The 130,959-nt window shown below is 41.2% G+C and overlaps 3 protein-coding genes across 13 annotated transcripts; 2 read left to right on the top strand and 1 right to left on the bottom strand.

The window, feature by feature from the left end:
- Positions 1–22,877: 22,877 nt before the first annotated feature.
- WDR48 (WD repeat domain 48) lies at positions 22,878–51,361 on the top strand. Its single transcript, XM_039355266.1, has 19 exons — positions 22,878–23,033; positions 26,740–26,880; positions 29,784–29,862; positions 30,320–30,402; positions 30,496–30,625; positions 31,941–32,029; positions 33,833–33,934; positions 35,213–35,437; positions 36,935–37,009; positions 37,735–37,837; positions 39,635–39,732; positions 40,874–40,981; positions 41,916–42,012; positions 43,157–43,252; positions 45,564–45,669; positions 46,406–46,493; positions 47,573–47,649; positions 47,739–47,931; positions 49,290–51,361. Exons 1-19 carry the CDS (start codon positions 22,986–22,988, stop codon positions 49,383–49,385), a joined length of 2,034 nt encoding a protein of 677 aa, XP_039211200.1. The 5' UTR covers positions 22,878–22,985; the 3' UTR covers positions 49,386–51,361.
- Positions 51,362–52,475: 1,114 nt separating this feature from the next.
- Positions 52,476–78,099, bottom strand: GORASP1 (golgi reassembly stacking protein 1). 3 transcript variants are annotated; one of them, XM_039355268.1, is made up of 9 exons: positions 77,899–78,099; positions 74,980–75,060; positions 69,980–70,183; positions 64,936–65,022; positions 62,287–62,417; positions 58,190–58,328; positions 56,139–56,286; positions 55,895–56,047; positions 52,476–54,768 (listed from the first exon to the last, which is right to left on the bottom strand). In XM_039355268.1, exons 1-9 carry the CDS (start codon positions 77,959–77,961, stop codon positions 54,506–54,508), a joined length of 1,269 nt encoding a protein of 422 aa, XP_039211202.1. In that variant the 5' UTR covers positions 77,962–78,099; the 3' UTR covers positions 52,476–54,505. The 3 variants fall into 3 exon arrangements, with proteins under 3 accessions (XP_039211202.1, XP_039211203.1, XP_039211204.1); XM_039355269.1 differs by having other exon boundaries at positions 52,476–54,744; XM_039355270.1 differs by having other exon boundaries at positions 70,094–70,183.
- A 67-nt stretch (positions 78,100–78,166) lies between these two features.
- On the top strand, positions 78,167–127,361 carry TTC21A (tetratricopeptide repeat domain 21A). 9 transcript variants are annotated; one of them, XM_039355256.1, is made up of 29 exons: positions 78,167–78,490; positions 80,495–80,624; positions 81,671–81,784; positions 83,427–83,593; positions 84,858–84,980; positions 86,549–86,706; positions 88,889–88,973; positions 89,727–89,825; positions 90,069–90,264; positions 91,887–91,984; positions 93,987–94,187; positions 96,186–96,315; positions 97,401–97,558; positions 98,701–98,913; positions 101,800–102,038; positions 103,429–103,501; positions 104,487–104,597; positions 106,036–106,174; positions 107,065–107,168; positions 108,487–108,675; positions 109,214–109,324; positions 112,013–112,094; positions 112,295–112,445; positions 114,462–114,626; positions 115,291–115,486; positions 121,304–121,528; positions 125,228–125,348; positions 125,825–125,892; positions 127,223–127,361. In XM_039355256.1, exons 1-29 carry the CDS (start codon positions 78,464–78,466, stop codon positions 127,298–127,300), a joined length of 3,951 nt encoding a protein of 1,316 aa, XP_039211190.1. In that variant the 5' UTR covers positions 78,167–78,463; the 3' UTR covers positions 127,301–127,361. The 9 variants fall into 9 exon arrangements, with proteins under 9 accessions (XP_039211190.1, XP_039211193.1, XP_039211192.1 ...); XM_039355259.1 differs by lacking the exon at positions 93,987–94,187; XM_039355258.1 differs by lacking the exon at positions 114,462–114,626.
- The last annotated feature ends 3,598 nt before the right edge of the window (positions 127,362–130,959 follow it).

Here is a 130,959-nt window from a genome sequence, read left to right as displayed (position 1 = left end):
TTCATCCAGTTAATTCTTGTCAAAGAAGCAAATACTCTGCTTTATCAGATCAAATAACAGTGATGTTCCTTTCTTGTTGTTTCCTGCTCTGGAAAGTGTTGGTTCTGTGTGTTTCTGGTAGAATGGGGATGTGAAGAATCAACGCATGTTTTAAGGCTGAAAGAAACAAATGAGATTTCAGCAGATATCCCAGGAAATAAATTAATGCGAGGAAATAAATGGAGATGGTGATTATCAACTTTTAAGTAGAAATGAGTTATTTCACCACTGTAGAAGCATTGTGAAGCTAATAACACAAAAAGGTTTTCCTCATCAAAATCGAGGGAAAAGGGCAATTAGACAATATTACTTCTTGCAGTCTCTTAAATTGCAGCATTGAGTGAGCCAGCAAGTCTATTTCATATGCTTTATTTTCACGGTGACTCCTTTGATAGTAATTAAATACAGTACTGTATGTAATTCTGCCCGCTAAAATTTCCTTTCTAATATAGAGAGGCAATTGGTCTAAATGCTCTAGGATAATCCGTAGTACATGATTGTCAGCTTTTAAATTGCTACTATTTCCTCTGATTTTTAATACTGATTAGAATTAGTATAATATTGAAATAATACTGAATAATACTGATTAGGCAGTATTTGATTCTAATGGTGATTAGAATCAGTATAATACTGAAATAATACTGAATAATACTAATTAGGCACTTTTTGATTCTAATGGTGATTAGAATCAGTATAATACTGAAATAATACTGAAAATACTGATTAGGCCAGTGGTGGTGAACCTATGGCACAGGTGCCGAGGCGACACTCATGCCGTTTCCCCAGCCTCGCCTCCCCCATGACCCCCTCCTCACCAGCAGCCCCCCTGGAGGAGAGTTGCCTTCGAGCGTGGCCCACATGGAGCAGCACAGGCAAGGACATGCAGCCAGGCAGCGTCGACAAGACTCTGCCCTCATACCCCATCCCACATAGGTGATGCTGAGGGGTGTGGATAGAGGGCATGGCCGCCCTGTCGCTGCCTGGGCTGCCTGGGCAATCTGCGGTGGGCCCTGGAGGCAGTGAGTGGCCCTGCGGGCAGGTGGGGCAGGGGATGGGGGGCAGAGTAGGGGCAGAGCAGGGGGTGGAGTGGGAGGCGGGGCCAAGTTTTGGGGACTCGGTCTCTAAAAGGTTCGCCATCACTGGATTAGGCAGAATTGAATGTACAGTACAGGTAATTCTTGGTTTACAATCACAATTGAACCCAACATTTCTGTTGTTAATGAAGACAAGTGACTTTTGCCCCATCTTTTACAACCTTTCTTGACACAGTTGTTAAGTGAATCAATGTAGTTGTTAAGTCAAGAACATGGTTATTAAGTGAATCTAGCTTTCCCATTGACTTGCTTGTCAGAATTTCGCAAAAGATGATCATATGACGCCAGCAGATTGCAACCGTCATAAATATGAACCAGTTGCCAAGCATCTGAATTTTGATTATGTAACCATAGAGATACTGCAATGGTCATAAGTGAATCACTTATGATCATAAGTCACTTTTTTCACTGCTGTTGCAAGTTTGAACAGTCGCTAAACAAATAGTTTTAAGTCGAGGACTGTCTGTATGTAAAAGGATACTCAATATAACCATGTTGAAGGAAAAGTCTTCATCATGGTTAAGTCCAAGCCGGGAATAAACAACATGGTAAGTGTTAAGTCCTCAGCGAATGGCAAATAACGCATGAAGCAGTTGGTAGTTCTCAGGAGCCTCTTTATTGGTATACAGCATGCTGGTTACAACGCCGACAACACCCAAGTTCCTCTGCTCCTTTTAAAGGCAATCCCCGGGCCAAACAGCAACATTTGGCACGCTTGCACTTCGCACATGTGCGCAAGTGCTGGCGACAGCCAGTCTGGTCCTGGGCAGCTTGCAACTGCCCGGGACCGTTGCAACGTCCCGAGCCTGCCTTCACAGGCTCAGGACACAACACCCCTTCCCCCCCCGGCTAAAACTACAATCATATAAATAGTGACACGCGACCTCAACACGAGCGTGGGATCCACACTAGCTCCATGTACCAGGTTATCAATTTTGGCTTCCATCCCCCAGTGCTCATTATTCCCAACTTGTACAGGAATACCCTCTTATTAATTCTGCTTTGCTAGCAGAGTTACAAAATCTTCTAGATATTTAGGAGATCTTCTAGCTCTCTGTGACCTCTGAATTTCCTGGTACCCTCCAAGTACCCCTTACCCGGGGGGTGCTATATGTTTGTCCCTTTTGTTTGACCCTGATGGTCCCCGTGCTCCAACACCTGGCCTGCTTGCTTGGCCAGGACTTTGTTCTCTACTTAACCTGGTTGTCCTGCCTAGTTGCAGGCTCTCTGGCCCTTCTAAAGGGCTGCCACTGTTGGACAACTCTGTAGCCTCCCAGGTCTGCCCTAGACCTATCATGAGGCTGTCTTCCCCCACGTTCCAGTTCCATAGTTGGGCTCTCTAGGTTCTTGGTACTGTCCCAAAACTCAGTTGCCCCCTGAGTGATGCCAGAGGTGTTTTAATCGGGATTCGGTTCCTCGACCACCTCCCTATGTGCTTGCCCCTTTCTAGGAACAGTGGCAGCGTTGGGCCAACTAGACGGAATGTGTGCCAGCTTTCTTGCAGGGTGTGAGTTGTTTGGATGCTCCCGGTTATTCTCCCTGACTGGAGTACTGAATGGTTCTGGTGTGTAGTGATTATGCCCCCGGGGTAACTCCCTGGCTGGAGTAGGCACTGGTGCCTGTGTTCTAATTAGTCCCCACGAATTCCTGTTTGGCGCACTCGTGGAATCTTGGGATGGGCCATCTATGACTTCCCCGTTGGTTACAGGCTGCAGCCTACACCCTTCCCCTTGCCCATAGAGGTCCCCCTCCCCCCTGGAAAAGATCCAGGAGTCTCAGTAGGAGAGTCCCGTCTTGTGCGTAGCTGGTCGATGTGTCGTCGCAGGACACGACCGTCATCCAGGGAAACCTCGTAGGACAAAGGACCTGTGACCTTGGATACTCTGGCAGGGACCCACAAGTGACCAGGCCCGTAATTATGGGTCCAAACCGGGGCACCCACTAACAGTTGCCTAGGTGCCCTGGGTTGTGTGAATTTAGAAGGCAGTCTGTCTGGGTGCAACCGGTCAAGCTTAGTAGTTTGCGCCCCCAACGAAGTTCAGCTGGGCTCCTCCCGGTAGAAGTGGAAGGTGTATGTGGTAGGAAAGGAGGAAGTCAGCCAACCTGTGATGCCAGTCTCCATATGTCAGTCTCTTTAAAGCATCCTTGGTGATGCGTACCATGCGTTCAGCCATACCGTTGGTGGAAGGGTGGAAAGGTGCAGAGGTGGCATGACGAATCATGTTGGCCTGTAAAAAAGCTTGGAATTCGGAGGAAGTGAATTGAGGGCCATTGTCAGACACTAAAACATCAGGAAACATGCAGCAAAAATCCTCCTCAGTAGTTGAATAGTCTTTGCAGTGGTGGTGGAAGAGACAGGTACAACCTCAAGCCATTTTGAATGGCTATCAACCAGGACCAAGAAGAATTGACCCTGAAAGGGCCCAGCATAATCAATGTGCACCCTAGACCATGGAGACTGTGTTTCCTCCCATCTATGCACAGGAGCCTGGGGCATTTCTGGGCGTGAGCGTTGACAAAGGTGGCATGCGTGCACCTTAGCTTCAATGTCTTTGTCTAACCCAGGCCACCACAAATGGCTGCGCGCAAGCGCCTTCATACGTACAATGCCAGGATGACCCTCATGGAGGGAACCTAAGACCCTAGTCTTCATTGAAGTAGGAATGACAACTCTGCTGCCCCACAGCAGACAACCCTGGAAAGTGGATAACTCATTCCTTTTAGGCCAGAAACTCTGAAACTCAGTACCTGGACAGCTCTCTGGCCATCCAGATAAAACCCAAGACAGGACACGAGAGAGTGTGAGATCTGTGGCTGATTCAGCAGCCAGATCCCTGGCATCTAAAGGAGACTCAGGCAAGGCCTGAATTGAAAGGATGTTGATTGTTGGTGCAGGATCAGCCTCTACTACTGGCAGGGGTTATCTACTGAGGCCATCAGCATGGCCCATTTCTTTCCCAGGTTTGTGAATTAAAGAAAAATCATAGGCTGACAGAAAGATTGACCATCTCAGCATTCTGGGGGAGATGATTTGGGGGGTTTGTTTATATGTGGTAAACAGCCCCAACAAAGGCTTATGGTCAGTGAAGACCGTGAAATGTCTGCCATACAAGAAATCATGGAACTTTTTTATTCCAGCAACAACAGCTAAAGCCTCCCTGTCTATTTGAGCATAATTTCGCTCTGCAGAAAACAAGATTCTGCAGTAATATGCAACAAGAACCTGAGTTCCATCCGGTCTGAGGTGGCTTAATACTGCTCCCACCCCATAAGGAGAAGCATCACAAGCGATGCACACAGGAAGGGACTCATTGAAATGTGCAAGCACACTGTTAGAAGTGAGTAAGGCCTTAACCTCATTGAAACTTGCTTCATGTTTTTGTGACCACTGCCACACTGCCTGTTTGTCCAGGAGCCTATGAAGTGGTTCGGCTACATTAGCCTTGTTTGGAAGGAAGGAGTTGTAGAAGTTCAAAAGGCTCAGAAAGGCCTGTAGTTCGGCCTTGGACTTTGGCCTAGGAGCATGCATTATAGCTTTTAATTTGGACTCAGCAGGGTGAATCCCAGTAGCATCCATTTTGAATCCCAGAAAATCTGTAGAAGGCACCCCAATTTTACATTTGTCCTTCTTGAGTTTGAGGCCCGTTTTCCGGAACCTCAGTAGAACAGCCCTTAATCTCTCAGCTAAGTTGTGTGTAGAGTTTCCAGCAATTAAGACATCATCAAAATAGGGGCAAACCCCTGGTATACCCCTCAGTGTGTTTTCCATTATGCTTTGGAAAATTCCAGGAGCCACATTTACTCCAAATTGTAGCCTCTTTACCTTGAATGCCCCCCTGTGGGTTACACTGGTTTGAGCTACAGCAGCAGCATCGTCAACAGGCAACTGTTGATATGCCTGAGCTAAGTCAAGCTTTGCAAAAACACGCCCCCCCCTGGAGGGAGGCCAGAATATGACTGACCACAGGTACAGGATAGGCATGTTGCTGCAATGCCTTATTCAGAGTGCATTTGTAATCTGCACAGATGCGAATGTCCCCATTAGCCTTAAGAGGTGTGACAATGGGGGTCTACCAAGAACTGGAGTCAACAGGTTCTAAGACTCCTTGCTGAATCAATTTGTCCAGTTCAGTGTCAATTTTCCCTTTTAGGGCAAAAGGGACCCTTCTTGCTTTTATTCTAATAGGAGTGACAGTGGGGTCTAGTTTTAAAGACACAGGGGGTCCTTTGTATGTGCCCAGCTGTGGGCTAAAGACATCTGCAAATTCCTTGCAGACTTCCTGTAGGTCTACTGTTTGCAAGCTATTGAGCCCTGTGACATGTATTCCCAAGGCCTCAAACCAATCGAGTCCTATGAGACTCGTTCACTCACCCCCTACTACCAATACATCTAATGGACCTTCAAAATCCTTATACTGTACGTTAAGGGTGGCCTCCCCCTTAACACACACTCTGGAGTTTTGAAAGTCTGTTAACACAATGTCAGAAGGCCTAAGCTTGGCCTGAAATCCACTGCCAGAACAAATCTTTCTGAATGTATGTATGGAAATGATTGAAAGTGCAGACCCAGTGTGCAGTTCCATGACCAATGGAACCCCTTGTAACTTCACTTTAAGTGACAGTTTTTTCTTAATGGGTTTGTGTGTGCCTGTCCTATAGATGCTTCTTCGCGAAGCACAGAAACCCACCCTGTTTTGGCTGGGGACCCTGGTACCTTTCAGGCGCAATTCTTCTCGGGGTTGTACCTTCTGACGGCCCAGACACACAGCTGCAATGTGGCCTTGCTTTCCGCATGCTCTACAGATAGCAGAGCGAAATCTGCAGTCGGTCCTCTTGTGACGACCTCCACATCCGAAGCACTTGGGGACAGCTGAAGAACTTTTCTTGCCTTCCTTCTGCTTCCCTTCTTTTGTTGGGTAGAGATAGTCTACTTCTTCATCAGGATCCTCTTCTGAGCTCCCTTGGACCACTTCCTGGTGCATGGACACAGCTTCTGGAGTACTTCTGATCGGCCTCGTGTTCTTGATTGCACCACCTGCTGCCTCTTCTGCAGTAACCTCTCTCAAGGCATCTTGGAATGATAAGTCTTCTTTAGCGAAAAGTCTCTACTGCAATTCTCTATGTCTCAGTCCACATATAAATCTGTCTCTCAGCCTTTCTTCTAAATCTTTAAACTCGCAGGGTTTAGCGGCTTTTCTCAATGCAGCAATGTACTCTTTAGCTGATTCGCCGGGCTGTTGGTCCCTCTGTTCAAAAGTGTGGCGCCAAGCGATGACAGACAACTTGGGCTGGAAGTGTTCCTTTAGCAATTTCTTTAAGTCTGTGTAGGTAACAGATTCTAGAGGTGCAGGTGCTGCTAGGTTTTCAGCGATCTCAAATGCATCTTGACCGCAAACGCACAGCAGGGTGGTGGCTTTTAAGCTATCTTCTCTCACTTGATTGACCTTAAGATAGTTTTCTACTCTGGCCACGTAAGACTCCCATCTTTCCGGATGCGTGACATCGAATTCGGAAAGTCTACCTACTTTTGCCATCTTTCAGTAGTACAGGAAGAGTCTATCAGCCAGCTTACCCCCAACGCTTGCTGAATTGGCAGGCAGCTGCTGAGTTGAACGCCATTTTCTGCTGCTCAGGACTCCAGGGTAAGCTTACAACTTGTCTGCAGTCGTTGTAAGGCATCCCACCTTCGTCACCAGTGTTAAGTCCTCAGCGAATGGCAAATAACGCATGAAGGAGTTGGTAGTTCTCAGGAGCCTCTTTATTGGTATACAGCATGCTGGTTACAACGCCGACAACGCCCAAGTTCCTCTGCTCCTTTTAAAGGTGATCCCCGGGCCAAAGGGCAACATTTGGCGCGCTTGCACTTCGCGCATGCGCGCAAGTGCTGGCGACAGCCAGTCTGGTTCTGGGCAGCTTGCAACTGCCCGGGACCGTTGCAACGTCCCGAGCCTGCCTTCACAGGCTCAGGACACAACAGTGACTGCTTTAGAAAGAAGGTTGCAGTTCATTGAAGAGAAGAGCCAGACAGAAAGATGGCTCTGGAAGAAAAGAGAACGAGCAAATGTAGGGAGTGGGATTTTATACCCCCTAGGCTTTGGTTTGGAGTTGTTTCCTGCTCCTGTTTGAGGCTTTGTATTTCCTGTGTCATGTATTCTCACCTGAGTCTGGGTGTGCCCTTTGGCATCTGTGGGTTAATCCTATTATGTCCTGTCTTAGAGTTTGGGTGGGGTATGTAGATCTTACGTGTCTTTGTCTTTCTAAGCTTCTAGCTGGGGGCCCCCAACCTTCCTGGATTATTTACATCTGCATTTCTACAGAGCTGGTTTCTGCTTGGGGGAGGGAGACTTGGGGCTATTAAGAAAAATTGGGCATGCTTTTCTGATTCTTTAAGATCCTTTGAGAAAATATATTTTTCTGCTCTTTTAATATTTCCTTCTCTGGGGGGCTGACTTCCCACAGCCGGTATAATTTTTCTTATTACAGTATTGAGATGGAGCTGGATATACTTTAATACAGACTTCTACACCTCCAAAACCTCCAGATGTTTGGACTTCAGCTCCCATAATTCCCTAACTAGTTGGCCCTCTGCTGAGAATTTTGGGAAATGAATCACACAGGTTTTGATGGTACATAAGAATTCAAAGGCAAAGGAGAAAGAGAAAGATACACCCAATTGAATGCAGAATTCCAGAGAGTAGCTAGAAGAGATAAGAATACCTTCTTAAATGAACAGTGCAAAGAAATAGAAGAAAACAAGTGCAAAGAAAACAAGTGCAAAGAAACAGTGCAAAGAAATAGAAGAAAACAACAGAATAGGGAGGACCAGAGATCTCTTCAAGAAAATTGGAGATATGAAGGGAATGTTTCAAGCAAAGATGGGCATGATAAAGGACCAAAATGGCAGAGACCTAACAGAGGCAGAAGAGATTAAGAAGAGATGGCAAAACTACACAGAAGAGCTATACAAGAATGAGCTTAACATCCCCGATAACCACAATGAGATGGTCACTGACCTCGAACCAGACATCCTAGAATGTGAAGTGAAATGGGCCTTAGAAAATCTGAGCAACAACAAAGCTAGTGGAGGTGACAGTATTCCAGCTGAGCTATTCAAAATCTTAAAAGACGATGCAGTAAAAGTGCTACACTCATTTGCCAGCAAATTTGGAAAACTCAACAGTGGCCACAGGATTGGAAAAGGTCAGTTTACATTCCAATTCCAAAGAAAGGCAATGCCAAAGAGTGTTCAAACTATCGCACCATTGCACTCATTTCACATGCTAGTAAAGTTATGCTTAAAATCCTACAAGCTAGACTCCAGCAGTATGTGGATCGAGAACTACCAGAAGTACAGGCAGGATTTCGAAGAGGCAGAGGAACTAGAGATCAGATTGCCAACATACGCTGGATCATGGAGAAAGCTAGGGAGTTCCAGAAAAACATCTACTTCTGCTTCATTGACTATGCAAAAGCCTTTGATTGTGTGGATCACAACAAATTGTGGCAAGTTCTTAAAGAGATGGGAGTACCAGACAATCTCATTTGTCTCCTGAGAAACCTATATGCGGGTCAAGAAGCAACAGTGAGAACCGAACACGGAACCACTGATTGGTTCAAAATTGGAAAAGGAGTCCGGCAAGGCTGTATACTGTCACCCTGCATATTTAACTTATATGCAGAGCACATCATGAGAAAGGCAGGGCTAGATGAATCAAAAGTTGGAATTAAGATTGCCGGGAGAAATATCAACAACCTAAGATATGCAGATGATACCACTCTAATGGCAGAAAGTGAAGAGGAACTAAAGAGCCTCTTGATGCGGGTGAAGAAGGAGAGTGCAAAAGTGGCTTGAAACTCAACATTAAGAAAACCAAAATCATGGCATCCGGCCCTCTCAATTCCTGGCAAATAGATGGGGACGAAATGGAGGTAGTGACAGATTTTATTTTTCTGGGCTCCAAGATCACCTCAGATGGGGACTGCAGCCAAGAAATTAAAAGACGCTTGCTCCTGGGGAGGAAAGCTATGGCAAATCTAAACAGCATTCTAAAAAGCAGAGACATCACCCTGCCAACAAAAGTGCGTATAGTCCAGGCCATGGTTTTCCCAGTTGCAATGTCTGGCTGTGAAAGTTGGACCATAAGAAAGGCTGAGCGCAAAAGAATTGAGGCCTTTGAACTATGGTGCTAGAGAAGACTCCTGCGAGTCCCTTGGACTGCAAGGTAATCAAACCAGTCAGTCCTAAAGGAGATCAACCCCGACTGCTCTTTAGAAGGCCAGATTCTGAAGTTGAAACTCAAGTACTTTGGCCACCTAATGAGAAGGAAGGACTCACTGGAGAAGAGCCTAATGCTGGGAAAGATTGAGGGCAATAGAAGAAGGGGACGACAGAGAATGAGATGGCTGGATGGAGTCACTGAAGCAGTAGGTGTGAATTTAAATAGACTCCAGAAGATGGTAGAGGACAGGAAGACCTGGAGGAACATTGTCCATGGGGTTGCGACGGGTCGGACATGACTTCGCAATTAACAACAACAACAAGAATTCAATAATCATGTAGATTAGATGTATTATTCTAAGATATACATTAAATGCATAATGAATGTATTTCAGGGATTCCCCCCCCCTTATTAAAGAGCCTTGGGGGAATAAAATAAGGGACCAGATATCCATTTTTGTAAAGGGTACCACTGCATTCACTGCTAGGGGTGATGTGATATGTAGGAGGTCTTAACAGACATTTAATGGCCAGAAATCTGGCTAAGAACACATCTTCCAGCACCTTAATGTTAATTAGGCTGTGTTGCAGTTTTGAATAAAACTAATTCTGTTAAAAGGTCTTGTTGCTGATTTAGAAATGTCACATATAAATACTAGCTTTCGGATGACATTTAAGAGGATTGTACAATTGTTACTGTCTATAACATAGAGGTAAAATATTTTCTGAGGCAAATTTTACCAACTTCAGGTACACTTCCATGAGGTTTTCCTGGCAAGGGGACAAAAATGGATTTTCTACTATTTTTTTAGATAAATAGAGAAGAGAGAGAGAGAGAGAGAGAGAGAGAGAGAGAGAGAGAGAGAGAGAGAGAGAGAGAGAGAGAATGAATTGTATTTTTTATCTTCAAGTCTACCCATCAGAATTGTATTTTTTTTACCTTCAAGTCTATTCACCAGGCTTGGGATTCTGGTGGTTATTCACTCAAATACTAATAAGCCTGGTCTTGCTTATTTTCCAAGATTAGCCAGGCATTGTCACTTGCTTACTGTCATTGACTATGGCCACCAAATTTTTTCATTACTTTTCATTCCACTCATTGCAGGTGTCCTGGCTTCCCTTCAAAGAAATGAGTGACATATCTTTGGCATGTTTTTTCTCTTTGACATTCAAGACTTTGAAAAAAATAGGACAGAAAGAATATTGATGCTTTTGAAATTGGTATTGGAAAATAAATATCATGGATACTAAAATATCAATTTATTATTATTACAGCTGAAGGCCAACTCATAAATTAAACGTTCAAATAAAAGAAAACTAAACAGAACCAACACAAGAAGACATAGCAACATATTACCATTAATGATGTAATCAATGCCTAGTTTTACAGACAGTATAACAAAAACTAGCTAGCTTCAGAAAAACTGAATCATACTGACCTGACAATAAAAATACATTAACTATAATCTAATGCTGGATAAAAACAATAAAATTGATTATAAAATTATAAAAGATTATTAAAAAGATCTAAAATGTTTATTTATGTTTCTGGTGAATCCCCAGTGCTGCTGTGCAGAATCTAGCCACCTGTGCCATGATCACTGCCTGCTCGTCCTTTACTAAAATATCAAAACCGTCAACAAATCAATCAGTCCATCCAGAAGTCTCACTTGAGATACAATGAGCAGGATCAAATAACTATGTTATGGGTGCATTATGCAAATATCCAGTTCCCTTGAGAAGTCCACAATTCTGGGAAATATAGAAAGAAAGAAAATGACAAAGTCCAAGACGACACACTTAGTTACAGCAGTACTGTTAGAAGAATAGAAAGGCAGATGGGGGAAATACAGGTAATCCTCGATTAAATAACCACAATGGAGCCCAAAATTTATGTTGCTAAGTGAGACAGTTGTTAAGTCAGCTCTGCTCCATTTTATGACTTTTCTTTGCCCCAGTTATTAAGTGAATTACTTCAGTTGTTAAGTTAGTAACATGGTTGTTAAGTGAATCAGGTTTCCCCATTGACTTTGCTGGTCAGAAGGGAATCACATGACCTTGGGGGGCAACTGTCATAAATATGGGTCAGTTGCCTAGAGTCTGAACTTTGATCACATAACTATGGAAATGCTGCAACGGTTTTAAGTCATAAGTCACTTTTTTCAATGCTGTTGTAATTTTGGTTACTAAATGAATTGTTGTAAGTTAAGGACTACCTATAATGTCTGGAAAGTCTATCTACTGAATATATCCAGTCAGAGTTGACATTGATTTGATGGCATATAATCACTCAATCAGCTCAGAGGGGAGCCAGGTTGGTTTACTGAACAAAAATCAACAAGATGATTTTGTTAGAGGCATTTTAAAGACAATTATAACTGCATAAGCTTTTACGGATCCCAGACAATTTAATTAGATGCTGAGAATGCACATTCCTCCTTAGCTATCATGAAGATTGCAGTTATGAGCTCAGACTTCATCAGGAATCTTTGATTTCCCCCCCCCTCCATATATTGTGGGAAGAATCCAGAGAAAGAAATATTTTGGAGATATTAAAAAGGCCAGCTTTTAGAAATGCAAATTCAATAATCTTTTCAGAAAGGTTGGAAACTGATGAGATTAGGAAGACAAAGACCTCTAAAATCTACATTCCCCACCCAAACTTTAAAAGACATGACCTCTGGGGACATAATAGGATTAACCCACCACTATCAAAAAGGCATATTCAGACACAGATCAAACTACATGACACAGGAAATACAAAGCCTCAAACAGGAACAGGAAACAACCTCAAAAGCCCCAGAAGGTATAAAAACCCATGACTCCCAGTTACATGTAGTCAGCTTCCCCAGAGCCGTCTTTCTGTCTGGCTCTCCTCTCCAATAAACTCCAACCTTCTTTCTAAAGCAGTCTCCATTTTGATTATTCCTGGCTTGGACTGGACCCTGATGAAGATTTTTCTTTCAACAATATATAAGTTCCCTGCTCTTTTCATTCCACTATAGAACAATGCAGAAGCTGTACCATAAAATGCCTAACAGGATATGAACAACTATTCATTTACAGTAATTACACATGAAAGCCTTTGCTGCATAGAGAATTTCTTGGTCTTTTAAGTAGTTTAAAAAGCAGTAAATAAATGGATCCCTTTCACAATATTTATAAGTTAGAAATGCATCTACTCTAACACTATTTTATGCCCATGTTCTGAATATTTAATTCAAATATTTCCTATTTAGTGATAACATTCCAAACTAATGGAGTTGGTGGGGTTTTCATATTCTTTCTATAGGGCAGACTATTATCTGTTAATTCTTCCAGTCGCCTTTTTAAGAATGGGTGTGAACCAAGAAGATAATGCATAGTTATGTATAGTGTTAGTTGGCTGGCTGGGGCAATGGATTGTTGAATTACTCTGAAGTAATCCAGAGTAATTAGATAACTGGTTGGATTGTTGTTTCCTGAGTTTGACCCTTCTAACCTGGGAGAGATGGCAAAGATTGGGAGCTGGTCTAGGCAGAGAGAAAGAGGAAAGCTATAACTCAGGGTGATGATAGGCCGAGGTAACAGAATAACTGAGTTGGAATAACTTAGTAGGTTTTCTAATCCAACCTCCTGCTGAAGCAGGAGACCCTATACCATTCCAGACAAATGGTTATCTGATCTCTTCTTGAAAACCTCCAATGATGGAGCACCCACAACTTCTGGAGGCAAGCCATTCCACTGATTAATTATTCAAACTGTCAGGAAGTTCCTTGATAAGTTTCCATCCATTGCTTTGTTGAAAGGAAAATCTTCATCAGGGTCCAGTCCAAGCTGGGAATAAAAAAACGGAGACTGCTTTAGAAAGAAGGCTGAGTTTATTGAAGAGGAGAGCCAGACAGAAAGATGGCTGTTGGAAAGCTGACCACCTGTTGCTGGGAGTGGTGGGTTTTTATACCTTCTGGAGCTTTTGTTTGGAGTTCTTCCTGTCTGAGGCTTTGTATTTCCTGTGTCATGTACTTTGACTTGAGTCTGAGTGTGTCCTTTTTGTATTGGTGGGTTAATCTTTTTATGTTTTCTGTCCTTAGAATTTGGGTAGGGGTATGTAGATTTTAGAGGTCTTTGTCTTTCTAATTTCTTCAGTTTCTAGCTAGAAGACTCAAGCCTTTTTGAAAGGATTATTGAATTTGCATTTCTAAAAGCTGGCCTCTGCTGAGTTTTCTGCTTGGGGGATGGAGCTGGTTTCTGTCTTTTAAAAAATCTTCTCCATTATTCCTTTGGGGAAATATATTCTGCCTTTTTAACATTCCCCAAAATATTTCTTTCCCTGGCTTCTTGTTGCTGATTCTGCCTTCAAATGCTTTGGAGTGATCTCAGTGCCGTATACTGATTCTGCACTGATGCCCAGGAAATTCTGGTTGCTTTCAAATGGAGCTATAAATATAACTGATGTGAGACCATTGGTGAAGATAGAATGTTCATTATGGGATCACTGTTACTAGACAGCATCTTACTCCATGTCCTCCTTGCCTGGTTGACATAGATGTTGGAATCCTTAGCCTTATGTTGCTGGAGAACGTCCCTGAATCAGGGTCAGAGGTGGCCTAGGAGTTCTAGTATGGTGGAGCTGAGTTGTGGGTTGAGAAGAACGATGATCTTCTCTAAAGCTTTTGTTGTTGTTGTTAATTGCGAAGTCGTGTCCGACCATCGCGACCCCATGGACAACGTTCCTCCAGGTCTTCCTGTCCTCTACCATCTTCTGGAGTCCATTTAAGTTCTCACCTACTGCTTCAGTGACTCCATCCAGCCATCTCATTCTCTGTCGTCCTCTTCTTCTATTGCCCTCAATCTTTCCCAGCATTAGGCCCTTTTCCAGTGAGTCCTTCCTTCTCATTAGGGGGCCAAAGTATTTGAGTTTCAACTTCAGGATCTGGCCTTCTAAAGAGCAGTCAGGGTTGATCTCTTCTAGGACTGACCGGTTTGAACGCCTTGCAGTCCAAGGGACTCGCAGGCGTCTTCTCCAGCACCATAGTTCAAAGCCTCAATTCTTTGGCGCTCAGCCTTTCTTATGGTCCAACTTTCACAGCCATACATTGCAACTGGGAAAACCATGGCCTGGACTATACGCACTTTTGTTGGCAGGGTGGTGTCTCTGCTTTTTAGTATGCTGTCTAGATTTGTCATAGCTTTCCTCCCCAGGAGCAAGCGTCTTTTAATTTCTTGGCTGCAGTCCCCATCTGAGGTGATCTTTGAGCCCAGAAAAATAAAATCTGTCACTACCTTCTTCCCCATCTATTTGCCAGGAATTGAGAGGGCCGGATGCCATGATTTTGGTTTTCTTAATGTTGAGTTTCAAGCATACTTTTGCACTCTCCTTCTTCACCCGCATCAAGAGGCTCTTTAGTTCCTCTTCACTTTCTGCCATTAGAGTGGTATCATCTGCATATCTTAGGTTGTTGATATTTCTCCCGGCAATCTTAATTCCAACTTTTGATTCATCTAGCCCCGCCTTTCTCATGATGTGCTCTGCATATAGGTTAAATAGGCAGGGCAACAGTATACAGCCTTGCTGGACTCCTTTTCCAATTTTGAACCAATCAGTGGTTCCGTGTCCAGTTCTCACTGTTGCTTCTTGACCCGCATATAAGTTTCTCAAGAGACAAATGAGATGGTCTGGTACTCCCATCTCTTTAAGAACTTGCCACAATTTGTTGTGATCCACACAATCAAAGGCTTTTGCATAGTCAATGAAGCAGAAGTAGATGTTTTTCTGGAACTCCCTAGCTTTCTCCATGATCCAGCGTATGTTGGCAATTTGATCTCTAGTTCCTCTGCATCTTCGAAATCCTGCCTGTACTTCTGGTAGTTCTCGATCCACATACTGCTGGAGTCTAGCTTGTAGGATTTTAAGCATAACTTTACTAGCATGTGAAATGAGTGCAATGGTGTGATAGTTTGAACATTCTTTGGCATTGCCTTTCTTTGGAATTGGAATGTAAAATGACCTTTTCCAATCCTGTGGCCACTGTTGAGTTTTCCAAATTTGCTGGCAAATTGAGTGTAGCACTTTTACTGCATCGTCTTTTAAGATTTTGAATAGCTCAGCTGGAATACTGTCACCTCCACTAGCTTTGTTGTTGCTCAGCTTTCCTAAGGCCCATTTCCCTTCACATTCTAGGATGTCTAGCTCGAGGTCAGTGACCATCTCATTGTGGTTATCTGGGATGTTAAACTCGTTCTTGTATAGTTCTTCTGTGTAATTTTGCCATCTTTTCTTAATCTCTTCTGCCTCTGTTAGGTCCCTGCCATTTTGGTCCTTTATCATGCCCATCTTTGCATGAAACGTTCTCTTCATATCTCCAATTTTCTTGAAGAGATCTCTGGTCCTCCCTATTCTGTTGTTTTCTTCTATTTCTTTGCACTGTTCATTTAAGAAGGCATTCTTATCTCTTCTAGCTATTCTCTGGAATTCTGCATTCAATTGGGTGTATCTTTCTCTTTCTCCTTTGCCTTTCGCTTCCCTTCTTTCCTCAGCTATTTGCAAAGCTTCCTCAGACAGCCATTTTGCTTTCTTGCATTTCTTTTTCTTTAGGATGGTTTTAGTTGCTACCTCTTGTACAATGTTGCGAACTTCCATCCATAGTTCTTCAGGCACTCTGTCTATCAGATTTAATTCCTTAAATCTATTTGTCACCTCTACCGTAAATTCATGAGGAATATGATTTAGTTCATACCTGAGTGGCCTAGTGCTTTTCCCTACTTTTTTCGATTTAAGCCTAAATTTTGCAACGAGAAGCTCATGATCTGAGCCACAGTCAGTTCCTGGTCTTGTTTTTATTGACTGTATAGAGCTTCTCCATCTTTGGCTGCAGAGCACATAGTCAATCTGATTTCTATGTTGACCGTCTGGTGATGTCCATGTATAGAGCCGTCTCTTGGGTTGTTGGAAAAGAGTGTTTGTTATGACCATCGTATTCTCTTGACAAAATTCTATTAGTCTGTGCCCTGCTTCATTTTGTACTCCAAGGCCAAACTTGCCTGTTATTCTGGTTATCTTTTGGCTTCCTACCTTAGCATTCCAATCCCCAATGATGATAAGGACATCATTTTTTGGTGTTAATTCTATAAGGTGCTGTAGGGCTTCATAAAACTGGTCAATTTCATCCTCTTCAGCACCAGTGGTTGGAGCATAGATTTGGACTATTGTGATATTGAATGGTTTGCCTTGGATTCGAATTGAGATCATTCTGTCATTTTGGGGATTGTATCCCAGTATTGCTTTTCCTATTCTTTTATTGACTATGAAGACTACTCCATTTCTTCTGAGGGATTCTTGCCCATAGTAGTATACCTGATGTTCAGTCTTGTCATCTCTTTTTTGACTATGTCTAGCTTGCCTTGATTCATGGATCTTACATTCCAGGCTCCTATGGAGAAAAAATCTTTACAGCATCGGACTTTCCTTTCACCACCAGATATATCCACAGCTGAGCGTCCTTTCGGCTTTGGCCCAGTCGCTTCATTCTTTCTGGCGCTACTAGTACTAGCCCTCTGCTCTTCCCCAGTAGCATATTGGACACCTTCCGACCTGAGGGGCTCATCTTCCAGCGTCATATCTTTTTGCCTTTTAGTACTGTCCATGGGGTTTTCATGGCAAAGATACTGGAGTGGTTTGCCATTCCTTCTCCAGTGGATCACATTTTGTCAGAACTCTCTGCTATAACCTGTCCATCTTGGGTGGCCCTGCACGGCATAGCTTATAGCTTCATTGAGTTACACAAGCCCCTTCGCCATGACAAGGCAGTAATCCATAAAGGGGCTCTAAAGCTTTACAGTGTTAATATAGCAGTTCTGTAGCGCATTAATCTGGAGAGGCAATTATTGAGTTTTGTCCCATTATATAACTTTTCTTGCCACAGTTGTGTGGGAAGTCAGCCCCACCACTAGAGAAGGAAATATTAAAAAGACAGAACATTAAATTTCCTCAAAGGATCTTAAACAGGCAAAATCGCCCCATGGCCAGGGATTCGAGCTCCAGAGGCTTGGAAAAGTCCTCTGCTGCCCAAATTGGCAGTGGGGGAGGGGATGTGAAATCACTCTGCAGCCATAGATCCAGGCCTCCAGACCCCTCCACAGCCTTTTCCAGGCCTCCGGAGCCCGGATCGGGCTGCTGGGGGTCCACAAAATCGTTTTGCAGGCTTACTTGAACTCGCGCTGGCAGTGCCTCCACCATCGAGGCCAGATCCACCCAGCTCTTGCAGCTGTTCCCTGACTCCCAGTGCAGAGAGAAAGACAGTGAGAGCACAGGCGCATGTGGAGAAGCGGAGGGGAGCAGCTTGGCCCCGCCTTCCCCTGGGGCGATGGCGCGCGTGCCTACAGGGACAGCTCTGCGTGCCGCCTGTGGCACACATGCCATAGGTTCACCACCACGGGTCTATCCCCTTCATCTACCTTCAATAAAGCTCCTTAGGCTGGTTCTTGCCCTGTGGCATTAAAGCTTTGCATGCACAACTTCCTGCAAATTGCAAGGGGGAAGGAACCAAGCCCCCTCGGGAGATTAGCAATTCATATGCTCTCATTGAGGAGGGAGCAGGAAAGAAATCTCCAAAACCCAAGCCCCGAATATGTTGCACTGGGGGACTCAGAGTGGGAGTCCTAGAGCCCACTGTGTACAATTTAATAGCCTAGCTTGCATACTGGCTAACCTAAATCAGACATCACAAATTTGGATGCACTAAACTAAGAGCTAAGGCAGGTTCAGAAAGCAACCCTTGAAAATGGGCAGCCAGTGGTTATGTACTGAAGCAAACCATGGCTCTGAAGAATTTTGGAGGAATGTTCAAACCTGACTGGAAGCTCAAAGTGGCATCAAATATCTAAAATAATTGGCACAGAATATTGGACACCATACATTTCTTTTCCATCTCTAACAGAACTTTTGCCCTGACTTTTAGAAGGGTTGGAAGCTTTCCTTTTGGGAGCCACTGCAGGGATCTTTTTCTGCTGCCTCTATTAGTGCCTTCCCTTTTTGCATTAAGAGTTTAAAAGCTTGTTTATCAAGTCTCCGTGACAGATCAATTTTTAATTTTGTGTCAGTAAAAGTGTGTCATCCACACTTATATGGCAAAAGGGCGATTGTGGGAAGTCAGCCCCATCCCAGGGAAGGAAATATTAAAAAGGCAGAATATTATATTTCATCAAAGGATCTAAAAAAGGTGGAAAAGCATGCCCAGATTTTCTTAATAACCCCAAGTCTCTCTGCCCCAAACAGAAACCAGGACTGCAGAAATGCAGATGTGATAATCTTATTAGAAAGATTAGAGCCAGGAAGCTGGGATTAGAAAGAAAGATCCCTAGAATCAATAATCCCTCACACCAAAAAATCCAACACTCATCAGCCAGAGCTCCAGGGAAGCAGGATATGACCTTTGGGATATAATAGGATTAACCCACCACCATCAGAATACCAGAAAGGCGCACTCAGACTCAGGTCAAAATTCATGCCACAGGAGCAACTCCAAACAAAAGCCCAAGAAGGTATAAAAACCTGGTCAGCTTTTCCAGAGCCGTCTTTCTGTCTGGCTCTCCTCTTCAATAAACTACAACCTTCTTTCTAAAGCAGTCTCCCTTTTGATTATTCCCAGCTTGGACTGGACCCCAATGAAGATTTTTCTTTCAACAGTTATGTTAATCACCGCAATAGTTAAATTAGTAATATGGTTGTTAAGTGAATCTGCTTCCAGAAGGTTAAAAGGTCACAAAAGACATTCACATAACCCTGGGACACTGTAATCATTAAAAATATGAACTAGTTGCCAATGAATTATGATCACATGACCATGGGGATACTGTAACAGTGTGAAAAACTGTCACAATTCTTTTAAGTCAAGGACTACTTGTGTAGGCGAGTAGCAATAATCATACCATTCTGATCACCTCATGTCATTGCTGGTTCTTTGAATCTGACATTGGCCACCATGGATCTAACCCAGATCACTGAGAGCCCAACATACAGTGGAGGTCACATATGAGGTCTGGGGTTTGTCTGGGGCACCATGATATGACCTGGATGTAGGGTCCCTTGTCATGATCAGATCACACTCTAATTGCCTTGAATTTTTCACAGCTACTCTCCATGGGAGAAAAATTGAACCTGATTGACTAGCCTACCCAGGTGTCTGACTTTGTTGTGTTCAGAGGTACTTGGGGTTATTCCTGAGACACTGGCACATGCTTTATTTATATTTCGCTTTTATTATTATTTTTACAAATAAACCAAGATGGCAAAGATATTTAACACATCCTTTCTCCTTTTATCCTAACTAAAGATCCAATGACCAGATTTGGGGCATCAGTGCATAATCAGTAAAAGGCATGAGACCACTCTAATGCATCTGAAGGCAGGACAAGAAGCAATGGATGGAAACTAATCAAGGAACTTCCTGACAAGTTTGAACAATTAATCAGTGGAATGACTTGCCTCCAGAAGTAATGGGTGCTCCATAATTGAAGGTTTACAAGAAGAGATTGGACAACCATTTATTTGAAATGGTGTAGGGCAGTGGTGGCTAACCTATGGCATGCGTGCCAGAGGTGGCACTCAGAGCCCTCTCTGTGGGTACGCGCGCCATGCCCTGGAGATGGCAACCGTCCCTCTTCAACCAGCCGCCTGCTAACTCGCCAAGGTCCCATGTGGCCGGATACATCCCAGCACTGTTGGTTTCCTTCCCCCCTCCCATCCCTACTGGCCTCGCATGCTCTCCTTTTCCCGGGCATGACTCACTGCCTCACTTCCTCAGCTGTTGGCCAGCCATCCAGCTCAGAGGCGGCTTCTCTGAAGTGCTGGTGGTGGGCTGCGGAGCCCCAGAGTAAGACGGTCAAGAGGCCGGCAGGCTGTGGCTGCTGACGGACACTGTCAGCCCCCATGCACTCGCTGGCATTTGTGTGCAGGGGCTGATGGTGTCAGGCAGCAGTTGCCCCGGGCCCTGCCTCACCTTGCGACAATAGCACCCCGCCCTGCCTCGCCTCACCCCGAAGGACAAGCCCCCTGCCCACTGCCCCACCTGCCAGAGACCCCCTGGATCTCCCCCAACCCTGCCCAGCCCCCACAGGCATCCCTCCCCACGAGCAACTTCGAGATGATCACGCCCACCTTGGCCACACCGACCCAGTCTGCCATGACCACCACAGCCATGCCCACCCACTGGGCCACACCCACCTGGCACCCAGCGATAAATAAGTGGGGCTTGGCCACTCGGTCTCTAAAAGGTTCGCTATCACTGGTGTAGGGTCTCCTGCTTCAGCAGGGGGTTGGACTAGAAGACCTCCAAGATCCCTTCCAACTCTGTTATTCTGTTACCTTGGCCTATCATCACCCTGAGGTTATAACTTTCCTCTTTCTCTCTGCTTAGACCAGTGGTGGCAAACCTATGGCACAGGTGCCAGAGGCGGCACTCGGAGTCCTCTCTGTGTGCACACATGCTGTTGCCCTAGCCTTGTCTCCCCCGTGACCCCCTCCTTTCCAGCAGTCCCCCTGAAGGAGAGTTGCCCCTGAGCGTGGCCCACGCAGAGCAGCACAGCCAAGGACATGGCAGCCAGACAGCGTAGACAAGATCCTCACATCCCGTTGTGCATGACTGATACTGCAGGGCTCGGGCAAAGGGCGTGACCGCCATAGCGTTGCTGGGCTGCCTGGGTGATCTGTGGCGGGCCCTGGAGGCGGTGAGTGGCCCTGTGGGCAGGCGGGGCGGGGGATGTGGGGTGGAGCGGGGGCAGGGTAGGGCAGGGGTGGAGCAGAGGCAGGGCCTGTTTTTGGGCACTTGGTCTGTAAAAGGTTCGCCATCATTGGCCTAGACCAGCTCCCAATCTTTGCCATCTCTCCCAGATCAGAATGGTCAAACTCAGGAAACAACAATCCAACTACTCTGGATTACTTCAGAGTACTTCAACAATCCATTGTCCCAGTCAGCCAACTACCACTATACATAACTATGCGTTATCCTCTTGGTTCACACCCATTCATAAAAAGGCGACTGGAAGTATTAAAGATAATAGTCTGCCCTATAGAAAGAATATGAAAACACCACCAACTCCATTAGTTTGGAATGTTATCACTAACTTAATAGGAAATATTTGAATTAAATATTCAGAACATGGGCATAAAATAGTGTTAGAGTAGATGCATTTCTAACTTATAAATATTGTGAAAGGGATCCATTTATTCACTGCTTTTTAAATTACTTAAAAGACCAAGAAATTCTGTGAGCAGCAAAGGCTTTCATGTTTAATATTTAACACACTTTTCTCCTTTTATCCTTACAACTACAACCCTGTGAGGCAAGTTAGGCTGAAAGAGAGCAGGACTAGCCCCAAATCACCCAGTGATTTTCATGCCCAAAGCTTTTACCCAGCCAGCTTTCACGCCTAAGGCAGGACTAGAATTCACCGTCTCCTAGTGACTGGCCTAAAGTCATCTAGCCAGCTTTTGTATCCAAGGCAGATCTAGAACTCACCATCTCTTGGCAATTGGCTCAAAGTTATCCAACCAGCTTTCTTGTCTAAGACAGTACTAGAACTCACTGTCTCCTAGTGACTGGCCGACAGTCCTTCAACTGACTTTTATTTCAAAGGCAGAACTCGAACTCATGGTCTCCTGTTTTCCAATGGTGCCTTAATCACCCAACCAAACTGGCTCACACTTTGACTAAGGTCTGAATCTCAGTTTGGACTGAGAAGGCAACAACTGTCTTGCATTAGATTGTCCTTGCAATGCCTCCATCCATAGAGCCCATTTTTTCAGAAGGCCTTCAGTAGATTAAACAATTGGGAGTGCCGATGGACAAGACAAGCAAATCCAACCAGATTTATCAAGTCTGCAGGTAGTCAGGTAGCTGCCCCACTGAAGGCCTCTTAGAGGGCAGAGGAAGTCCCTCAGGTAAAGTGTGAAACATACTGAAGATATCCAACAGATAAAGCTAATAAAATGCTGCAGCTGCCATCTGGCTGTGCAGAATCTGCATAGTTGATCTCTGTAATCAAGCATTATTTCAGTAATTCGTGTCAAAATAAACCAAGGGTTAGCAAGCTGTATTAATGCAGTCACGATTTTGAGGTCTGAGTTGACTTTTTCTGGCGTTTTCTTTAGCTGATGAGTACCACTTATTTCCACATTTCAGAAGACATTTTTTAAACATTTTGACTATTAATTCTCCTGAAGTTACTATTACATATATTGAGGACTGGGAAGGGGGCAGTTTCAGACAATCAAAATCACGAAAAGGCTTCAAAAGGGTGGGAAAAATGAAACGGCGGGAAAGTCGGCCTGAGGCGTCACCGAGCCGAAAGGACTAACAAACGGGGCGGAGCTTATCTCCATTGTGATGACGGGGTGCTGGACCCGAAGCACCACGCCCGCCCGCTGCAGCCCCGTCCAAATCTCGCGAGATGAAAACCATCTCGAGCGCGGCTTTACAATAACCGCTGCTATAGCAACCGCGCAAAACACACCCGCACGTAACGCCCATTTTCCACTCAGTCCCTCCTCAGTGCCTGAGTTAAAAAGAAGGGGAAACAGCGGTCTCCGCCTATAGAGGTGGGACTTCCGGACGGTTGAATCTTCCCTCGGATATGACGACAGAGTGTCAACATGTAAGATGGCGGCTCATCACCGACAGAATACAGCGGGGCGGCGGAAAGTGCAGGTGAAGGTGGCGAAAGGGGCGCTTGGTCGAGAAGGGAAGCTGGAGGGAGGCGCGGGAGGATCGTCGTGGCCTAGCTGTGCTTTGCGAAGCGACGAATGAGCGAGCGGCGTGGTGGCTTGGCAGACAGAGCAACGGACGAAAGGCGGGGTGGGCAGGCAGCTTTCTTCATCTCGTCTCCCTCGTGTGGAGATTCGCCTTATGTTACCTCTCGGCCCCGCGGCCGGGGATTATGGGGCTTGCTCCACTCGAGATCAGGCGGGTATCACATTGGGGGAGGTGGAAGGCTGCTCGTCGTCTTGCGTGGCTTGGAGGAGTAACCTTTACTGCTGTGTCAGGTCTAATATAATAAGAGTTGGAAAATTCCAAGTAAGGGCTGGGGAGGCCTTGGTTGAAATCTCCATTTGTCCTTGAAACTCAGTGAGAGGCCTAGTGTTCTGTTTTTTTGGCTTCAGCCTACCTTAATAGAAAACAAAAAATGAAATATTGATGAGTCTCTCCACCTGCAGTCTGGGCTCTTGCAGGTTCAATATATTACTTTGTGTTTTAATGAATCAACTTTCTTCAACTAAAAAATATCCAAAAGATAACCCTATTGAAATCTGAAGCTGGTTATATTTAACCTGCAATACGCTTCTCTTTATCTTTGGTCTCATTTTATTACTGCATTAGTGACCAAGTTCAGCAAATCTAGCTTTTCACTTCTGGAAGCATCTAAGCCATTATGTGTAGAGCTTTAAGGTATTGGTTGTCTGCTTTTCCAATTCTTCATCCTTTTCCTATTCTCTCAGAATCATTTCCAGTTTCTTTTCTTCCCATGTGAAGGGTAGAAAAAGTATAGCTTGGCTTCTGCTGCATCATGTTTCTCATGCCAGTATTGAGTGCAGGTAGTCCTCAACTTACAACCACAAACCCCAAATTTCTATTTCTAAATGAAACATTTGTTAAATGAGTTTTGATCCATTTACTGTTCTGTAAATCATTGCAATTGTTAGTAACATGGTTAAGTGAATCTGGCTTCCTCATTGACTTTGTTGTCAGAAGGTCGCAAAAAATGATCACTTAATTCCAGGACACTGCAACCGTCATAAATACATGCCAGTTGCCAAGCATCTGAATTTTGATCACATATGACCTTGGAGACACTGCTATGGTCATAAGTGTGAAAAACAGTCATAACTCACTGTTTTCAGTGCTATTCAAGGTCAATAAATGAACTGTTGTTAAGTCGAAGACTAGCTGTATAACTGTTTCTTGAAAAGTTGTATAGAGTACATTTGGATAAGTGTTGTTTATCTGGATTTTCTAACAGATGCATATTAAAAACCAGCAGATTGGAGGTATATAATAGCAGTCTGCACTGGATTAGAATTCCCACATGTGTGCATATAATTGTAATTCTCATATTTTTGGAGCTTTACATTTTTAATATTTTATTTATGTCACTGCCTGGAGGGTCGGATGAATGAATGCTAATAGAAATATTGCTAAAAATAGGCTTATTGATTAGTGCAGCGGTTCTCAACCTATGGGTCGCGACCCCATTTGGGGTCGAACGACCATTTTACGGGGTTCGCAAAACAACGCGACCCGCAATTTTCCCCCTCAGGGGGCGCCGCAGCGCATGCGTGCCGTGCATGGGGCATGCATGGGGGCGTCGCCACACATGTGCGCCGCACATGGGGCGCTGCCGCACATGGGGGTGCATGGGGGCGCCGCCGCGCATGCACGGCGTGCCGCGCATGCACGGCGTGCCGCGCATGCACGGCACGGCCGTGTGACGGGGGTCACCGTCACAAGAAGATTGAGAACCGCTGGATTGGTGGAATTACTTGATTGGATAGGGGAGATTAGGCAGTCAAATTTAATCTCATGATCACTGTAAAAATTGTTTGTGATGAAGAATCAGAGAGTTATCTGGAGCATGTCTGAGGAAATGGCTAAGTTTGCAGATATTTTTTTTAAAATGTAATCATCTCCCCAAACATCCTGGTGAAGATAGCCTAAGAAATCTAGAATAAGTTGAGGAGAAGCCTGGTCTGAGTAGAAAACAAAATGAATAGAAGTGCTTCTATTTTGTGATGAAAATATATTGCAGAAATAATAACATAGCTGTAGAAATAATAAAAACTGGACTGTTGGACTATGCCCTATTTGGGAATGCCATCAGAGTTTCTAATTCTTTTAGTTCACTACTTAAACTAGTTCCTTGGACAGTGTGTGTTATTCGAGTTCTTTTACATATCCATTATCTTCCTGTCATCATGAGGGCTCTTTTTGACATGCTAGTTTTTAAAATTGTTCAGAGGACTGTGTTTCTGAAGTGTGACAGGTTTTAGCACCACTATCAGTGAGAAGCTTGGCTCTTCAGTGGTTCTTTTGTAGCAGATTGTCGAGGTGGCAGGGCTGAGCAGGGGATGCTCTGGTTAGTATTTGGGTAGAGGTAGGCATTTGGAAGGAACTTTAGCCTAAAATGTGAAATGGAAGAAGGTAAGGATTCTTTGATATTGTATTAAGACACCTGCTGTCAGATTGAAGAAATCAGGTGAAATTGTGAAATATCTTGTATTTCTTTTGGTTATTATAGATATTAATGAACTCAGTGCTGTCATTCGTATTAAGACCATATTGTCTTATACAAGGGGACTGTTTCTGTAGATTGGGCATGGGATGAGAATACCAATATTTGTAGAAATGGTTTTTTTAAAAAAAAAAGTGATAAAAATTCTTTAAAGCCATGTGAACTGAAATTTTTTGTGAGCAAGAACAGTTAATTATAGCTAGGGAATTAGCATGAAAACATGGATTAAAAGGGATGAATTTGCAGAAGTAAGATTGGCCCCTACTTAGACACTTCACGAGCCTATGAAGACATGGTTTAGTCAATAGGTCTGGAGACCCCAGTATGATATAGAGCCCATCACACAGCTTGTTTGATTGTTGTCACCAGCTGGTGTGGGATGTTATTTGTTTTTGTATTGGGATTTCTTCCTTGTAATCCACCCAAAGTCACTGAGAGTGAGTTGGACAGCTGTATAAATTTTCTTAATAAATAAAATAAAATAAATACCTAGGAACAGATCCTCTACTACATTGTGGGGTTCTTTTTCATAACGATGTGAGAAATTTAGAGTAGGAAAATGCACCTGAGCAGTGAAAGCTCTTAGAGGTCTTATTAGAAACAGATGAATATTTTTCCAACATTAAAATATTTGCAAATCGTGTGAGTTTGATAAAACACTATGGGCCTTTTTGTTTAGAATAAACTCAGAATGTCCATTTATCATAAAAATGCATAACCTTGAAGGTGCATCTTAATTATTGCTCCTGCTGGCTAATCTAGATTTAAAAAAAAAGATAAATAAACAAGTCTAAGTTATAAAACTCCAATTTCAGTGATTGGGACAATCTAGAACTTGAAACAATGCAGCTTGAGGTGACCAATTTTCAGTTTTGTTGCTTTATTCCCCTGCTAGATCATGCTGAGACAATTCAGCATAATCAAAAGGGAATGGAACATTCCCAAATTAGCTAGAATGCTCCATTCATGAAATTGTGAGTTTTTTTCATTCCTAATATGAGACATTAGTTGTTTAGGTATTCATTTTTTTTAATGGAAAGGAGATATTTTTAAGCATGCTTGAACAGAATGATGTTTCTGCTTTACAGTTTCTTAATACTTCTGTTGAATTTATATCAAATATTTTAGGTCTCTTATGTAATTAGAGATGAGGTGGAGAAATATAATCGCAATGGGGTAAATGCACTACAGCTGGATCCAGCGTTGAACAGACTTTTTACTGCAGGTCGAGATTCAATCATCAGAATATGGAGTGTAAACCAACACAAGGTAAGCTAAGCATGGAATGTACTTTACAAATATATGTTTTCATTTTTAGGCATATAGTCAAATTACCTACCACAGTGATGGCGAACCTTTTAGAGACCGAGTGCCCAAACTGCAAACCAAACCCCACTTATTTATCGTTGGGTGCCAGATGGGCGTGGCCCACTGGGTGGGTGTGGTTGGCATGGGCATGGCCTACTGGGTGGGCGTGGCCAGCTCACCGTCACTCGCATAAGGGGCAGTTGTGCAGGCCTGGGCAGGACTGGGCCAGATCTGAGAGTCTCTGGCGGAGGGGGGGTGGGACCAGGGCAAGCGCCGGGGCATGGTCCATTGGAGGAGCCTCACTGAATCTCAGGCGATGCAGGGGGGCCATGGACAGTGTCACAGACTGCCTGGAACTCTGGGCAGCAGAGGTCAAGCACCCAGCCTGGCCCTTGAGCTCCCACAGCACCAGGACCCCGCAGTCCTGCCTATCCTAGCCGCATTTCCCTGAGGGGGTGCCCAGCTGCATAGTGAGCACAGAAGGGCAAATTGCATGGGTCAGAGGGAAGCCCATTCCCTCTCCATGTGAGGAGACCTGGCTTTGTAACCAAAGCATCCTCAGCAATAGGATGGGAGACCACCAGGGGATGGCAAAAGGGCCACAGGGCTGCCGGTGGCCAAGTGCTAAGGCAGGACTTTCCTTAAGCCCTCCCTCTCATTCCAATCTCCCAGCCTCCCTTCCCCCTCTTTCCTTCCTTTCTCCCTCCCCCTCCTTCCTCTATCCCTCTTTCTCCCCCTTTCTCCAAAGTCCAAACACATGTGTGCTACTTTCCTCGCTCACCCTGTTCACACTGCGCATGCCCACAGAAAAGGCTCTGTGATAGAGGATTAAACAGCTGGGTAATTTTGGGCCAGTCATTCTCTCTCAGCCCAATCCACCTCCCAGGTGTGTTGTGAGGAAAATAGGAGGAGAAAGGTATGTTGGATATGTTTGTTGCCTTGAGCTATTTATAAAAATAGTATAGGCCAGATATAAATAAAAATAAAATTAATTCATTAAATAAATACTGGATTTCAGGATCTGTACTGATTTTCTAGACACGTAGAGAAACCAATCCAAAGTAAGCAGCAGGTTGCCTAGAAGAAGACTCCACTTGGCAAAAGATGAGAGAGAGAGAGACAGATTGATTGGTTCATTCTGTGTTTCATAGCCTCATGAGTTTAATGAGATTTATTCCTAGATATAGATGTGCAGGACTGGAGTCTTAAAAATAGCTGTCCTCTCGCTGCACACAGATTTGAAATGTTGGGTAGCGTTGGATACATTGGATTTTTCCTTGTTGAAAAGGATGGCTTCAAGCGGGGATGATGCAAGGAGCCCAATAATCTTCCTTCCTTTCTCTTTTTTTGAAAGCAGAACCAGCCTTTTATATTAAGGCTCTGCTCGCCTTCCCAAACTCCAAACTCACGCGTCCTACTTTTCTCGTTCACCTTCCCAAACTCCAAACTGGAGTAGGATGAGGAAAATAGGATGTGTGCGCGAGTTTGGGAAGGCGAGAGTAGGACACGCGAATTTGGGATTTGAGAAGGCAAGCTAGGAAAGTAGGACACACAGGTTTGGAGTTTGGGAAGACGAGCGTAGGACACGTGCCTTCCCAAACTCCAAACATGATATTAAAGGGGGTGGGGGAAGAAATGATTAATAAGGGGGTGGGGTCTGTGTGTGTATGAGAGAGAGAGAAAGAGAGAGAGAGAGAGGTCCCCTTTCTGTAAGTTTGCTTACTCTGCAATACTTTCCTTTCTCGACACTTTTGCTTCCCTGCTGGCTCAGTCTTTCTTTCTCTCTGCTGCTTCTGCCGCCCAGATCTAGGGCTGCAAAGCGATTTTGCTCCCCCCCCCCCAACCCACAGCTGAGCTGGGCAGCAGAAGTGTTTTCAAAGTCTCTGGAACTCACATCCATGGCCATGGAGTGATTTTATGGTGCTTCAGCGACTCGATGCGGGCGCCGGAGGCCTGGAAAATGTGGCGGGGGGAGAACGCAGCAGTGCAATCTGCACGGTGGGTGGGGGGAAACGGCGGCGACCCAGGCAACAGAGGCCTTTTTCCACCATCCATCCTGGGCTCTCAGTGCAGAGAGAAAGAGAGCCGAGAGCGCAGGCGCACATGGAGAGGCGGAAGGGAGCAGTCTGGCCCCGCCTCCCTCCAGGGTGATGGCATGCGTGCCCATAGGGACACTCTGCATGCCACCTGTGGCATGCATGCCATAGGTTCGCCACCACTGACCTAGCGAAAATAGTTTACATCATTAAAGAATATGCTTAGAGTTATATTTGTAAGCATCACACTTTCCTTATTTTTGCTTACTTTTTGAGTATTTTTTTTTTTATTTTGAGAGCTCAGATTTTTCAGATGTTTGGTCTACAAAAAGAATGGTAAATTTTAATTTGGGGATTTGAGGTAACCATGATTTAACCATATCTTAGATTGAATCCATTCAGTAAGGCCAACCTAACTTTTGCTGAAACAAAATATCATTGTCTGTATTCCCCCTTTTTGCCAGATTTGGCTCCTAACATGACTCCCAACAATTAATCTTCTTACGTGGATGGTATGTGGTCATCTCTTCTGGTTTTTTTATACTTAGCCAACCCTTTCACTAAGGGTGGGGCTAGAAAAAGTGTTAGTAGATCATAGGACTAACTGACCATAAAGATGCCGCTTGCCAGGAAATGTTCCTATATCTATATCCTGGGTTTATATGTAGCTGAAATAATTAAACTGGATCCTAAACTTGTTGGCAATTGATGCAGTGATTGCTAACAGAGTAGTTCTGAAATATAGATGAAGCTGCCTCTTCTCATAACAGCCTCCAGAGAATTCTTATGACATAGGATTAGAACTCAAAATATTATTTTTAATTCCAGCAAGACCCCTATATAGCATCAATGGAACATCATACAGACTGGGTGAATGATATTGTACTTTGCTGCAATGGTAAAACACGTAAGTAACTTTTTGAATATTTTATGATGTAGAATGATGTGTGTCAATTATCTCAGTGCTTGGTATTTGCATAATTTTTCATTCTGTGTTCGTAGGCCCCGTTTTAATTTATAACAGTTGTCCTTTAATAGTGTCCTTTAATAAACAGTAGAAATCATTATCAACTGATGTTCATATACATGAGAAAAAAACTGAAAAAAAATATTAAAATAATGTTGCCAAGTGGAATAAAGCATAGAAAATAAAATACTTGTTGAATTAAGAATTTCTGAAATGTTTTCCTGATATTGGCCGCATTGAGCAAAAACAAACAGGTGCTGAATTCCTCCCGAGATAGAAGTTCCAAAAGCATCCTTCTGTTAATTAACTCTGGCATATGTGATTCTGTTTTTTAATGGCAAACAAATTTCTCTTGTTACTTATCATCAAGACAAACAAATTCATTTTATCTTTATAGTGATATCGGCTTCATCTGACACTACTGTTAAAGTATGGAACGCACATAAAGGGTTTTGCATGTCAACCCTAAGAACCCACAAGGTAAAGTACAAAAATGCAACACACAATACTTGTGGTTCCCTATCAGTATCCTGGTACTTAGTTCTATTTGCCACATGTCTTGTTTGTTTTTAGGATTATGTGAAAGCTTTGGCTTATGCAAAAGACAAAGAATTGGTAGCATCCGCTGGGTTAGACAGACAGATATTCCTCTGGGATGTAAATACATTAACTGCACTGACTGCCTCAAATAATACTGTCACAAGTAAGTATCCAGAAGTAAGCACATGCTGGTTTGTGTAAGATTGTTGTTGTTGTTAATTGTGAAGTCGTGTCCGACCCATCGCGACCCCATGGACAACGTTCCTCCAGGTCTTCCTGTCCTCTACCATCTTCTGGAGTCCATTTAAGTTCACACCTACTGCTTCAGTGACTCCATCCAGCCATCTCATTCTCTGTCGTCCCCTTCTTCTATTGCCTTCAATCTTTCCCAACATTAGGCCCTTCTCCAGTGAATCCTTCCTTCTCATTAGGTGGCCAAAGTATTTAAGTTTCAACTTCAGGATCTGGCCTTCTAAAGAGCAGTCAGGGCTGATCTCTTCTAGGACTGACCAGTTTGAATGTCTTGCAGTCCAAGGGACTCGCAGGAGTCTTCTCCAGCACCAGAGTTCAAAGGCCTCCATTCTTTGGCACTCAGCCTTTCTTATGGTCCAACTTTCACAGCCATACATTGCAACTGGGAAAACCATGGCCTGGACTATACGCCCTTTTGTTGGCAGGGTGATGTCTCTTCTTTGCAGTATGCTGTCTAGATTTGCCATAGCTTTCCTCCCCAGGAGCAAGTGTCTTTTAATTTCTTGGCTGCAGTCCCCATCTGAGGTGATCTTGGAGCCCAGAAAAATAAAATCTGTCACTACCTCCATTTCTTCCCCATCTATGCTGGCTGAGGAATTTTGGGAGTTGAAGTCCACAAGTCTTAAAGTTGCCAAATTTGGAGACGATCAAATAATTCAATCTAAAATGCAGGTGTGTGTGTGTTAGGATTGACCATGTGTCCTTCGGAAAAGAACATCGGGATGTTCTCTGTACCGAATCCCTGAAAATTGATACAGTCTTGAAATAACATCTTTATATGTAATATTCCCTTTGCCTTTGAGTGTTAGCACAGTTACTTATTGGGGTTTCTGGGGAAGAGCTGCTGTTCTATCAAAAATCTGATTGGTGCCATTCTCTTTGAAAAGAATAAAATATATTAGATTGACATCTTATAAGACTGGAATTTTGCAGGTTCAAGTAATTATATAAGTGCAATACTACCGCATTCTGACATAAAATTTATTTATTTTTTATCCTGTAGCATCTCTCGCAATTGAAATACAATACAGTTCTTTCCGTGGTCGGTTTTTAAATCCTTAATGTTTGAAAATTTGTACATAGTTGTGAGCTGCTGCATTTAGGTTTTTTTGTTTTTGTGTTTTTGTTTTTGCTATTAGAATTGTTATTTCAAGCTTCCTTTTTCCCCCCCTCCAACTTCCTGAAGTGCTTTCTCTCAAATAATATTGTGTTTTTTTATCCAATAGCTTCTTCCCTTAGTGGGAACAAAGACTCAATCTACAGTCTTGCTATGAATCAGATGGGAACTGTAATTGTATCTGGATCCACTGAAAAGGTAATCACAATTTAGACAGCTTATCCCCACAGGATGAAATGAATTGCTGAAATGATTACTAATAGAGTTTGTGTACAGCTACAAAACAAAAGAGGAGCTCTGTTCTGCAGTAGAAAAGGAAAAATGATCTCACTTAGCAACAGAAATTTTGGGCTCAGTTGTGATCGTAAGTTCAGGGCTACCTGTAGTTTTGAGTTGCTATTTCTTTTGGACTTCCTTGTATACATTCTCTTTCCATTTTGGCCAGCAGCTAATCCACTGAGTAAATGAGGCAAACTATAAGGAACTGTCTCCAAAGATGCTCACCTAAATTTCTTTCTTACCAGGAAAAGAAGCCATAAAGGAGCAGATAATTTTAATACAAAGATTCCAAGTTTATAGTTTTGGAGTAATGGCATCTATGTTCCTTAAATAAACTTAGATTTAAACAATTTCTGATCAAATAACCCTGGTCTTGTAATACCTGTGCTATGCAAGGATTGCATTTGATTTAGTCCAGACATGTCAAACACAAGGCCCGGGGGCCGGATGCGGCCCGCGAAGCCATCCTGGAAACAGTGAGGGAATGGCCCCCGCTGCCCTGGCCCTGGCTGGCCGGGAGCCAATGTACAATTTTGTGGTGGCCATCTGTGCTGAAACACATTCAGTCTTAGCTCCACAAGGCGTCTGGAAACAGCGAGGAACCAGCCCCTGCTGTGTCGGCCCCGCCCCCTGGGTGCATGCTGGTGAGGTGTCACCCTTTGTGAGGAATGAAGAAATGGACTATGCCTTGGTGCTTGCCCCAGTCCCATCCCCTTCTGCCAGAGACCCTCAGATCTGTCCCACTCCTACCCAGGCCCCCACAGGCACCCTTGACACAAACAATGTAGAGCTGGCCACACCCACCCAGTAGGCCACACCCACTCTATCCATGCCCACCCAGTAGACCACACCCACTCTGGCCACACACCCCCCCCCCCGAGGGCAACCGCAATGCTGATGCGGCCCTCAATGAAATTGAGTTTGACACCCCTGATTTAGTCAAATAAACCATTGTTCTGGTCTGTCAAAATTTTCATTGGAACCAGATGCATTGTAATGAAAGAGGATATCATCCTATTTGCCAGTGTTGCTGCTTTTCCTCTGCATGTCTTCCAGCAGTGTAACTGTTGTGAGAATAGGACATAACATCAAAATTCTAGAAATTAAGCATCAGCTCAATTTCTAGAATTTTCAGATAGAGCAGAGGAAAAAAAAAATGAGATATTCACAGGCTGCAATACGTGGTCTACCATAAAAGTGGCCCAATCTCAGCAACTTTTACCAAGTGTGGATTTCATCTCCCAGAATTTCCCAGTTAGTTTGGAAACTCTGGGAGTTGACATAGTATAAGTACAATTTCATAGCTCAGCCTATGTAATGAACAAAGTTTATTCTAGATTCTTTGTTCATAAGTTCTTGTTTTCTCCTTGTCATTTCAGTCTCGCCACCAAACAGGGCAGTGTTATACTGATGTATATGTGGCTGATTTGGTTGGGTGGGGATGATGTGTGGATGTATAAAAGGATAGCAAAAAACCGCTTACTTAAAAAAAATTCTGCATAACAGCTTTCTGGAGTAAATCCTGTTTTTCCAAAAGATCTAACCTAAATCCTGTTTTTCTAAAAGATGTTTACCCTTTTACCTTCTGAAATAGGTAGCACCTCATAGTATTAATATTAATGTGAATGGCTTTTGAAAACCTATTTCCAAACAACATTAGAATATATGAACTTAATACTGTTATAGAAGTGTTACCAATTTGATTTTTTTCCCTTCTAACAGGTTTTAAGGGTATGGGACCCAAGAACCTGTGCAAAACTTATGAAACTTAAGGGGCACACGGACAATGTTAAAGCTTTGCTGTTGAACAGAGATGGTACACAGGTATGCTTTTAATATACTTACATCAGTTCTTTGCCTTCCACGTTGTGATGTTTTCTCTATCCAGTTAGACCTACTTCAGTAACATAGCCCCAATTTTTTAAACAAAAATTACATTTCAATCCACCGTATATCTTAAATCTTATCTCTGAGTATCCTGAACTGAATTTCATATTTAACACCACCTATCCATTATGGGTATTTTTTACAGAGCCAATAAACAAGGCTGGCATTTTAAGTCAAGGGTCAAACATGAATGGGTTGGAGTAGGGATAAGCATTTCATTTTAATGATAAAAGTAATACAGTAAATGTAGCCTTTAACCATTTAGTTTAGGGTTTCTCCACCTTGGCACAGTTTTATGACATGTGGACTTCAATTCCCAGAATTCCCCGGCTAGCTGTGCTGGCTGAGGAATTCTGGGTGTTGAAGTTCACGCTTCTTTTTTTTTGTAAAAAGTTTTTATTTTCAATTTTACAATACATTACATTCTTAAAAATACTTCAGATAAAAAATAAAACAAATTGATACACGCCACTTTCGGTATTTGCTCACCCATTTCCCCCCAAACCGCATCCACCCTCTAACCAACTTGCCTCTTTCCCTCTTCTTTCTCTTCCTCCCTCTCCCCCTCTCCTCCTTCTCCTCAACCTTCCTACTTGCTTCTCCCCTTCTTCCTATCTTCTTGCTCCAGATGCGATCCAGGGGAAATGCCCGAGCAATTCCTCTCTCCAAATTGAAACATCAATATTATATACAATAAAACTATTTCTACTTATCTGAGTTACTTAAACTTCAACCCATCCTCCCCCCCACCCACCGACTTCCCAGAGCCAAGTACAGGGTTATACAAACATATTAAACATCATCTATTTAAGTTTACTAATTATACAATAAGCAAAATCATACTAACCCTTAACTCTCTTCAAACTTTAACATCATAAGTTTATAAACAAAATCATTACTCATAGAATAAGTGAAACTTTGTCGTTCCATATTTCTTCTGAACCTATTCTATCCATCTTCTCCATACATTAAAATATCTCTCTTGTGAACGGTCCTTTAAATAAGCAGACATTTTAGCCATTTCTGCTAAATTAGAAACCTTAAAAACCCAAAGTTCACGCTTCTTAAAGTCGCCCAAGTTGAGAACCGGTTGAAATATCATCAAGCCGTACCGCTGTTACATTCTGTTGGTCAAAAGATTGCTTTTGTCTGTGGCTTTGTTCTTAAAATTGGGTATTGTAGCATTTTTTTTTTTTTTAACTCTCATTCTTACAGTGTCTTTCTGGCAGTTCTGATGGAACTATCCGTCTCTGGTCACTTGGTCAGCAAAGATGTATAGCTACATACAGAGTCCACGATGAAGGCGTATGGGCACTTCAGGTCAATGAAGCCTTCACCCATGTTTATTCAGGTGGAAGAGACAGAAAGATATATTGTACAGATTTACGAAACCCTGATATCCGTGTGCTTATTTGTGAAGAAAAGGCACCAGTTCTTAAGGTAATATTTTTCTAAAGATCTTCCAAAATTGGAGAATTGTCCACCTATTCATTTTTTTCCGCATCCTTTTGACTATCCTGATGATGGGTGGAGAAATGCGGAATATAATTTTATCCTTCTTACTGTTGTATCTTTTATCTGTGCTCACTTATATGGGGCCTTTACTATTAATGAAGTGGTTGCCTTTGTGACCATTCTCCCTTTCATACTTGAAATACATATCATCTGTCATCCCCTACTTGCCATGATTTCTTCAGGATCCTGCATGTTTTTAATACAGTGCAGTGTTTCCCAAACTTGACAATTTTAAGGCATGTGGACTTCAACTCCCAGAATTCCACAGCCAGCAATGCTGGCTGTGGAAATCTGGGAGTTGAAGTCCACATGCCTTAAAATTGTCAAGTTTGGGAAACACTGATATAGTGCATTTTTGATCTCGATCTCTCTCACCCGAGAGAGAATGAAACATCTGTTTCAGTATAGGATCTGATGAAATCCAATGCTGCGGACTTACCTAACGTTCTGCTGGTTTCCTTTTTATGCCGAATTGCTAAGGAAGGACAATAGCAGGTTTCTGTACCATGGGTCCAGCTCACTTTTTATAGCATTTGGCAGCAATGGCAAATGCTATAAACAGGAGAGATTCATAGCGTAATTGAACTCCAGGGAATGCCATGGCTTTAGGCCAGAGGTGGGGAACTATGGCCTCCTTTATGACTTGTGGACTTCAACTCCCAGAATTCCTAAGTCAGCTTGCTCAGGATCTAAAGTCCAGAATCATAAAAGGGCCATAGTTCTCCACCCCTCCTTTAGCTAAGAAGAAAAGTCCTACAGGAAGGCAATGACAAAGTGTATCCATATCCTTGCCAAGAATGCTACAGAAGAACACTGTAAGCAGCATGTCAGGTTCTGCCTGAATAATCTTTTCCTCTTAGTTGCAGTGTTCCCTGGTGGTACCTAAAGGGGGAGAGATTCCCGTGAAAAGAACGTAAAGCTAAATTGCAGGCTTTCCTATCTTCTGAAGCAGTGGTTCTCAATCTGTGGGTTGGGACCCCATTTGGGGTCGAACGACCATTTCACAGGGGTCGCCAAACAATGCAGTCCGCCATTTTTTTTCCCCTTTTCCTTAGCTGTGCTATTCCCTTTTATTCTATCGGCTTTTGAAAGCCAATAGAAGGGACTCTCTTGAATAGAGTCTAATTCTATTGGCTTTCCAAAGCCAATAGGAATTGTCCAGGCTGTCTCTGCCCTGCTGAGCCCGCCAAAAGTCCCATTCTGCAAACGGTGCTGCACCAGTGGAGTAGTCCTCGACTTACGACCGGTTGAGTAGTCCTTGACTTACGACTGGTTAGGGTCACGGCATTAAAAAGGTTGAGAACCACTGTTCTGAAGGAATCTTAAATCTGCATTGGTTTTTTTTTTTGTGCATCATATCATAAGGACATGCTCTTGAGAAGTGTTCCATTCTAAGATTCGGATTTCCTGTTCCTCATTTAGATGGAACTTGATCGATCGGCCGATCCTCCCCCAGCGTTGTGGGTTGCAACAACAAAGTCTTCTGTGAATAAATGGGTATGAAGTGTGTTGCAGTCATGTTTTATCTACATTATTAAAATTTACATCTTCATTTGTCACTCATTCCTGTGGCAGAATACTGTTTGAATATTCATTTGCTCTAAGGAAAAAATGTTAATTGGGATTGAGAATAATTGGGTTCCCTCTGATACGTTACTCATTTTGAGTGAATTATAAGCTTTCATAGAGTTTATTAAATGGGAAGATTGGCCCGTGAGTCCCGGGTAAATTAACGGGTAGGCCTCGGCCACAGTTGAGCCCAAAATTTCCGTTGCTAAGCAAGACAGTTATTAAGTGAGTTTTGCCCCATTTTATGACCTTTCTTGCCACAGTTGTCAAGTGAATCACTGCAGCTGTAAAGTTAGTAACATGGTTGTGAAGTGAATCTGGCTTCCCCACTGACTTTAAAGGTCACAAAAAAAGAGTCACATGACCCCAGGACACTGCAGTCATCATAAATATGAGTTATTTTCCCAAGTGTCTGAATTTTGTTCATGTGACTATGGAAATGCTGCAATGGTTGTAAGTGTGAAGAACAGTCATAAGTCACTTTTTCAGTGCCAGTGTACTTCAGATTGTCACTAAATGAACTGTTGTAAGTTGAGGACACCTGTAAATTCCTTGTAGTAATGGAAAAAATACAGAATTACATGCTCTTACTAGATAACTTACTTAAAAGATACTTCCCTGGCCTGTCCTCTCTCTCCGCTTTCTTTTTGTAGAATTTGAAAGGAATTCACAACTTTAGAGCATCCGGTGATTATGACAACGACTGTTCTAACCCAATCACACCCCTGTGTACCCAACCTGATCAAGTTATCAAAGGTGAGATGATTATCTGGGACATTTTTTTTTTTCAAACTGTTAATTTAATGCTGGCAATGGTACAGTGATACAGATAAATAGCATATACTACAAAATTAGTTTTGTGTATCATTCTGGGCGCTCTGATGTCCTGGAATTCAGCAGTTGTTAAGTACATAGCCCAAAGGGGAAGAAGGAGTAAGGAAGTACCTTAACGTTGCCCCATCTTAACTTGACTCTTTTATGACTTGTGGACTTCAACTCCCAGAATTCCTCAGCCAGCATGCCTGGCTGTGGAATTCTGGGAGTTGAAGTCCACAAGCGGGGGTCTTCAAACTTGGCCCTTTTATGACTTGTGGACTTCAATTCCCAGAATTCCTCAGCCAGCATGCCTGGCTGAGGAATTCTGGGAGTTGAAGTTCACAAGTAATAAAAGTTTCCAAGTTTGGAGGCCTCTGGTATAAAGCAGAGAGAGAGAGCATCTCTGCCATTCAAGAACTTTTATTATGTTAAACGACAATAAAGAGGGGTCTGTGTGGAATCTGTTTCCTAACTTGTCCTGTCTTGACGTGTTCGTGGTGTTGTTGGTTGCAAAGTCATGTCTGACCCATCGCGACCCCATGGGCAATGTTCCTCCAGGCCATCCTGTCCTCTACCATCTTCTGGAGTCCATTTAAGTTCACACCTACTGCTTCAGTGACTCCATCCATCCATCTCATTCTCTGTCGTCCCCTTCTTCTATTGCCCTCAGTCTTTCCCAGCATCAGGCTCTTCTCCAGTGAGTCCTTCCTTCTCATTAGGTGGCCAAGGTATTTGAGTTTCAACTTCAGGATCTGGCCTTCTAAAGAGCAATCGGGGTTGATCTCCTCTAGGACTGACCTATTTGATTGCCTTGCAATCCAGGGGACTCGCAGGAATCCAAGGGACTTGCAGGAGTTCATATTAGGATTAAATAAAGAAAAATAGGAAGCTTAAAAAAAAATAAAGATATTCCATTCCAGAGTTATTTGAGATAACGATTTGCAAGTTTTTAGCCAGATCTGTTTTATAATGACTGTTGAACAACCGTCTTTTCCTGGTCACATCTACCTGACCCACCAGAGAAGGGAAGAAGGGATGCTATGCATTCCCTCTCCTAAAGAAGTCCATCTAGTGTAGACATGTCAAACTTGCGACGTCACATGATGTTTTGAGACATATCGGGACAGTTTTGCCATTGCCGGCAATGGGCTGGGCGCAGCTTCCGGATGACGCATCCGGCCCACGGGCTGGCAGTTTGACACCCCTGATCTAATGGGACCAAGAAGAAGGGCCTTCACAATGGTGACTCCTTCCTGTGGAACATTATCAGGAAGATAATATGAGATTGGCCTCCACTTTTTTTGAAAAGACCCTGAGGATCCCAGTGTGATATGGTTCCCATTGTTCTGATTGTTGTCGTCAAGGGGATGGGGATTTATTGGGTGTTGTATTGGGGTTTTACTGCTACAAATTGCCCAGAGTCACTGTGAGTGGATTGGGTGGCTATATAAATTTTCTAAATAAATACTTGATTTTCTTTTTTAAATGGAAAAACTCAGGACTCTTGACTGTATGTAACATACCAAATGATGTAAACACCACCCCCTTTTGAAGCAGCCCCACTATGTCATCTTCCTGTGATATCAGAACATTGCAGGGAACGTAAGATGAAACACAAAAACGTAATTTAGATTCCGAGTTTTTCTTACTGAGAAATGCCACATTTTATGTATTTTTTTTTTCTGTATGTTGAATTGGCATGGATTATATAATTCAGTTTTGCGGCCTCTTTCCTAGGTGGTGCGAGTATCATTCAGTGTCACATTCTCAATGACAAGCGACATATACTAACCAAAGACACAAACAACAATGTGGCATATTGGGATGTATTAAAGGTGAGTGGAACTAGTAGTTTAAATGTATGCAATTTAGGCGTTTAAAAAGCTTCTCCTTTCCTTATAATTCTTTAGTACAGGGGTGGGGAACTAGGGCCTTTTTATGAGCATGCTGGCTCAGGAATTCTGGGAGTTGAAGTCTACAAGTCATAAAAGGGCCATAGTTGCTCTCCTCTTCTTTAGAACATAAACCAGTTGGCAGTATCTGTTTAATTGAGGCTGGAGTTCCTATAACTACTCATGATGTTTTAAATTACCAATCTTGCCACTTGTTATTTCTGACTCTGTTTCTTAAGAAATAGCCATTTCCAGATCTAAACATTATTCCTTTGCCTAAAGCAGTGGTTCTCAACCTTTTTAATGCCGCGACCCCCAACCGGTCGTAAGTCGAGGATTACTCAACCGGTCGTAAGTCGAGGACTACTCAACTGGTGCAGCACCGTTTGCAGAATGGGACTTTTGGCGGGCTCAGCAGGGCAGAGACAGCCTGGACAATTCTTATTGGCTTTTGAAAGCCAATAGAATTAGACTCTATTCAAGAGAGTCTATTCTACTAGCTTTCAAAAGCCAATAGAATAAAAGGGAGTAGCACAGCTAAGGAAAAGGGGGAAAAAATGGTGGACTGCTTTGTTTGGCAACCCCCGTGAAATGGTTGTTCAACCCCAAATGGGGTCCCGACCCACAGGTTGAGAACCACTGGCCTAAATGGTATTGTATATGCTTATTTAAAAAACTTAACCATGCAGTTGTTTTTGCTGCCAATACTTGCAATTACTTATAACAACTTATCCAGCCATTGGCTATAATATTTTTTTTTTTTTTTTTTTTTTTTTTTTGAGAAAGATTCCTGGTAAGGCATTTTCTTTATTTACAACATGCTGCCTAGAGAATTTTGGAAATTGAAGTTAAAGTTGCCAAGGTTGGACACCTGTGATTTACCGTGAGCTGTCCTAAGAGCTCTTTTCAGTTTTGTGAAACATTTTGATGGATTAAATAGAGTCAACTGCTCTGTTGGGAGTAAATTAATATTTTATATTAGTATAGGTATAATTTACTATACTATATATTATACTTATACTGTGCTAGGTACTATGGATCTATATGATAATTTGTAAGATTTGCTTGGCTTTCTCATATGTAGGCATGTAAAATAGAAGACCTTGGAAAAATGGACTTCGAAGAAGAAATTAAGAAAAGATTTAAAATGGTGTATGTACCAAACTGGTTTTCAGTAGACTTAAAAACTGGGGTAAGGCATATTTTTAATAATAGTAATAACCATTTCAGATGACATGATGTATGCTGCTTTACTATTAATTATACTATCCAGTTCCTATAGCGTTCAGGATAATAATCAGGGTTCCCCTTCCCATATTATATTCTGACAATGTCCTATGAGATTTAAAATAATGCTCACCCAGTGAGTGTACTGAGTAGAACTGAGTATAGGTAATAAGATCTCTTTGTCTCAGACTTCTGATATCTGTTTGTGTAGTTTTTTAAACTCAAAACACATAACAGAGCCTATGTGGAGCAAAATAGCTAAGAAAAAAAATACTTAATTTGCCTTATTTCCTACATCTAAAAAATCCTGGGCCCTTTTTGCAATATCACATGTATTAGAACAAGAAAAGTCACTTATATACACTTTGATATTGTAGCCGGATTAACAATTTTAATTCAAAAAATGTTTTTATAGTATATTAATGTATATGGAGATATACTTTTCTTTGGATATTAGTGAAAACTAATAGGCAACTCTAGCATCAAAAACAATTTATATTCTATGTGTCCTATCCAGATTAATAGCCATAGCATTTAGACTTATATACCGCCTCACAGTGCTTTACCATAGTTCAATTTAAAAAGTGAGCCTATTACCTCCCAACAATCTGGGTCCTCATTTTACCGACCTCAGGATGGAAGGTGTGTCAACCTTTTAGCCGGTCATGATCGAACTCTTGACAGTCCGCAGAATTAGCCTGCAGTACTGCATTCTAACCACTGCGCCGCCAGGGCTCTTAGATCGGATTAAAACAGATCTATAATGTAATGAAGAAATGTTGTTGTTATTTGCTTATATAATTGCTGTCCAATCAGGTGTGTTTATCAGGGTTTTCTATGTTTGAATGCCGATAAAACAATTTTAAGCCCCACCTCACGGCCTTCTTATTTTTTGGCAGATGTTAACTATCACTTTAGATGAGAGTGACTGCTTTGCAGCTTGGGTCTCCGCCAAAGATGCCGGGTTTAGCAGTCCAGATGGATCTGACCCCAAATGTGAGTATGTTGCCTTAATATTACAAAAGGGCAGGTTTTCTTAAACACACGGCCATATTTCCTGGATGCAGAAATACTGTGAGTTACACCTGATCTTTTCTTTTCAGATGGTTGGGAGAGTTTTCTGAATTTAGGCTTGTTTGTGTTGGCTCATTAGACTGGAATTGATCAATTGGTCTACAACTCATTCAGTTTTTAGGACTTAGTCAGTCTCTGAACTGGAACAAACTTGATGGAGATTTTTTATTTCATAGTTTGGAAACAATATTCCAAACTTTTAAACAGTTCAAGTTTGTAGATTTAGGGTTTCAACCATTGCTGAAAGCCTCTTTTAAACTTTTTACCTTTATGACAAGGATAGGTTTAAGGCTTAGGTGGCAAAACTACTTTAGGTGCCAGCAAAGGCTTGGAGAGGCCGAGGAACTAAATGTTTCAGTAGCTACAGGTAGTCATCAACTTACATTAGTGCATTTAATAACCATTCTAAGTTAAAACAGCCCTGAAAAAAGGGACTTACAACATTTTTCACACTTTCAACCATTGTAGCATCCCTATGGTCACGTGATCAAAATTGGGCCTGACTACTGGCTCATATTTATGACAGTTCCAGTGTCCTGGGGACATGTGATCCCTTTTTGTGACCTGACAAGCAAAGTCAATGGGGAAGGCAGATTCACTTAACAGCCCTGTGACTAACTTAACAACCGCAATCATTTACTTAACTGTAGCAAGAAAGGTCATAAAATGGGGCAAAACTCACTTAATAACTGTCTTGCTTAGCAATAGAAATTTTGGGCTCAACTGTGGTCGGGGCCCACCTGTAATTTACCAAGGACTCACAAGCTCACTTAACAACTGTGGCAAAAAAAAGTTGTAAAACGGGGCAAAATTCACTTAACAAATATATCTCAGCAAGAGAAATTCTGGGCTCAGTTGTGGTTGTAAGTCGAGGACTGCCTGTATTCTGTGGGACAACCGGCCTGCTTTTGAAAAATACCAGAGGCTGATACAACTGAGGTGGATTCAACACCCGTCAACAAACACCACATGCTTTTCTTTAGGCATCTGTGACTAATAGCAATACTACCCTGAATATAAATAATTAGTATGTGCTTTTATGTTTCCTTTGTATCACAATATACAGTGAATCTCGGGGGGCTTCTGCTGCAGGCTCTGTTAGAATACTGGCCTAGGACCCACATCAATCCCATGGATGAGGAAGAAAATGATGTAAATCATGGTGAGCTCCTCTTTCTTCCCTCTGAGGGGCTGACACATTTCTGGTCCATATTTCAAGTTGGCATTTGGTAGCCCCTTCCTGCATTTTATAGAATAACCAGTGTGGATCAGTGCCTGTTCTTCCTAAATCAGGGGTTCTCAACCTTTTTAATGCCGCGACCCCCCAACCGGTCGTAAGTCAAGGACTACTCAACCGGTCGTAAGTCGAGGACTACTCAACTGGTGCAGCACCGTTTGCAGAATGGGACTTTTGGCGGGCTCAGCAGGGCAGAGACAGCCTGGACAATTCCTATTGCCTTTGGAAAGCCAATAGAATTAGACTCTATTCAAGAGAGTCTATTCTATTGGCTTTCAAAAGCCATTAGAATAAAAGGGAGTAGCACAGCTAAGGAAAAGGGGGGGAAAAATGGCGGATTGCATTGTTTGGCAACCCCCGTGAAATGGTCGTTCGACCCCAAATGGGGTCCCGACCCACAGATTGAGAACCACTGTCCTAAAGTGATGGCAAGACGGGTGGTATATAAATTTAATAAATAAAATTTAAAAATTGATTAATTAATTAATTCCTAAGATAGATGGCTAAATATATATATATCTTGGTCTGCCTTTTTTAAAAATTTAATCACTTATGGAACAGCATCATCTAAGGCAGCAGTCCCCAACATTTTGGGCACTAGGAACCAGTTCTGTGGAAAAATAATTTTCCGTGGAACCATTCCGATTGGAGACCCTGATGGACTGAGGGCATGTGGTTTTGCACGCTACCTAGTTCATTTGCAGATGAAATTTTGCTAACTTGCGCATTACTATTGTGATGTGCTTCCTACATACTTTAGTTAGCTGACTAGCAAAAAGTTCATCTATTTCCTCTGTTTGGTTGGGTGGCCTATAGCAGTGGTGGCGAACCTATGACATGCGTGCCAGAGGCGGCATTCAGAGCCCTCTCTGTTGGCACGTGTGCCAACGCCGCCAGTAGCAGGTCCATCAGGCTGCCGCTGCACGGAGCAAGAGCCCCGCCCAGCACAAAGGAGGCGAAGTGATCAACTAGCAAGCTTGAGTAGAGGTAGTAGAGGTGTCAATTGGTGGACTGGAAGAAAAGGGAGGGGAAGCATTTTACATGCGTGCACACGGGGCCGCTGCAAATGGGGCAGGGCTAGTGCCTGCATGATACTCATTAGCCCTGCCCTGTTCTTGCATGGTGCAGTGCAGCGGTGGCCGTTTTTGCACCTTGCAGCACGGTGATCCATTTTTGCGCCCCCGGTTTTTGCGTGCCAGAGGTGGCATTCAGAGGCACCTCCCTGCCTCCCCCGCTGGCACTTTGCGATTAAGTGGGTTTTGGGTTGCGGTTTGGGCACTCGGTCTCTAAAAGGTTTGCCATCACTGGCCTATAGTATATACTTATGGCAATGTCATTTTTTTCCCTCTTTTATATTGACCCAAGTGCATTCAAGACGGTTTTTGTCATTGTTGTGCTCTATTTCTGTAGAAATGTCTTATATATTTTATTTGGTCTGTTTCTTTTAAATAATTTAAATCCTTTTATTTGGTCTGTTTCTTTTAAATAATTTAAATCCTTCTAGCTCTCCTGCCCTCTTGCCCTGCCCTCAGGTGCTTTTGAGAAGAGGTTCACCCCCTCCTCTTTGTGGCAGCCCCTGAGATATTGGAACACTGCTGTCATGGTTGACTTGCAATGCAGCCCCGCTTGCGACCAGAAAGCTGTAACGGGAAGGAAGAGGGGAGACATTGGAATGTGAGGGAGGTTTGGGAGGGAAATTTGGAGTGCCAGTGTGCTGACTGGAAGCCTGAAACAGACCCAACCCCATAAGGTCGCCAGCTGGAGAAGTCCGAGGCAGACAGATCGTTCCCAAAACAAATAGAGAGTGCAAATGATTGGACAGTGGACAACAGAAGCACCAGGGGGAGGTTTTTCTGTGCTGTTTTTGTATGAAATCGTTAGAACTGGCTTTTCTTCTTCTGTACCCACATGGATAGAGTAAAGTTATACTTCAGTAAAGTTATACACTTGGTTTAAAAAAAAATGTGTTAGGAGTTTCTTTAGCTGTCTGACCCAGTGGGACGGTTGACACACTGCTATCATGTTCCCTCTCGTCCTTCTTTTCATTAGAGACACCCAAGTCCTGCAACCCGTTCTTCATGTGTCTGAGCCTTCAGTCCCTTCATCATCTCAGATTTAACGTTTTAAATATACATAAAAATTAAGATTTCATTGCAATAGCAAATTTCACGCTTTTGTCTTGAGTTTGGTTGGTCTTAATAACAGCATGTCTTTTTCGTTGCCCATCTGGTGACAGTGAACGGTGAACAGGAGAGCAGACTGCAAAAAGGAAACGGGTACTTCCAGGTGCCGCCACACACACCGGTTATTTTTGGGGAGGCTGGAGGACGCACTTTGTTCAGGTACTGAAATTCTGGCAAGGGGGCTGTGGAGGACCGGTGGTCATGTTTGGGATGAGTTTTTTTCATCAGGCCACCAGAGTTAAAGCTTCTGAAGAGGGTCAGGGCTTGGTAGATAATACACAGTATTCATTTGGTGACCATTCAAAGTTATAATCACACTGAAAAAAAGTGACTGATGACCATTTTTCACACTTAGGACAGCATCCCCGTGGACACATGATCAATACTCAGATGCTTGGTCATTGGCTCATGACGGTCACCGTGTCCTGGGGGTGTGTGTCATGTGATTATCCTTTTGCCACCTTCTGGCAAGCCAGGTCAACAGGGAAGCCCGATTCACTTAACAACCATGTTACTAATTTAAACACTACAGTGATTTCACCTAACAACTGTGGCAAAGAAAAGTCCTAAAATCACTTAATCTTGCTTAACAGCAGAAATTTTGGGCTCATTTGTGGTCGTAAGTCAAGGACTTCCACCTGTAGTCATGTGACAAAGTGACCTGTGCCAACAAGTGGTCATGTGACCCTAAGCAAGCCCTAGAAATAATATTGACATCCCTCCCCCCTCGCCACAAATACACAAATTATATCCCATAGTGATTGTGTAGGTTGGTTGGGATGGCAGGGAATGACCTAGTGACCTGTTTTCTGACATATTTACATTTTTAACGTTTTTCTCTTTGATCCTTCAGTGTGGCATCTTAATGCCCCTTTTCCGAACTCTTTCCATACAGGTTGCTATGCCGAGATTCTGGGGGTGAAACTGAATCCATGCTCCTTAATGAAACTGTGCCACAGTGGGTAATTGACATCACCGTGGATGTAAGTGTGCCAAGAAACCAGGAGGGTCTGGAACAGTGTTTCTCAACCTTGACAATTTTAAGGCATGTGGACTTCAACTCCCAGAATTCCACAGCCAGCATTGCTGGCTGTGGAATTCTGGAAGTTGAAGTCCACATGCTTTAAAATTGTCAAGGTTGAGAAACACTGGTCTGGAATAACTTTATTTTCTTTCTGAAAATGTTACTTGCTGAGGGCATTATGTGTCATATGCCATTATAATGAAACGGGGGTAAATATTCTGATCTTCTGCGGCCTCTTTGTGGCTATATTTCCTACAAATCCTTGCCATTGGCCATTCTCCCTGAGACTAAAATTACTGAGGACTATTAAATTGCTTCCCTCTGTTATAAATGGATATTGAGATAATCACATTCAAGTTAGACATTATAAGTATTAGAAAATAATAATTATTAAAAATCATTTTAACTTTTTCTCATGCCCACTCAAGAGAAATGCTTTAAAAAAAATATTTGATGTGCTTGGAATTTGGGGAAGATATTATGACCAGAAAAGAAAATTGGAGATCAAGATAGCCCGCCCTCGGTTCTTGTGTCTAAGCTGAAATTTAGTGGCTAGCTAAATCTGTATCACATGGAAATAGTCTTTGACTTACAATTGTAATGGACCCCTGCTCATCGGTCATAATCTGTGACAGTCATAAAAAAAGATTAGTTGTGATCAATCTGACTTTGCAGCAGTCTTTAAGCCGATCTGTGGTTAAATGAACCAATGGTTTGCTATGGGCCAAGAATGCCAATGTTCATCAAAATTGCCTATGGGATACTGCGTGACTATAAACTTTTTGCAGTGTAACGTTCGATTGTGTGACCGTGGAGTTGGGGGCACAAGCATTGGAACATTGAATCCAGGTTATAAGTAGTCCAAAAGCAGGCCCATCAATACTTCGAACGGTCATTAAATGCCCACTTGCAAATCAAGGACTATGATCCGTATGTATCGGATATGTTCTGAATACCATTATATATGAACTACATAAGTCTGCTTCTTATAAGAGTAAAAGAACCCGGATTGATTTCTGCTTTTGTTTAATTTTACAGAAAAATATGCCAAAATTTAATAAAATTCCTTTCTACCTCCAACCTCATTCCTCTTCTGGAGCAAAAACTTTAAAGAAGTAAGTATTCAGCAGCAGAGAATAAAAATGTTCCCAAGCTCAATTCGGTTCAGCTTGTCAACTCAACACCACATCCACTTTGTCCCTAGGGATCGGCTTTCAGCCAGCGACATGTTGCAAGTTAGGAAGGTGATGGAGCACGTTTACGAAAAAATAATAAACCTTGACAACGAGTCACAGACAACAAGCTCTTCCAATAACGATAAAACTGGGGAACAAGAAAAAGAGGAAGACATTGCAGTCTTAGCAGAGGAGAAGATTGAACTCTTGTGTCAAGATCAGGTACGCAGCTCTGGGCTCCTCCTAGAAAGAAAAAGGCTGGGGTGCAAATAGGACAGGGATAGGCGTCCTTGGCTCTTTTATGACTCATGGACTTCAACTCCCAGAATTCCTGAGTCAGCTATGCTGACTCAGGAATTCTGGGAGTTGAAGTCCATGAATCATAAAAGAGCCAAGGTCGCCTATCCCTGAACTAGGGAAAGTCTAAATCGGTGCTTCCCAGCCTTGGACAGTTGCAGTTATTATGGATCTTCATTCCCAGAATTGGGAAACACTGATATAAACATAAATTGTCCTGTACAAAAAAAAATAAATAAATAGGAAATCGGGATAGCCTGGAGTTCTGTCAATTACATATATGACAAAGGTATAATTATATTCAAAGATTTTGAATACTGATTCAACAACTGCTCCCGAAGGGTACTCCCCAACCCCAAAGAATGAAAAGATACTCCATTAAATCAATTTATCTAGCTGGCTAAAATGGTTAAAATTTAGCCATTTTAAGATGCTGACTGGGGAATTGTGGGAGCTGGTCCATACATCTTTAACTGGCCATAATTGAGAAAATTCTGTGTTTAATGGCAAGGCTTCTCCTATTGCTTAGTAGATTGTCTCAACTATGAAGTGGGTGGATACGAGTTTGAATTTATTGCCTGGTATCATCTAGAAATTTATTTTTTCTGGAATCTATAGATAAGGAGAAAGTCTTCTCAATAAGGCAAAATTTCCTTGGGCAACAAGCAAACCATGATTTCTTCACAAAGGGGTCTCATTGTGAAGGGAATAAGTCTGGCCATCTAACTGAGGTGGTTTCAGATCTATGCTTCTAGTCCATGAGATAAACTGAATTACAGGTAGTCCTCAACAGAAGTTTATTTAGTGACTGCTCAAAGTTACAGCGGTACTGAAAAAAGTGATTTATGACCAGTTTTCACACTTATGACCATTGCAGCATCCACTTGGTCACATGATCAAAATTCAGATGCTTGGCAACTGACTCCTGGGTCATGTGATCATGTTTTGTAACTTTCTGACAAGCAAAGTCAACGGAGAAGCCAAATTCACTTAACTACCGTATCACTAACTTAAGTAGTGATTCACTTAGCAACTATGGCAAGCAAGGTTGTGAAATGGGACAAAGCTCATTTAATAGATGTTTCACTTAGCAACAGAAAGTTTGGGCTCATTTGTGGTCATAAGTCGAGGACTATACTTATTTTGAGCGTGGTCCTGAAGCTTGCATTAGTACTTGGAAGAGAAAGTTGCAAGCTTCTGACGAAGTTAAGAACAAGGAGTATACTTCTTCAGCTGGGGCATAATTACTTCGTAAATCTAAATTATTATTTTATGTATCACAGGTTTTGGATCCAAATATGGACCTTCGCACCGTCAAGCATTTCATATGGAAAAGCGGGGGTGACTTGACCCTTCATTACCGACAGAAATCAACGTGAGCCAAATGGTGGAACCCAACTGGTTACTAATTCGAGCTTCCCATGCTGGGTCCAGCTTAGTACTCTAGAAGCCCACTTAAATGCTAAGATCTGACACTTTTAATGACTCAGCGCAGACAGAATCTACTTGAAGTGACTAATAAATCTGTAACATAGATGAAATTGGTATGACATAAACTCAAGGTGGTCAGTAGCAAGGTCGAGCAAGAGTGATTTAAGAAGCCCTTGACTGGTCCCTGTTAAGGTGCCTACAAAGATAAGGTGACCCAGTGCAGGTAATCTGCGTGATTTTCCATTTATTTCCAAGATGATCGTCCTTAATTCACTCGAGCTTGCTATGAAAAAAATTTTCAGTCCTGCTGCGAATTCATTTTCAGATTATTATTTTTTTTTTTTAGAAAAAACCCTGCATGTACTGTATTTTGCTAATACATTCCACATAGTGAATTTTGACCACTTTGCCGGATAAATCTACTTACCATGCAACAGATTACTCTTTTTGAACAGTTTTTGTAGTCTAGACTGAAGGGGCTAATGCCCTTGTGGATGATTATCTTTCATCTGTGATTTTTCTAGGAAAACATTTTGATACTGACTCAAGAATCAGTAAGCTATTACAGGGGTCAGTTCAATGCGTGAACATCACAATTAATTCATTCAGCATCTTTAACTAGAGTTAAAAAGACATAACTTCCATTGTGCTAGTTCCATAGGATCACATTTGACAGAAAACTTGTGTGATAGCAAACAAAGGTTTTCCTCAAATTGTTTTATATATATTTTTGTTGATGTTATGAGCTGTACACAAACTATGCCCAACTTGGCTTTTTATTTTGCACTGTTTCTAAAAAGAAAAAAAAGTTTGACAGGTCTTTACTATTTGATTTGTACTTCAGTAGAGTCTAATTTATTGTAGAAGGTGGAAGCACCCCAATGGCCAAACAAGAAAAACTAAATTTGTTTTAATTGTAACAGAAGTGTTCTGATAATAGTGTAATAGTTTTAGTTTGAAACAGAAGCACAAATGTCTTTTTAAAACACAGTCTGATAAACCTGGATTATTTCTTTCCCTTTCCTCTTGAAATTAACATTCTTTCTTTCCCAATGAGTGTTGGATTTAGACCACACTGATAAGATATTGGAGATTTGTTCGAACTGTAGGGGCATAAGGAAGAAAACTTTGTTCCGGCTTTGTTTTTGCAGCATGGAAGGTGCTTGTGCACTCCCCATACAAGTAGAGAGGAGCAAGGAGTGAACATTTGATCTAACAGTCCCATTGAGGCTGGACGTGAATTATACGAATCAGTAACAACAATATAGGATATTGTTTTATTGACTAATAGTAGGATATCTTTTGAGCTATTCAACTGTCTTTCTGAGTGTTTTTCCTTTCAGAACAGAATAATTTTTCTACTGACTGTTGCAGGGGAAATAGCAGCTCCCCCGTTTATATTGTGTGGTGTGCAACCACATATTTATTTACAGATCTTGCAAGGTTGTATGACTGTGGTGGTGCGGTTCAACATGTTCTGGTTGGCCACTTGTGCCCCAGCCAACTCAAGTCATGGTTGAATGTAGGTCTGGTTCAAAAGGATGCCTGCACAGGTCTTTCATACCTTGAAGCCTCTTACTTTGTGTAAATTTCATCTTTATGTACAGAAGTTATAGTCTGTGCAACATTGCAGTTGAGTGAAGTAGGTTAATTCATTGATTAAAGCTAACTGTAACTTATCCTGGATTATAATCCTTAAAAGTCTGTAATTCAAATTTTATACCCTCCATATCGCCACCAAAAGTAATTTTAACTGTTCTATTTTATTGTTTAAATTAGCCAAGATTTCAATTTTACTTTCTACACCCAGATGGAACCGTTTCAGAAAGATTAGCAGATGGCCTGCCAATGCCAAAAGAACAAATATGTACTTCACAATTGTATAGAAATTAAAAAAAACAAAACCTTTAGCTTAAAATTTTAAGCTGTTTTGAGTGTTTTCTTTTAAAGATGCGGTGTTGGTTTCACTGTTCCAAAAAGCAGAAGATTTGCTATATGAAAATGTTTTGAACTTGCCATGTAACAAGAAGTACTCATTGGGTATGGGAGATATTTATGATTTGGTGCATTTTTAAGAACATTTCACATTTTCATGAAAATAAGTCCTCAGGGCATGTTACAAAATTGGGCTCTGCTGCTTTCTTCAATTGAAATTTATTTATTTATGAGACTTATATACCGCTTTAAGTGCAAGCACTCTCTAAGCGGTGTACACCAGTAAGCAATGTATATATGTATATATTTACATTGCCCCCAACAATCTGGGTCCTCATTTTACCTACCCCGGAAGGATGGAAGGCTGAGTCAACCTTGAGCTGGTGAGATTTGAACCACTGACCTGCTGAACACAGTCAGCTAAAGTGGCCTGCAGCACTGCACTCTAACTGCTGCGCCACCTCTTAATGTATTGCAAAGTGCAATATGAGCAGAAGACAATAGCTGCTAATTCTTGACATTTCATCTTCCTGGCAGAACCCTGTGTGGAAATGTTGGAGAACTCTTGAGTGCAGGATGTTTGAAAGTAATAGGCTTGTTTAGATGGTTTGCTGGCATGGGCTTCAGTGTGTGAACACTGTTTACGCTATTCACACAGAACAAAGTGTTATTGCTGCCAGTTGGTTTCTGGGCAAAATTGCTCCTTTATTTAAAAAGCCATAAATGGCAGGAGGCCAGAAGAGTTGAAGAACCAGCTCCTCATTAAGTCTCCACATAGATCAGTGTTTCCCAAACTTGACAATTTTAAGGCATGTGGACTTCAACTCCCAGAATTCCACAGCCAGCAATGCTGGCTGTGGAATTCTGGGAGTTGAAGTCCACATGCCTTAAAATTGTCAAGTTTGGGAAACACTGACATAGATTAAGGCAAGATTTTTTTAACTCCCCAAAATCCTCAGCTAGTGTGCTAGGAGTCTGCATATCCTAAAGCTGCTGGCATTGAGAAATGCTGGTCTAAGATACCTTCCTTTCAAGCAGTCTGTGCTATTAATCAGTTGATGGGACTTTGGGGTAGGAATTTTAGTTATGTCAGAGACCCTTGGTTTAAGCAAATGGTACTTTATTTTGTTCAGCTTGCCTTTATATGGGCCTTCTGACTTAGGACTGGTTTCACAACAAATTTTAAACAATACACATTCCATTGTAAATCATTGCAAGACTTTAGTAGCTGACAACCTACCAAGTTAAAAAGAAATTCTAAAAACAATAGAATGGCTTCAGATTAGAATAAATCTCTTATCAAAGCAAACTTTCACAATCTTTAAAAGTAACTAAATGAAGTTTAAAAACAACCAACAGAAAATGATTCTTGAAAGCCCATTCCCACATGTAGGTCAACGTTCCTCAATCTCGGTCCTTTTAAGATGCAGGGACATCCCAGAATTCTCCAGCTGCTCCATGCTGGCTAGGGAATTCTGGGCGTTAAAAGTCCATACCTCTTAAAGTGGCTGAGGTTGAGAAACATTTGATTTAATGTCACCAATTTGCTCCATTATTCATGCTAGAAGCAATCTTGCTCATTTTCCATAGTGGCAGAAAAGAATGCTTCCACTTTAAGAGGCACCACTGCATTACCAGATGGTCAGTTATCTGCTTGGTAGCATGCATCTCAAATTAAATATTGATTTAGTGCCATTGTGCTAACCTCTGACTAGACTTAGAGTAGCTTGACAGTAATTGATCAGGGCACTGGCACCTCTAATTTGGAACAGAAATTAAAAACCCTACATTGCTAATGTCCTGATTCTTCAGCTACTATTTCAAGAGAGTTTTTGTGGGGCTGCATGTAAATTTTCTGCAGCAGCAAATAATGATTATAGCTCTCTGGGATGAAATATAAAACAGGTTAGGAGAAGTTCCCAGTCCAATGTACCTACACAATGAGACTGCATTCTTTTACACGTGGATACCTCTCTGGCTGAAATCCAAATCATCCCATTCGTGGGATCTGCTGGGGCAGGGAAAGCAGCATACTTCTTGGGGGTCTTGCATTGGGGTCTTAATTCTGCTCACACATTTCAGGAAGCTTTGGGGGCAGGTCAGAGGCTCAAATGGATCAAAGATTAAACAGGTTGATATGGGTGAGGTGGATTTTAGAATAAAAGATCATGCTGTTCTTCCCAAATTAAAACTTTTCAAATGAAATCATCTGAGGTCAAATTAATGGAATAAGAGACAGAAGTAACAATTAAATTTGCAAAGTTTACCCTTCCCCCCCCCCCCCCAAAAAAAAACTCAGCTTAAAAACTTTACCTTAAGGCAGGGATGAGCAACCGTAACAACTTTACAGCATGTGCAGTTCCCAGAATCCCTAAGTCAGGTGGCTCAGGAATTCTGGAAGTTGAAGTCCACACCTATTATCAATTTTTTTTTCTACATTTCTTATCAGCTGCACTTGGCCAAAAGCCTTCCCGCAAGGCAGGAATGAGCAACTATGGCAACTTTACGACAGGTGGACTTCAACTCCCAGAATTCCTGAGCCAGCTAGCTCAGGAATTCTGGGGCTTGGAGGTATAAGGAGTTTTCCTGCATTTCTTATCAGCTGCCACTTGGTAACAAGTGCTTCCAATCAGGTTTTGCTCCTTCTCTCCCAACTCTTGACAGCAACGGGGAGGGGAGGGGGGGAGAAATTTGGGGAGGAAATATGGAGCAAAATAGGTACAGCTACGCCAGAGACACCTCTTTTAAGATTTAAAAACTCAAAACAGTCTCAAACCCGCCCTCACAAATTCCTACCTGCCCTCTCTGGAAATGCTATGATGCAATTGGTATGGCTCATGGAGCCCACCCTTTTTTAAAATGTATGAGCAGGCTAGAGAAAAGAGGCTTAAAAAAAAAAAATCTGTTCCTCAACTCCAATCATTAGTGTTATTACCACTAAGCAGAACTAACAGAGGTATACAGACCCCAGAGTCAACCGATTGCTGCTATCGGGGTACAATAGTGTGACTGAAGGAAGCTGAATTCTACTGCGATTCAGAAACCAATCAAAATGTTTCTGCAGCACGTAAAACCAGGGCTTTCTGGTGCCAAAAGCTTCAAAGCCCAAAGGTGAAATATGTCCTCTGAAGGGCTAGGCCTCTTTGGTTTCAGCCATCGATTCCTGGGCACCTTTGTCGTTGCTGTCTGTTTTGGATAGTATGGGGGTCTCTGCCCCGCTGTGGGGCCGGACAGTTTCTTCAGCCTCAGCCTCCGGTCCAGATGGTGAGTTTGGAGACAGGTCCATAGGAAGGGGTGGCAGAGGAGACCCAGAAGGCTTTCCCTCGAGTAATTCGGGAGAGCTCTCGTCTGCTTGGAGAGAGACCGATTCTTCTGAGAATGGAAGAGAGGCCTGGTCTTTTTTTTTTTTTTTTTTTAAAGACAACATAAACAAATATTTTTAGTACAGGAAGTCCTCAACTTACAATAGTTCATTTAGTGGCTGAAGTTACAAGGGCACTGGAAAAAGTGACTTACAACCATTTTTCACACTTATAACCAGTGCAACAACCCCATGGGCACAAGATCAAAATGCAAATCTTTGGCATCTCTCTCTCCCTCCCTCCCTCTCTCTGTCTCTGTCTCCCTCCTTCCCTCCCTCCCTCTCTCTGTCTCTGTCTCCCTCCTTCCCTCCCTCCCTCTCTCTGTCTCCCTCTCCCTCCCTCCCTCTCTGTCTCTCCCTCTCCCTCCCTCCCTCTCTGTCTCTCCCTCTCCCTCCCTCCCTCTCTGTCTCTCCCTCTCCCTCCCTCCCTCCCTCTCTGTCTCTCTCCCTCTCCCTCCCTGTCTCTCCCTCTCCCTCCCTTTCTCTGTCTCTCTCTCCCTCCTTCCCTCTGTCTCCCTCTCCCTCCCTCTGTCTCTCCCTCTCCCTCCCTCTCTCCCTCCCTCTGTCTCTCCCTCTCCCTCCCTCTCTCCCTCTCCCTCCCTCTCTCTCCCTCTCCTCTCTCTCCCTCTCCCTCCCTCCCTCTCTCCTCTCCCTCCCTCTCTGTCTCTCTCCTCTCCCTCCCTCTCTGTCTCTCCCTCCCTCTCTCCCTCTCTCTCTCTGTCTCTCCCTCTCCCTCCCTCCGTCTCTCTCCCTCTCCTTCCCTCCCTCCCTCTCTCTCTCTCTTTCTCTCTCTCACACACACACACACATACACAAATAGGAAGCAACTTATTTAACTACTGCTTTCTTTAACAATAGACACAGTGGTCCCAACTGTGGACATAAGTCAAAGACTACCTGTATATGGTAGTATGTTGAAATCCTAATTCTCCTTGCCTGGATTTGATTATTTCTTGGGGATTTGTTGTTATTTGAGTTTATACCACTCTAATTACACAATTCCCACATCATTTTCACAATATATATATTATGAACCCTATGTGAGATAACAGCAGAAATAACAAATAAATTGCCACAGGCTATGATAAAACCCAACTAGCAGTGGGCCTTGATCTTTTTCAGTTCAATCCCAGCAGCCAAATGGCTTCCAACTCTGCTTACCAAAAGATGAATGAGTTTCACTGTATGTCGATAAACTGCCAGAAGGTTCCAGAACATCTGATAAAGTGAAAGGAGGAGAAGAAGAAGGCACGTGGGCTGTTTTTACTAAGTCAATTAATTCGGGAAAAGCAGCGCCAGACATATCTACAAAACCTGCAGGGAGAAGAAAAGACAAAAGGACAAAAACCGCCAGGGGTCCTCAACCTGGGCCACTTTTAAGACTTGTGGACTTCAACTGGATTACCTGGATCCATGACTCTCTGAACAGGAGGAGGAGGAGGAGCAGGAAGGGGCAGGGAGTTTTCTAATGAACGGGGGGTCACACTTTGACCCGAGATGTAGCCCAAATTCTCGGTTTCTTCAATGTTTAGGCTAGGGGACATCAAGGAAGCCTAAAATAAATAAAAGAATCCATTTTGAGAGCCTGTGAGATGACCGTGTCCCACTGCAATTTAGATGCCTCGTAGGTAGCTTCTTTATTGAAGAACAGAGGTGGATGGCTGAGTCCACAGATCACTCTAAATCAGCGATTCTTAAACTTTTTGAACGAATCGCCCCCTTGAGCCAATGAGGAAGTTGTCATCACCCCCCTCCCCCAACATAACCTCTCAATTACAACATGGGAAATAATTCTTCAATTTATGCAAACACTTCTTTTGTTTTCTTTAAAATTGTTCATCAGGACATATTGATGCAAATAATTTATTTCCAGTCTTTTCCCCATATCTCCCATATTCTGGCTAATGGCGCGCCACTGTATGGTAGAGGCTGCTGCGTAACACGCATGAAGATAAATAATGCATATTTACATATGTACTGAGTTCTGTACTGAAGCTAGCTGGAGGAACATTTGAAAACATAATTCAATCCACTAATAGCAAGCGACCTGATGTTTTTATTTGACAGATATACAGCCATTCTCTGTACAAAAAAGTCTCAAAAGTGTCCCCAAAACTTCTTGCTTCATCGCCCCCATATCGCCCCCTTTTTTGTTCCTTCGCCCCCACGTCACTCCTTTTTGTTCCATCGCCCCCCTGAAAAATGAAATCGCCCCCTAGGGGGCAATATCACCCAGGTTAAGAACCACTGCTCTAAATTTTATAAGGTGCTTTTTTTTCCGGTTCAATTTGGCCAATCAAGTGCATTATTGAATACATTTGTTTTGGAGGTAAATGCCGTTTTAGCACATTTTTTTCCCTCACAGCCAAAGGTCCAGGAAGCATGGCAGTAACGCAAGGACATCATTAGAGGGACAGGACCAGAATAGCAATAGCATTTAAACTTATATACCGCTTCACAGTGCTTTACAGCCCTCTCTAAGCAGTTTACAGAATCAGCCTATGGCCCCCAGCAATCTGGGTCCTCATTTTACTGACCCAGGAAGGATGGAAGGCTGAGTCAACCTTGAGCTGGTCAAGATCGAACAGCTGGCAGTCGGCAGACTCAGCCTGCAATACTGCATTCTAACCACTGCAACACCACAGCTTTTGGTGCTGACGCAGAATACAGAATAACAGAATTGGAAGGGATCTTGGAGGTCTTCTAGTCCAATCCCCTGCTCAGGCATAAAACTCTGTAACATTTCAAACAAATGGCTGTCCAATCTCTTCTTAAAGTCCTCCAGGGATGGAGCATCCACAACTTCTGGAGGCAAGTCGTTCCACTGGTTAATTGTTCTCACTGTCAGGAAATTTCTCCTTAATTCTCTCCTTGATTAGTTTCCATCCGTTGCTTCTTGTTCTGCTTTCAAGTGCTTTGGAGAATAAGTTGAACCCCTCTTCTTTTTGGCAACCCCTGAGATATTGGAAGACTGCGATCCTGTCTCCCCTAGACCTTCTTTTCATTAAACTAGACCAATCCAGTTCCTGCAACAGTTCGTCGTATACTTTAGCTTCCAGACTCCTAATCTTTTTGCTCTTTTCTGCACTCTTCATAATCTCAGTATCTTCTTTCGTATCATGGTGATCAAAACTGGATGCAGTATTCCATATGTGGCCTTACCAAAGCCACATAAAGCACTTCACCAGAGTATTTAGACCTCTTGAAATAACTCACGCAAAGCAGGGAAAGTGGTGAACGAAGTAAGGTATCAGAAATTTAATGCATCCATCTTATGCCACAATTCTTTCGCTATCAACCTCCACACTTCAGCAGCAAGAACCTGGAGATCTTAGAGGCTGCTAAAAAAAACTGGAGGGGGAAGGGGAAGATGGGGGCTGTGATACACCCTCCAACTACAAAGAACATGAAGTGTACAGGAGTTAACTAACCCATGCCCAGGGTGAAAATCCCTACCTCCATGTAGCCATTAGCTGGGGGTTCGGGAGGCATGTCTCCAGAGGGCAAAGGAGAAGAGATTTCAGTTGCTCTCTTTAGGGCAGCCGCCTGCGTGGGAATTCGGTGTAGGTAGCCGTATCCAATGCCACATCCTAAGCTGCACAAGAAAGCAAAATGTTGTCAGAAGTAGGGTGCACAGTCTGGTTTTTAAAACATAACGGGGGAGCTGCAAACATTATTAAGAGAAACTCTGCTGCTGGCATCTTCAAATTTGTATTAGTTTATCAGACTATAAAATACAAAGGAAAATGAAAATAATGGGAAACTGGGGGGAGGGAAAAGGGAAAAAGTGTGGGGTAGAAGGGGGAAAAAAGAAAAGGCTTTTTAGCACAATGGAAAATAATATTACAGGCTCAACTTTTTACTTTTACGCAATAATAAGGTACAGATGGTCCTTGACTTACAACAGTTCATTTAGCGATCATTCAAAGTTACAACGGTGTGAAGAAGTGACCTGGGACCATTTTTCACACTGCAGCACCCCCATGGTCACGTGATCAAAATTCAGATGCTTGGCAATTGACTCACACTTATGACCATTGCAGACCCCCCTCCCTCCTTTGCGACCTTCTGGCAAGCCAAGTCAGTGGGGAAGCCCCATTCACATTAGTAGCTCAACAAATGCAAACGATTCAACTTAACAATTGTGGCAAGAAAAGTTGTAAAATGGGACAAACTCCAAACACTTAACCACAGAAATTTTGGGCTCAGTTGTGGACGTTACTCAAGGACTACCTGTCATTTCTACAACAGCAAAACCAAAATCAAAGTTTTATTTTTTTTCCCCTCAATCACGAGCACAAAATCCAGAAGCGGTTTTCAAATGAAAACAAAATTAGGCATGTTCTTTTCTTTGAATAAAGTAATCTCTACTTTTCCCCCTTGCGGTGGGAAATAATATACAGGAAAACTCATGCTGAGTCAACACAAAGCACTACTAAGGCTTTGCCATGCAGACTCTAGCTCAGTGGTTCTCGACCAGTGGGCTTGGACCCCATTTGGGGCCAAATGACCATTTCACGGGGGTCGCCAAACAACGCAGTCCGCCATTTTTTCCCCCTTTTCCTTTTATTCTATTGGCTTTTGAAAGCCAATAGAATAGACTCTCTTGAATAGAGTCTAATTCTATTGGCTTTCAAAAGCCAATAGGAATTGTCCAGGCTGTCTCTGCCCTGCTGAGCCCGCCAAAAGTCCCATTCTGCAAACGGTGCTGCACCAGTTGAGTAGTCCTCGACTTACGACCGGTTGGGGATCGCGGCATTAAAAAGGTTGAGAACCACTGGTATAGGGTCTCCTGCTTGAGCAGGGGGTGGATTAGAAGACCTCCAAGGTCCCTTCCAACACTGTTATTCTCTTATATCTGCTCAGGTAGCTACAAATCTCTACTTTCAAAAGGTTGAGAACCACTGCTCTAGCTGAAAGGAAAAAAGCTAAAGCCTTTCCTCAACCAAAATTTGCAGGAAGAAAAAGGAGGGGGGAACTGAAGAACTGCCCCCCTCTCAACCATAACAACCTTACCCAAATTGGAGAACCCCATTTCTGAAGGGACTGGGGTGGGGTGGACAGAGCAGCCCCCTCAAGAGACTGCAGTGACATTTCTATCTTCCAATATCCATCTGTTGAGCAGCTATTTTTCTTAGTCGTATATACATCTTCGTGCCTCTATACAGCTCTGTATCGCTAAAATCAGTCAGTGTGAATTACTTACAGGTAGTCCTCAGCATACGACTGTAATAAAGCCTGTCCACCACAGTCATAATATATTGAAACGGTTATGAAATGAGCAGTTGTTAAGTGAACGCAGCAGTCCTCATACTAATGCCACAGTTGTTAAAATGAATGGCATGGTCGTTAAGCCACTGTTTCCTCTGGCGCAATTTTGCTGAAAACTCAGAACTAACTTCCAGTTTTCAGCAAAACTGTCACGGGACTGCAGAACGCTGCAAACAGGCATAAATGACTGGTTAGAACAATGATGGCGAACCTTTTAGAGACCGAGTGTCCAAACTGCAACCCAAAACCCACTTATGCATCATCGGGTGCCGGGTGGGTGTGGCACATTGATGGGTGTGGCACATTGGGTGGGTGTGGCCAGTTGGGTGGGCGTGGCCAGTTGGGTGGGCATGGTTGCGGTGGTAACGGCAGACGGTGGGACTAAAAAGTTCAATCAATCAATTCCAACTTTGCAAGATTTTTTTTGCCCGCAGGAAGTTGAAATTGACTGATTGAACCTATTTTTTTTTTTTTTTGCAAACACTGGCGGAGGCCAAAAGCGAAAAGGTTTTATAAAACCCAGCTGAAGGCCTAGACTGGGGCGACGGCATGCGTGCCTACATAGAGGGCTCTGAGTGCCATAGGTTCGCCATCACTGGGTTAGACGTTAAGGACTATTTGCATTACCTGATTCTCGCATGTTATATTTCTACGTAAAAAAAAAAGTGATTTTCTAATAGGCCATAAAGAAACCACTACCAGCAGGAGATAAAGATTCTGTCTATGCGTGGCATATCTATTAAAGCAGGGGTCTTCAAACTTGGCCCTTTTATGACTTGTGGACTTCAATTCCCAGAATCCCTCAGCCAGGCAATTCTGGGAGTTGAAGTCCACAAGTCATAAAAGGGCCAAGTTTGAAGACCCCTGTATTAAACTATTGTGGTGATGTCAAGAAAGGAAAAGTGAAATGGAAGAGTATTGGGGTGGTTTTTCTGTGTACTTAAAATAGACTGTAAGGGAAAACTTTATTGTGTACTTAAAACAGACTGTAAGGGAAAACTCTCAACACAAAACTCTCATTCCACGCCAAAGCAAACTTCATGGATTATTCCCCAAATGCATCATGACCTCATAGTCACGTGATCAAAATTCGGACGCTTCTCAACTGACACACCTATTTATGACAGTTGCAGTGTCCCAGGGTCACGTGATCCCCTTTTGCGACCTTCAAACAGGCAGATTCACTTCACAGCTGGGTTGCTAACTTAACAACTGCAGTGATCCACTGAACAAGAGTTGTGGCAAGAAAGATCGTAAAACAGAGCACCACTCACTTAACTGCCTAGGTTAGCAACAGAAATCTGGGCTCAACTGTGGTTGTAAGTCGAGGATTACCTGTACCAAGGTATCATTGGACCCAGGATGCTTTAAGATCCAGTATGCACTAGGATAGGGCTTTTCAACCTTGTCATCCATTGTACCACTTTTAGGATATGGCAACATCCAGTCGCCTAGCAAGGTGTCAAAAACTTGATGACCAAAAAAAAAAAAAAAAAAAAAAGGAAAAAAGTGATGAAGTACAGGTAGTCCTTGACATACAACAATTCATTTAGTGACTGTTCGAAATTACAATGGCACTGAAAAAAGTGCCCCCCAAGACATAGCCGAGCAAGACACCTGCCTGCCCACCCGGTTTTCATTGTTGTGAGCATTTCTGTCAAGGATTGGCAGTGGGGGTGGGGTGGGGGAGTGTTTTGTTTTTAATTCCCCCTGTCTGCTGGGTGGTTGCAGCAGGTTTTGGTCACTTCACATGACCCTGGGACACTGTGGCCATCATAAATATGAATCAGTTGCCAAGCATCTGAATCTAAATTACAAGACCCTGGAGAGGCTGCAACATTCCAGCTGATCAGCACTTCTTCTGGGCTCAGCAGAAGTGCCAGGATCAGTGCTGCTTTCCAGCTGATTGGTGCTTCTTCAGGGCTCAGCAAAAGCACCCGGATCAGCGCCAAGCTACAGCTGGAGCCTGGTGCTGATCCCGGCGCTTCCACTGAGCCCTGACAGCCCCAAAGAAGCGCTGATTCTGGTGCTTCTGCTGAGCCCCAACAGCCCTGCGGCTCCAACCATCTCTCGCTCAGGCTTGTGCGGTGGTGCCACCGGTTCAACTTATTCCCCTCCCCTGCTATCACTTTTCTAGGATGGTTGTGTACCACCTGCCAGGTGCCCATGTACCACAGGTGGTACCCGTACCACTGGTTGAAAAGCGCTGCACTAGGAGGCCAGGCGTCAGCCTGGTCTTGCCTACCTCTCATTCTCACATCTCTCGGTTTCTAAAGCCATACCTTCCTTCTCCACCCCAGGCTCCGTTGGGGGTTACAAAAACCTCTCGGCAGGAATCCATTTCTGTGTTATAGACCACCAGCTTCAGAGGCTTTCCCTCATGAGAATCGATCAGGGAGAAGAAATCTTCAGACTGAACAAAGGAGAGATCCATCATTCACTCTGCAGCAAACTGCCACCCTTTCCCTTTTTTACCACCACCAGCCACTCAGTTCCTAGAATAAAGGGTTAGGGGAGAGAATTTGCAGCCTGTTCTTTGGAACAGGCAGACCCTAAGCCTTGAGGATAGATAAATTGGTTTTCCAGCACAATGAAGGAACTAGTCACGATCTTTGGGGTCCCTCTCAATTCCATATCTTAAAAAGATTAAATCGTGGCAACAACTGGACCAAAGTTTATTAAAACTGAGGTGTTTCATTACTCAGTCAAAATGAGAATCTGGATAGACAAGAGTCAGAGAGTCGGTGGAAAGAACCAACTTTGACATACAGACTGCAGGGGGTTTCTCCCTAAAATGAAAAGCAACATGTAAATCAGGGGTTCTCAATGTTGACAACTTTAAGACTTGTGGACTTCAATTCCCAGAATTCCTCAGCCAGCTTTGCTGGCTGAGGAATTCTGGGAGTTGAAGTCCACAAGTCTTAAAGTTGCCAACGTTGAGAACCCCTGATGTAAATGAAGGTTCAATTATCCTTAAGAGTATTTTAACACCCTGGTGGTGCAGTGGTTAGACGCCAGTATAGTAGGCTACTTTTGCCGACTGCCAGCTATCTGCAGTTTGGCAATTCGATCCTGACCAGCTCAAGGTTGACTCAGCCTTCCATCCTTCTAAGGTCAGTAAAATGAGGAGCCAGATTTTTTTTGGGGGGGGGGGGCATATGCTGACTGTTAAACACTTAGAGAGGGCTGTAAAGCAGTGTGAAGCGGTACGTAAGTCTAAGGGCTCTCGCTTTTGCTAAAAGATTACTTTTATTTAAAGCATCTTAAAAGATTACTTTTAATCATGGCAACTGGACCAAATTTATTAAAAATGTTTCAAAGTTACTTGGACCAGTAACAAAACATCTCAGTTTTAATAAACTCTGGTCCAGTTGCCATGATTTAACCTTTTAAGATACTTTTGGCCTGGATGGTTGAATCTTTGTTAGCATGCTTCAATTCCATGATTTTAGGATGCACTCATCCATCCTTAGAAAATGCTCCAAAATACAGCAAAACACCATAATGCAACATTCTTCAGCCTTGCAACTTTAAGATGTCTGGATTTCTGGGCTTCAATTCCCAGAATTTCCCAGCTAGCGTACTGGCTGGTGACTTCTGGGAATTGAAGTCCACCTATTGTGGCTAGGAGATGCTAGGGGTGGAAGTCCACTCATCGAGGCTGAAGAATTCTGGGAGTTGAAGTCCAGACATCTTAAAACAATATAAGAGGATATATATAGCTCAGGGTTGAACCGTAGAGTCCTTGGTGATCTCTGAGCTTGGCTGCTTTCTTGGAGACAGTTCATTACCCAAGTAGGTAACTTCAGATGTTACTTGAGAACCAAGGACTCCGTACTCTTAAGGCAGCCAAGTTTGAGAAACGTTGCCATAAGGGGAGAGAATTTCTTTTTTAGTTTTTAGCCTTCGTGAGTTGTGGACATGGAGCAGAGACATCCACAGGGGGTGGAGAGGGAAGGGGAAGGATAAGGGAGGCAAACAACAAGAGCATCATTACATCTTAAATTCTGTCCCTCCTGTACATCCATCGCAGTATCACATGCATGTGGAGGTTACATCATGATGGGACAGTCCTGTTTCCCTGACTTTGCTAAACAATTTTTTAAAACTTTTTCAGGTCAGAGATTTAGTTTAAAAAAAAATAAATCCCAGGAGCCCTGATCAAGAGGCAAAGTTCTAACAACAGAAAACTAGTTGCATTCAAGTCAAAAATCCCCCCCCCCAATCAATCAGAATAGAGCTGGAAGGGATCATGGAGGTCTTCTAGTCTAACCCCCTGCTCAAGCAGGAGACCCTATATAATTGGAGAGAAGTGGCTTTCCAGTTCTTCTTAAAAACGTCCAGTGAAAAACTTCTTGGTCTCAAGTTCACAGGGACCCTTAAAAAGGTCTGTGAACCACAGTTTGACAAAGGCCTAGCCTAAAGTATTAGGGCCGTAAGACCTTTTGCCTGGGAAAGCAAAAAGCAAAAAGAAAAAAAAAGCAGGAAAAGGAGGTATCCAATCTTAAGACTTGGGGACTTCAATTCCCAGAATTCCTCAGCCAGCCATGCTGGCTGAGGAATTCTGGGAGTTGAAATCCACAAGTTTTAAAGTTGCCAAATTTGGACATCCTTAGTTTAAATGCAAAGAGAAGCCTGAAAATGCAGTCCTCCATGCAATGCTCTCTCTTCCCCACGTTTTGGCTAGTTTTGCTTTCTGCATGAAGCTTTCTCAAGCTCTTGGCAGTAAAGGGAGGGACGCTGAAACCAAAGGGGTTTTATGCGCAGCAATGCTCCCATAGTAAGAAATCAAGCATCAGAGAAGAAAAGGTAAAAAGGAAGCAAGTGCAGAACAATCAAAGCCTAAGAACTATTCACAGCCATCAGCACCAAAGACCAATCTCTCCTGACTTCACTTGGGGGGTCAGTTACAACTCATCTGAATCTTTTACCTCGTGGAGTATCTGATCCGATCCGATTATGTAGTCAGAATGGGGCTTCAGGCCAGCTAATGCTGCTGGAGAAGCTGGCTCCACATCCTAGACAAGAGAGAAAGACCATGGTTATGGCTAGGGCCCATATTCAACAAAGCCAGTGGGGAAAGCATTTTAAGTCAGTGCTTGGTAAACCTTTTTGAGGGAGGGGGGGGATCTTGACTCCTGGCAACTACCTGCGCAAGTCCCAGCAGTTTTCTTGGCAAGGTTTTCTAAGTGGTTTCCTATGGTCTTCTTAGGATTAAGAGGGAGGAACTGGCCCAAGGCCACAAAGCTGACCACATCTAAGGTAGGATGAGAATTCACCATGTCCCAGTTTCTAATCTGATTTTATTTATGTATACCCCACCCTTATTATTTCTGTAAGTAATTCAAGGTAGCCAACATACATAATGCTCCTTCCTCCATCTATTTTCCTCAAAACCATGTGAATTGGGGTAAGATGAGTGACTGGCCCAAGGTCACTCAGTTAGCTTTCTTTCTTTTTTTTAATTGAAAATTTTTATTTTTTCCATTTAAACATTATAAAAAATACAATACAATTTTAAAATAAGATAAATTCATAACCATTGGTGCGACCCACCCATTCCCCCCAGGCTGCGTCCACCCTTTCTTAAAACATTCCCTACTTCCGCTCCTCTTTCTCTCCTCCCCTCCTACTCTTTTCCCCTCCCCCTCTCCTCTCAATACCCTACTTCCTCTCTACACCTTCTCTCCTCTCATCCCTATCAAAACCATGAACGCAGCATAAGGGGAGTGCCCGGGCCACACTCCTATAAACAACCATTATCTATACTACACTTACCCCCCCCTTACCCTCCCTCCCACCCCCAACCCCCCTCCCTTCACTTCCCAGAGCAGAATACAGGGTTACTAATAACAAAATTTATAATAATAAAAAAGAAAAGAAAAAAAAGGAAAAAAGAAAAGAAAAAAGAAAATATCATAATTAACCTTTAACTCCATAACCTATAAGACAATTCTCTATAATATTTGTTATAATATTCATTCATAAAATAAATGAAACTTTTTAATTCCATACTTTTTCTGGATATAATCTATCCATCTTCTCCATACAATGATATATCTTTCTTGTGTATGATCCTTTAAATAAGCAGAAATTTTTGCCATTTCTGCAAAACTAGATACTTTAAATATCCATTCTTCTAAAGTAGGCAAAGAATCTTTCTTCCAGTATAAACCTACTAATAACCTTGCTGCAGTTACTAAATTCAACATCAAGATAGTTTCTTTTTCATTTAAATCAGTGGTTCTCAACCTGTGGGTCGGGACCCCATTTGGGGTCGAACGACCATTTCACGGGGATCGCCAAACCACGCTGTCCGCCATTTTTTTCCCTTTTCCCTAGCTGTCCTACTCCCTCTTATTGGTGGCCACACCCACTTGGGGGTCACCACAACATGGGGAACTGTATTATGGGTCACGGCATTAGAAAGGCTAAGAACCACTGATTTAAATCAACGAAAATACCCAGTAAAAATAGTTGAGGAGTAAACTTTACTCAGCTAGCTTTCATGGCTAAGGAAAGATGAAAAATGTCTGTCTGCCAAATGTCTATAGAGATTGTCAGTCTTCCAGGTCATGGTTGTTCCAAAGATGATTTTCCATCTACTTACGTCATAACTCAGGAGATTTCCTTGGAACACTTGGACGTAGTAGTTAAGTCATTGGGCTATAAACGGGCAGACAGTGACCCAAAGATGCTTTTTCAGGAGGCAACTGGACTTTCTTGTTTTTCTTTGAAGACGTTTCGCTTCTCACCCAAGCTTCTTCAGCTCTGACTGAATGGTGCCTGAAGGATTTATACTCCTTGCAGACAGCTGGCCATTTGCATTCTTTCAGAGAGTCATTGAGGCCACTTGGAAGTTTGTCTGTGTCCTCAGGGTCACCCGAGTGGTGCAAATGGCTGTGGAGCCTTCTTGGAACTTTCTAAGTCAGTGTTTTTCAACCTTGACAATTTTAAGGCATGTGGACTTCAACTCCCAGAATTGCTGGCTGTGGAATTCTGGGAGTTGAAGTCCACATGCCTTAAAATTGTCAAGGTTGAGAAACACTGTTCTAAGTCCTTCCATCCTCCACCATCCAGTCAGAGCTGAAGAAGCTTCTTGGATGAGAAGTGAAACATCTTTAAAGAAAAACAAGAAAGTCCAGTTGCTTCCTGAAAAGGTATGTTTGGGTCACTGTCTGCCCGTTTATAGCCCAATGACTTAACCAGTACGCCCAAGTGTTCCAAGGAAATCTTATGAGTTATGACGTAAGTAGATGGATCTATGTTTTAAAAAAACACTTGTTCCTCATTTTGAATACTGTAGAATGAAAAAGTTCCCTGTGTTTCTATTTTTTTCATTGAAAAAGTTCCACTCTGTGTTAAAGATGTGAATTCTAATTAAAATGACTGCATTTTGTAATATACAACAGATTTTTTTTTCTCCTGCAAACTGATTTTTCTAATGCAGATTTATACATGGAAATAATTGCAAGAATTGCTGCAGAATTTTTTTTTAAAAAAAACCTTATTAAATTTCTAATTCTATCCAAGATAGAGATGGCAGAACTGAGAGCACAAAAGGGTAGGATATGTGCTTTGGCCAAGCATTGGTGCTCCACCTAAACAAAATATCTTCTACTACAGAGGCCCCCAACCTTTTGAGCACCAGGGACCGATTCTGTGGAGAAAGATTTTTCCGTGGACTGGAAAGGGCATGGTTTCGTGTGCTGCCTGCATCCCACGGGTGGAGCTTTCCTTGTTTGCGCGGCCTGGTTGCTGGCATGCCATGGTGCTGGTCCACGGGCCGGGGGATGGGGACCCCTATTCTAATACACTGAATTTGCAAAGCAAGCAAATTAGTGTGCAAAGTGTTCCTAAAAAGGCAGAGGTTTGAAAACTAAATCAAAAGAGCAAAGGAAACAAAAGGAGGGGCACAGGAGAAAGAAAAAAAATCGAAAATAATATTTCTAAGGTAGTCTTCAACTTATGACCGCAATGGGGGTTCAGAATTTGTTGCTAAGAGATGCGGTTGAATCACATCTATTTTTCCAACCTTTCTTACCATGGGCATTAAGTGAATCTAACTTCCCCCCACTGCCTTCACGTGTTGGAACCCCCCCCCCCCCGGCAAGTTTGCAAATAGAGATTAGGTGACTCTGGAACGCTGCAATTGTGGTGAATCAATGCTAGTTGCCAAGTACCTGAATGTTGATCATGCATGCGAATGTGAGAAGGGTGCAAGGTCACATGAGAACTAGTCATAAGTCACTTTTTTCAGCACTACCTTCAAACGGTTATTAAAAGGAGCGGGTCATAAGTCAAGGACTACCTGTAAACATCTAAATAAAGTTGTCTCTGGGTTAAGCTTGATTCATCATTAACTCCACAGAAAGTCCCCTGGGAGGAATACAGTGGTTTTCCTTCTTGTCCAGCTTAAACCACTGATTTTCTGCACTGACCTTGCTTAGCATTCCAGATCAGCCAAGGGCAACTTGTTTCTAGGAATTCTGGGAGCTGAAGTCCACACAGCTTAGCGAGTGAGGTTGGACAACACTGATCCGGAAGTTGCAGTTGATACAAAATGCAGCATGGTGGGTAGCTGTGCTCCTTTATACCTGTGCCCTGTGAACTGCACTAGTTGCCATATCCTTTCTGGGTTCCATTCAAAATGATGGTAGCTGCCTGTAAGTGGCTCTCCACGGCACAGGGACAGGTTATTTGCAAGATCACCTCTCCCCAGTTACATCTACCTGTCCCCTCAGATCTGGCACTAGAGGCATGCTACAGACCCCACTCATTAAAGGACCCACCGAGAGAACCTTCTGGAACCTCGTCTCCCACCCCACCCCACCCCAGATATTAGCCCCAACCCCGTTGACCTTTGGGCAGCCTTGAAGAGATGGCTAAGTCACCGGGCATGGGAGTCTGAGTGGCTGATGAAACCTCTGACTTTTGTTTTGATTTATTATCATATTCACTATCAGTTGTCTCTTTCGTATCTGTATTCTTTAGCTGACTTTCTTCCCATTGTAGTTAGCTGCCCAGAGTCACTGATAAGTTAAATAAGTGGTTAAATAAACTGGTTTCATAGGAACTTAAGAAGCCCTCCTAACCTATCTCAATCAGGTGCACCTGTTGAAGGACTGCCTCTCCTTGGTCCTTCAAAGTGGGAAGGCCGGAGAGATTATGGGTCCCACCTAGATAACTGATGGGACATAGAAGTGGGGACTTCTCTGTAGTGGCTCCCTCCCTTTGGAACATCATTCCCCAAGTAATAAGGTTGGCCTAATCCTTGTTATTTTTTTGCAAGGCCCCAAAGATAGGTTCTCTCAGCGGGTCTGAGGAGCTCAAGATTATTTTGGAGCTGATCAAGTGGCTTGTATGATTGTGTTTGTCGCTGCCAAAGGCCACAGGGATTTCTGGAATTGTCACATCGTTGATGTTTAAGGCTGTACACCACCCAGAGTCACTGTGAGTGGGGCAGCCATATAAGTCTGTCTGTCTGTGTATGGCCGCCCACTATTCTCAGTGGGCAGCTAACAAATAAAAAAACTCAATATAAAAAGAATAAAAACAATACCTCCCCCCCCCCATTCCATGGCGACAACAAGCAATCAAACCAGCCACTTGATGAGCTCTATCCCACTCTGGGTTCCCCAAGCTTGTTGGCAAAGACCACGTCTTCAGGACCTTGCAAAAGAGTGTTAAAACGGGATCCAGTCTAAACTCTGAGGGGAGCCACCATGGAGAAGGCCCTTCTTCTGGGTCCTGAAACATTCCCTGCATCCCACTCTGGTGGGTCAGGCAGATGTAACCGGAAAGAGATGGTCCTTCGGATAACCTGCAAATAAACATGTATAGATAAGCTATTCTCTTCTTGCAGCAGTGCTTCTTAGCAACTAAAATCTGATAACCCGGCTGCAATTCGAGATAACAACCAATCAGGACTAGCAGTCACAGAAAGCCCAATGTAACCTCCCTTTTCCTGCTTACCAGCACATGCCAGACATGTTCATTGGCACCTTGGAAACTGCAGAATCGCACACTGGCCCCTAGCAGTCCCTGCCCTCCCCACATATTGCTGGGGATGACCTCCACTTCCCGTACTTTCATCGTTTTTATGTTGAAGACTTCCAGTTTCACAGCTTTCTCAACGTTGGCTTTTAGTAGATCTTTCAGGGTGTCGCCTTCTTTATTCTACATGCAGGGAGGGAGGAAAAAATGAAGATTTTTTATCTGGACATGGTAACAAACACATAAGAAAGAAAATAGCTTAGAAGCATCTGGCCAGGAAACAAAATATTTCTTTCTTTCTTTCTTTTTTTCTTTCTTTCTTTTTCTTTCTTTCTTTCTTTCTTTCTTTCTTTCTTTCTTTCTTTCTTTCTTTCTTTCTTTCTTTCTTTTTTTCTTTCCTTCCTTCCTTCCTTCCTTCCTTCCTTCCTTCCTTCCTTCCTTCTCTCTCTCTCTCATTCATTCATTCATTCATTCATTCATTTAAATGGCCAGCCACCCTTCCAGCTCAGTTCTTTCCAAATCTGGAAAGAAATTTAAACTTTAATTTTACAGTTATTGATGGAAAGTAAGTCCCAGTCAACCAACTTTCAGATAAATACAGACTTATCACACATTCAGTGACTATTCAAAGTTAAAGTGCCGCTGAAAAAAATGACATGATTGTTTTTCACATTAACAACCATTACAGCATCCCCGTGGTCATGTGATCAAAATTCAGACACTTGGCAACTGGTATATATTTACAACACTTGCACTATCGTGAGGTCATGTGATCTCCATAGGTAACCTTTCCAGCTGGCTTCTGACAAGCAAAGTCAATGGGGAAAATCAGATTTGCCTAGTGACTGCATGGCATCTGCTTAACAATTATAGGGATTTCCTTAACAACGGTGACAAAAAGATAATTAAATTGGTCACAACTCGCTTAACAACTGTCTTGCTTCAGAGGCTTGGCAACTGGTTCATACTTATGACCGTGGCTGTGTCCCAAAGTCACGTGACCCCCCCCTTTTGCAATCTCCTGATGAGCAAAGTCAAGGGGGAAGCCAGATTCACTTAATAACCCTGTTGCTAACTTAACATCTAGTGATTCATTTAACAACTGTGGCGAGAAAGGTCGTAAAGTGGGAAAAAACTCACTTAACAAATATCTCACTTGATAGAAATTTGGGGCCCAATTATTATGGTAAGTTGAGGACTCGCTGTCCTCAGATGCCATGTTGGCTAAATGAAACACCAGCTTGCAGCGTTATCAGCTAGCCTTCTTTCTCATTTCTGCATGCCTTTGTCAACCAGCTTTTAATGTGTTAATTATTAACAGAGTCGCGGCTGGTCAAATATTGAGAGCTGGTTTGGTGACTCAGCATTAAGTCAACACCCTACCTTCCCTCCAAAGCTGTGCCAAAACGGGCGTCTTGATGGTACCGAACGAGTTTGACGCTCAAAAACTCAAGACGCTTCGAGCGAAGGTGCCAAGACAATGCAGGACAGCTTCTACCCACCGTTTGGCATTTCACAAGCACTCCTCAACTTACAACTTAACACTCATTTAGTGACCGTTCAAAGTTACAACAGCACTGAAAAAAAGTGACATGACCAGTTTTCACACTTACTTCAGTGGTCATACCTTGGTTGTTTGGCAACAGGCATGCGTTTGTGATGGTTGCGATGCCCTGGGAATGCCATTTGCAACCTTCCTAGGGAGCTTCTGACAAGCAAAGCCCATGAGAATATCCAGATTTGCTTAACGATCATGTAACTCATTTAGCAACTGTTGTGACAGCTTAACAACTAAAGTTTATAAAGTGACTCGTTTAACAGCTGCCTTGCTTAGCAATGGAAATTTTGGGCTCGACTGTGGTCATATATTGAGGACTAGCTGTATTGGAAACTGCTAAAACTAGAGCTCTCCCAAAGAGCCCTTGAAGAGTGTCTGTTACCACTTTTAGTAATAGTAATAATAAATTTATTATTGAGTTTGATTTAAAATTGTTTTTATTGGAAGCATTGTTTGGGGGTTAATCCTGGAAGTATTAATTTCCATGGTGTATTTTTTAACTCTCTAAGCCAGCGAGAGTGGGTGAGAGAGAAAACCAGTAAATAAAATTAATGAAACATGTAAAGAAAAGTTACATTAATGATGGGAAAATTTCAGTTCAGCTTCTAGCCCAGAGCTATTTCTCATGCAACGATTAAGTCTTCAGAGACAAGTAGCCACAAAAACTGGGTTTTGCTTTCCAGGAATATATTTTAAAGAGAAAAAAAAAAAGCTCTCACCCAATTAGATTGGATTTCAATTCCCATCACAGGTAGCTCTCAACTTACGACCACAACGGAGCCAAAAATTTCTAGGGATAAGTGACTGCAGTTGTTATGTTAGTCACACATTTGTTAAGTGAATCCAGCTTCCCTATTGTCAGAAGATCACAAAAGGTGATCACATGACTCTGTGACAGTCATAAATAGTTGCCAAGCATCTGAATTTTGACCATGGGGATACTGCAACGATTGTAAGTGTGAAAAATGATCAAAAGTCACTTTTTTTCAGTGCCATTGTAACTTTGAACAGTTACTAAATGAACTGTTTTAAGTTGAGGACTACCTGTATCTGCCACGAAGACAAGCACTGCATTGCCCGCATCAAATCCTAGCGCCTTCATGGGGAAGGGACCAAAAAGCTGCAAGTCCAGTTTTTGCTTTCACAAGTTGCATCTCATGGCATGAATACTTTTTGGGCTCAAAGTCACCAACAGGGAGGAAGAATCAATGAATTCAGACCTTATTAAAACCTATGGTTGCATATAAAGCAACTTCTGCACACAATTTCCTAGCAGGTCAGTCCAGAAGCAGTAGTCCAGGTCATCATCTCCAGTACTAGAAATCTGATCTAAGGAGGGAACGCGTTTGATAGATCATTCTTCATGTCGCATCCTGAAGCAGGGATGGGGAACTATGGCCCTTTTATGACTTGTGGCTCAGGAATTCTGGGAATTGAAGTCCATAAAGAGGCCATAGTTCCCCACCTCTGCCCTGCTAAATTCCTGAGATGCAATTGAATTGATGATAGAGAGTAAGGGGCAGACTGCACCTACCAAGGCTGCAATTTGGTCCAAGGACCTACTTTACAATATTTATATATCCTTTCATTCCATATCTGATTTACTATTTGCATTCATGGTGCGCTTTACACAACCATACATCAATATGGTTAGAATAGAGTAACAGAATAACAGAATTAGAAGGGACCTTGGAGGTCGTCTAGTCCAACCCTGATTAGGCAGGAAACCCTATACCATTTCAGATAAATGGCTGTCAAATCTTCTTAAAAATTTCCAGTGTTGGACAACCCACAACTTCTGAGCAAGCTGTTATATTGATTAATTGGTCTAACGGTCAGGAAATTTCTCTTTAGTTCTAGGTTGCTTCTCTCCTTGCTTAGATACCACCCATTGCTTCTTGTCCTGCCTTCAGGTGCTTTGGAAAATAGCTTGATTCCCTCTTCTTTGTGGCAGCCCCTGAGATATTGGAACACTGCTATCATGTCCCCCTTGTCCTTCTCTTCATTAAACCAGACGTATCCAATTCCAGAAACTGTTCCTCATATGTTTTAGCCTCCAGTCCCCTAATCATCTTTGTTGCTCTTCTCTGTACTCTTTCTAGAGTCTCAACATCTTTTTTACATCGTGGTGATCAAAACTGGATGCAGTATTCCAAGTGTGGCCTTACCAAGGCATTGTAAAGTGGTATTAATACTCCCCGTGATTTTGATTCTATTTCTCTGTTAATGCAGCCTAGCACTGTGTTGGCTTTTTTGGCAGCTGCAGCACACTGCTGGCTCATATTTAGGTGATTGTCCATTAGGACTCTGAGATCCCTCTCACAGTTACTGCTATTAAGCAAGGTAGCACCTATCCTATACCTGTGCATTTGGTTCTTCTTGCCTAAATGTAGAATCTTACTTTTTTCATACTTCCTGCTTCCTACAGTAACTATATATGGTGATTCTAACTCATTTACTTCTTATTTACTGGATTCTCTACTAAAATTTCCCAGCACATAGCGAAGTTCTGCTTGATTGCAAATATTATCAGAAAATTCCCAAGTGTGATTGTTAAGGCGATTAAGGGTACTGAACTGATCTATCATCTTTACATGTAATCCTCAACTTACGACCATAGTTGAGCCCCTGATTTCTCTTGCTAAACAAGGCAGCTGTTAAGTCACCTTTGCCCCATTTTACGATCTTTATTGCCACAGTTAAGCAAATCACCGTGGTTATTAAGTGAATCACGTAGTCGTTAGGCAAATCCAACCTCCCCCATTGACTTTACCTGTCAGAAGCTGGCTGGGAAGGTTACAAATTATGATCACATGATCCCACAACACTGCAACAGTCATAAATATGAGACAGTTGCCAAATACCCAAATTTTGATCATGTGACTGTGGGAATGCACAATGCTCGTAAGTGTGAAAAATGGTCATGGTCAGAATATTATTAATAATTTTTCTCTGTAATCTTCTTTTTGTGCAGTTTTTTTGATCTCTGTCCATAAACTGTTAACATTGAAAGAATCTCACACATGTAATCCAAAGACGCAGAGAAGGTTTGTTAAAGAACTCTATTTATTAAGAGATTTAACAGGCAGAAGCCCAGCAGCACAGGGGTCTCCAACCTTGCCAACTTTAAGACTTGTGGACTTCAACTCCCAGAATTCCCCAGCCAGCTTTGCTGGCTGGGGAATTCTGGGAGTTGAAGTCCACAAGTCTTAAAGTTGGCAAGATTGAAGACCCCTGCAACAGCAGACATTCTCTGGGAGTGAAAGTTGACCAAAGCAATTTATAATTTCAAAACTAAAGTCAGTTGAACTATCAATAGATATTTGCAAGAACGCTGATGCAGCTGGGGGCTCGCATGCACGCGCAAGGAGAGAGGGAGAGAGAGAAAGAGAGAAAACAGTGGCTTCTCTTAGCTATTTACCAGTCTCGTGTGTCCTATGGTAAGTATGAAATCAAAGAACGGCTCCAATCCAGCCTGCTGAGCAGGGGAATTTTCCTGAATCTGCAAAAATGGCAAAGGTGACAACATATATACATATTGCATAAAAATGAACATCAGCATAAGAATGTATATCCTAAAGAAAGTTGGATGCTTAATGCGAAATGTATCTGAAATAAACATGTATATAGATTAACCATAAAAATCTGTTATTAATAACTGAAAGGATTTCTTATAATCTGGAGCCCCAAGACTAAAGCTGCCGAACCCAGCAATTTAGAGAGGAGCCGTAGGTGGCACAGTGGTTAGAATGCAGTATTGCAGGCTAACTCACTGCTCACTGCCAGGAGTTCGATTCTGGCAGGTTCAAAGTTGATTCAGCCTTCCATCCTTCCAAGGTTGGTAAAATATGGAACAGATTGTTGGGGCAATATGCTGACTATGTAAATCACTTAGAGAGGGCTGTAAAGCACTGTGAAGTAGTATATATATATCTATATACTAGTGCTAGTGCTATTTCCTTGACCCAGAGGCACGATCCAAGGCAATTAAAAAGGAGGCAAGACCAGGCATTGAATTAAGATTAAATTTTGAGATTTTAATTTTTTTTGCAAGAAGGATCTCCATTAAACATTCTCCACAGAACGTCTTGCACTTAGAAATACAGCTTAGTCTCACATATGTTCAGAGAATGTATTTCTGAATGTTTCCTTTAAGTCAAGCTTTATTCTTGATGTCTCTGTGTGTACAACGAGCCAAGGTTTTGACTTGGCTTTCTTTCAAGAAGCTTAACTTCTCAACCTGAAAGCCACCAAATAAGTGCAACAACCCTCTCCCCCCCACCAAAAAAAAAAACAAGTTAAACATCTCATACCAAGACCTCGCCCAATACCCTTCCTTTAAAAAAAAAAAGAATAAACTACATCTGCAGTCATGACTCATAACTTCTGCACACAATATTAAAAAGGCACAGCACTGATCTTTCAAAGACAAGCTTAATCATTCTGACCCACCCAATCTACAGGATTCCAATCATCCCCAATCTGGCTATTAGGATAGAGGTTGCAGAATGAGAAATATATTCTGAGATACATTAGGTGCATCAAGGAGACAGTACCCATATACCATTACTCCAAACATCCATCAAGAATGGATATTTACCCTAAATATCCATGCCTAAAGATATTTTACCCATATACAGTAATTATTGCTATTATCCTTGTCATTTTCTCATCTTTCTTACTTCTCATCTTAACTACTACGTTCTCCTATTGGTATGTTTGCATATTATGATTTATGACTATAGGATTCAGGATCTATGATTTATCACTTCATTGTTTGTATGTACACTGAGAGTTTATGCACTGGAGACAAATTCTATTCTATTTGATTTTACTTTTATTCCACCTTTATAAGTAGCTCAAGATGACAAATATATATAATACTCCTTCTTCCTCTTTTCCCCTCAGCAAGCCCCCTGAGAGAGAGGGACTGGCCCAAAGTCACTCAGCTGCTTTCTGGGATTATAACTCTTGTCTCCCGATTTCTTGGTCAACACCTTAACCACTACACTAAACTGGATATGATGTGATCCTTCCAAGGTATTAACAGGTATAGTCACATTCTATTTTCACCAATACAAAATTCATCCTTCAAGCTGGGATGACCCTTCTAACAAAAATAGTGGCCATAACAAAAAAAAATGATCAAATTCTACACACAGAAGATAAACAGGCATATGGCAACAGCTGTTTTAGGGTTACAGAAGTTCTTTTTATGCAATTTTGGTGGGCTTTTTACTGCTATTGCCTTTTGCAAACTGCTTTAAGGTCAGCAAAAACAGGGAAAACTTCAACTATATTCTATAAATTGGTAATAATCCTCCCTACAAAGCAATGAATAGTTACTAATTGGAAGAGCAATAAATTGAGGTATCAGGTGACGGGTAAGGTTTTCTGTAGTTATGAACAAAGCTAACTGGGTCCTGATTAAGGCTTACAAAAAAAAAAACCCAGCAAGGGAACCCCAGACTAGGGGTCAGGCTGGGGAGTCAGGAGAATGCCCTGGATGAAGGCAATTCTCAAACTCTTCCATAGAGCTGTCAAGGAAATTATCCAAGTAGCCTTATGGAAAGCCATTCGGGGTTTTCTGATCTATTTCATTTCTCCAATGTACTTCCTGGATCACGTCTCTCAGGGGACTGGAAGCTCCCATTGAGGCTGTATGATGGCTGCTCTTCTGGACCCTTTTCAGGAGCAGAACAGGATGAAAATATTTGAAATAAGGGCATCAGCCAGCAGTTTACTCTAGACTCTAGTGGTTAAGTCACCAAGCTAGGAAGCAAGAGCCCCTGAGTTCAAGTCCTGCCTTAGCCATGAAAGCCACTTGGGCCAGTCACTCTCTCTCAGTCCAACTCACCTCACAGGGTGGCTGTTGTTGTTGTGGGGAAAGAAAGAGGAGAAAGTCTTGTTGGATATGAGTCATGTATGAAAATAATAAAAAGGATGGATATATATACATATACATATAATATACATACATATACACACACACACACTTATACATATACATATATATATACATATTATAAAACAAATAAAACAAATAAAAACATACATATATATACATACACACATTACACTCAGCGTCACAGGGGGCACTTCCCACGATCCCTTCCCAGCTGCTCAAGAGAGATTAGAATGTCCATCATCCCCATCCACTGGATCAGAACAATGGGTATTGGGGTCCATCATGTCTGGAGAGAAGCTTCAGGGGGCCATACCGACTGGACTAACGCCCGTCCTTCCCACCCACTGGCTGAGGATGATGGGCGCTGGAGTCCAGCTTCGATTTAGGGCCGTCTTCACCCTCTGCGGGTCCCTCCAGGGAGACGCTGCTTACCCCGTGCACATGATAACCCTCGGAGCCCCCGTCGGGAACTTCGGAGCTGGAACTCAGCCCCATGGCTGCCCGGAGAGACACCGACTCAGGCGCTGGGAGAAGAGCCCGCCGGCCTCAACGGTTTCCCCGCCGTCTCCATCGCCGCCGGCCGCCAACGACAGAGGTCGACAGCTTCCAACGCTGCAAACCCTTGGGCGCATGCGCGAGCGGAGGCCGCCGGGAAAAGAACAGCCAACGAAGCAAGCCGGACGACGCACGCGCGCCTCATAGGCTGCAGCGCCCGTCTGTCACCCAACGTCCACGAAGGAGAAGGGTAGAGGGCTTAGCAACGAAGGGGGCGGGGAAAGATTGCAGAAGCGGAGGGAGGCGAAATCCCCGCGCTCTCCAGGAAAAAAGGGGCGTGGCGGAGAAGGGAGAGAAAAGAGGAGCAGCTGCCCCAGGATTGGTTGCTGAAGACGTTCATCTTGAGGCTGGGGCGGGACCGGCTGGCGGCGCGCGCTTTGTCGGTTAGGAGGGTTGAGGCTATTTCGCAGGGAGCGTTTCGCTTACCCGTAGAGAGGGAACGATGGCTGTCGCGGACCCCCAGTCCATGGTAGTCGCCTCCACACGCTCCTATTTCTAATATAAAAACACGGCTATGTTCAACTTGAGTTAATCTGGGTAGAGTGGCTTCGTATACTTCAGAAACTTCAAATTAGTGTGGAAAGAAAGACTGGGGAATTCTGGGAGTTGAAGTCCACACATCTTAAATTAGCTGAGGCATAGAAACATATCCTTAAAGAAAACACTTTATGTTTATTTTCAATCCAAGATAGTCCTCAAATTACAACCATTGGTTTAGTGACCCTTTGACGTTACAATGGCAATGAAAAAAATGACTTAGGACGATTTCAGCTTCCTCATGTTCATTGCAGCTTCCCCAAAATTGGGATGCTTGGCAACTAACTCATATTTATGATGTTTGCCAGAGTTGTGTGATCACCATTTGTGACCTTTTGACAAGCAAGTCAACAGGGAACCCGGATTCACTTAACAAACGTGTTACTAACTTAACAACTGCAGTCACTTAACAACTGTGGCAAGAAAGATTGTAGAACAGGACAAAACTCACTTAACTATCTCGCTTAGTAACATAGGTTTTGGGCTCAGTTATGGTGTAAACCAAGGACTACCTGCTTGAAGAAGATTTTGTTTAGTTGTGTTATATAATATTCTAACTATGAAATCCTAGAATTGGATTTTTAATTATTTAGTGTGATCTAGATCAGACATGTCAAACTTGTGACGTCACCTGATGTCGTGCAACGTATCAGGACAGTTTTGCCATAGCCGGCAATGGGGTGGGCATGGCTTCTGCATGACGCATCTGGCCCATGGGCCAGCAGTTTGACACCCCTGACCTAGATGATTTTGGCTGATCTCAAAAATCTAATAAGGTCAGATCGGATTAATATTTAGATGGGAGACCACCAAGGAATCCTAGATTTAAAAAAAAAACACAAAAGAAAGTAATGTAAACCAACTTTCAAATGGTTGTCCTAAGATCTATGTCAATGGTGGTGAACTTATGGCACACGTGCCAGAGGCGGCAGATCAGGAGCCCGCCCAGCACAAAGGAGGCAAAGCGCCCGACTAACAAGTTTGAGTAGAAGTGGTAGAGCAGAGGTCACCAACCATTGTCGATTGGTGGACTGGAAGAAAAAGGAGGGAAAAGCATTTTAAATGCATGCATGCGTGCACAAAGCCACGAGCACATACGTGCTGCAAATGGGGCGGGGCTAGTGGCTGTATGATACTCACTAGCCGTGCCCGGTTCTTGCTTGGTGCAGCACCTTGTATCTGTACCCCAAGGTGCTGCAGTGGCCGTTTTTGCACCTTGCAGCATGGTGGCCCATTTTGCATCCCCAGTTTTTATATGCCAGAGGTGGCACTCAGAGATGCTTCCCTGCCCCCTCCCCCGAGGGCACCACAATGCTGATGCGGCCCTGGCACTTTGTGATAAATAAATGGGTTTTGGGTTGCGGTTTGGGCACTCGGTCTCTAAAAGGTTCGCCATCACTGATCTATGTGGTGGTTCAGTTTCAATTTAAAATGAATTTAAACATGCTTGGAATAAATACATGTCTGTCATCTGACAAAAATAAAAAAATAATAAAAATTAACAAATTAAAAGGAAAAAAACAAATAAACAAAAAACTCAAAAGGCAGACTCAATGGACTATCTGGTCTTTTTCTGCCATTAGTTTTCTATGTTTCTATGAGGTATCCAGGAATCAAGCTCAATTCGAAACATATTTTACCCAACTTAGTTTTATAGCCAGCTCAAATTTCCAAGTAAAAGAAGATAGTAAATCAATGACGTTGATCAGCATGGTACTTGCAGCTGGTTTGTTGAAATTATTCTCTTACTTTTTATGACAAAAATAAATTTCTGGCAACATTTTATTGAATAGTTTGTACCATTGTACATGATAGATATAGTGAGGATTTCTTTTAAATGCTGTTAGATAGTGGATCCAATCTCTCTGCTTTCATATGTACGTAGTGAGCAGAACCAAAATAACTTTTCAACTTGTCTTTTTTTTTTCATCTCAAGGCTAGAATTCTATACTATGCTCAGGAAAAATATTTCAACCATGTTATTCAAGCAACGAACATTGAACTGTCAAAACATGCTCATGATCCAGTGCTGCTATTTTTCAAGGGTCTTGGAACCTTGTTTCTGGGTAATTAGTAAAAATTATTATTTAAAATAAATTAGTTGTACTGAGTAAACACTGTAGGATTAGAAAATGTTTCTGGAACAGTAATTGGAAATAAATGTGGAACAAGTGTTGTAAACTTTGTGCAGTTTAGAAATGATGATTAATTTACATTCACAATCTGCCATACCTATGCAAATTAGTAATCATAAAGAATTAAGAGATCTCTGAATTAAAACTGAAAATTGAAAAGCTAGAACAAAATCTCCTTGGGTTAAAAAAAGACGTGTGGTAGAACTTGATAGGGCTAAAAAACAGACGTGTGGTAGAACTTGATAGGGCTAAAAAACAGACGTGTGGTAGAACTTGATAGGGCAACTCAGTAAATCAAAATTAGTCTTGAGCAGGTAAGTAGTCTAAAAGATAGCATGAAATCAAAAGATATTGAAATGTCTCAAAGCAATAAAAATAAACTGATTAATACATTAAAAATACACCAATTTCCAAATACCATGAAAAGCAAAATTAGCAAAATAAATGTATCAGATCTATATATTAATAAAACATGAGAAAAGCACAAAAATAAAATATATAATACCAAGGATTGGAAAACAATATTGCATTTCCCTTAGGTCATTTCCACCCAGGCATAAAAATCAAGCCTCTATTTGCAGACCTGATTTTGCATGAATTGCACTGGCCATAGGGTTAGCTTTGCTCTCCAAAGTAATTATGTTTATAGACTTTACAGAATAAGAGTTGGAAGGGACCTTGGAAATCTTCTAATCCAACTCCCTGCTCAATACCATTTCAGACCAGTGGACTGCCCAGTCTCTTCTTAAAAATCTCCAGTAATGAAGCACCCGTAACTTCTGAAGGGAAGCCGTTCAACTGGTTGATTGTTCTGTCAAGAAATTTCTCCTTAGTTCCAGGTTGCTTCTCTCCTTGATTAGTTTCCATCCATGAATTGTAATGATTATAGAATTAGCTTTCCCCTCCAAAGTAACCTTTATGGTAGTTTCCAAGTGAAATATATTAAAAACTAAACTCATTGCTTTGCACCTTTACAGGCCGAATCCAAGAAGGCATCTCACTGCTTGAGAATGCCCAGAAACGACACGTTGATGTTTCCTTATGCTGCCTTCTAGGTCTCATTTATGCTCACAAAAGATGTGAAAATGTTGGTGAGTTATTATCCCACAAATAGTTTAAAATGAAAGCTACAGCATATTTCCAAGAATTGTCTTTCTTCCTTCTCTTCCATTATGATCCCTCTATGATAACACTGAATTATGCAGAGGGAAAATAGCTAAAGTTGGAAAGCCTAGAATGAGGAAAACTTGGCCAAATAAATATTGAGTTTCAGAGAACAAGACGAGACAAGCAGTTATTTTTAAATAATAAACACAAAGAAATTGAAGATAAAGGTCAAATGAAGAATTATTTAAGAACATTACAAAACGAAGCAAATACTTTATGTAAAAAAGTGAAAGAAAAAATAAAGAGTTAATGCAAGAACGCTACAAAAAAAAAATATCTGCACATCAATTATTTATACAATGGTTTGATAAATCAAATGCAAATGAAAAGGAAGCCAAGAGAAGAAACTAGCTAGGTATTGATACAAGAATGAATTTATAGGAACTCAAAAGAAGTTGTTATTAAAAGACAATCTTAATGAAACAGTATCCAGACATAAACAATCACAGCAACTGGACAACAATAACCCAGAATGAGATGGGGTCATTTACTTCAAGCAAATTATCTGTTGAGATACAATGCTAATAATTGCAATAATATTTAATTCTAATCTACACCTATGGCCAGTGTCCCAAGGGTGGCCTCTGTGTGTGTCGATATACCTGCAGGTACTTATTTTGATGCCAGCCAAGCTTCCTGTCATACTTGACCTTTAAGATTTTTCCAATATTTTAAATTTTAAATAAAAATTGAAGGAAAGCAAAGCAATAGTGTTCAGAATGATTTTATTTCCTGAAATGCTTTAGACTCTCCATAAGCAAGAAATAAAAATAGTGAATGAGTTGAAGCTTAGTGCTATGGTTAGATGTATATGTATATGTCTTCCCGCTCAGAAAAATTACAAAGATATGCTGCTTTCTGATTTGTTTTTGAGAGAAAGATCACAATATAGTTACGAAATGGCGAACAGTGTTGGCCTCTGTTCTCGGAATATACTATATTCACAAATATTTGAGCATGTCAACTGTAATATCATAACTGCCTCAATTTTTAACAACTTCAATAGGGTTTGGTTTATATAACATGAAATGCTGCTATGTGAAGAACGTATTAAACAGTATTCATTTGGATTTACTTGACTAAGTACATAAAATATATAAAACTAAACACATAATTGTATAACCTTTTTCACTGTTTAAAAATAATATGATTTCCACAATAGAGTGCTACATGAAAGGAGGCACATTACCGCAATTCTAAGTATTCCAAGACTGATTCTAAGATTTCTCATTCTGTGTTTTCTCCTCTTTCCTGGTGTAACTCCGTTCTCCCTGTTACGTTCTTTGAACCAGGTTTGGAAAAAAAATTTCTTCCATTTGGAATTCTATATTGCTGCTATTTCCAAATGATCTTTTGATGAATATGAGAGGATTACATAAATTAATTTTGAAAAGTTTGTTTTGAAAAAAAAATAGATTAGTAAAGATTTTCTTTATTATTTTGAGATAGTTGACTAGTGTAAGGTCTTTTTCATTTTTAGTAGTTCTTTGGCTGCCATTTTATTATATATGAAAATAAAACAAGTGGAAACAAAAATAATTGTCATCTGTCCTATTTTTTTTTCAGATTCATCTGCTGTTTTGGACTTAGAAACCAAGTTGAAGGAAGCACGCAAAACTGCTGGAAGCAATGCACTGTATTATGCAGGGCTGTTTCTGTGGCTAATGAATAAGAATGATAAAGCAAAGGAATATATTGACAAAATGTTGAAAGTATCTAATGGAGCAAAAGAGGTACAACAGATTAGAACAGGCAGTTTCCCATAACTGAACTCTGAAATGTACTGAAAATGGGTTTTAATTATTTTTAATATTTTGTAAAATGTAAACCCCCTAGGACATAATATGTTTCCTCAGTCTTTCTGAGGCAATAATTGGGCAGTTACTCTTCTGTACATATAAAGAAGAGAATGGACATCCTTGTCTGATGTCTTTATTATTGAAAAGCTTGTGGAAAGTGTTCCTTTACCTTTGATCTTTGCTGCTGGCATATACTTTCTATCCAGATTTTGAATTCTTCTCCAGGATTTACTTCTGAGCTGTAGAATATTGACACAAAATATTCTGAGGTTTTAGTCTTGATGAAAGCCTTGAGCTAGCTAGTCTAGAAGCCTTGGCTATTCACTTCCTACAACCTTTGTTCCCACTGGATATTAGAAATATTGACTAAAACTAATTAGCCATAAAACTAATTTATAAAGAGTCACAGATTAGTATCTTGGAACAAAAGAAAGCACAAGTGATAGATGGACAGAAACTCTAGGTATGGCTTAGTTGAGTAGAAAATACCACAGAAAGATATTTCCCATTTGTTCTTGAAATAATTCTGGAATACATTTCCCCAAGTTAAAATCTTTTTAATATATATAATATGACCTTAACAGAAACCGGAATGTCAAGGATACAAAGATCTATTCTGTGCTGTGGTAATATGCTAAATTTTTCTGTGGTTAACTGAACTATAGATTTATCTGTGGTTAACTGAACTCATTTAACCAAAACAATGATTCACGAAACAAGCAGAATTATAGTTGGCTTGTTTGTGGTTCAGTATGTCATATGAATAGAGATACATTTTCCCCTTGTTTTGGTATAGGGAATCATAAAGAAAGCACATTTCTAGGAATATGGCAGAATAATGCTATTTTTTTCTTGGCTAAATATAATAGTGTCTCCAGGATTGTCAAAATCTGCATGACAGTGGGAATGACATGATGCAAGCCCTAATACTTTTATATGTATGTACATACTCTCTCCAGACACCACCAGTCATATATTAAAAAGGTTGAAATTAGAACGTTTTACATTTATATGTGTAAAATAAGACATTTTCATCTTTTAGTGCTGTAATAATATTTTTATTATTCAACTGCATTTTTATAAATATCATATAGTAAATAAGCATGGAATGTATAGAACATCCTTTGCTGTTCTTATGTTCTGTTGCACCACTTCATTAAATATCTTAAAAGTTCATCACTTTTTAAAATTGCTTCAGGGGCAGGTTTTGAAAGGATGGATTTATGTTACATCTGATAAACAGCATTCTGTTAAGAAATCTATTAAATACCTGGAGGAAGGAATTCAAGACAATACAGATATATTTGGGATGATGGGAAAGGTAGGTTATTACTTTTGGTTTTGTATCTTCAAATTGTTAGGGACATATAAAGAGAAGATTTAGACTTGTGCCTGCTGTCAGTTGAGAAGTTTAATATAGGCTGAATATTCTTGACTGAGCTTAAAAAGCAGAACAGCTAAGTCAATATTACTGGATCCAGGCCCCTCCTGAATCATAAAAGCAGCTAGGAAGGTGATTCATGGTTATGCCTAGGGCCTAGCCCATGGTGTTGACTTCTCTGAAGAAGGAGTGGTTCCTCCTGCCTTGAAAAAGACACTGGTACTCTCCCTTCTCAAATAACTATCAAACCCAAAAGTTTTCAACAACTACCAATCAGTCTCCAACATTCACTTTCTAGGAAAGGTTTTTGAGAAAGTGGTGAGCCTGCAGTGATGAGAATCCTGGAGGAAAAAGGTTATCTAGACCCGTTTTAGCCAGTCAGGTTTTAGCCCGGATTTGGGACCGAGAAGCCTTGGTCATCCTTGTCAAAGATCTATGGTGGAGCTGAGATATTAATGGCACATCCAACCTTGTGCTTGATTTCTCAGCAGATTTTAATACCATTGACAACTATATCCTTCTTGTGCAACTATATGTGTTCTTGTGCAACTAGAATTAGTCCATCGGTCTCTTTCTTCAACTTTCCTGCTCTTAGCCATTGCCAGTTTTTTTTTTAGTTTGCCTATGTAATACTTTGTGTTATTGTAGCTCTTTTCCATTCTTCATTTTATATGGTTGATCACACAATCAGTCAGATGTTTAGACTGTATTTGGCATTTTTATCTATCGAGTCCTTCCCAAGGACCTGGGATAGGCAGATGGTGGTAACATCACAGGATGTAAGTTATTGAGTCGCCAGCAGAGTGGTGGAAATCTTGGCAGCGGTAGCAGTATGGTAGCAATTCTAAATTACTACTACTTAAAAACTATTGGTGAGTCATACAATGCGGCTTGACTGGGCACATATTGTTCAGGCTTGCTAAATGGTATTGCTAAGTTGGAAGATCCTAACTAACATCTTAATGTATACAGAATTCATATTTTGTTTGTTTTCAAATAATAGAATTGTTTGAAATAATCATTCTGGAATCACACAAATTATTTTATAAATATATAAATATGAATTTATTTATTTAACTGAGCTGTGGTGGCGCAGGAGTTAAAATGCAGAATTGCAGACTGACTCTGCTCATTGCCAGGAGTTTGATCTTGACAGGGCTCAAGGTTGACTCAGCCTTCCATCCCTCCGAGGTTGGTAAAATGAGGACCCAGACTGTTGGGGGGCAGTAGGCTGACTCTATAAACTGCTTGGAGAGGGCTGTAAAGCACGATGAAGCGGTATATAAGTCTTAAGTGCTATTGCTACTGCTATTTATTTAAAACATATAGCTGCCCCATCTTAGAACCAACTGGGCACTCCCAGTCAAATGCCAAATCTATATTGAATTTAGACAATTTAATTATCAAATTTAAATGGTTAGGACAACAACACAAAGTTACTTAAATGTCTTTTACAAATAATGCATTTTTCCTTCCTTTTATCCCACCTGATTTCTCTGCCTCTGTAGGCCAAGTATTTCATGGTGCATCAGAATTATTCAGGGGCTCTGGAAATAATTAGCCAGTTAGTGGTCACTTTTCCTTTCTTCGTGCCAGCCCTTGTAACTAAGATGAAACTACATTTAGCAATGCAAGACTGGGAGCAAAGTGTTGAAGAAAGTAAACGGTAGGAGCTTTAAAAAAATAGAAGATTCAGGGAAATTCCTTCAATTTTAAAATGTTTGGGCTGCTCTACCTATCCTGTACTTATAAAGAATATTTAACCCATTTGGTTCTCTGATTCAGCTTATCCTGTCTTCCTGATGCTTGTAAATCAACTTTCTCCAACCTGGTCCCGTCCAGCGGTGACTTGAATTGTTGAGAACTGTAGTCCAAAATATCCTAAAGATATCACATTAGGGAAAGTATTCTAGACTTTTCAGTTCATTGCGCTGATATCTGCTAGAAATAAACAGAGCTTAACATGAACTCTGCTGTATAAATCAAGAGCTCATTTATGAGATCTTAGTTATAGATTTTATAATTTAAATAACTAAGATGAGATCTTAGTTCTCATAGCAGATATCCAAGTGTTTCAAATTGTTCCCAGTGAAATATTGCCTCTAAAGGCAGGCATTCCACTTTGCTATCATTTACGGTTATCATACTTAGAAAGTCCTCAAACAGAAGCTGCCTTAGTCCAATAGGGGAGACATAATAGCAGTCTTCCAGTATCTGAGGGGCTGCTACAAGGCAGAGGGCCAGGTTGTTCACCAAAGCACCAGAGGGCAGGACGAGAAACAATGGTTGGAAACTGATTAAAGAGAGAAGCAACCTGGAATTAAGGAGAAACTTCCTAACAGTGAGGACAATTAACCAGAGGAACAGCTTGCCTCCAGAAATCGTGGAGATTTTTTAAGAAAAGACTAGACATTCACCTGTCTGAGATGGTATAAGTTTTCCTGCTTGATCAGGGGACTGGACTAAAAGACCTCCAAGGTCCCTTCCAGCTTTGCTCTATTCTGCTCCATTCCATATTCTATTCTATTCTATTCTATTCTATTCTATTCTATTCTATTCTATTCTATTCTATTCTAAATAGACAATGATAAGATGCTGTTGTTTGTCTTTTATACATTTTTCTAGTTAGAGCACTGTCAGGTTTCCATCTAACTTTTAATTAAACCAGTGGAGCTTACTTTTCTGTGCTTTGGAGCACATAGGGGCCCAAACCTAGCACTTGTTAACTATTCTATAAGTTATTGTTTTTAACTTTAAAGGTTGCTGACTGGTTTTATGTTTTGGAATCTTGATAATCTGAAGAATCATTTTGCACAGTTATCTGAAGCTCTACCAGCACTATTTAGCTCTGAAAAAATAATCAATAAATTATAGCCCATTCCAGCATAACTTTTAATCAGATAGAATTGGAATACATTAATAGATATACTGGATAACCAGTCTTATTCCCCTTTCTTTTCTTGGATGGAAATTTGTCCTGCTTAACACTGTTTACAACATTAGTTACTGTCAGAATCCAATTATATTTCATTTTTAGTTATCTACTTGGAAAAACCCCATTTCTGCTCTCTCTGGATTCTGTCATACTACAAAGGGAAAGGGGGATGAGCAGAGGGGTTTATGGCTCTCACTTCCTTCATTAAAACTTCAAAAGGACTGGATGTTGATTCTCACCAAGAGGACTGACCATAACAATATGGCCATCGCCTTTCATCTACTCTCTCTGAAGTCTCCCTTTTGCAGGCAGTAAGGAAAAATGGGGGGAACAAGGATCATCACCTGGAAGAACTGTGGGGTGGGGGCTGCTTGGGAACGCACGCCTGCAATTGTTTTCTCTTAATAAAGATGCCTGTTGGAAAAGATACTCCAAGAGTTCTGTCTTCTTAAGATGTAAAGTGAGGTGGGTCCTTACAGTTACAATATTAATGTAACGACAAAAAAATAGGATGTACAAGTATTATAAATAAACATTGATGCAAATGTAATACTTGAGTTTAGAAGAAAGGAGCAAACTATCATCCAAGAAGAACTGAGATGATGTCTCAAACATGAACTTGTTTCTAGAGTAACCAAGAAAATTGGCCATGTTATATAGATCAGTAGATGCTTTTTCTTTGTTTTTTTGAAAATAGAAGTTTCCATAGCTCCCCAAAACTATAGAATTTGCCCCATCGTCCATATATTTTAAAAATGATGCAATCCCTTTTTAATTTATTTTCATAGTCATCCTTCATTAGAATATGACCATGTATTGACCTGTCACTTTTGACTAGAATTAATTTCTCTTTTAATATTAATAATCTATCTGGTATTACTTTCTCATTCCCTGGAAACCATTTTTGTTTTAGCATCTTAAGCAAAGAGCCAAATGACATAGATGGACTCCAATATATGGTGGTAAACCATCTTGCTGTCACTGGTAATAAAAGCATGGTGAGTATTATTTTAGTAATGGAGCCTTAGATTAATACCTTTAGTTCAATCGGAATTATAATCTTTATTCACAGTGAAGCATGCCACGTTTTGTACTGTTAACAGCTTGGGAATATACCTTATTATCTAGATAGAAACATGTCATAAAGAGTTTGCAATATAACTCAGAATTTCAGAACAGGACAACTTGCCACAGCCAATTTGCTGTGGGACAACTCACTACAGGACAATTTAACCATTCAATTTAATTATTTAAAATAAAATATGATTCTATTCCACTGTTTTTTTAAATATTATTGTAACTCTTATCCCGCAGCAAGTTGTTCCATGGCAAGTTGGCTGTGGCAAAATATCATACACCCCTCAGAATGTATCCTTGATATCTGAACTTCATTAATAAAAACAAGTTTCTGACCCGTAGAAAGGAACATGTGAGTCTCTGAATATAGTATTTAGGATTTAGGAAGTTGGATTAGAAGATATGATGCTCAAGTCTACACAGCTACAGAAACTCACAAAATGATTTGAAACTAATCATTATCACTCATGATGAATCTCTCTCTCAGATCTATTGATGTGATTAAACAGGAGGAGGGAATGTTATCTTGAGTTTCTAGAAAAGACAAATATAATTAAATAATAATATAGATAATTAGTGATCTTGGTCATGAGAGTTTTCTTATATGATTCAATGTAACATGTAAGAAATCATTTGTGTCTGATTATAAAAAAATATTGATGTTTTGAATATAGGCATTACGTCTGCTTAGAGAATTTATTGTTGCTTTGGACATGAAAGAGCCTCAAAGACCAGAATTTCACTTCCAAAAAATGCTGGTGATCACTAGACTGGTAAAGCCCTATTAATCTTAATATTTAGTTTTGCCTATCTTCCTCAATTTAATTTGTTTTTGTTTCTCCCCTTGTTTCTAATCAAAATTTTAGTGATGCAAACAAAGATCTGAATTACAGCTACTTTGTTCATTAGATATGTTCTAAAAAAAAAACAACTTATAATCCTTGTTTCATTTATACGTTGTGTGTGTGTGTGTGTGTGTGTGTGTGTGTTTACGTTTGGAACTGTTTTATATTTAGTCTGGGAAGAATCAAGATATCCTTCAGGAAGTATCTGACTTTATTAAAACCGCGTGTAGTAAGCTCCTATCTACCGATGCACGTTTTGCAAATGAATTAGGATATCAGCTAATCTTTCAAGGGAAGTGGAAGGAAGCTTCTATGTGGTACAGAAAAGCCATAGATTTGGATGAAAATACCGTAGATTCATTGACAGGTAGGCTACTACTATATAGGTTTAGATATATGTCTATTTGCCCTTCACATTTGAACTATATATAATGCCTCTACTTGGGGCACATTTTAAGAAATAGTACTGAACATTTAGGAATGTTTTTGGAGCAGTGAAAGATGAGACATATTAGAGAGTGTGAAAATGCTGTTCATCCCAGAAAAAGTCACATGGGTATGGCTGGATAGTGGAAGACAGAAGCATTTAAAGAGCAAAATTAGAAGACTTCCAGAGATAAATGAAGCTGCTAGGCATTCTTTGGTTGAGGAGAAGAAGGGAGGGGGAGGGGAGGAGAGGAGAGGAGAGGAGAGCCAAAATCAACAGATAAAAGAGCAACTGTAAAGCGTCTGTCTCTAAAGATACGGTGGCTGGAGAAAGCAGCAGTAGAGCAAACAGCTCCAAAGCCTGTTTAACAGTCTAAAGCAGTGATGGCGAACCTTTTAGAGACCGAGTGCCCAAACTGCAACCAAAACCCACTTATTTATTGCCGGGTGCCAGGTGGGCATGGCCCATTGGATGGGTGTGGCTGTGGTCATGGCAGATTGTGTTGGTGTGGTCACCTCAATGTTGCTCGTGGGGAAGGACACCTGTGGGAGGGTGGGCAGGATTGGGGGAGATCCAGGAGGTCTCTGGCAGGTGGGGCGGTAGGCAGAAGGTTTGTCCTACGGGGTGAGGCGAGGCAGGGCAGGAATGCCATTGCCATGGGGCAAGGCAAGGGCCAGAGCAGCTGCTGCCTGACACCATCAGCCCCTGCACACAGAAGCCAGCGAGCGCATGGGGGTCGACGGTGTCTGTCAGCAGCCACAGCCTGCTGGCCCCTCAACCAGCGCACTCTGGGGCTCCCCAGCCTGCTACCAGCAGTTCAAAGAAGTCACCTATGAGCTGGATGGCTGGCCAACAGCTGAGGAGGTGATGCAGGGGTCGTGCCCGGAAAAGGAGAGCATGCAAGGCCAGGAGGGACAGGGCAGGGGGAGGGAAACCAGCTGTGCTGGGATGCATCCGGTCATGTGGGACCTCGGCGAGTTAGCAGGTGGCTGGTTGAAGAGGGACAGTTGCCATCTCCGGGGCATGCTCACAGAGAGGGCTCTGAGTGCCACCTCTGGCACGTGTGCCATAGGTTCGCCACCACTGGTCTAAAGAGTTAAAAGAATTTCCCCTTGCAAAATGAATAATGAAAAACAAAGAAAATTTTGTTAATAAAGAATGTGAAAAAAGTAAGAAGAACTTAAGAGATAAAAAGAAACACAGTAAACCTTAAAAAACTAGTATAGTAAATTAGGAAAAATAAAAGGATTTTAGTAAAATAAATTCACTATAAACAATAACTTGCATAGTTTTGTTTGTAAAAATTTTGTTAATAAGTTATTCCACCATTTGATTTATATGGATGGTTTATTGCCATCCTGAATATATTTGAACCTCTAACTGGGGAAAGATTCAGAGAAGAGATTGTAACTAAATTGAAATATGATGATAAGCAACTTCCATAATTTATCTTTTATGATCCCTTCGCATTAACAGTATTATCAATTGCTTTGCTGCTTTTTTACAATAACAAGACAATGACAGTTATTAAAAGTATATTTTGTCCTATATGTTAATTACAGGGATTATATGGTGCCAGGTGCTTGGAGGAAAGCTAGAAGAAGCTGAACAACAATTAGAGTTCCTAAAAGAAGTTCAACAGTCGATTGGAAAATCTTCAGTTAGCATGCTCTTATTTTCTTTGATTACTTATTTTACTTGTTTTTTTTGTAGGATCCCCATTAGTCACTCCTAGAATTACTTCCATTTGACACCATGATGAAATAATGAAATAATGATCATGAGAACAATTGAATGTCAATTCAGTGATGATACAGGATACTTTAGTTATTAGCAAGGAATTTGTTGTACACACTATGAAACTGTACAATTAGTGCTCCTTCATGCACATAAATGATCCATGTATCAGGTTAGAGGATTCACATTGAGCTCGAATTTCCTAATCTGAGATTGTAAACTCCAAATATTTGGCTGTGAGATGAATCTGATTTTCAAAAAGCTATTGGACCATTCATCAACTCCCTCCCAATCCAGACCATCTCTCAATATGGCAGATAGCAGTGCCTGCTTGTGTGATGATGTTTCATGTGTTTTCATACTTTTTAAAACTTACATGGAAAAGATCACACGTACAGTTGCAGAATAATTCCATGTAATTCCATGTTACTGGTAAAATATTTGCTTGCCTAGGCAGATTAGGTTGCTGAAGTGGATTATGATGAAATGGAATGCCTTAAATGGTCTGATTACTACCTGTAGTGCCTGTTCTGATTTTCTTCATTATAAATTTACTTCTCCTTCAGTTTCCAGTGTGTTATGAGAATTGTAACCACTCATTGTATTTGACAATGAAAGTACAGTATTCTTTGCTACTGTTGAATTGGTAGAATGACTACAACATTCTTGCTGTTACATAAATAATGTTTACAAATGTAATTTTGCAGAATTGATATCATTAATTGAAATGCTGATGTTATTTCATTGGAAAATAACACAGAACAAATGCATACGCATAATTATGTACAGTGCTTTTTTTGTAAAAAAAAAAAAAAATCACACACGTCATACAACCCGCCTTGCTTACTCTATAAGGTTCTATTCAAAAAAGGTGCCGGAACTCCGTTCTGAGTGTTCTATGAGAAAAAAAGCCCTGATTATGTAGGTGTAAAATAAGGATTTTTATCAGGAAAGAGCTGCAGATTTGCCTGTTCTCCCCATGCTGCTTATTTGTTCAAAATGACCAGGTGGACCAGGAAAATTTTGCGTATTTTTCTCTCTGATCCCCTCTCTTGCAACCTCTGGGGATGCTTCAAAGAAACCAGGGCCATCTGAGTGTGTCTCACAAATCAGTTGGGACTTGTTGGTATTTAGTTTAAGGATTATGATTAAAATTTGTTATTTTAAAGTATTTATTTATTCATTAGAGTAATGTCTACATCAAACCAAACTGATCTGCATAGAATTCACATGCAGCATTCAACATTCAACCAGTTAGAGAAAGTTTAGTAGAATTCCCACATGAAAGAGAAGGAAACAAATAATCCTGCTCCCCTCCCTATTTACACTCTAGTTCAGTGATGGCAAACCTTTTAGAGACCGAGTGCTCAAACCACAACCCAAAACCCATTTATTTATCGCAAAGTGCCAGAGCTGCATCAGCATTATGGTGCCCTCAGGGGGGGGGGCAGGGAAGCACTTCTGAGTGCCACCTCTGGCACACAAAAATGGGCCATGCTGCAAGGTGCAAAAACGGCCACTGCCGCACTGTAGGATGCAGATACAAGGCACTGCATCACGCAAGAACAGGGCAGGGCTAGTGAGTATCACGCAGGCACTAGCCCCATTCCATTTGCAGTACAAAATGCTTCCCCCTCCCTTTTCTTCCAGTCCAACAATGGTTGGTGACCTCTACCACCACTACTTGAGCTTGCTAGTCGGCCGCTGTGCCTTCTTTGTGCTGGGTGGGGCTCCTGCTCTGGACGGCGGTGGTGGCCTGATGCACCTGCTGCTGGCAGTGGTGCGCGTGCCAACAAAGAGGGCTCTGAGTGCCACCTCTGGCACGTGTGCCATAGGTTCACCACCACTGCTCTAGTTTATATACAATGTGCACTGAATTTCATGTATATTAACTTCATTTTTAAAGCATTCTCTCTCTCTTCCAGGTCCTAGCTTATCTGCAGGCTGTTATTGCTTCAAGGAAAAACAAAACTGAACAGATTGTTGGTGCCTTTCTCAACGAAGCCGCAGAACTTCATTTTTCTGCTTTGCATGGTCTTCCTTTGAGTATTGAATATTATGAAAAGCTGAATCCCATGTTTCTGATTGAAATTGTGAAAGAATATTTGGTCTTTTGTCCCAAACAGGTAGAAAACTTCCTTACTTGCACTTTCCTAAGCAGTAGAAATTTGGGGAGGGATGAGAAGCCTTTTGATATGGGGTCCAGATGAATGGAGATTAGCTATTAATGGTGCATTCAAGCCTGCCAAAAATGTAAGATCCCTTATCTCTCCACCCCCATTTTCAATTTACAGGTAGTCCTCAACTTACAGTGATTTATTTAGTGACTGTTCAAACTTACAACATCACTGAAAAAGTGACTTATGACTAGTTTTTACACTTACGACCATGCAGCATCCTCATGGTCATACGATCAAAATTGGGATGCTTGGCAACTGACTCATATTTGTGACAGTTGCAGTGTCCCGGGATCATGTGATCCCCTTTTGTGACTTTCTGAGAAGCAAAGTCAATGGAGAAGCCAGATTCAATTAACAACTGCAACAACTAACTTAACAACTGCAGTGATTCATTTAACAACTGTGGCAAGAAATGTCATGAAATGGAGCAAAACTCACTTAGCAACATAAATTGTGGGCTCAATTATGTTTGTAAGTCAAGAACTATCTGTACTGGCACTAAGATCTGCAGGGGTCTTCAAACTTGGCCCTTTTATGACTTGTGGACTTCAATTCCCAGAATTCCTCAGCCAGCGTGCCTGGTTGAGGAATTCTGGGAGTTGAAGTCCACAAGTCATAAAAGGGCCAAGTTTGAAGACCCCTGATCTAATGAGAAAGCTCTGGGCCCATACGTCAAATAGTTTCTCAGAAATGAATGGAGAATAAAAGATTAGAATATAACTGGAGACCATGCCAAAGGTAGTCCTTAAGTTATGGTCACTTGTTCAGGAATTGTTAAATTCACAGTGGCACTGAATAAGGAAGACTTATGTCTGGTCTGCAAAGTTGTGGCCATTGCAGCATCCCCACACTCATGTGATTGTAATTTCTGATATTGCTTGCCAGCTTCCCACAAACAAAATCATTGAGGAAGCTGTCAAGAATTTGGAAGCCATTCCCACTGCTTTGTTGCACTCCCTAGTGACAGCCTGTAGCACTCCCCCCACCATGGCACTGCCAGTATACCCACCTGCTTGCTTCCTTGGGACTCCCTCCTCTTTCAAATCCTCGCATTACAATGGCAACAGGAACTACAGGATTTCTGTCACTAAAAAAGTCACATAACATTGCACTTTACAACTGTATTGATTAGCTATGGAAATTCCGGTGCCAATTGCTATCTGAACCAAGGAGTACTGTACCTTATATGTCAATGGTGGCGAACTTATGGCATGCGTGCCAGAGGCGGCACTCGGAGCCCTCTCTATGGGCATGTGTGCCGTTGCCCCAGCCCTGCCTCCCCCCGCGGCCCCCTCCTCACCAGCAGCCTCCCTGGAGGAGAATCGCCCCCAGCTGAGGCCCACACGGAGCAGCACAGCCAAGAACATAGCCGGGCAGCAGGGACACAACTCCGCCCTCGAACCTCATAGCGTGCAGATGATGCTGTGGAGTGTGAGCGGAGGGCATGGCTGCCATGGTGCTGCAGAGTTGCCTGGGTGATCTGCTGCCGGCCATGGAGGCGGTCCGTGTCCCTGAAGGTGGGTGGAGTGAGGGGGCATGTGGGGGCGGAACAGGCGGGGCAGGAGGCGGAGCAGGGGCGAGGGGGCGGTTTTGGGGCACTCGGTCTCTAAAAGGTTCGCCATTACTGTTATATGTGATTTTTTTTCTGTCTAGCTCAGTGTTTTTCAACCTTGGCAACTGTAAGATGTTTGGAGTCCTGGCAAGCATCTTGAATAAAATACATTAAGTTCTTTAAAACTGTAGAACTAGTTTGTCACTTAACATAATACAATAATGTTTCACTTTAGAGGACATGATCTGTACCTTAATTCCTGTAAATAATTCTGTACTATTATCATTTATAAATCCTGTTCACATACTTTTGGGAATAACCAGCAAATAAATTATTTCACCTTGTATGTTACAGTTCTAGAAAATGTGTATTTCCACTTTTTGCCCTTATAGCCTCGGTTACCTGGCCAAGTTTTATCTCCCCTTCTAAAGCAAACAACAATAATTTTGAATCCACTAGTAAAATCAGCTCCTGGGATAATAGAGCCTCTTTTCCTCATGGCTCAAGTTAAATATTTATCTGGTAAGTTTTGATCTAATTGCTTATCTAACTAAAAATAATATTCACATATTTTAGATTATAATTTTTTTTAGTTGGTTATTTTGATAAACTCAGCATAGTTGAGTCGCTAAAAAAGTTTGAAGGAGCCTATTTTGTACAAATATTGTTTTTTTTTCCAACACATTTTATGATTAGTTGATCCTTATTTTTTTTTCTCTGTCTTCATGCTTTAAATAAATTTTAAAATAGATTCTTTGCAACATATACATTATGCCCCCAAAACTTTCAGGTCTCCCTAGTGGGCTTTGAATCTGATCATATGCAATAGTGTCTCACAATTTAGCTATTTCCAGACACGGCCTTAGATTATGGGAACTGAAGTTGGACATATTTAAAAGACAGCATTGGAAAATATTGGTTTACATATTAAATAGAAGTGAGATCAGGCATTTGTATCGTGATGTCTGCTATTGATGAGACAATTCCTACAGTTCAAATATATTTTATAAACATAAACAAGCCTTTTAAGGATATGCTCATAGCTTAATTAATTTTGCCTTCCAAATTAGGAATAATGGTAGACAAGGGTATGCGCTGGTGGTGAATATCTGTAGCTCAGGTGTAACATGAAGGTGAAGGTTCCTTCCACAAGCTTGGAGAATGAACCTCCATCCTTAGACAAGGGTATATTCTGAGAATACAGTATTGGTTGTAAGAAGTTGATTGTACTGTCCTGAAATTATTGCTTCTTCCTTAGTTTAACTCTGTTTTATTGGACAGGAAATAAAAAGTGAGCAGATGTGTTGGCCCAACTTTGTAAAGTGTTGGCAATATAGTAACCAATATACTTACCAAAGCTGACTTCTTTCCACTTCAAATTGGAAATTCAAATATGCAAAACTACCAGTTTTTAATGGTAAAAAATACAATGCGTGGTTTAAATTAATACTGTGAATTATTTTAATGTTTAAAAAAATTCTGACTTCCTTATAATATAACTAATAAGATGTATACGTTCAATTTAGCAAGCTACTTTGTAAGTTCAAAACAATCAGAACTTTAAGAATAAGAAGCAGATGATATAAAAATATACAACTGTTTTGCAGGAGAACTTGAAACTGCCCAAGGTACATTGCAACGTTGTCTAGATCTGGACCCAACATTAACAGATGCCAATCTTCTTATGGCCCAGATTCACCTTTCTCAAAGAAACATCAAAGAATGTGCCCATTCACTTGAAATAGGGGTTAGCTACAATTTTCAGGTTAGACTGAATCACAAGAAAATAATTTCAATATGTGTGAGAATTGGCTCTTTTGCTGTACTGCCTACTGATCTATTTAAGAATTTAAAAAATTCAAAAGAATTTTATTTTGAGACTTGCACACATTTAAAGGACAGGAAATTAGTAAGACAAAACTTGTTTCCCCACTGTAGCCTAAAATTGCCATTATAATCATTCCATGTTTATGGAGAACCCTGACATACATTTATGTATGTATATATGTATGTATGTATGTATTTATAAACAAATTTATATAGCTGCCCAACTCACACATAAGTGACTTTGGGCAGCTTACAAAATGTAAAAAATCTATATAATAAAAACCATTAAATGAAAAACAACCCATTTACCAATGAAATTTGACATTGCCATTAAATCCCAGTTTCATTTCCCCCCCTCTTTTTAATGATTGATTCATAATAATTTAAAATACTATTTCAATCCTTAGCTGTCCAATGTGTTCTGCTGACATATCAATTAAGTATATATTATAGGGCTTCCAAGCTGAAAATTCTTCCTCCAATGATTTTTTTGGAGCAGCATTAATTATAGATTGCCCTTTGCCACTTAATCTCTTCTCTATGTATGATATAGTTAATTAGTTTAATTTTTTTTATAAAATTGCAAAATAAAACTGGATATTATTTTAAAGAACCTAATAAAACTAGTGTTTGCAAACTATCATTGTGGGGTTGAAACTAACAAAGAGTGAAGTAGAATCACAGCTGAACAGGTAACATTTAAGGGGCAAGAAGACATGTAAGAAAGTGTCTAATTAATATTTCAGGGGATTCTGATATCAAAAACACTTGTGTCTAAGCAAAATAGGGGAGTCCAAGATTTGGGAATGCACTCTGCAATCTAAAATAGAATGAATTTGTTACTTTTATAGTATAGGAAAGCAACTATTCAAATGTCTAGTATGAAAGCAATGAAAAAAATGTCAAATCAGAGCTGGTTTTATCTAAACATTTGCTTAACTGTGCATCCTATGCCAACTGAACACAATCATTTTAAAGCAGAGGTGGGGAACTATGGCCCCTTTATGACTTGTGCACTTCAACTCCCAGAATTCCTGAGCCAGCATTTTATTTGTGTCAACTTCTAATATTTTTTTCTAGCTTCGTGATTCTCCACTGTACCACTTCATCAAGGCTAAAGCACTGAATAAAGCTGGGGAGTATCCTGAAGCGATTAAAGTCTTAAAAATGCTTATCAATATACCTCAGATGAAAGGGGATGCTAAGAAAGGCCAGGGGCCCTTTGTCACAATGAGTGAACAGGTCTCCATTTATCTGGAACTTGCTGAAGCTCTTCGACTTAATGGGGAATTGGTAAGAAATCAAATCTAATGACTTTTGTTAATTATTTTTAAGTGATTCAATATTCTATGAATGCATCCATTTTAACTTTCGGTGTGAGAAATATCAATAAATATAACCCGTATAAACAAAAGACTTTTGTCTTTTTAAAAATGGGAAGGGAACCTGAGGGAAAAACAATTAAGAAGAATTTTTAAACCAAATCAAAAATTAACTAGCTAATATTGATACTAACATTAGTATAATTTTTTTAAAATAGGAGTTTATTTAGAATACTTGTTCCAAGCATTAGGCATTGCATGATTTGGATCTATTGATTTATGGGCCATTGTTGATTTACGCTGTATAAAAATTGGAACATGTTCCTCATAGTTAAAAAACACCACTAACTAATTTTATGCCTGATGTGTTATTTATTTGTTAATTGAGAAGCCGTGTCCGATCCATCGCGACCCCATGGACAACGTTCCTCCAGGTCTTCCTGTCCTCTACCATCTTCTGGAGTCCATTTAAGCTCATGCCTCCTGCTTCAGTGACTCCATCCAGCCACCTCATTCTCTGTCGTCCCCTTCTTCTATTGCCCTCAATCTTTCCCAGCATTAGGCCCTTCTCCAGTGAGTCCTTCCTTCTCATTAGGTGGCCAAAGCACTTGAGTTTCAATTTCAGGATCTGGCCTTCTAAAGAGCAGTCGGGGTTGATCTCTTCTAGGACTGACCGGTTTGAACGCCTTGCAGTCCAAGGGACTCGCAGGAGTCTTCTCCAGCACCATAGTTCAAAGGCCTCAATTCTTTTGCGCTCAGCCTTTCTTATGGTCCAACTTTCACAGCCATACATTGCAACTGGGAAAACCATGGCCTGGACTATACGCACTTTTGTTGGCAGGGTGATGTCTCTGCTTTTTAGTATGCTGTCTAGATTTGCCATAGCTTTCCTCCCCAGGAGCAAGCGTCTTTTAATTTCTTGGCTGCAGTCCCCATCTGAGGTGATCTTGGAGCCCAGAAAAATAAAATCTGTCACTACTTCCATTTCTTCCCCATCTATTTGCCAGGAATTGAGAGGGCCGGATGCCATGATTTTGGTTTTCTTAATGTTGAGTTTCAAGCCAACTTTTGCACTCTCCTTCTTCACCCGCATCAAGAGGCTCTTTAGTTCCTCTTCACTTTCTGCCATTAGAGTGGTATCATCTGCATATCTTAGGTTGTTGATATTTCTCCCGGCAATCTTAATTCCAACTTTTGATTCATCTAGCCCTGCCTTTCTCATGATGTGCTCTGCATATAAGTTAAATAGGCAGGGCGACAGTATACAGCTTTGCTGGACTCCTTTTCCAATTTTGAACCAATCAGTGGTTCCGTGTTCGGTTCTCACTGTTGCTTCTTGACCCGCATATAGGTGTGTTATTTAAGGAATAAATAAATAAATAAATTCTATTAAGTTAGCAGTAGTTGATATCTGCTGAGTACAAAGCAGGACCTTCTCAGTACTACCACTCAAGCTTTGCCAATATGGGACTATGATTTACCTGAATGCATGTTATGGTCCAGTAAAGGCATAATCATTAATTAATCATTAAAGAAGGCCAGTTGCTGGCTTCGCCAAAGTAATCAGGAACAGTTTCAGCTAGTTTATGGTGCAAGCAACTGTTATAAATAGTTCTTTAAAGTGACTAAACTCTTGTGAGATTATCAAACCTTGATTGATTTTGGCAGATTCATCATGAGATTTCATAGACTAACTTTAGATTAATACGTTGTGCTTGTGGCTTTTTGTGCAATTGTTTATCTGTTGTGAGTTATTGTTCCATACAATTATATTTTAACTGCTTTCTTGTGTCACCAAGGACAGTGAAATTAAAGAAATATAACTCGTGAATTCCATACCTTGGTGAATAATTAGTAAAAATTTTAGAGTTATGCAATGGCCTTCTTGAAACCTTGAAGAGTGATGTATTTGCAGCTATAAATCAGTGTCCCTTTGTTTAAGTTGAATAGCTGACCCTCTGCCCAGAAATTTAGGTTAGAGAAAGAAAATGACCTTCATAGCAATACAGGTAGTCTTCAATTAACACCAGTAATTGGACCAGAATTTCCATCATTAAGTAACACAATCATATAGCATGATGTCATGTGACCATGCTGCTTAGTGATAGTAGTTCAGCAGTCCCCAGTGTTAAGTATGGAGCATGTGGGTTATTAAGCAAGGACCTTATGTGATCATGACTTCTGACATATCAGCTTCCCCATTGACTTTGCTTATGGGAAACTGGCAGGGAAGGTGGCAAATTGTGGTCACGTGACCAGAGAGACACTACACAAGCTGGAACTTCAAAAACTGGTCATAACTGCAACTTATTCAATGCTATTGCAAGTTTGGATGGTTGCTGAGAGAGTGGTTGTTAATATATGCAAGAACTATCATTTATTGTTGATTCTTTTTCTTAGGTCCAAAAATTAAAGTAACATTTGGGAGCAGCTCAAGCAGATGCTGCCCTGATTAACTGGATTATAAGAAGTGGGAGGAGGTACAGCACAATCAGACTTGTAAGATTTTAATATCACAATCTTACTGAGATTGTGATAACAAAATCTTACAAGTCTGAGTGTGCTGATTGTGTATATCCTGATCTGGTCTGGTGAGGCTGACAATTTGCTTCCTGCTTTGTATTATGATAGAGAAAGGGTAACAACAGGATAATAATAAAAAGGAATAAAATCTCTTCTTTATGGAAATATACTGGTATATTTAGATGTTATATAAAAATTACTGGAGTACATATATAATATTCGTTAAATTTTCTAAAAATGCTAAATACTGTAAATGTTAATAATTTCACCTGTAATAATTAAATAATCATTAAGGTTTGCAGTTTTGTTTTTAACATTCATTTTCACATTCCAGCATGAAGCTACCAAGATAATGCAAGATGCCATCAATGAATTTAGTGGGACCTCTGAAGAAATCCGTGTTACTGTTGCTAATGTAGATTTGGCTCTCAGTAAAGGAGAAGTGGATTTAGCTTTAACAATGCTGAGGAATATCACTCCCAATCAACCATATTACACTGAAGTTAAAGAAAAGATGGCTCAGATTTACCTCCTGATCCGAAAAGATAAGAGATTATATATTGGATGCTATTGGTAATTTTTTTTAACCTCAAATTAATGCTATCTTTTTTTCCTGCAACCATTAATTTTTGTATTTTGCTTAAGGGGCAGAGAAGAACATGAAAAATTAGAGCAAACATGAAAATTATGACCAGTTCTGAATAATACAATCTGAAAATATAATACTGATTTTAGCTAGAAGGCTAAGAAAAATTCTATTTCCAGATTCTTGTTATGCACTAGCTCAGATGACACCCTTTCTTTAATAAACAGCAACACAATTGCTTGTGAATTTAATTGAGCTTTTGAATGCAAAGGAGTCAAGTCATTATTTGTATTAAAGTCTTACCAGAGAGCAGCACTTCAACTTTCCTTCTCTCAGTGAGTGAGCAGGATTTTCTGGTATGTGTCTATGTGCATTTGAATACACTTACATACAATGGTTAGATCAACTTTCTCAACCTATAACTCTCTAGATCAGTGATGGCGAACCTTTTAGAGACCGAATGCCCAAACTGCAACCCAAAACCCACTTATGTATCGTCGGGTGCTAGGTGAGTGTGGCCCACTGGGTGGGTATGGCCCATTGGGTTGGTGTGGCTTCATGGGTAATGGCGACTGGGTGGGACTAAAAAGTTCAATCCCAGCTTTGCAAGATCTTTTTTTTCCTGCGAGAAGTTGAAATTGATTGATTGATTGAATCTTTTTTATTTGCACACAGCGGTGGAGATCTAAAGCGAAAAAGTTTTATAAAACCCAGCTGAAAGCCTAGGACTGGGGCGGCAGCGCGCGTGCCCACAGAGAGGACTCTGTGTGCCACCTGTGGCATGCATGCCATAGGTTCGCCACCACAGCTCTAGATAGTTGATGCAACATGGACATTTTCTGAGGATAAGGTTGAATTATAAAAGACAAGATTCTGAGAGAAGAACAAAGTTCTTAGTCCCTTTCTTTCCACATTTACAATAGAAGTGTTATCTCAGATGTAACAGAATCTTCATGTCTCCCTAAGGATGTCTGAGTGCATTCCCATTTCCTAATATGATTGGTTATAAAAGTATTTTTTGTATTTGTGCATTATATTTACCATTTGCTTATATTAATGATGTATCCATTCATATTGCAGTACAGCTAGGCAGGTATCTATGGAGAGTCTCAATCATCCAGGTCATGGATGTCCTAAAAGGCAATTACTTTTTCCAATTGTTTTTTTTTCCTTTGAAAATGTTAAGTTTCTTGGATAAGAAATGAAACATTTACAAAGAAAAAACAAAGTCTAGTTGTCTTTTGTAAAAAGCACTTTTGGGAGCTAGGCAATTGAGCTGTCCCAATCTAAAAGTTACCTTTTATTTTTTGCTTGTGAAAACTTAAAATTGTGCTCTATATTTTTAATTTTTTTTCTAAATACCGTTCTTTTACCTAGTGAGTTGTGTGAAAATTTGCCAAGTCCTCATACTAGTCTTCTCTTGGGTGATGCCTACATGAATATTCAAGAGGTTAGTTTTAAAAAATTGTTTATTATTGATTAATTCTCTCTCTCTCTCCCTCCCTCTCTCATGTATATATATAAAAATAAATATATAAATATTAATCCTCTGACTATTCCAAGCAGTTTGATAGATCAGGATTTTGAAGGCAAATTACCCTTATTTGCTGCCTAAGACAGGTAATATGATCTGGGAGGGTTTGCACAGACATAATCGTCTCTCTTGTCATTTAAGGTATCAAAACCACATGTGAGGTATTTGAGAATTATACAACTTCACAGTGTTTCTCCCTTAAACTCTCTATATCCTCAGTCCCAAAAATAAATCTCTATGTATTTCACAAAGCTTCTTCACCCCATTTCTGACTTTTTTTGTAGTAGGGATTCCTTCACACACACCCCTCCCCTAAGGTTTCTCCACAGATCCTCATTATATCATTTCTACTCTTTTAGAGTTCATCTGCTCATTCAATCTCATTCAATCATTCATTCAGCTAGCTAGTTAGCTTCTAGAGAGAACTGCTGTTATGTTTACAATAGAAACATGGTTAATGTACATGCGGGAGGGAGGCAAAATTAAGTTCCCATTCTTGTTTGTTTGGAAAGAGGGGCTAATAAAGATAGAAGGGGCTGTTTTGTTGGTTCTTGGATTCCTGTACTGACTTGTGCAAAGGGATTAAGTGCAGGGATAATAATCTGACAACTAACCAGCAAATAGCACAGTATTCCTTGACCATTGAAATAGATATAGCCTAGTATTATACCAATCAAGATGATTTCTGCTGTCTATACATTAACAGAAGGCATTAAACCCTGTTATCAGTAGAGTTTAGACAACAAACAAGCGGGACATTGAAAAAATTATCTTTAAAGTTAGTGTGGGTATTGAGTCCAGAAAAACAAGCACAGGACAAAGCTGAAATAAGGGAATTCCAAAGTTATCATGATTAATGTTACATATAAAAATAACTGCAATGTTACTTTCATTGTTTTAGCCTGAAAAAGCTTTAGAGGTCTACGAAGCAGCTCAGAAGAAAAATCCCCTGGACGCAACAGTAGCACGGAAAATTGGGCAAGCTTATGTGTACACTCACCAATATAACAAGGTTCAGAAATAGTTTTTTTTTTTAAACTCAACATCATTCAGAACTGAGCCAAGGCAACATACAGCCTGTTATCATCCTTTATCTGCTGAACGAACTGACTTTGTACTTGAGTGCACAGTCAAAATTAGGATTTGGGATTAGTCTATAATTTCTAAGCTACTGGGCTAAAATGGAATAAGATACAAAAGGCTATGTAACCCAGGACATTTTTTTTAAAAAAACCTCAGTTTTACAGGACTCACTGACGTGGTGGCAAATTTTAAAGTGCAGAGGTTTTCATAATAGCCCTGTACCCAAGATAAATGTGTAGGCACATCCCTTGCTTTTATTATATTAATTAGAATCTTCACATAAAACTGAACATTTTAATTAAAAACCCCATAATAAAAATCAGCCAATCCTGTGTGTATTTATCAGGGGTTCTACTATGCTTAGCAGATATAAAAACACACATTTATTTTTCATCCAGAACCCTCACTTAGCAAAAACACAGTCTTTTCATTCATTCATTATTGGAAATGCAAACAGTATTGAAAAGATGCATTGTTATTTAAAATGCTAGCATCAGGTAGAAAGGAACCTCAAAACAAAAATTATCCACCTTTTGCTTTATTATTTCTCTTGTATTTCCTACTATTCTTTCACAAATAAAAAAACGCAAAACAAAAGCTTTGGTTCCAAGTCAATGGCCTTTTAAGGCTATCTATTTTCCACAGCAAATTATGCCAGTATTTTTTTTTTTGAAAAAAAAAGATAGTCTTGCTGTTTGGTTTCCTTCCTTTTCTAGCTCATTAAATTGACAGAAGTACAGCTCATTATTTGGATTGCCTTCCTAATCCAAATAAATTTGGAGACTTGGCTTGCTCAACATTATTGAGATTTAGGAAGACAAACAGAACCTGATTATTTCAGCTGATCTTAGAAGGGCAGATGAACATTTTATTATCTTTTTCATAGAAATAATTGATTGTGTAAGGCTATTTATTCATTGGGGGAGGGGTTCTGTTAGTTACATTTTTGTGTACATTTGATAGGACTGTAAACCAAGCAGAATCAGTTGATAATTGGAACTGTATCAGCCTATTAAAATTAATTAATTATATGCGTGTTGGACCAAACTACAAAAACTGAAAAATTACATGAAATTGTTTTCATTGGAACCACTTCCATAGAACTCCACGTTAGAATATTTTTCCATGTTAAAACAAAGCAGAATTTTAAAAGAGAAATTGTATGTAGTTATAGTTTTCTGTTCAGAAAGTGTTTATGGGAGTGGATTTAATTCGGCAGTGAAGTCATACAGTCTATAGAGAGCAGCAGATTTGATGATGATACAATTTCCTTACCCAGCTTAGATGAGTAAGTCTCATAGAAGCATATTTTTCATTCCTAGCCAAAAGCGGGGGCTCTATTAACGATATATATAAAATTGTTTCAGGCTATCAATTACTATGAAGTTGCTCTCAAGATGAGTGAACAGGATTTTTTGTGTCATGATCTTGCTGATCTCCTATTAAAACTCAAAAAATTTGGCAAAGCTGAGAAAGTTCTGAGCCAAGCACTAGATCATGATCCAGGTAACATTTTTTTCTTTTTTTAGAATCTTCAGCTGGAGTTTTTATCTTGATATAAGGTAGAAACATGCTCTGTCATCTACATTCCACAATATTTGTATATGATACCTCATTTCTCCATTGAGGATTTTTTTACGGCTATTTGTCTTACTATTGTATCATCCCTGCCTTATTTATAATTAAACTTATCTATAATTGAGACCAGTGGTGGGATTCAAATAAGTGAACAACCGGTTCTCTGTGTGGATGCTGCTTCCAGAAGTCCATTCTGGGCCTGGGCAACAAAAAATTAGCTACTGGTTCTGCCGAATTGGTGCGAATTGGCTGAATCCCACCACTGACTAAGACTCTAGAAAGAGTCCAGAGAAGAGCAACAAAGATGATGTGGGGGCTGGAGGCTAAAACATATGAAGAACGGTTGCTGGAATAGGGTATCTCTAGTTTAATGAAGAAAAGGACTATGACATGGTAGCAGTGACATGATGGCAGTGTTCCAATATTTGAAGGGCTGCCACAAAGAAGAGAGGGTCAACCTATTCTCCAAAGCACCTGAAGGCAGGACAAAAAGAATGGATGGAAACTAATTAAAGAAAGAAGCAACTTAGAATTAAGGAGAAATTTCCTGACAGTTAGAACAGTTAATCAGTGAAACATCTTGCTTTCAGAAGTTGTGGGTGCTCCAACACTGGGAAGTTTTTAAGAAGAAATTGAACAGCCATTTGTCTAAAATGGTTTCCTGCTTGAGCATGGGGCTGGACTAGAAGACCTCCAAGTTCCCTTCTAGCTCTGATTTTTGAAGAAATTTCTAAGGAAAACTATGCAAGGCAAAATTCTGCATCTAATTGTTCAGAAAATATATACAAATCAAGAATTATTTCTGTTTAAACTTACAGTTGATGATCTACCTTCAATGATGAAAGATGTGAAAAATCTAATATTATTAGCAAAGATTTATGAGACAATTAAAAGAGAAATTTTTCTGGAAACCCTGACAAAGGTAAAATATCAATATTACCTAAACACAAATCAGAAAAATTGTTTCAAAGTAAATACCAGTGTACAAGACAAAATACACACTTGTGTTTTTCAGATAAGCCACAGTTTGAAATCAAGTAGCAACTTAACTTTTGTATCATAATAAGCTTATGATATTTATAATCTGCTCTTTCAAACAGAGAAGGTAACAAGTTGAGAGTAACTAGTCCATCTTTCTTAATTTGGTCTCAACCAACAGAAGAGTTGACAGTTATCAAAACAGGAAACAGATGTAAACTGCTATGCCTTTACAAAATAGCCCACAACATCGAAACAGTGAAAGGAAGCAATGGTTTTGCCATAATAAACGCCTATATTGGTGTCTCCTTTGAAAGTAGGGGATTTATTGAAATTCTTGTATTGTAACCTAAGCATTCCTTCTATGAAATATTACTGATCAGAGCATTTAGGGTTTTATCCTTGAATTAACTGTTTCTGATTTAGACTTCAAAGAGAGAAGTCTGATATCTAAAGCAAAGCCAAAATAACATGCAAAATTAAGAAGACATAATGAAAAATGGTGCATAGAAAGAAGAATCTCTAACATCTTGATTGAATCTTCTTCCTGGGACTGGACAGGAATATTATAGGGCAGTGGTGGTGAACCTATGGCACGTGTGCTGGAGGCGGCACTCAGAGCCCTCTCTGTGGGCACATGCACCGTTGTCCCAGTCCCACCTCACCCACGGCCCCCTCACTCACCAGCAGCCCCCCAAGGAGAGTCACCCACAGGCGTGGAGCAGCGCAGTCAAGAACATGGCAGCTGGGCAGCAGGGACCACCCTCATGTCCCATCACGCGAAGATGATGCTACGGGGCGCGGGCGGAGGGCGTGGCCATCATGGCGCTACAGAGCTACCTGGGCGATCTGCGGAGGGCTGTGGAGGCGGTGGGTGGCCCTGTGGGTGGCCGGGGTTGGGACAGAGCGGGGGGAAGAGGGGGTAGGGCAGGGCAGGGGGCGGAGCGGGGCAGGGCCGGGGGGGCAGAGTGTTTTTGGGCACTCAGTCTCTAAAAGGTTCGCCATCACTGTTATAGGGTCTCCTCCTTATCACAGGGGGTTGTACTAGAAAACCTCCAAGGTCCCTTCCAACTCTGTTACTCTATTATTCTGCTAAGATAAAATGGTAGGGGAAGAAATCAGTGTGCCATTTTCCTCTAAGGAAAATGGAAAATGTAATTAATAGCCACTAGTAAGTAATTGTCTCAGAATTAGATGTTTTTCAGATACTAGCTTACATGTAGCTTCAATTGCCCTAATTTTATACATTTGTCACGGTGAAGGCTTATGACATCCAACAAAGGATATTAAAGAGAGTTCGTGTGGAGCAGCCAGAGTTGATCCCTCCTCAAAAACAAATGCTCCTAAAAATCTGTGTGCAATTTGCCAAATTCCATCAATCAGAAAAGGAATATGAAAAAGCAGTAAAGTACTACTCAGAGGCCCTGGCCTGCGTACCAACTGATAATAAGGTAAGCAACACTCCACCCAAAAGGCAGACCACCTAAACTGTCCAGTTGTGGGACTTCTTACAAAAAATGTCGGGTCACATTCAGTAAAAGCATTTTTAAATTTTTAAGCAGCAATAGGTATTACAGATTATTTATCATAAATTTGTTTTGCTTTATCTGTTGTGAAAATAAAATACTAATAATTCACCTATATGAAATAAGTAGCAAAGATTGAACCGGATGGGTAACAAAAAAAGTCTTCCAAGTATGAATTACCAGAAGAAGACAAAGTGTAATTACAGTGATACGGGTCACACTGCTGACTTACCTCAGCAAAGCTTTTGCTTTTAGATTTGGATTTTTTTTTTTTTTCAGTTCTCCAGCACAAAACGGGGGAATTCAGGATGGAATTGAAAAATAACTCAACCAAAAAGCACAGTTAATTATGGTCTCTATATTCCTACTGTAGGGAGGGGGCTAGAAGTACCTGATACAATTATCAGTGCCTTTTCAATTTCAATTTATTGCTGAACGAATGTTATTTTCATTTTATTTGCAGATAATTTTCGAATTAGCTGAACTATATTTGATACTAGGAGACACAGACCAGTGTGAGCATTACTGTTCTCTCTTGCTTCAAGACAATGAGTGCAGTGAAATTGGAACAATGGTATGCAGTTTGTTTGCCTTCTCATATACTCAGCTATAAAATGAAGCTTTTTTGTGGTTTTCTTTATCTCGATAGCCCACTATGGCTCTTCACTGGGTGACAATTCTGAAAAAAAAGTTTGAAAAGCCCTAAAATTAAAAGTCGGTTGTTTGGACCTTATGAAGCAGCTCTGTTGCTCACATGAAGACATGTGATAAAGGGAGCCTCAATGATGCTTTTTTTTTTTTTGTACAAAAAGCAACTGGACTGTTTTTTTCTTTGAGGAAGAAAAAGAAATGCCACTCCTCATTCAAGAAGCTTCATCAATTCTGATGGTGGGAGAAGAAAACCTCCATCCCCCCCCCCCCCTTCCATCAAAACTGATGAAGCTTCTTGGGTGAGAAGCTAGCTGTTTTCTTCTTCCTCCTCCTCAAAGAAAAAAACAGTCTTGTTGCCTTTTGAAGGAAAAAAAAAACCTTTGACACAACTATGACCTGGATGATTGAGAATCTCCACAGACATGGTAAAGGTAGCATTTGCCTCAGCCCAGAACTAACGTATCTTAATGGTGTGATGACACAGCATACAGTACACACAAATTTACTCTTTGAACTATGGTGCTGGAGAAGACTCCTGCAAGTCCCCTGGACTGCAAGATGATCAAACGGTCAGTCCTGGAGGAGATCAACCCCGATTGCTCTTTAGAAGGCCAGATCCTGAAGTTGAAACTCAAATACTTTGGCCACCTAATGAGAAGGAAGGACTCACTGGAGAAGGGCCTAATGCTGGGAAAGATTGAGGGCAATAGAAGAATGGGACGACAGAGAATGAGGTGGCTGGATGGAGTCACTGAAGCAGGAGGTGTGAGCTTAAATGTACTCCAGAAGATGATAGAGGACAGGAAGGCCTGGAGGAACGTTGTCCATGGGGTCGCGATGGGTTGGACGCGACTTCGCAACTAACAACAAAAATAAATCTGACTAGCAGCAATCCCATTTACATTACTTTGTTCATTTTGGAGACAGCTTTTTACTTATAAGAATCTCAAAGATATTTGATTTTGTGTTGACATTTACTACTTAGCATGAACGTTCCCTGAAGAGTCAGAGGAGGCTTATAAGTGGGTGGCCAAGCTGCCAGAAACTGGGGCAATAGACAGAGTTCCCAGAATCTGCTTACAGATCAGAAACTGGAGTAGGGTAGAACCAGGAGAATATAATTAATACAAACAAGGAAGCAACAAAAAAAATATTCACAGTGGAACAGTTGTCTGTGTAAGCTTTCCCATATGGAAATTCTTTGCATATTTTATCTACCTACCGATTCATCTATTTGGAAGTTCAACTTATGCAAAAAATATTCTCTGTTTGAAGCTATTTTTATAGATTTCGCTATTCTAAAATTAAGACCCTATTTTTGTTTGTTCAGTCTGTCTGGTATACAGTATACCTTGTATAAATCTAATAAGCTATGTATATAGGTAGTCCTCAACTTACAACCACAATTGAGTCCAAAATTTATATTATTAAGAAAGACAGTTGTTAAGTGAATTTTGAACCATTTTGCAATTTTTTTTTGCCACAGTATTAAGTAAATCACTGCAGTTTTTTAAGTTAGTAACACAATTGTTAAGTAAATTCCCATTGACTTTGCTTGTCAAAAGGTCACAAAAGGCGATCAGATGACTCTGGGATAAGGCAACCATCATAAATATAAATATAAACCATATAAATATAAATTCAGATGTCAAGCATCTGAATTTTGATCACATGATCACATGTTGCAATGGTATAAGTGTGAAAAACTGTCATAAGTCACTTTTTTCAGTGCCATTGTAACTTTGAGCAGTCACTAAAGGACAAGAAGCAATGGATGAAAACTAATCAAGAAGAGATCCAACGTAGAACTAAGCAGACATTTTCTGACAGTAAAAAACAATTAATCATAGAACAACTTCCCTCTAGAAGTTATGGGTGCTCCATCACTGGGGGTGTTTAAGAAGAGATTGGACAACCATTTGTCTGAAATGGTATAGGGCAAGGGTGTCAAACTGCCAGCCCATGGGCCGGATGTGTCACGAGCAAACCACGCCCACCCCATTGTTGGCAATGGGGAAAAATCTCCAATACATTGCATGATGTCACATGATGTCATGAGTTTGACATGTCTGGTATCAGGCTTCCTGCTTGAGCAGGGGATTGGAAGACCTCCAAGGTCCCTCCCAACTCTGTTATTTAAATGAACTATTTTAAGTCGAGGACTATCTGTATATGTGTGTATATAGCCATATCTAATTCTATTCAGAGACACACAATCAAAAAAGGAAATGAGGTACCCACAACTTAGTGCATCTCCAGAAATGATCTTTTCTAATTGTTAAGGTTCTATGATTCTGCTTAAGTTGACCAAGAGTTTAAGATAAAAAGTCTTTATCCTTCAGCTCTTCACTGATAGATTTATTTTCATTTATTTTAATATTTATGAGGTTTTATAAAAGAACGAATTTAAAAAATGCTGTGGTTTTATTTTCTGTTGAAATATTTCCTGCTTGAGAAGGGGGCTGGACTAGAAGACCTCCAAGATCCCTTCCAGTTCTATTCTATTCTATTCTACTCTACTCTACTCTACTCTACTCTACTCTACTCTACTCTACTCTACTCTACTCTACTCCACTCTATTCTATTCTTTAAATATTTTTTCTTTTGTCAGATGTTGGCAAACCTTATGTTTAGAAAAGAGAAATATGAGCAAGCCATAAGTCTTTACCGGAATGTTTTGGAGAAAACCCCTGGTATGTATTTATAATTTAATAAAAGTACTTATGTTTTTCTTTAAGACCTTAAATGGGATTACTAAAATAGCTTACAAAACAGATTAAAAGATTATAAAACTAAATAATGAAGTTTTCCTTTTCCTTTGTAATATTAACAAGAATTTAACTGAAAAGTATTGAAAATATATTTTTGCTAAAAATATAAACTTGTGATTTAGATAATTTTTCAGTTATGGAGAGCTTGATTGATTTGTTGAGAAGAAGTGGTAAACTTGATGAAGCTACACCCTTTTTTGAACTAGCCAAGAAAAAATCAATTCGAACACCTTTGGAACCTGGCTATAATTATTGCATGGGACTTTACTGTTGGTAAGTTATAGAGAATGATATTTACGAAAATCACAGACTTATGGTATAGCTAAATGTGATGCTGATGACCCAAAACTATAACATCTGTTGTGTGTTAGGAAGAAATAATTGAGGATGGAGTTGTATTTCATTCTAATGCTTTAAAAGAAAAGGAATTAGTGTCCTCCCACTTTTCCCAAGCTACTGTTTGTATAAAAATATGACAAGTTACACATGTCATACTGATATCTATCAACCCTCTTGCCTCCATCCAATTTCATAATGAAAATAACGTAGACTATGATCCCAGTTTGATATGTGTTTCTCAAGCAATTGTTACAATTTCTTTGAAATATTAAAAAATCTTAAAATGAATTCTTGTTCCTTATGAAGTGTGACTGTTAGACCCTGTACTATAACTGTGGATAAAATGGTGAAGTAAGTGATCAGGGTATTGTGCAGCCGGTGTCCAAATGGAGTCAGAGATGCTGACACGAAGTTGTATTTTTACATAAATAAGTACATTTTACATCAATATTTACAGCAAACTAGATAGTCAGGCAAACAGGAGCATCATGAGATAACTCACAAAGCACAAAGGGCACAAACAGAAGAAAAAAGGTGTGGGGGAGAGAAACCAATCACAGCGCAGATTGTCTCACACGGGAGCCCGCCCTCTCCAATCAATCATCTCTAATTGTGAGTTCTGGCTAAACTGCTCCACCTACTAAATTTGAATATCTTAACAGAAGCACATTGGAATATCTCTAATAACATTTGGACTCTTCTAAGCGGCGGCCGAGTTAAAATGCTGCCTACCAGCCCCTCAGTCACTAGAAAATGATTCTCGAATGCAAGTTTAGCATTCTTTCTGAAGAGCATTCTTCCCAAGTTCAAAAAATCAGCTTAACAGATGCAGAGGGAAGTATGAGGGAACAATTGATCAAGAACAAGCTGAAACAATTAGCAATGCTGGCAGTGAGTGACTGAGCAGTTCAGTTCAATCCAATTACCATATGGCTGGCAGCACCTGGGAGTAGCCAATGGATGGCCATGGAGAAATAAAATGTGTAATAACAGTCACCACAAGGGCAATTAGAACAGAATGTCCTTGATTTGTGATCACAATTGAGCCCCAAATTTATGTTGCCAAGTGAAACAGTTAAATGAATTTTGCCCCATTTGACAACCTTTCTTGCCACAGTTGTTACGTGAATCACTGCAGTTAGTAACACAGTTGTTAAGTGAATCTGTTTTCCCCATTGACTTTGCTTGTCAGAAAGTTGCAAAAGGGGATCACATGACCCCAGGACACTGCAACCATCATAAATACTATGCCAAATGTCAAAATTTTGATCATGTGACCAAAATAGTGTTTTTCAATGATATACTGGAGCTACTAAAAGTGACTTCAGACTGCCTCTACTGTGGGCTGAGATAGGATAAGGCAGTGTTTCTCAACCTTGACCATTTTAAGGCATGTGGACTTCAACTCCCAGAATTCCACAGCCAGCACTGCTGGCTGTGGAATTCTGGGAGTTGAAGTCCACATGCCTTAAAATGGTCAAGGTTGAGAAACACTGGGATAAGGGGAACATCATGAGAGCATGGCAGAAAAAAATGTGCTTACCAGGGCACCTTCACATCAGATTAGGAGAAAATGAGGAAGAACTGTACAGTCTCCTCAGTTTTAAAATGAATAAGGTTATTTGCTCCCTTATCTGTTGTAGTAATATTTTCAGAATTTTATCTCTTTAATTTTTAAATGGACTTAAATGTATAATTTCTTTTTATCTAGATAACATTATCTATATTTCTCTTCTACACTTGTAGAAATCTCATTAGTTCAACCGAATAAAGTTGATCTATGCCTAATTATTCTCTGAGCTTCAAGTCACTTGACTCTGTTTGGTTGAATCAGGTCTATGATAGTATGAAACCAAATATTTCGATATACAGTATTTTTATTAGCAAGACTGATCATTTTAAAGCTGCTATACTGCATGTATTTTTTAAAAATTTTCTCTCTACAAATAGGCATCTGTGGCAACCTAATCAGGCTTTGAAGTTCTTCAATAAGGCTCGTAAGGATAGTGATTGGGGCCAGAAAGCCCTTAGCTATATGATCCTGATATGTCTAAATCCTGACAATGAGATAGTAGGTGGAGAGACTTTTGAGAATCAAAATACTACAGATGCCAGGTAAAGGGAAATGAAATTTGGAAAATTTTCAAATTTCAAAACTTTCAAAGAATTAAAAAAATCTTCAATAAGTAAGCAAACAAAATTTGCCTTATAGTCTCAGGAAAGAAAGAGTGTGCCTAGCAATGTGGTAGTGTAGAATTCAGTCTGATAAGAGGCAAAGTTGCTTCAGATTTGACATCGACAGTGTTGCTATACCATCAGCATCTCCTTGAATGAACTGGGTCTACACCTGGCCTTGCACAGTTGCCCCACAAGCTTAGGAAGATACACATTTATGTTCAAGAGGCATTAAGGAGGCAACAATAAGTACATTAATGCTAGATCATTGCTTTGATCAGACCTGATTACTGTATACTGTTCTTCTCTACAGTAATCTCTGCAGATTTATCAAGCTTCTGCTGAAGTAGACAAAATCCATTTGAGATTTTATTTATGCATAACCACCTATGTGCAAAAGCTCATTTGTTTTATCTATGTGCAAAATTCCATTCACCTTTTAACACGTAATCCAATGTAACAGATATCTCATTCCCTCTATTAGTCAATTAAATCGAAGATTTATGGTTATACTGAGTTTAAAAGGCAATAAATTAGTAACCTTTTTTTAATGTTGTCCAGTACTTGATAGCTTAGGAAATATCAAATACTTTCTTTTCAACAGTAACTTAAAGGAAAAAAAAGAATCTGAACAGCATGGGATACGTACAGCTGAGAAGCTACTTAAGGAATTCTATCCTCACTCACAGGAAGGCCAGAATCAAGTGGAAATGTTGCAGAGCTACTGTTTAATGGCCACAAAAGAAAAACACAATGTGGAGAAGGCTCTGAAAGTGTTTATAGAAATGGGACAAAATGAGGTAAATAAGAAATATTGCTTGAAATTCAAAATGAAACATATTAGCAAAAAGTTTGTAAAGACATCAGAATATCACTGGAAGATAACTTTCAAAAGATTTAGGATTTTTTTTTCAGAGTAGTATCAATAGAAATAATGATCAGTTTGTCAAATGATTTCTACTATCTGTCTATATTGAAATATTATACTTTTAACCTAGGGGAAAAAATCTGTTCCTTAAGAGGCATTCAGTGACAGGAAATTCTCTTTGGACATGGCCAGAGTAGTTTTCTTTATTTCATTTCATATATGCTTTTTAAAAAATTGACGGAGCCAAAGATGGAATGGAGATAATGAAAAATAACTAGTGTAAGTTGGAGGGGAGTCTACAGTGTCTATTAAATAATTCTCCTACATAGGACCAAGCTACAGATTATATGACTTTAGATGTTAATATGGGGTTCTCAGCAGTAGTTTTTGTAAAGCAACAGTGAATAGCTTGAGGAAAAGCTTATCACATTTTGCTTTGTGCTTACTCCTACCTAAATCTCTCTTCCCAAGTCCTCAGGGGTTAAAAATTAATAAAAACTGTACAGCTCAGGAGCTGATAAATTATAATTTGCATCATTTTTATTTATTTATTTATTTGTATCTTGCATTTATTATTTTTACAAATACAGGTAATCCTGTATTGATTTACAACCTTTTGTTTAGTGAATGTTCAAAGTTAAAAGGACACTGAAAAAAGTGATATGACCATTTTTCACACTTATGACCATTGCAGCATCCCCACAACATGTGATCAAAATTCAGACACTTGGATATTGACTCATAGATGGTTGCAATGTCCCAGGGTCATGTAATCACCTTTTGCAACCACCTGATAAGCAAAGTCAGAAGCCACATTCAATTAACAACTATATTACTAACTTAACAACTGCAGTGATTCATTTAACAACTGTGGCAAGAAAAATTGTAAAATGGCAAAACTCACTTAACAACTGACTCATTGTCAGAACTCTATGTTCTGTGTACATGGGATTTCCTATTCTTTTCAGGTTCTGCCATTCTCCTGGGGGGAGGGGGAAGCTTGAGGTGCCGATGTGTATTTCCTTTACTCTGTCTCTTGCTCTATCTTCTTTGATGTGTCTCTAATGGGGTGGGAATGGAATGTACCTCCAGCAATCTGCCTTACCTCCGAGCGTGGAAGAAATGGCACAGACACAGAACAGCCTTGGAAGCAATGCCTTAATCACACTGTTCCCATGGCATTTTCATACCTGCAGACTGGCTTGTTTGAACCATCTGGATGGACAGTTAGGGTGGGTTACTATGGACACTTTTAACTACTTGATTTCCACGGGAAACCCTCAGATCCTGCTTCTATTCCTGCTATCAACACCTCCCAATAAAAGTTCCTTTTGAAATGATGCCATTTCAAGAGTTCTGCTTTCTTGGGAGAACTAATTGAGGTGGGTCATTAACATTAGGCAGGATCTGCAAAGTGGTCAACCCAGAGGGAAGACCCCTACCGTGGAGATTGTGCAAAAGATGTCAAACTACAGTGGAGAGAGAGGAGAAGGCAACTTTGGTGAGGAAGCTTCCTCCCAGACTGGCCTGAGCAAGAGCATCTTGGACTCCTCTGGTTCATCCGACGAGGCCGTGACCAGAGAAAGTTGGGGAAAACCGAGATGGTTGATGGGCATTGGAAAGAAAGAAAACTGGGAGGCAAAAGTCAGGAAGGTAGTCTGGCAGTCACCATCTGGGGTGGAAATGAGAGATGGAGAGGTCACGCAACCTCAGTGAGGAGGACGGCAAGAGACCAGCCCTGTCCAATTATCTCCTCAAGCAAGCAAGCAAGCCATCAGCCTGATGGTGGAAGCTTTCAAGGGCCTAAAAGAGGAGGAGGAAAACCCATGCTGGGGCTCGGTGGCTACAGGGATGGTGGAAGTGCCAGGAGAACAAAGTGGCAAACCTAGGCCCCTCTACCAGCCCATAGGAGGCTATGGAAGCCATGGCAGTGGCTGCTACCCCAGCACAAGCCATCCAGCCAGGAGAGATGGACACCAGGCCAGGCGAAGAGAACTCACTGACCTGGCCAAAAGGTCCCGCCCTTGAGAGTGAAGTACGACAGGGTGCCTCAGCAGTTGGGATTTTTTCTAGCCGATGTCCTGAGCTACATGGAAGAATACAGCCAAGATATCCCTAGTGACAACAGACAGGTAAGAGTCATAACTATGGCCCTGAAGGGAGCAGCAATTCAGTGGATGGTGACCCTGCACAACGCTGATGCCCCTGAATTGCGAAACTTCAACCACTTTATGGTTGCCCTGAGGAGGAGGTTTGAAGACTCTTTAGCCAACTGGAAGGCTAGAGAACGCATCAAAACAGTGAGGCAAGGTTGTCGCCTGGTAGCTGAGTATGCAGAGGAATTTAGAGACCTGGCAAGTTGACTTAACTGGCTGGAGGATGTCCTAGTGGGCCATTTCAAAGATGGGCTGAACGACAACTTATACCACCCTTGCATCTCCAGAGGAGATCCAGACTGGCTCCATGACTGGTGTATCCTGGTCGAAGAAGCTGAAATCGACCAAGCCTGAAAGCAGCAATGCCTTGGGCAAACCTGGAGATGCTCCCCTTGGGGGGAAAACAGGAGGCAGCCAAACCACCCTCCATGACACCATACTCAATGGCTTGCTTCAAGTGCAGTAAGGAGGAGCACTAAGCTGCCAAATGCCGTTTGAAAACTCCCATGCGAAAGCCCCACTGAGCCAGTGGAGGGGAACCTGGGAAGACTCCACAGCAACCAAAGAGACTGCCATGAAGAGCACTGAAGTTGTTGAGGTCCCATCCCCTGGAACCCTAAAGGAAGGAACTCCAGCTGCAGTTGAAAAACCACCCAAATCCCCTGGCAGAGACTCTGAAGACAAACCCCTGGTAAGTGAACCCATCACACCCCTTCTCAGAACCATAGAACTGTTGAATCCAGGGATGCCAAGAAAGGTGATCCTAAAAGCCCTAATGGACTCGGGTTGCACCCATTGTCTCATAAGCTGAACCTTCATGGGGAACCTAGGAATCCCAGTGAGGAGGCTGAAGAAGCCAATTTCATTTGGCCAATTAGATGGGTCTATCACGGGGGGGATCCCAACCACCCTTCCCACCTAGCCAATTCAACTCACAATGGGGGATCACACTGAGACTTTGACTTTTATAGTGATCCCAGGTATAGAGTGGTCCTTAATCTTGGGGATGATATGATTGAGGAAGTGGAATCCAAGGGTGGACTGGAGAACTGGAGAGTTGAGGTTCCCAAAGCAAAAGCATGCTGCCCAGGGTGGAGGGTGAAAGACAAAGAGAAAAGAAAACTTGGAGGTAGTAGCAGGGATTGGAAATGGTACCCGAGGAATACCAGGATTTAGCTGTTCAGCGAAGAGTGGTCCGATGAGCTGCCCGCCCCATCAGCCCACCAACTGCGCCACTGAAATCCTACCAGGGGCCAAATTACCCAAGCCAAAAATGTACTCGATGAGCCCCCAAGAAATAGGAGAACTGCAGAAGTTCATAGAGAAAAATTTAGTGCAAGGTTTCATACAGCTGGTGTGACAAAAAATGGCAGTTCCAGTTTTGTTCCGGGAGAAGAAAGATGGGTCTCTTCGCTTCTGCGTGGATTACAAGTCTTTAAATGCAGTGAGCAGAAACAATATCTACCCCCTGCCACTAATGAAAGATATGTTGGCCCACCTACCAAAGGGGGAAATATTCTCAAAATTAGACCTAAGGGAAGCATATTACTGGGTTAGGATTAAAGGAGACGAACGGAAGACGGCAACTGCCCCATGGGCTGCTTCTAATTTAGGGTGCTCCCGTTTGGACTGCAGGGAGCAGTCTTCATGCAACTAATTAACAAAGTCCTCCAGGAGCACCTCTACAAAGGAGTTCTCATGTACCTGAATGACATGTTAATTTTCACCAAAACAAGTCATCATCCGCAAATGAATGGTGGGACAGAACATTCGAGCTCAGTATTGGAACAATATTTAAGATGCTTTATTAATTATCAACAAGACAATTGGACTGATCTGCTGCCTTTCGCAGAAGTGGCTTACAACAATGCTGTTCACTCCAGCACAGACTACACCCCATTCCAGGTTGCAACTGGACATAGATTCAACCCAATGCCTGAATTGCCCGTCAATAAACCCACTATCTCCTCCCTAAAGAAGTGGATCACACAACTCCAAAATACATGGCCAGTAGTGAGAAAAGCATTAGATGAGACTAGGGAAGTGTATAAAGTGCAAGCAGATAAGAAGCAGGTTGAACCTAAACCGTTTAAAGTGGGAGAGAAAGTATACTTATCCACAAAGTATTTAAAGTCTTTGCAGCCGTCAAAGAAATTAGGACCAAAATATGTAGGACTAATCCCCATAAAAAGAATCATCAACCCAGTAACCATAGAATTGTAACTCCCAAAAATGTTGAGACAAGTTCACCCAGTATTTCATTGTAGCCTATTAAAATGTGAACTAAATGCATCCCTAAGGCCAGCTGCAGTCCCCCCCTCCCCCACATATTATGGTAGAGGGAGAACAGCATTTTGAGATCAGAAAAATCCTAGATTCCAGGAAACACCATGGATCAACCCAATACCTAATAGTTTTCACACCTGCAGATTGGCCTGTTTGAACTGTCTGGAGCAGTGGTTCTCAACCTTTCTAATGCCGTGACCCCATAATACAGTTCTCCATGTTGTGGTGACCCCCAACCACTTATACATCACCGGGTGCCAGGGGCGTGGCCAAAGAAAAGGGGGAAAAATGGCAGACAGCCTTGTTTGGTGACCCCCCGTGAAATGGTTGTTTGACCCCAAATGGGGTCCCGACTCAGAGGTTGAGAACCACTGGTCTGGAGGGACAGTTAGGATGGGGTTACTATGGACACTTTTAACTACTTGATTTGCGTGGGAAACCCTCAAATCCTGCCTTCTATTCCTGCTGTCAACATCTCCCAATAAAAGTTCCATTTGAAATGATGCTGTTTCAAGAGTTCTGCTTTCTTGGGAGAACTGATTGAGGCGGGTCCTTACACCCGCTTAGCAACAGAAATATTGGGCTCCATTGCAGTCGTAAGTTGAGAAATACCTGTAATTCAAGGTGGCAACACCTTCCTCCACCTATTTTCTCCACAACAACCACCTGTGACATAGATTGGACTGACAGAGAGTAACTGGCCCAAATCGCACAGGTGACTTTCATGCCCAAGACAGAATTAGAATTCAGTCTCCCACTTTTAAACCTGATTATCAAACTGACTACTACACCAAACTAAATCAAACTGGCTCAGATCCTTCTTGTAAGTCATGAAGATTATATCATGCTTAGTTGCAGCATTGAGGATTATAAATTAGCAGCTCAGGGTCACAGGTTCCCTATTCTGAATTAGTAAAAAAAAAAAGGAGATAGGGTGTCAAGGGTCATTTTGATTGACCAAATCATCAGTGTAAAGAGATCCATCTTGTTCTGTAGTTCAGTGCCACCCTGGAACTTATGTACAGCCATTCTAAATAAAGGAAGTATGTCTACAGGATGGTGTACTACAATACATATTATTGTACTCGTATAATCTTATACAACTAAAGATCTAAATTGTTGGATCAAAGGTAATGCTTCCAGATGTGGGCTTCAAAAACTCCAGTTTATCAACATCAGAGAGATACAGAAAAAGCTAATCCCTGCTACTGTTCTAGTTGTCATCTGGAATATAAAGGTAAAGGTATCAACCTCCCAAGAATATGAAGTCACGTTAAAATCAAACTTCTCCATAATTTTTAAAACAGAGAGACAATGTTCCTGCCATTCTGGCTATGGCTCAGGCCTACATGCTGCTTAAACATACAGCTAAAGCCCGGACCCAGTTAAAGCGCTTAATCAAAGTGAGCTGGTCTCTGCCAGATGCTGATGAGTTAGAAAAAGCTTGGCTGCTATTGTCTGATATCTACTGCACATCTGGGAAGTATGATCTTGCAACTGAGCATGTGAAGCGCTGCTTACGATACAATAAGGTAAGACAATATGAACCCATTGAAATGGCTGAAAACGTTTTCACAGCACTGGGTTTTAAAATAAGCATCCTCCTAACATTTGATTTAGGCCTAACTTTATTATCGAATATATGAATTCCTGATTCTGAAAGTTTTCTTTTCTTGGTTCTAAGATTTCCCAAATCAATGAGGATGTAGTATTTTGTTGCTATATACTTCATTTCCGAACAATGAGAAGTTTCAAAAATATTTACTGTAATTAATGCTGTGTGCCATACCACTCAAGGTGGTTGGCGAAATTAAGTACCATACCAACAATTGCCCAGGAGTTTGCTTCTTGGAAGGAGATACAAGAAGTGTATCAAGTATTTAATCAAATGAAATATCATCCACACTTCGTATCATAGATTGTCAATCAGATTTATAGTAAGATCCTTAATATTATAGAATTCCCTGCACTTAAGGTCTTTGTTTCTTTTTTCCAACTCTATCAGAATTTGAACTAATGTTACATCAGTCACTTGCAATATTCAATTATCTGGCACCATTTGCAAGAATATTTAGAGCCTTACTGTCTGATGTAAACCATTGGGCCCTTGAAACCTGCAGTTCTGCCACAACAGATCACCCACGCACATTTTAAAATGAACTAACATTTGTCCACTTTATCATTACAATCTGCAAATCAAAAATATTTTCAAGATGGTATCCAATAGTTGCAGGTTTGAGGTTACAGTGGGCATCTTCAAGTAATAATTCTTTAGTTCAAGCCATCAACATCTGAGCACAAAAAAATACCAATTCACCAAAACTTAACAGAATAACAGAGTTGGAAGGGACCTTGGAGGTCTTCTAGTCCAACCCCCTGCTCAAGCAGGAGACCCTATACCATTCCAGACAAGTGGCTGTTCAGTCTCTTCTTAAAAGCCTCCAGTGTTGAAGGCAAACTATTCTGTTGATTGATTGTTCTAACTATCAGAAGTTTCTCCTTAGTTCTAGGTTGCTTCACTCCTTGATTAGTTTCCACCCATTGCTTCTTGTCCTGCCTTCATGTCCTTTGGAGAATAGCTTGACTCCCTCTTCTTTGGGGCAGCCCCTGAGATATTGGAACACTGCTATCATGTCCCCCCTCATCCTTCTCTTCATTAAACTAGACATATCCGATTCTAGCAACCGTTCCTTATATGTTTTAGCCTCCAGTCCCCTAATCATCTTTGTTGCTCTTCTCTGCACTCTTTCCAGAGTCTCAATATCTTTTTTTATAATATGGTGACCAAAATAGATTGCAGTAGTCTAACTTGACTATTTCAAATTTTCCAATGCAGCTTCCAGTGCTATATTAATTAACAGCCTTCCACCTTTCCACCAGATAAAAGACTAAACAAATGTCTAGTCTGAGGGTGAAAATTTGTTCTCCGAACTTGTGGGTTGGTTTCCAAACATTTCGTTACCATGCTAGATAACATCTTCAGGGGAATTTAGGGGATGTCAGTGTCAGGGTTCTTCTGTTTATAAGGGCTTCAGGCGTGGGTGTGTCAAATGATGGGTCTTGTGATAGTTCAGAGGTGAGTCATCAGTGAGAGGCTTGTAATGGGGAGTTTATTGGGAGATGAACTGCTGGTGGGAGGGGGACTTGCGTGGATTGGTTGAGGGTCGGCACTGACTCCTCTTGGCTGTGTGGTTGATTTGGATTCTGGGGGGTTGATAGGCTGGTTGTAGGTCGATGTGTCCATTGTGGAGGCCTTGGTGAACTCACGAGTGTGGCGGGTGGTAGTAATAATAATAATAATAGTAAAGTTGGAAGGGACCTTGGAGGTCATCTAGTTCAACCCCCTGCTCGGGCAGGAAACCCTACACCATTTCGGACAAATGGCTGTCCAGTCTCTTCTTAAAAACTTCCAGTGTTGGAGCATTTACTGCTTCTGGAGGCAAGCTGTTCCACTGATTAATTGTTCTCACTGTCAGGAAGTTTCTCCTTAGTTCTAGGTTGCTTCTCTCCTTGATTAGTTTCCACCCGTTTCTTCTTGTCCTGCCTTCAGGTGCTTTGGAAAATAGCTTAATTCCCTCTTCTTTATGGCAGCCCATGAGATATTGGAATACTGCTATCATGTCCCCCCTTGTCCTTCTCTTCGTTAAACTAGACATACCCAATTCTAGCAACCGTTCCTTATATGTTTTAGCCTCCAGTCCCCTAATCATCTTTGTTGCTCTTCTCTGTACTCTTTCTAGAGTCTCAACATCTTTTTTACATCGTGTTGACCAAAACTGGATGCAGTATTCCAAGTGTGGCCTTACCAAGGCATTGAAGAGTGGTATTAATACTTCACGTGATCTTGATTCTATCCCTCTGTTAATGCAGCCTAGCACTGTGTTGGCCTTTTTGGCAGCTGCAGCACACTGCTGGCTCGTATTTAGGTGATTGTCTACTAGGACTCCGGGGTCCCTCTCACAGTTACTACTATTGAGCATGGTGCCACCTATGCTGTACTTGTGCATTTGGTTTTTCTTGCCTAAATGTAGAACCTTGCTTTTTTCACCATTGAATTTCATTTTGTTAGTTAGTCCCAGTGTTCAAGTCTGTCCAGATCCTTCTGTATCTTAAGCCTGTCTTCTGGAGTGTTGGCTATTCCTGGCAGCTTGGTGTCGTCTGCAAATTTGATGAGTTCCCCATCTATCCCTTCATCCAAATCGTTGATGAAGATGTTGCCAATGATTTTGTCTAGTCTCCTCACTGCACAGTCCATGTATTCTTGTATGCATTTTATTTTTTGGTTTGGAAAACATGAGAGGATACTAGGAACTTTATCAGGTTAATTGATTTTTGAAAGTATTAGCCAAAGCATTCTCTAATTGGGCTAAGAGAAGCCCAAAGGCCATTATCTAGCCTTGGCAACAGCGCAAGTGGGTGTTTTTTAAAATAAATCTTAACTTGTGTACCAGCTGAAAATTTTGTATTGCTAGCAAAACTGCTCTCTGAGGCTGTTCCTTCCTCAGGATAAGGTGAAACCTAAGCTGAGAGGTGGAAGGCATGATAGACTATCTCTCCTGTGAGAACAGCCTTAAATATAGGACCAAAAAATGTAACTTGCATTGCATCCCATTAAACAATAGAGCAAATATGTATCATAGAATCATAGGACTGCCCAAGGCAGAGTCCTTCTACCATCATGGACAAATGGCTAGCCAACCTTTTCTTAAAAACCTCCAGCGATGGAGCCCGCACAATTCCTGGAGGCAATCTATTCTCTAAGTGTTCCTGCTGTCAGTTTTTAGCAACTTGTAGGAAATTCACATAGATTTGCAGTCAGAATAATGTAATATGCATAGCAGAGGAATGAATATTATTGTATTTTATGCCTCTAAATGAGGAAACAGAAATCTTAAAACTCAAGAATTAGTGGAATAGAATCTTGGGGGGGGGAGGGTAGAACAACTTGACCCTCCCTCATATTCATAACAACCCAAATTCAGTTTCAAGAAACACCAATAGATTTATAAGCAAGGATACAGCTGTTTGTTAAAATATTCATTAAGCCCAAAAGGTGGTTATTGTTTAATAAAGATTGTATGTAAAAAAAAAAAAGTTGGTTGCCGTTCTTTAATAGGGAAGTTGTTTATTGTAATTATTAGGACTCTATGGAACTCCAGGAAGTGATATTATCATATACAAATCAGAATTTCCAAAAGCATTTATTTTACACATTCAATTTTATCCTTTAGTCATGTGCAAAAGCTTATGAATGTCTGGGATTTATTGCCGAAAAGGAGAATGCATATAAAGATGCTACAATGAACTATGAATTAGCTTGGAAGTATAGTAACCAAGCAAATCCTGCAGTTGGTAAGTATTATCTTTTCAATCAATTTGCTTGAATTCATTGATGTAAAATTTAGGATTTCTACAATATTTTCTATGGCATAGATCTAGCTTAGCTGTATTGTGGTAGTCCATACATGTCAGGCCTATCAAAAGGGCCTGACTTACTGTCAGAAAACAGATAGGATTCCACAAGAATAAATATTGTTAGTTAAGTATTAAAAGTGTTTAATTAAAGAGTAAATTTTGTTTAAAAATGAGTTTGAATGTTAGCAAACATTAACAAAACTAATATCAAATTATATAGCTGTATAAATATAACATATCATAAATAAATAAATACAAGTGCTATGTATCATTTTATATCTATTCAATTTAAAGTAATAACATTCACCGATGCAAAAAAAAAGTGCAATAGCATCATTATTGTGCTCATTACATCCATTGTAAGAGATAATATTTACACAGAGTGCCAACCTATCATTTTTCTCTTCCTATAGGATTTAAACTGGCATTCAACTACCTGAAAGACAAGAAATATGTAGAAGCCATAGATGTATGCCATGATGTAAGTTCCCCAAAGCATAGCAGTAATTTAGTTACTAACGGTGTCTATGGTGACCTTGTCAGCAATTGCATCACCCCACTTAAACTGGTCACTTCCAAACCTTATGCAATTCATGGAACTGTAAATGTGATCCAGAAAATATAAAACTTCTATTTTTAATGCTTTCATGCTTTTCTGCACCTCTTCTTATCTTTTTTTTTTAACCTAAATATGTATGGAGAAAAAGACTAAATATTGTACTCTTGAATTTAGATAAATCCTGAAAGCGATTATAATCCAGGGATTCAAACATTGCAGCCTATCTGAATCCAGTGTCCCTTTTGCCCCCTCCACCATTTTTTTTTAAAGGCATTTTTGAAATTGTGATCCGATTATGTAGCACTCAATAAACCAGGAGCAGCTATGCTTCCTGAGTTGTAGTGGGGATTGTAGAGCCTTCCTCCATGGTTCAGATAAAGTGCTCTCTATTTGTCCCTGAGTCAGCAAAAAGCGATGGGTATAAAATTTGCTGTTCCCTGCAAATCTCTGTCTTGTCTCTATAACCTCTGACTGGCCTTTCTGCCGGATTACACGCTCCACAGGCCATGCCAAGCAATAATGCTGGATTAGGCACTCTTGGGGATATCGCCAACTGGCAGGAAACTGTCCTTAACAGAACTGTTGTTCTCGTCAACGGCTTCAACAGATTGCAAGTTATGGGATTAGTCATTTGATCTGTCAAAACCTGATATCCCCAAAACCCACTGAATAGCTAATCTGCTGAGTGGGAAGGCTGCCTTACCTATTGCCCAGCCCAATGATCAGCAGTTCTTCAGCCTAGCCTTGGAAGGTGTTTATTACTGGTTTTGAAATAATATGAAACATAGACTCAGGAAGAGGCCCCCACAGTTCCTCTGTAGCCTCTTCTGCTTTCCTAGTTGGCCCCCCTTCTTTTGCCATCTTGCAGAAGGCATTATCCCAGTTCTGTGTGCATCCATATTTCTATGCAGTTCCTTGTCCCCCTTTAATCAGCTGTTTGGCAAGTCTGAGGATTGGCAATATTGCAATAGCTGGCAGCTAGACCAACAATCTTACCCCATTCATGGAATTTTACAGATAATCCAGTGGTTTCCCAATGTCTTCCATTACTGTTGCCGTTGTCGTTGTTGTTATCATAGAAAAACTATTTCGGATTGGGAGTTGAAATAGCCCCAAAACATATTTTTATTGGTAGCACTAAATGCTTATCTGGAAATATCTATAGATCTAGTGTATAATTTGGTATCACATTAATTTTAAATGCTTATTGTTGCTTGCTATTATTTAAAAAAAATATTTTTCCTTCTTAAAGGTTTTGAAGGCATACCCAGATTATCCAAAAATTAAAGAAGAAATTTTGGAAAAAGCTCAAATGTCATTTAAGCCTTAACATGTGCAATTTCGCATGCTTCATCAGCATGAACACTCAACAATAAAGTTGTATTACTTGCATTATTTAAATTGCCTTGTCAAAGAAACTCCTTGAGAAGCAACCAGCTTCTGTTGCACATCTGTTGCAGTTCAGTTTCTGATTTTTGGTGGTTGTATGTGTTTCTTTCCCGCACTCCACATAGACCTTGCTACGGATTCTAAACAGGGATTTAACATCTATGAGGCCAAGTTGCTCTTCCCTTCTGTGTCCACAAGATGGTGGTGTCCCTTCACTGCACAAAAAATGCGGTCTATTAAAATTAGATCAGAACAAATATTAATATAACTCTTCACCGAAATAGTACTTCATATGATTACATACTACAGCAGTATATTTTCTTCTTTTGTGATGTACTTGAGGAAACTTAGAACTGGATTAATAATGATTCATCACTTCCAAATTTCATTCCAGATTCCATGGTTGAAATGATGTGTCAACTCTTCATAGTCAAACATGTTGTTGCTATTCAAAATATTTATTTCCCAAGGATATCTCCGGGATGTCTCAAAGTGGTTCTTTTTTAAAAATAGAACCAGTACTGATTGGTGAGGAGAGCCAATGTCGGCACGATCACCAGAGGGGTTCTTGCTGCATTTTCTCCATACTGAGAATCTTCACCATATTTATTGGAGTCAGGAATGATGGGAGAGAGAATACATTCACAGAAAGGCTGGGCTGAGGCCCTCCAGCTTTCCTCCAATGTACAGAAAATCCTGAACTTATTACAGTTGGTTTAGGGACCAAAGTTACAACAGTACTGAAAAAAAAATGACTTATGATTGTTTTTTTCACTTGTGATGGTTGCAGATCCCCGTCTCATGTGATCAGGATTCAGACGGTTGGCAACTGGCTCATCTTTATGACAGTCACAATGTTCCAGGGTCATGTGATCCCCTTTTGTGACCTTCTGACAGGCAAAGCCAGATTCTCTTAACAACCATGTTACTAATGTAAGAAGAGCATGATTCACTTAACAACTGTGCCAAGAAGAGTCATAAAATGGGACAAAACCATCTCAGATAGCAAGATAAATGTTGGGCTCAGCTGTGGTCATAAGTCAAGGACTAAGTATGGTTTGTAGAAGAGATCCATCTGCTTGTTGTTGTACAAGTAAATTATACATTGGCTGGGTCCATACGACACTAGCTTGTTTTAAATAGTTCCCTAAGCCGTCATCATGGTTTAGTTCACACATATAACATTAAACTAATATTGTTCTGAATGGATGGTTTAGCCCAATGCCTGAACAGTTTGAGGTGGTGCCTCCTTAAGGACAGGTCTCTTTATCACTGAGAGTCCCTTAGTCTAGCTGATTTCCCATCTCTAATCATCTGAAGGCAACAGCAGGCCACACCCAGAACCATCCAAGGACACCCACTAACATGAGTGTTTAATTCCTACCATTCCCCGAATGTAGGAAATGTAGGATTAACCTCCCTCAAAATCTTCATTTTCTCTTCACTTTATCTCCTTCTGGAACAATTGTTTTGCACCCTCGGCACTTGTAATCTTAAGGAACTATGACAGTGATGGCAAACCTTTTAGAGACCGAGTGCCCAAAATCTGCCCCCGCTCCGCCTCCCGCCCTGCCTGCCCCAGCCACCCCCACCCACCCCCACCCACCCCCTGCCCCGCCCGCCGCAGGGCAACCCAATACCTCCATGGCCCACCACAGATCACCCAAGCAGCCCTGCAGCACCATGGCAACCACACCCTCTGCCCACACCCCACAACATCATCTGCACGTGATGGGGCATGAGGGCTGAGTCATGTCCCTGCTGCCCGGCCTGCCATGTCCTTGGCTGCACTGCTTCATGCAGGAAGGGGCACCGGGGGAAGCGGGGCTGGGGCGACAGCACACGTGCCCACAGAGAGGGGCTCCGAGTGCCACCTCTGGCACATGTGCCATAGGTTCGCCACTACTGAACTATGGTATCATCATTGCTGATCTGTTCAGGTGGTTTTGTTTCATTGCCTTATTCCAGCACATTTAACCCGCCAGTGGACAAGGCCAGCTTTTCCTGTATCGAATGTAGAGCAGGAATAACAGAGTTGGAAGGGACCTTGAAGGTTTTCTGGTCCAATTCCCCCCCGCCCGCTCAACAGGAGACCCTATACCACGGGTGTCAAACTCGCGACATCACGTGACATGTCGCAACGTATCGTGACTTTTTTCCCATTGCCGGCAATTGGGTGGGCATGGTTTGGCGTGATGCATCCAGCCTGAAGGCTGGCAGTTGGACACCCCTGTCCTATGCCATTGCAAGCATGTGGCTGTCCAGTCTCTTCTTAAAAGATCACCCACAACTTCTGTTCCACTGCTTAATTGCTCTCACTTTCAGGAAACTTTTTGCTTCTCTCTTTAGTTAGTCTTGCTAGTCTTCTTGTCTTGCTTTCTGATGCTTTGTCTTCTTTGTGACAGACCCTCAGAGAAGAAGGGGTGTGAAGCATTTCTTTGGACAGGGTTTCCCAACAAAGTCTGCTGCAGAAGGTTGGGCGTGGCTACAGTTCAGCTGGGAGTTGGCCGGCATATTACCAGGGCAACGCTCAAGCAAATAGGACCTGTTCCTATGGAAACTTAAAGCAAAGAAAGACATGTTGGATGCAAGAAGGAGTTAAAGCTCTGAGGTGTGCCTAAAACAGCTCCTGTGTCTTTACTACCTGTTCGACACAAAGAAGTTCTCAATAATTAGCAGTTTTCCCCTAGTGCAATATCTCGAGGCCAGCCAAAGTTGCTTTATTTTGCAACACAGTAATTGAATACTGATATAGTACAAGGTAAGTCCTTGATTTACAACCATTTGATTAGCGATCATTCAGTTACAAAACAGTGACCTTTGGCAACTGGCATGTATTTATAACGGTCGCAGTGTCCGGAGGCCATGTGATTGCCATTTGCAACCTCCAGCATGAGTTTGAAAGCTCGGAAGGCTAAAACTCTGGTCCTGGTGACTGACCCAGATTGGATCCTGCAACTACCTGTACAGACTGATAAATGTGGGCGGTCCCTTTCTGGATTTCTTTACTCATTATGCAATTGTGAGCTCTCCCTCTCTTATCTGTTGGTTCCCTACACAATAGGCTCTTTCTCCCCCCCACCTGTTTTCCAAGGTACCTCTCTCCCAGTGGTGGGATTCAAATATGTGAATAACCAGTTCTCTGTGTGGATGCCGCTTCTGGAAATCCATTCTGGATCTGGGCAACAAAAAATTAGCTACTGGTTCTGCCAAAGTGGTGTGAATCAGGTGAATCCCATCATTGCTCCCTCACTCTGATGCATTGGCTACCCATTTCTGATTTGCCAGCTTGATGTAGGAGAGGGGACTTCAAACTTGGCCCTTTTATGACTTGTGGACTTCAACTCCCACAATTCCTCAGCCAGCATGCATGGCTGAGGAATTCTGGGAGTTGAAGTCCAAAAGTCATAAAAGGGTCAAGTCTGAAGACCCCTGATGTAGGAGGTGACCAGGTTGAGCCCAAGGGAGGGGTCAAACGTGTCATCAGTCTCGAGTCCCTTCACAGGAGATCTGAAGTCCAGCCCACCTTGAATTCTGTTGACTCTTATCTATCGCTAATTTGCTTTGACCATTAGCAGTTCAGGTTCTTGTGGAGAGCAT

The sequence above is a fragment of the Crotalus tigris genome, unplaced genomic scaffold (assembly GCF_016545835.1).
Source record: "Crotalus tigris isolate CLP2741 ecotype Arizona unplaced genomic scaffold, ASM1654583v1 scf7180000018650.477379, whole genome shotgun sequence".
In the NCBI taxonomy this organism is placed as follows: domain Eukaryota; kingdom Metazoa; phylum Chordata; class Lepidosauria; order Squamata; family Viperidae; genus Crotalus; species Crotalus tigris.
Note: the sequence above shows the minus strand (reverse complement) of the source record. Positions and strands in the feature narration are given on the sequence as shown.

Coding starts and splice junctions, on each gene's coding strand:
- WDR48 (XM_039355266.1), top strand. CDS start 22,986: ATGGCGGCTCATCACCGACAGAATACAGCGGGGCGGCGGAAAGTGCAG. Junction 35,438..36,934: donor AAAAGGCACCAGTTCTTAAG/GTAATATTTTTC, acceptor TTCCTCATTTAG/ATGGAACTTGATCGATCGGC. Junction 40,982..41,915: donor CAGTAGACTTAAAAACTGGG/GTAAGGCATATT, acceptor ATTTTTTGGCAG/ATGTTAACTATCACTTTAGA.
- GORASP1 (XM_039355268.1), bottom strand. CDS start 77,961: ATGGGGCTGAGTTCCAGCTCCGAAGTTCCCGACGGGGGCTCCGAGGGT. Junction 56,287..58,189: donor CAGCTAATGGCTACATGGAG/GTAGGGATTTTC, acceptor TATTTATTTTAG/GCTTCCTTGATGTCCCCTAG. Junction 54,769..55,894: donor TGAAACTCATTCATCTTTTG/GTAAGCAGAGTT, acceptor AAAAAAAAAAAG/ACCAGGCCTCTCTTCCATTC.
- TTC21A (XM_039355256.1), top strand. CDS start 78,464: ATGGCTGTCGCGGACCCCCAGTCCATG. Junction 125,349..125,824: donor CCAAGCAAATCCTGCAGTTG/GTAAGTATTATC, acceptor CTCTTCCTATAG/GATTTAAACTGGCATTCAAC. Junction 125,893..127,222: donor CCATAGATGTATGCCATGAT/GTAAGTTCCCCA, acceptor TCCTTCTTAAAG/GTTTTGAAGGCATACCCAGA.